Source organism: Natator depressus, chromosome 6 (genome assembly GCF_965152275.1).
Source record: "Natator depressus isolate rNatDep1 chromosome 6, rNatDep2.hap1, whole genome shotgun sequence".
NCBI lineage: Eukaryota > Metazoa > Chordata > Testudines > Cheloniidae > Natator > Natator depressus.
In genome coordinates, this window is record NC_134239.1 from 90,252,746 (window position 1) to 90,396,924 (window position 144,179).

Here is a 144,179-nt window from a genome sequence, read left to right on the forward strand (position 1 = left end):
TCCCCGTGTTGTGCTGCGAAATGGATCCAATGCCTCTGGTTAGAATGCAGCTACCATGCTGCTGATCATGAAACAGAATGAGCAGATTCTGCATCTTGGTCATTAGCCCTGGTGCTATAGTAGCCACTGACCAAAAGTTTTGTTCTAACTGCTCTGCTTTGCTAATAAGATTGAGGCCCCTTCTTGTGCAATTATCACTGACATCGAAATGCAGGGTTTTATTAGGGCACTCTGAGTCCTGCCCGAGGATTTTCCCCTGGATATACAGTCAGGGGTCTCCAAGTCACCACAATGGGACTAGTTTGCAGAATCCTAATTACATTTGAGGAAGTAATAAATGACTCGACAAATCTTTTCCAGTCTGTTCTGCTTATCCCCCAGCTCTCTGAGCTCACAAGAAAGAGAAGGTTTAACAAAGAGAAGTGATGGCCACACATTGCAGTGCCTCCCAGGGCATTGTAGAAGCACCTAGTGACACCTTACTCTTGGCGGGTGGCACATCCTTGCCTGCTGGGCTGCTGATTGTACTAGCTATAGAACTACCTTATGTTCGTCTCCAGGCTGACTGTAAGAGATCTCCAAACAGGACACTTCTTCATAATTGTCTTCTCTGGTAATTTTCGTAAAGCAATCAAGAATGTGGTACCGGTTCTGGGACCCAAACTAGCCACAAGTGACACATACTCTGTGACAACAAAACAAAGTATTTACTGAGTCATCATAGAGCCTGTGACACTGCAGCCCCCTTTGTTGTTGTTCCAGAGAAAGGGAGCTCAGAGCAACTTGAGATTTTTTCAGTGAGAAGCTTTGAAACTTGAAAATTTTCCCTCTCTCTTCCCCATGCAGCCTTCAATGGGAATTAAGGTGTGTTCCCTTGATGGTAGCAGCTACAAAGCATTCCACTTCCTCAGGCCCCTTTGCCTTTCTACATCAGACCCATTAACATGTCCCTTGCAGCACACATGGCAATGACTTTTTAACTCTTTCCTTGCAGCATAGGAGCAAATAACTTTTATTCCTCTTGATAACAAGGAGGCACTTCTTTTGATCAGTTTAGTCGAGAGCCTATCATCGTAAATATTAGGGTCCTGAGGTCAGTTTCTTTTAGACTAGTTAGGGTGCAAAGAGTTAAAGACAGAAAACTCCCCTGAATCCGGGGAATGAATGAGCACCCTGCTAACCTTCTCCCTACTCCCCTGACTTTCCATTGTGGCCCTCTGCCCCTAGCTCTTTCAACCTTTGTGCTGAAATAACAGAGCTGCACGTGGCTAGATGCTGTCTGCTTCTCTCTGCCATCTGATTGGGTAACCCGTCAGCCTGGGGAAGCTGTGTTTGTGATGTCTTGGTGCTTTGTAATGGAAGTCTTGGTGATATCCCAAGTGAAGGTATTTCAAGGCCCCTTGATCTTCTTCCTTTCCTGCCCTGCAGCTGAACAAAGGACCCTGGTGCTGCTGTCTGGACTGTGAGCAGTGTCTCTGAGGTCACAGGTGGAGAAGGCTCTGTCGCAGCTCTGCAGGGATTTGGAGATAGGATGGGGAGAAGGGGAAGCATACTAATAGAAAATATGTAACTGTCAGTCTGAATAAGATCACTCACCATTTAATGCCTCAGTTGTGTCCTGTCCTACCAGGGCAGCCTCATCAAGGGCTGAAGGTAATACAGTAAATGGAGGGAATCACAAGGGAGAAGATCACCAATAGGTCAAAGTTTAGATCCAGACCACAGCTCTCATCGTAGCTCTGCCTGGTGTAACAGATCCATCTATTTGCCTTTCTAGCTATCCATCTTTCTTTGTGGGTGGCAGGCTGCTGTCTGCTGTAGTTTGAATGGATTTATGCAAAGATCTGTTACAGCAATAGGCTGCTAAAATATGATCAAAAATACTGTGAAGTCTTGTTAAACATTTCTGGACCAAAAATTCCATATCAAATGCCCCAACAAAGGCAATGATGCAAGAGGGAGCTGATCTTTCAAATCCTTTTTGTAGATTTCCTTCCCACATCCACCTCACCTCCCTTCCGTTTTAAAACCTCTTTCAAAGATGGAAAATAAAACCTCCCTCCCAGATACCTTTTATTTTTTTCCATTTGGCAAAATACTTCTTGCTCACCTCCTGCCCTGACTTCTTGTTTTGAATTCAGCAGTTGATGTGCCTCTTTTTGGGATGCTTTTTTGTGTGTACGCTTGCATCAGGGGTGTCAGGCACATGCACTGCTTTGGAAATAGAACTTGTCCTGCCATTAGTACTGCAAAGCTGGAATAAAAAGGCAAAAATAGCGTGGGACCTACAAAAATGGGGACTCTTGTTTAGATTGTTTTCTGATTTCTCCATTATAAAGGAGTGGCTATTTTTATCTTATCTCAAGGCTGCTTAACACTCTTGTATCTAAGCGGGAAAGGGGGAAAAAAATCAGAACTTCATGACTATTCCCCCTCTCAATTCTACCAATCTTAAAATAGGTCAGATTTTTGCGGAACAGAATTCTGCAGCTACAGCTGAGGACCAGAAATCAAGACACTTGGGCAAGTCACTTAACCTCTCAGTATTTTGGTTTTTCCATCTATAGAATGGGAATGAGAATACTGACTTATCTTCCAGGAGTCTGAGGGCTAATTAATGTTTGTGACACAAGTAGATTTGCAGACAGAAGGCTCTATAGAAGTACATCATAATGGTAATGAACTGGCTGCTGTACATATTCCCTTGTTAAAAAATCATTAATAAAGAGTTAAGGCAAATCCCACTGACAGAAACCCTCAAAATCAAGGAGAGTATATTTAATCTACATACACATCCACCCTCTTACACATCACCACTACCACATCCTAAATGCACAGCACACACCGTTGCCACTTATTGCCCTCTACAGTAAATATGCAGCCTTAACTACAAGCATGGTAGCAGTGCATTTCGGATGAATGCAATTAACAAGTAAGGTTAATAATTTTGCTTGAGGAAAGGTCTGGGGGGGGGGCTTGGTTCATGTTAGGAAATTGTCTTTGGAGTGGCAGATAAACATTTCGTACTGTGCAATATGTGTTCTGTGTGATCTGTGCATGAAGAGTTTTACAGGGACAGTTGTAGAGAAAGCGGAGCAGAGTAGGGGAGGGATCCTATGTGTTGTCGCAGTTGGGGATAGCTGATTGCTGTGGAAGGTGATAGAATGGGAGTGGTGTACTTCTGCCAACAGCTTAAGGGAGGCTCTCCTTTAGCTCAGGAGATTAGGGCCTATCGTTAGGGGCAAGAGGATCTGATTTTACCCACACTGCCACTGTGAAGTTGAGTGATCATGTGTACAAGATAGATACATCTGTGAAGCCCTAGTGGGTAATGGTTTTGTTACAATATTATTGCCATAGAATCATAGAAATGTAGGTGTGGAAGGGACCTCAAGAAGTCATCTAGTCCATCCCCCTGCACTGATGCTGGATTAAGTATACCCTGTAGATCATCCCTGACAGGTATTTGTCTAACCTGTTCTTGAAAAGCTCCAATGATGGGGATTCCACAATGTCCCCAGGTAAACAAGTTCCAGGTAACTTGTTCATAAGCAGCATAAAATAATTGTTTATCACATCAGTATGCTATATGCTGTACCTTAATGGTGTCAGACACAGACATGTATACCCAAGTTACTTGCGCAGCTCTCCTAAGTTTTGCATGAAATTTTTTTTCTGTGCAGATGCCACCTTACTGACTTTCCCACAAGACTATCATGGGAGATCATAGTGGGGACTTTTAAAAAAAAATCTAGATCTGTTCCATCTGTTTGCATTCCCCTTATCTACAAAAACCCATAATTTTATCAAAGAGTGAAATCAGGTTTGCTTGGCATGATTTGTAGGTTGCTGCTGTATTAGACCAAATGAAATTTCTGTCATTCAATCAATCAGCTTGCTGGAAAGTTGACCATTCTTCCATGATAAAAGTTAAAAAAGTAAAAATTAATCCATCAGAAAATAGCTTAGTCATTAAAGAACAGAAAATAAGTCTCAAGAAAATCTCAGTTCATCAGCTCTCAGAAAGCCAGTAAAAGTACCAAAGATCTGTAGTGATGTGAATTTGCTGTTTTCTTTCTGGGCAGGAAACAGTCTGGTTTAAAGGACTGATATCAAACTATAGAACAATTTGCCTATAGGACACAGATTCCATTCCATCCTATTAGCGAATGAAAGTATTTGCCATCTGATAACTGTGTGGTGGGGGTCATGGATCAGCGTTCACATCACACTTCCTATCAGTACCTGGCCCAGTCTGGAGAAGCTAATGATCCAACAAGCGGACCAAATTCAGCGATGAATCCTGGTCACATGCTACCTAAGGCACATTGCGCATACGCTAAGAAGAAGACTGTTCAGTGAGTCAGGTGTGATATTAACTGGAGAGAATCAAATCCACATGGCCACATCATGAAAACCATCCCCACGGGTAGTGGCTCACTTGTTGGTATTCCCAGCAGAATGACTATGTACTGAATGGGTGGTAGGGTAACTGAATTCATGTCTCTCTCCTAGAGGTGATCATTCAAGGGCAGGGTTAAGATCAGTTGGCAAACCTACTCACTGTTTCCATTGTTGTTTTCCTCTGTGAGGAGAGGAAGCCCCACTGGCAGTTTTAGAAGCTAGAAAAGCTTTATGAGCACTGTCAACATCGGCTTTTTGAAAGCAAAATGAAGCCTCTAACGCTCCACAGACAGCGTCTTGGGTTTGTGGCCCTGTTCCGTAGAGACTTCAAGATGGCAGATGTGGCAAAGCCTATAGTGGCCATCCCCTCTGGTTCTTGAGGAGGGAAGCAGGGCTCCACTTAGCAGCTACGTTTTAGTAGCTAAATTTTAGCTACTCCAGAGGCACGGAAAGTGTCATTTGTCCATTTACACTGGGTCTAAAGTGATTATAATTTTTGCACCAAAAATGGGTCTGCCCAGCCGCTTCACAGATTCCCATCTCATCTTTGCCTGGTCAGTTCCTGTCAGCAGGAGCCCATTATCTGAGCACAAAGCGCCATTGTGTTACTGATGTCAATTAATTAGACCACATGGAGCCTGTGCCAGCCAATTGGATGGCTCCCTGGCTGGCTCCCCTAGGCCCTGATAAAAGTTTAGACACAAAATGAAAACTTCAGCTATTGGGAAAGTGGCAGCTGCCTGAAAGGCCAGTTACCAAGCTGACCACTTATTGCCTGAAGCAGCACACAAAATGGCTGCTCACTAAATCAGTCAGGGTGCAGCAGGTGAGCAATAGTCCACAATGGGAGACTCGATTTCAGATAAATAAGACCAATCAGAAGCTTCAACCACCCTTGAACCAAATCCTGTCCATTCTCAGATTAGATAAAGGTCCCTCCAAACTCCATATCACAGGGCATATTCCAACAGGACCCCTATGGATTTTCTCCAACCCCTCCCATCATCCATCACTAACTGTGCAACATTGGGAATACGTCTTCAAGGGGCAACTGGATGGCCTCTTGCTTCTATTTCATCATCAGTGGTTTCTGAACAGTCTGCTCCCTGCTGTGACCTCGGACTCCTTCAGGAAGCATCCTGGTATTTGCTCCCCACCCCTCCTATCAGGTCTCCTCACAGAATCATAGAATATCAGGGTTGGAAGGGACCTCAGGAGGTCATCTAGTCCAACCCCCTGCTCAAAGCAGGACCAATCCCCAATTTTTGCCCCAGATCCCTAAATGGCCCCCTCAAGGATTGAACTCACAACCCTGGGTTTAGCAGGCCAATGCTCAAACCACTGAGCTATCCATCTCTCCCTCCCTCCCTCCTTTGAGGCTGACTAGATTGCCTGCCCCTCCAGTCTGGTGTAGTGGGCCACAGTAATCCTCCTGTTGGATCCCACTGATTTGCCGCTTCAGAATATAAAGACACCCCACCCACAGTATGCTTGGTTTTGTGAAATTCTTTGGTAATATCCCTTTCTCCTTTCCAATAGGACCTTCTAATCTCATGGGTATAAAGGGATCTCTCATCTCTCACACAATGTACTCCAGGGTTTTACAATCCCATGGTATACTCTGAGTCACATGCTCTGGCCAGGTTGCTTTTACTGCTTGAAAATAAGACCCACTAGAGGTGTTCCTGGGCTTCTGTGAACCACAGTGGAGAAAACATTCACCCTCAGAATAAGAAGAAGACTTACCAAAGAAGATGGCAGATCATTGCACCTCTTGACAATAGAGAGCATACCAGGGCAGGGGGCAGCCTGACCCAGTTGCGTGGAGGAAGATTGAGAGAAATCTGAAGAGAAGAATGATTGGGAGTGCAAAGGTTTGGATAAATGTGTAAACATATCCATGCTGAATCAACCTGCCTTTTGCAATTCACCTATCACTGACATTAGTACTGTGTGCAACTATCAGATAAAGTGATTAATTTTCCATCAATCATTTGGTCTAATAAAACGTAAGTACCACGTAATAGAAAATTCTTACAGGATCCAGTCCTCTGGCCTTGGAAATAAAACCTCCGCTTCACTTTTTCATTTATGTAGTGGTAAGGAAAGTTGATCTCTGCTACTATACAATGTATTTTATTCTTTATTCTGCATCCTTTAATGCACTGTAGGAACGTACTGTAAGATTTACTATAGTGGACCAGACAGTTGGTCCATCTACTTCAGTTATCCCATCTCTGGCAGTGCAGGCACCTGACAGTGACAATACTTGATGTTCAGAGAGAGGCTCAAAAAGCCATCAATGCATGTGGAATAAGAGGATAAAATCCACAAACAATCCCCTTATGTCATTAAGCTTGAGATATGATTTCCTCTTATCTCATTGTTTTAGGCTCTAAGCCCTGATTTACGCTACACAGTTAGGTCGACATAAGGCAGCTTTATGTCTGTCAGTGTACACACTACAGCTTTGCTCCCACTGATGTAAGGCCTGGTCTACACTGCGGGTGGGGGGAATCGCTCTAAGATACGCAACTTCAGCTACGAGAATAGCGTAGCTGAAGTTGACGTATCTTAGATTAACTTAGAATCACTTACTTTGCATCCTCGCGGCGCGGGATCGACAACCACCACTCCCCTGTCGACTCCGCTTCCGCCTCTCGCCGTGGTGGAGTTCCGGAGTCGATGGCAGAGCGATCGGGGATCAATTTATCGCATCTACACTAGACACGATAAATCGATCCCCAATAGATCGATCACTGCCCGCCGATCCGGTGGGTAGTGTAGATGTGGCCTAAGTGTTCTGCTACACCTAACGTAATAACTCCACATCCACGAGAGGCATAGGGCTTATGTTGGTGTAGTTAGGGTGACAGTGTCCATATAGATGCTCTGTTACTTACTTACATTGGCTGCTGACTGTCATTCTTGTCAATTTCACGGCTTCATCCTCCCTATTCCCAGCTAGGTTGCTGCCCACTGCCTGGGCACGCCGCTTGGAGCTGGGCTGCTCCTGGCATCCCTGGTGGGGCGGGGGGTTAATGAGCTCCTGGCAGGGAGCAGGGAGGCAAAGGTGGGGCAACTGGGCCACCGGGCTCCCAGTAGGGAGTGGGAAGGCAAGAGCAGGGGGGCGGGGGGAACCAGGCTCCCAGTAGAGAACGGGGTGCGGGGGAGAGCCAGTGGTGAGCTGGGTGCCTGTGGGGCAGCCATGCTTCTGGTGGGGAGTTGTGAGTGGAGCTGAGGCGCTCCTCACACTGCTCCTCTTAGGTTGGTGGAAGCGCTTCTGGTGTACCACCGACTGAAGGAGTGTAGTGTGGACATGCACCACCTCAGTAATTACTACGGTGGCTGTAAGTTGATCTAATATAGGTCAACTAAAGTTTTGGTGTAGAAATGTCTTAAGAGTTGCAAATGCTATTAATGGTCAGAGTTCCAAAAATCGAGCCACATATTTTGCCTGATGCCTCCTGCATCAGTGAGTTTCACAAGTTAACAATATATACTGCAGTATATACAATAGTATTTAATTTATTTTGTTTTACACTTACTGAATGTACTATTATTCTTCTGGGAAATGGGTAAAGCAGGGAACTATGGGCTTTCACTAGTGGAACCTTTATTAACCAAATCTCACTTATCTGAAAATCCTCATAATTCAAAACAGAGTCCTTTCCCCAGGTCTCTCTTTTTATTTACATGCTAAAGTCTTAGTGAACTGCAGAATTCAGAGGTAAAGATTTAAGTGCTTAAATCTTTATATGCTCCTGTGCATAAAGATGTATGCATGTAAATGTTTATTCCAGTTCATATAAATCCTGTTTCTCAGAGCTGTCTATAATCTGAATGCAGTGGTGTTGTGGCCATGTTGGTCCCAGAATATAGAGAGATAAGGCGTGTGAGGTAATATCTTTTATTGGACCAACTTCTGTTGGTAAGAGAGAGAAGTTTTTGAGCGTACACAGCTCTTCTATAATCTGAATGTCACCTGTTATATTCTGCTGTAAATCACCTGTTATATTCTGCTGTAAGTATGTCATACTCTCAAACATCCCATTCCAGTCCCCTCTCCCGTCTCTTTTCCAAACTGAGTCATCCTCACTTTTGCAGGCTCTTTCTTTGTAAGCCCCACCATGTTGTACCTCTAACCATTCTTATCACTTTACTTTGATTATTTAGTCTGTTACATCTGAAGGTGAGTTGATCAAAATCAAACACAGTTCTCCAGGGCAGGGCACACCATTATTTTATACAGTACTTTGATCACATTGGGGCAGATTCTTACCTGATGTAAATTGATTTAGCTGTACTGACTTAATGTGGACTTCAGTGGAGCTATGCTGGTTTGTACCAGCTGAGGATCTAGCCCATTATTTTATCCCTTCCTCAATATCCTGCAAATACGGATCCCCTTGGCTTATATGAGAAATTTAAACTACTTTAGCCAATGTACATTGCTGAATACTGAACCAAGTCAAATTTCACTTGCCATTGTGCTGTGTAATTCCCCTCATTTGAATAGCTCCAATCTGCCTAGTGCTGTACCTGGTGTATTACACCATAGCCTCCAGTTATGGACTCAGATTTAATGCTGTGTTATATAATGAAGCAATCTCCTCTTTGCCCTAACTTGGATTTTTTTCCCCCTTGGCATAGGAGAACAAGAGGTTCTGCTGTCCACAGATATATAGAAATACTTTTTTGGCTTAAAAATCTCTATTTTTCTTAATTATTTATTAAATTAATTTTTATTTTATTGAGTAGCAAAACACCAAAGATTAAAAAAAAGTAGAAAGCAGGGCAGAGAGAAGTGAAAATAAGATTTGCATGTGTCTGGTTTAGAACATGGAAGATAGCAACAAACAACTAGATCAGTAATAGAACTTTGTAGGAGAGGGACTGCCAGTGTGAGTCTCTGTATAGTATGATCATGTATGAGAGACTCTGACTTTGCATGTGTGGGGTTAAGTGTGAGTGTTTGGATGGGGGTGGGTGTGCCAATGTAACTGTGTTGTTTGAAGGTGAAAATATGTGTGTGAACATGATGGTGTGGGAGTTGGGGGAGATCCCGTTGACTCTAATGGCAGCCAATAAATGTGTACAGAGCCTTGAAAATGTCTGTGTGTGTGAGAGAGAGTGAATGTGTGTGATTGATAGTTTGAGTCTGAGATTGAGAAGGTTTGTGAGCACTTCTCTGCAAATGTATGTATCAATGTATTCTGCTGTGTTAACCTCTCAGGGTGTTTCTTTGCACCTCTGGGCGAGAGTTAAAGGTTTGTATCTGGAATGCATGCATTTACCCTGAAGGTCTGATTCTGGTCTCGGTTATACAGGTTTTATACCACTGTAAATCCATGGGTTTCATTGAATTTATTTCTGATTTAAATTGGTATGAGATCAGAGTCAGGCCCTATTCTTTGTATGAAAGAGGGTGCATATGTATATTTCAGAATGAATCATTCTGTGTGTGTATTTGAGGGTTTGTATATGGGGATCTGCATATATTAGTCTATCTGTGTATTTTGGGTGGGCTGAGTCACTGTGTGTGTATATTGGTGTGCGCCCAGCACTGAATTGCGTACACACATACAAGTGTGTGTGTATATCTGTTTAGCTGTGTGTGTATTTGTATAGATATACAAATGGAGTGATGTGTTTGCATGTGACAGTGCATGTGTCTGTGTGCATAGATGTATGCAAACTGGTACGTATGTATGTCTAGGTGTGCGTGTGGACTACTGTGTGTGAATGTATTTGATAGTGTCTCTGGACATGCACTGAAGTACATGTGTGGATGTGCATGTAGATTGTAATAATACATAAAGCACCTTTCACTTCAGGGTCTGAGTGCTTTATGAACACTAAGTACAGTGAGTCGGTAGGTAAGAGGCTGAAGCGTAAGTGTGTGTGTGCACGCACATGCGGGGAGAGTCACCATAACTTAAATTTTAAGATTGAATCAGGTGATGGTAGTTAATATTACTGTTATCATTTGCATTTCTAAATCACCCATCACTGTGGCATTTGACTAACAGACATCACCCTTTGGTGAGTGCCAATAAATCCAAGAAGTTCTGTTTCCCACATGCATTCAAACTGGTAGTCACACACATTCATTTATGAGACTTTATTGGCATGACAATCCAAGTACTGCCAAAGTGTAAATAGAGACAGAACCCTCAGATTTCTGTCAGGGGTGGATAGGATCCTCCCCGGATACAGCTATGCTGTATCCAGCAGTGTCCATTCGGGAGCTGGTGTTGGGCTGCTACTTTAGCACTATATTGTGTCTGCTGTGTCTCTCCTTTCTGTTAGGGTCAGTTTTTCCTCAACACTTTCTGATGAGAAGCCTTTTGTGATTCCTGATAACTTGAGGAAATGATCAGGAATTGCTATGAATGCACAAGCAGCATGAGGTTTTGTTGCTGACCCCAAAGTGTTCCCCCTGGCAGACACTTTAACAGTCACAGGCATTCAGAGGAATGCACAGGCTATGTATCTGGAAACAAACAAAAAACAAAGGAGACCCACCAGCCACGAGGTCCTGTCTCACTCAGTTCTGCTGCCAGTGGAATTCACATTGTAGAAGGCAAGGGGGACTGTGTAAAGGACCGAAGGTCACGCCCTGTTCCCCTGGTTTTGCCTAGCCAACTGCAGGATCACAAGCTCTATGGCTGTGTGATCAGCATTCTCTTCCTCTGATGCTATTAGCCCATGTGTGGGTATGTTAGTCTATTGAAGTCTCACTAGCTTGCCCCCCACCTCCCTCCTTCTCACCCCCCTCCCTGCCCAGTTCTGCTCTGTCACTTCAAGTCCAGCCCCTTAGTGGTAACCAATAGCAGCATTGCCATATTCATCAGTCTCTCAGTCTTAAAGCTACAGTGGAGTTAGTGGGATCTAAATCTCTTGTGCCTGTGTCTTCTCAGCTGCCTCCCTTCCCTCTGCCTGCTTCAGTGTGTCTGGATGAGTGTATGTGTGTGGATGTGCATATGTCTGTCTCTCTTTCTCTCCTACCCTCTTTAACTGTCTCCTCTTTTTCTCCCACCCCCTTTCTTTCCTTCCTTGTCCCTTTTCTTGCAGTCTGGTCCCCTTTCTGTGGCTCCCTATTTTCCCCTTCACTCTCTCTTCACTGTAATTTAGTTGCTTTTCTCTGCCAACTGGGAATGCTAAAACTGGACTGATGGACATTTCCGAACTTTGCATCTCAGACCCTCTCAGCTACCACAACCAGTAGGTGCCCTGTTTGTTTGGTTTGGTTTGGTTTTGCCTGTGCTGGAAATGACAGGCTGGCACTTGTGTGACCCTGAGTATTGTCTGACATTGAGTTGGGAAGGGGGGAAAGCAATTTTTACTTGAGGTTCCTTTCCTCTCCCCCCACACCACCCCTGAGGAGAAATTCTTCCGCAGATTTCCTATCTTTGGGCAGGGGATTGTGTGAGGGGGTATCAATGCTCCTGTCTGAGGCTTGGAGGGAAGCAAATCTCCTTTTAGAACAGGTGCAGACCAAAAAGCCTGCTTAGGTGAAAGGAAAATCTCTCTAAGGAATCCACAACTCAGTTTGATTTGACTTTAGTTTGTGCCAATTTATTAATTTCCTTCTTGCAACTTCTTCCTTTAATGCTTCATCTCTGGGGAACACAGACTGATGAAACAGAAAATCTACAATGCATGTTCTGCTTTCACAGATTTACTTTCTGTTTGTGCTCAGGGCTATGTAAAATTTCTATTAGATGAACTAGTGCCTGGGTGTAAATAGATATATACTGTCCACACAAAGTAGATACAGTACATGAAAACACAGATATTTTACTGGGTTCACTTATTTAAAAGAAAGGCAAAAGCTTCATCTGTGGAAAGCCAGCCTTCCTAGGCTTGCAATCAGGGCAGCCAGTGCGGGGAAAGAGTGGAAGAGAGCTACTGAGCAGGCATCCCAAGCTGGACTGATGACAGATTCCTCGGCACCTGCTGGTGTTCTCGTTCTTTGTATGTTACGCTGGAACGTGCCCGACAATGCTTTGTATAAAATCACTTTAGCAAGTAAGTTGGATTTGATCCTTTTTGGGGAACTTGGGAGACAGGATGAATTCCTTTTGCAATTTGTGTCCAGTCCACCGGTGCAATTCCTTTTCAAGTATGTTTCTCCTCTCCGACAAATCTCTTTCTAAGTCGAGTCTCCTTTTGTGTATTTGCATATTAGTCTGTGTGTCACCTACAAGGGCTCCATGGTGTCACCAGAGACGGAAATAGTCACTTTGGCTGGTTCATTATTTGTTTAATAACTGCATCCTAGTTAGCATGAATTAAAAGAGAATTAAAAAATTATGCCTTTTACTCTGCTCTTCTCATTACAGCTCTTTCATCTCTCTCACATCTTTCTGTTTCTCTCCCTCTCTTTTTCCTGACTTGCTCTCATTCCTTCTTTCCTTACCTTACTCCTTTGCTTCCAACAGTGCTGTTAACATGAGATTTATTATTTTAAATGGGAATTACCAGTTTAAGCCCTATGGCTTTTGTGATTGGTGCTTCGCTTTTGGCTGTTCCACTTTGAATTAAAAATAAACAAACAGATTTGTAAAGGAAAAGTGGATTGCATCCCATTAGGTGTTTTTAATACAAAGTCAAAGTTTTGAAAGTGCGCTGTTACCTCCATGAAATATAGTTTGATTGTAGCTTGATAATTACCAACTGTCATGTCTGCTCTTGTTAACTTTTTTCTGTTCATCCGTTCTACTTGTTGAATCCGGAAAAGCAATTCAGACAGTACAAAAACAATAAAAGTAAATCACTCATTTGATTATTGTTAGTACCTTTTACTATTTAATGGTCTCCCTGGACAGCCCCCAACAATCGTGAATCCAAGGTGCTTCACTCCTGCTTGTGCCCCCTTAACTTTGGCTTCTGGTTAGACAAATGTAAGTGGCTAGGAAATGTGAGAGATCCATGGCTTCAAAATGGGCTGGAGGAGCTATTCTTTGGTAATGATAAACTCTTGGTGTGATCTCTGTCTTCTTTTTCCTGGGCTTGCATGGCTTCTAAGCTTATTTACAATTTTTTTTGGTGTGTGTGTGTGTATGTGTGTGTGAATGTGTGTGTGAGAGAGAGAGAGAGAGAAACTAAATTGGGAGAATTAAAAAAACCAAATAAACGCATTTAAAAAAAATTAAAGTAAAGAAAAGTTAAAGGAGCACAAGCCATGGGGCAAGTGCTATGGAAGCCATGACTAATTCAGAATCTGGAGAAAGTCAAGAGGAGAGGAAAGATGTAGGAAGCCTTCCAGATAATGTGTATAAATAAAAGTTTATACGATGGCCAGGTTCTGCTTCGGTTACACCCTTGTGTAACTAAGATCAGATTCCAGTGTGATTGTGTGTGTGTGTGTGTATCAGTCAGGGCAGAATTTGGCCCAATATATGTACATTTACCTATCTATCCAGTATGTGTAAATAGTACAAGTACACTTTGCAGCAAGTGTAAAATGTGTATGCATGAGTATATATGTACATACGGCATATTGTAGAGTGAGTGAGTGTGTGTGTGTATATACATATATACACACACATTTATATCTGTATCTATTTGCATGAGTGTACTAGCCTACATACAGTGGCTTACTACGCTGAATACTGGGTATTGAAATAATGTTATTTTCTGTCCAAACTCTCTTGTTTTAATTATGTTTGCATCGATTGTTTTTGGCAAACTGAACATTACATTGAATGTGAACTTTAAAATATTGAAAGCTGCTCCTTTATTTATGTATTTTAATAGTGGTAAAATGGGGGGATAAGTGTGCATAGCACCTTGGGTGATCCATTGTGGAATGCCCAGAAGTTGTAGTTTACATAGGAGACAGAGAGAGAGAGAGGAAAATGGTCACCTCACCACTTTGGAGTCCAGGGAAAGATCTAAGTTACACAAGTTCCAAATCCAAGATGAGTCCAGACAAGAACTAACTGAGCAGAGGAATTCACCTCTTCTAATCAAACTCCATTATACTTTGAATTTCACCTTCTCTGAGTAGTAAAAGTTCCCTTTTCTTCTGCCTGTATGTGTGTCCTGACCTGAGAAATGACACAAGGAGTCAGGGAGGACTCCGGTTATTGGTATGCATTGTTTCCTGCAGTGCTGGATCTTGCAGTGACAGTAAAAAAACACTTGTTCCTAATTGTTGACTCTGAGTGTGTGTGTGTGTGTGTGTGTGAGAGAGAGAGAGAAAGAGAAAGAGAGAGAGTTGATGTGTTGGAGTTACTGCTTTGAGGGACCCATTGCCACCTCCATGTACTGGGGTTTGGGACAGTTCTTCTGTCAGTAGCAGGTAAAGCAGGTCCAAGGAGGAACCTTTTGCAAGGGTAGGATTAGCAAACTATAAAAGCTAATGATTTGAGTCTGCAGTTTGTCTCGGAGGTCAGGGCAGGTGGAATGAACATACTTACACTGTGCTTACGATGTCTATCAAAAGTACAGTACATGTACATACACGTTTTTAATGTATACAGTATGCATACACGTATATATAAAATGCCTCTATTATATCTCTGCGGTATATAAACGTAAGATTTTTTCACAAGAGAGTGAAATCTGGCATTTTATCCTTTAATATTAATTTCACACTCCCAGATGAGAGAAGAGGTTTTTTTTCTGTTTTGTTTTTGTTACTGCCTAAGATGTTGATAGGACTGTAGGAAAATGTCATTGCCATTTCTAATTAATATCCTGGAAAGAGAAAGAAAGAGACTGACCAAGTTACGTGTGTGTGTGTGTAATTGCCAAATTAGGGCATCCTACTAAATGTTATGTCTTTCAATGTTTTTCCTTTGATGTAAAAGAGAGATGCACAAATCATTGTCCGATGATGATTCTGAAATATTATTGTGCAATTAGAAAACAAAAGTTAAAAGGAATAAAGTATCTGTATGATCATAGAAACACAGACACAGAGAGATACTGTACTGGAATTTTGATACAATCAAAGAGCAAATTCAGAGAAAGACTTTGTTTTCATTTGTTTTTGTTTTGTTTTGTTGATTCTTATTTACAGATTGAGGAAATGTGACTTTGTTTCCAGTAACCTCCAAAATCTCCACAGTCTGTGAATGGAAGGAAATTGGTGTCAGATGCTGACTGTAGCTGTGTACTTTGAGCACTTCTGAAGGACTAGAACAAGGAGTTGTTGTTTTTGGTTTTTTGTTATATTTTACTGGCAGCATAAATTGAGAAGTGTCTGTAATGAAAAGGACTGAGTATCTGAGTTCCCTGAGCAGGTTCCCATCACAGGATGGGTTCCTGCTTTACTGAGCTTATCAAGAATCTGTCTGGCACTGGAATTTGGGAAATTATTTTATAGGATTTTTATTAACATCCCCTTCTCCTCTTCCCAACTTCCACTTTAAAAAAAAACTTTAATCATATTAATTATTGAGAGATATGGAAAGATCAATTTATTAAAGAAAACCCAACCAAACAGATCTTTCGTTGTATTGATTTGAAGTAATCAATAAATATTGCATTTAGCCCGAGAGGGAAAAGACTTTGGAGGGATTGCGTTCAAAGAAAGTTGCTGTGACAGAGATTTCATATCCCAGACCCTTCTTCTCAGAGACTACATTGCTCACTACCAACTGCCCTGACTCAGAGACTCCCAGCCCCATTTCTGCTGCATTATTACCTATGCTTGATTCCCATTATTTTTAATTTCATGCTTCCCGAAATTTCTTATGCTCTTTGAATAATTTTAGTCCATTAAGGAGGTTTGTATGTGACATCAACAACTCTCTGCCAAAGACTTCATGTTTTGGGAGGATGGAATCTCTCCAAAGAAATGTAAAAAGGAAAGGGGGTGGGGGAATGGATATATCTAAACCCAACTGCACCTCATGGTCTCTATGGGGGTGATGGACATTCTTGGGAAACCTCTTCAAAGCATGTAAAATGTTTCGGCTGCATTTAATTAGAGAAAGAAATAGCAAAAGAAGAAGGTGATGGTGTATGCTGGATATAAAAGCCAAATCCCTACTCTCAAATTCTGTCCTTTCTGTTCTGCATCCCACAGTTCAGAAGTCGGAAAGTGCTAACGGCAACCAGATTTTGTGTGTGTGTGTGTGAGAGAGAGAGAGACAGACTTTATTGTAGACCTCAGAGACGGGGCAAATTCTCCTCCGCAAGTCCATCTCCGCATCTTAGATAGTTAGTTATTTGGCAGCTGGGGAATACAAAAGGTTGTTTACATTTATTTTTAGTTTGCATGAGTAGGTAGGTATAGCATTTGTACAGTGCCTAGCGTAAGAGGCCAGGAACCTTGATTGAGGTTCCGAGGCACCACCGTCAAATAAATAAGAAACAGAAGTTCCATAGGTAGTCATGAATCTATTGGCTGTTTGTCTGAAGAGGCTGGTGGACAATGAAAACAGCAACAGCAATCAGATTTGTGTATTTTGCTGAAAACAGGAAAAATCTTGCACTGTTTCTGCCATCCAGGATCGGCTGCATTTCAGCAGCAGGCGAGGTGATTGCTCCATGTAGTTTGTGGGTTAGTCTGAATTGCAATGTGTTCTGGGATCTGCAAGTGGAAATGTAATGTAACAGCCTTATTATTTATTAATAATAAATATTGAGCTGGATAAATTATTATTTATTGAAAATAATAATAACTAATTACCTGCAGAAATCTTAGCCAACTTCTGGGGAATTTATTGTTGAGGAGCTAAATTTCAGTAACTTCTATCAATATCAATTTCTGTACCTGTCATGTCGCTTCTCTTTAAAACTCTGCCCTGCCTCTTCAGAGCACTAGAGATGCCCACAAAGTGACCCTTGCGGCTGAAGCACACTTTACTTTGTTGATCATGTAGAGCTTTTGAGAGCTCTGCTGCTGGAAGCGACTGTCCGTGAGGAGAAACATGCTTGCTCAAGGTGGAGCGGGCTGTACAATAATATATTTGTTATGTTTGTAATTGCAAATGTAATTAGCAAACAAGCTCTGGGGGATAGAGGACTTGAAACTTTCACTGCACATCATTTGACCCTGTGCTGGCTGGACAGGAGCTTGTGTATTGTTAACCCTCACCATTCCTGCACACTGCTCCTCTCTGTCTTTCTAGGGTTTACTAATGCTAAATTTTCTTTTCCATAGGTCTGACCTTGCTTTGACTGGGTGTGTGTGTTTATAATTTATTTTATTGCAAATGATTAAGGTCGTTTCACTAATATTTCCTATTCCCTACTGCTTCTGACACCCTCTGGAAAGCATTCTGTGATGCCCTTTACAAAGAGCACTGTGTACAAATAAGTACTAGCACATTGCACTGTTCAGTGCATTCTGATCACCGCAGGCAATGTTCCCATTCAGTGCCCCCTTACACTTCGCAAAGGCAACTTGTGAAAAGCAGGTGGCAAGCTGTTATCACACAACCTGTGTTGGGTTTGTGTCCCTGCTGAGCTGAATTTTTCTTGCTCCCCTCTTCTAAATGGGGGAGCCTACTCAGCTCTGTTTCTTTCTATTGGGAGAGGGGGAAAGGAGCACAAGAAATCCAACTCAATTTTTTGGGATCCCAGAAAATCCCACCCTAGTCATCCTTAATCTGACTTTGTCAGTTTGCAAAGAATATACTTGGCCCATGAGAATGTTATGGACAATAGAACCAGAATCCCTTCGGAAAAAAATCACTAACTTGTGTGTGAGGGGAAGAGTGTCCTTTGCTTTCTCATGCAAATTCCTTCCTTAGTTGCTTTTCTGCTCCTTTCTGCGCTTGGGATTTAAGTTGCAGTAACATTCCATGACAGAACTGTTTTTGTTTTGTTTTTTAGTGTGAAAGGGAATGGATTGAGCATAGAGAGAGGCGGCCTGTCTTGTCCGATGCTGCACTGCCGGTGAGGTGTTCATTCTTAGGGCATCTCCCTGATTTTACATCTCATTTGAGAGGGGTGGGAGAAAAAGGAAACCTGTTCTACATTTGTTCTTTAGGAGGCTAAGAGCATTTGGTGAGAACCCTTCTCTGACAGTCCCAACTTTCCTTTTCTGTCCCAGGAAATCATGCCCAGTTCACCATACATTTTAAGTCTCAAACGCTTTCTTTAACATAAGAAAACTAGGGCATCGGATGGGTTAGAGAGAGCCAGATACTTTCAGTTGGGGAGCCTGTGAAAGAGAGTCTCTTTTCAAAATGCCATTCATTCTGAACTGATTGTGCATTTTTAATACAGCTGTTTTTATTAGGAAATTTCTTGTTGCTATTTTTCTCCTATTCTCCCAGTCTTTCCCACGCGTATAGTTTCACAAAACATTATTTTTGAATTCCTTCTGTTTTTCTCCTGGCACTTTAAAGTTCCCTTCAGTAATAATGAGCCTCAATCGCTGGTGATGGAGCCATCACCGTGAACGATACCGGTGAGCGTATTGTCTCACTGTCCTTTGACTCAAGAGAAAGGTCAAAAGAACAGCCTTAAAAATGTTTAATTCTGTCATTATGATTTTGCATATGGAGATGATCATTTTAAGAGCATCTAGTTTTTCCTCCTCCACAAAGATGTGGGGAAAAGTAAAGGACATAAATATAATTTTATGTCAATTGCCGCCAGTAAATAAAGATTTTTTTGAATGTGTTTTTAAATGTGCTAGCAAAAACAATTACAAAACATCCTTCCACTGCGCTTTATACCAGTTTGTAGAATTAAAAAAAAAAAATAAACACACAAAAAGAAGAACAGCAAATAATTTTGGTTTTCCTGATTTTATTTTTAAAAAGTTTTCCTTGCATGTTTTTGTTCATTCAATCTGACATGTTTTGAAACATCAACAGTGTTGTTTTATTTGCTTATTCTTAAAAAAAAATTCTTTATGGGATTTTCGCAGACCTAGAAATACAACAGTTAAGAATATAGGCTTGTGACATTGAGTTCAGGGGCTCATTTTATAACTGTTACCACAGTACTGGTAGCCAGGGTTAATCCCAAAATTTTGTAAATGTTTGTGTGTGTGTATTCATACTTCGTCTGCTTTTCATTTTTTTACAATTATCCTTGATTGAAAGACTGTTTCTGAGAATTACCTTTGTCTTTCATTTGTTCCTTGTTTCAGAATTGGGTATGATAGGCAAACACTGTCTGATATATATTTTAGCTGTCTAAAAGGTGGGGGGAAGGTCAGATTAATATCTTTACAACACTCAGATTGCAGTCCCTCTCTAGCCCCTTTTCAGCCTCTCTGAGCATTGCCTTCCTCTCCCCACCCCTCTGACTTGCTGCTTTATTCAGCCTCTCAAATGTTTCTGTTTTTCTGCCGTTTGCATTTTTGGTCATTGTGAGGGAGTGTGTGTGGGGCGGGGGGGGGAGGAGGCGCTGCTCTGTACTGAGATGCAGGGCAGCTACTCCTGTGAAACCAAAGACCTTAATACCCGTTGCCTGACACTCTTTTAGCAGTCAGTTTGCTTATCGGATTCATCTGTAGTGCAAAGGTATCAGAAGGGAGCAAGGCACTCTTTACGCTTAACTGGATTATTAAGCAGTGATTTCCAGGCAATTGAGTGTAGCCTGCAATGCAGTCTAACCTGGGATCAGGGGCAGGGAGAGGAAGCACAGCTGTCTGATAGAGTCAAAACTTACTTTCAAAGCCAAATTAATCCCTATACGGGGGCCTGTAACAGTGGCACTTCAGCTTTAGAAAATATTTTACTTTCACTCCTTGTGGGCTTTTTCTGCGTTAACAGATCGTAGCAAGTGTGACCTTTTGAAAATGATGGTGAGATGTATTGATGTGTCCATACATTCTACCTTATACAAATGATACCAGACAGGTCGCCCTTAGAATAATTGATGAAAATTGTGCTGTTGCACCTTACACACTACACAGACTTAACATGAGTAAAGATGAGAAAGAAACAGTTTTATTCTCACATGCATGTGAATAAGTGTTTATATGTATAATCTGTGTGTGTATATATGTGTGACCTGAAGAAGAGCTTTGTGTAAGCTCGAAACCTTGTCTCTCTCACCAGCAGAAGTTGGTCCGTTAAAGGATAATACCTCACCCACTTCTCTCTCTAATATCTTAGGACCAATATGGCTACAACAACATTGCATGTAATATATTATAAATAAACAAGCACACATACCATGTGTGTATGTGTGTGTGTGTATATTTCTATATAAAAGAGGTACATATACTGTATATGTGAATATATGTGTATATGTATACTCTAAATATAGTGTGTGTGAATACTGTCTATAAATGTATATATCTATACAGTGTGTGTACATAAAGTATATATGAAAATACTTCCTTCCTCATAGAAGTGTTCTATGGCTTAATTAATTAATATTTTCAAAGCTTTTGAGATCTTTGAACAAAAGGCATTCTAGAACTAAAAAGAAATTTAATGGTATCTAGATACAGTGTACATAACATCTGTATTTATAGATTTTTGTAGTCTGAATTAGAGCAGATATAATTAGATCGTAGATAATAAGATTAGATATCATTGGATAGCTAAATGTGGTTAGATATTTTGTTTATAGATTTCCCCCCCACATCAGGGTTTCTGATTTTAAAGAAATGCAGTGATATTTTCTTCTATTAAAATGCGAGAAAGGATGAAAAGACAAATGTGCAAAATATGGAGCAAACCACAAAGTACTGTTTGGATGAAGCTGGGGACTTGTGCCGAAGCCGGAAAAGTCAACACTTTGGTTTAATCTCTGTATACTTTGGGAACTTTTATTTTGTTCTGGGGAGATTTTAAGCATGGTGCTTATGGGAGGGCACAAAATGTAACATGCTTCCCACTGTATAGTCCATCACTTTTGAAAGAGTTATTTGAATAAGGAATAATTCAAGTCACACCCTATCAAAGCAAACAGCATTTCTGACCATCCTGTTATAACTGTTAGAAGCCGCTTGTGATTTAAAATGAGAACTATTTGCTTTTGGTTCCAGTAAATTACAGTTAAAAGGCTGAAAGAACCATATGCCCTAAACAGTGCCCATACCCGTTTCTCCCATTCCAGAACAGATCCGGTCTTCAAATTTCTCCCCTGCCTCAAGACCATTGCCTTTTTAAGCCCCAAAACTGCAGTTTATTTCCCTATCATCCTTCATTTTCCCTCTGTGTATATTTGCAAAAGGAAATGAATTCCCCCAGCTCAGCACTACAGTATTATGTATATTTTTAATGTATTCATTTTTTCCTTTAAATTTTCACCTAAGGTGTTTAGGAAAATAATAGACACAACCATTTTTTAATGGTTAGTTGAAAGGGAAAAAATCTGCTTTTGGCTGTTCTGCTCTGTCGACATAGAGCTTCTTTGCCTCAATCTGTGGGAAATGTTATAGATTCAATTCCCCTGTTGGACCAAGAGTTAAAAATTAATTCATGAATAATAAAAACCAATCAGTCTGGTTGAGTTTAAGAAGGATTAGAAGAAAGGTTTTTGTACAGAAGCAGTTATATATCTTGGTGCTGATGTTGAACTATTAGATATTGTTCTGGTCTCCGCTGGTTATCTGATAAAGGTACTTGATTTGCAAATAGGATTGTTATCCTGATGACTAGCTGGATCCAAATCTCCAGCTTGCTGCACACACTCCTGACCCCTATGGAGATCACCAGCTGGGAAGGGTCAGTCTTTCAAGAGCAAAGTTTTGAAGGTGCTGGACTAGAGAAAGTATGAATTGGATTAATTAAGAAAGGTCAGGTGGCTGGTGTCTATTACAAGTTCTCAACCACTGCTTAGCAGATAATTCATTTGATTAAAAATGTATGGATGGTAAAGGGAATGTAACAAAATACATATTTTAAAAATAATTTAAACTCATTATTTGCAAAAGCTGGGATATTCAACAAAGCCTATGGGATTTAGGCATCCAAATCCTCTTCGACTCCAGTGGGACTGTGGCAAATGTGCTGGGTTCTGTACAATACACAGCAGGCAAGGTAGTCCCTGCCCAAGGGAGCTTACGGTCCAGTAGACAGGCATAGAAAGAAAGACAAACTGGCAGAGCCAGAGGAAAGACTTACTTTCCATAGTCTATCACCTTCAAAACTTTGCTCTTGAAAAGTGGAGCCTCCCCAGCTGGCAGTTTCCTGTAGCGTGCAAGTGGGTGGGCAGCAGGCTGGAGATTTGGATCCAGTTAATTTATTTGCTTCAGGAGGACTAGAAAGAAAATGTTTTGGTTGTTTTATTTTTCAAAGTTTGGGCTCCAGTTTTGGGGAGTTTCTTTGCTGTTGAAAATAACTGATAAAGAGCAATGTATGCAGCTATTCTCTCAGAGCAGAGTCTTGCTGTGCAGTGGTGTGGAATAGGGTATGGGGTAAATGCACGTCTCGTGAGATAGCGTAGGAGCTCAATGCAAGAGTGAATAAGGCAGGCCAAGGACAGAAGCACTACACCACAAAGCGATTCACCGCAATCACTTGAGAAGATGTGCTTATGTGGGTGAGGAAGAAAGACATGACAGCGGCATTGGGTAAGGCAGAGTAAAGGGACAGAGCCAGTTTAAGCTCCAAAAAGTCTGCTCCTGTAAGAGCTGTTCAAGATTATATAGCACTTTGAGTTAAAAACAACTGCTCCGTTAACAGGAGTTTGGGGTTAACCCCAGCTACAGCTTCAAATAGCCACAGCACCTTCTGCTTTGGCAGTTCGGTATGGAAAAATTGTCATTGCAGAATTTTTCTGAGGTTACAGGATCTGTCAGTCACTAGTTTAAACCTGAAGGAGACTTGATGTTAAATAGGAATAGGAGAGAGACCTGAGAAAGTAGTGTCATTTTTCCAAAACAAGAATGGAACTGCATATCTTACTGGGAGATCAGTCAGTCAGTGCCCATCATCTTTGCCTCAGCCTGCCTTAAAATAGCTCCAACCATTACGGTACTCCAGTCCATGCACCAGATGAGAAAAGTCAGAAGAACTCTACAGCCCCCTGCAGGACTTGGTTGATGCTGCATTGACACATCAGAGTTAATGAAGTACTGGGAAGAGTTACAATCACAGATTACTTTTTACATATGTAATTCTGGGAAATAATCAAATTACTTTGTGGTCTGAGAAGTAAATGTGGATTCCTTTCAGCCACTTATCTTGGCAGTTCTTTAATTCCTGTCTCAATCACAGAATCAGATATTAGAGATGTAACTATTGGGTCATCCAGCCCATCTTCCTATGGCAATGCAGGATTCTGCTCTATGGTACATTTTCCAGTATTCTATCTAGTCTAGTTGTAAGTGTCACAAGTGAGGAGACTTCCATCCCTTCCCTCCAGGGATGATTCCACAGCCTAAGGAGTTCTCAAAACAGAAAATACTTTTTCCTAATATTCAGCGCAAAAGTTTTCCTTCTTAATTTCATCCCATTCCTCCTGATTATGTCCTCTACTATCATGCTAAGCAATTTCTGTCCATCCTTGCTGTTTATTCTCTCTTCAGATATTGGTATATTGTTATCCCCTTAGTCATCTGTTGATCTCTCTTCCTAATGAGTCCAGACAACCACCTGATCACTTTTGGGTGCTCAAAGCTGCATCCAGTTTGTCAGTATCATTCTGATAAAATGATGCCCACAAATTAACATAGTATTCCAGGTACAATTACAGCAGAACTGTGTGGAGAATTGTCACCTCCATGCTTCATGATATTGTAAGGCAATATCCCTGGGGTGGATGGTTGGCAGTGGAGTTAACACACAAGACTTCAGGATCTGATTGACTGAGCTAGAAGACTCAGGTATGTTGCTCAGTGTCTGTAACAGGCTCTTTGTAGTCCAGACACTAGAGGGAGAGAGAGAGAGATTCATTGTGTAAGTGTGGTATACACATTCCCCATGACTTTTCCAAAATAACAGTCTGTGGAGCCAGATGTTTGTTAGCTAATCCCCTGTCTGTCATAAAATACATTTTGTTCAGAACAACTAATGAATATATATTCTTAAGTATTCTTTTACTTTCTTTTTATTAATAGCTGGTTTAGCAGGGTGCTTCTTACTTCCAAAATGTTTGTTCCTCTTTTATTTCTTGTTAAAGGCAGATGTTGAAAAGCAGTAACCCAATCATTTTTGGCTTGCCACTAAACTAATCCCCCTATTCAATCTTTAATAGTCCTACTTCCTCCAAGTACTTCTACCATGGGGAATGATGCCATGAAAGTCATGCTGTCCAATATGAGCAATCTCCGTATGTAATGATCATACAACACCAGTGTTACAGCTACATTAGAGCTTTGATACTTCTCATGGCGGACCATCAGACGAGACAAAAGAGCCTCACAAGCTCAAGAAGGAATCTTTGTTGCCTTCTGAGATGGAAGACCATACTAAATGGCAGTAACTCACAGTGATTCACTTTTCCCCACGCAGAAGCAAACTAATCAGTACTTCACAACTTCTAGGAGTGACTAATGTGTAACTGATTCCATTTTACATCCAGCAATGAGTAATTTGTAATAGATTACTGCACATTCTCAAAGTAACTAACAACCATGAGATGCTGTCAGTGCATGTATAGTATAGAAGAATATTGTTGATAAGAATGTAAATAGGAGACTAAGATAGGAGAGGTCAGTAAATGAAGACACTATCATCAAGTCTTTTGAGTTCTGCATCTGAAGATGCTTTGGGCGGATTCTTATTTTCACTGGGGTAAATGAGGAGTAACTCAATTGAAATCAGTAGTTACCCCAGTGTAAAACTGATGTGAGATCAATATTAGGCCTTTCAGCTTCACATCATAGTAGGGGAAGATACACCTGGAATTGTTTAAAGAGATCTCTGTGAGAAGCAGACTAATGCTCCCACTGTACGGGGAAGACAGAAACTAGCATTCTATACTCTGCAAAACTGCCAGGTGCTCTTATTGAGTCAGATCACCAGCTGCTTCTTTCAGAGTTCAGGTTTCATGCTTCTAATGCATGAAACAATTCCTTCAGTCCTTTGGGAATAATTTGGAGTATGCTGGAGGAAGCTACAGAGTGGTAATTGGGGATGAACTTGATGCATTGCTGAAATGCACAGAGGACAAAATGGCAAATGAAGTGTGAGAGGAGACAAAGTGTGAACTCACTGAAGTTGCAAAGAATATTATTGGGATAAAAACATGGCAGAGAGGAATAAAACAAGGCTCAGATGAAGTATTCTGTCATGTGGAGAATCCCTGAGAACTCCAGGCAGGAAGGTGCTCTGATGAGAGAATGAGGAAGAAATCCATGTGGAGGGAGTTGACCCATGCAAATGCTGTTGAAACTCTGTAGTGCCACCAAACTGAGCAACAGTAAAGCCCTCACAACAGCACATGAAATCAAGAAAAAGTGAAAGAAGGATGATAACCTCTGCTCTGAAACAAGGCAGGCTGCCTGATAGCCCCTACTGGGGAGGAATTCCAAAAGAACTCTCTAGCCCCTTAAAATCTGAAATGAGCAACGTGTGAACAAAATCCACAGAGACAAAGCTTGGAAGAGATGACAGCTCTGCTGCTGAAAAAGGGATGAGTTCTTTACACAAGATCTCTCAGGCCAGAAGGGAAGCCAGCAATGGCTGGATGACTGATACCAGCTGATAATCACACCTCTGCCCCTCCACCCCAGACAGGTGGTCTGAAGGAGAGTTGGAGTTACAGGCTAGCATCACACAATTCTCATGTGAGCAGCACCCTACAACCAGTCACTCTAGGAACAGTGTTTGAAGATGGAATGCAAACTGGAGGCAGAACAAGCAAGGGCAGAACTGAGGTCAGGGAGTGTCGGATCAGACATGTAACCTAGACATAATGATTGGGGTAAAAAAACAAAGAAAGTGAACCGAGTCCTCATGACTGTCTTATTCGTGTAACCAGGGTTTCTGGTTTTAGGTTGAAACTGATAAACTGTGACAAACTCCCCACATTTAAGATAAAGTTTTATAAAATATACACTGCAAATGCCCAGGCCAGGGGCAGTTCATTCCAAGGAAAGGCGGGGTTTTGAGTTTTTATCTATAGTGAGCTGGGGGGAAAGGATTTTTTAAAATGCATATTAGAAAAAACGACTTTCACAAAAACTGAGTCAGGATTTACCTAAAAATAAACATTAAATCCAATAAACAATAATAACAGCACTAACCTTTGTCCTATCCATCTCACAAGCAATTTCAAACCAACACATCAGTATGCCTCTGAGCCACTCTGCTGGAAATGGGCTTTCCTTCAGGTTTGAGGAACATGTCACACTGAGCAAGTGGCAGCCAGATCAGTGCAAGGTGTAGCACTGCAGAGAGGTTTCGCCACAGCGATTAAGTTTTCATAAAAATATACAATGTCCTTTGAGCTTGATGTCTCTGATAGTGCCAGGTCATTTGTGAAAGCAGAGTCTGCTACCTGCAGCCTTCTTGATGAGTGACATTGAGATCTGGAACTATACGCAGCCAGAGGTGAATTGTACCTGAGAGAGATGGTGAGACTTGGGAAGCAGGATATTCCAAAGAGCGGAAGAGTTTGAAATGGAGCCATTGATAATGGAAAGAGTTATAGTAATGGACTTCATGGAGTTTGAGGAATAGGGATTGCCCTCATCAGATCAGGAGATAATTTATTACAGCATGTTTAGTGTCCTGGAAATTGGAGAAGACACACTAATTGGAAGCTGAGAGAAGCCCTATCTTATGTGGATGCTCCAAAGGAGTGGGAGGAGACAGGAACCATGTCCCAGTATGAGGCTTAATGGAAACTGATGGGAATGGAATCCAAAGGTGGTGTTCACGGTGAGGTGGAGCACATGGCCTGCTGAGTCCTGGCTTGGCACTTGGAGGGAGCAGAAGCTCAGAACCATCCCGTTTTGTCATTTTTGCCTCTGTGATGGATAAAATAAAAATAGCCATAAGAGAACAGACAGGGAGGAAAACTTACAGTGAATCAATCCTAGAGAGAGAAAGGTGATTAGCTTATCTGAGGGTTTCCTTTGACCGGCTCAGTGGGCTCATGCTGACACTTGCAGTGGCTTTAACTCTCTGTGCTCTAACCTAGTGCTTAGTCCTGCTCCGTGGAATTACTGAGCCCTTCAGTTGTTCCATTGCGGTTTAACAGCAGTGAATGGCAGTAGCCAGCCTCACTCTCACCTGGCCTCTCTGCTGATTTGAAATATTTTATACTGAAAATAGAGTGAGTGAGGTGAGAGTAGAACATGACAAAGACCCTCTCTGCTTAAAGGGTCATTAAAGGGCCAGGCTGATTTGCGTTCTGGCCATTTATATTTGCAAAGGTGCTTGTCACAGAGTATGTAGGTTTGGGTGATGTGGGGTATGGGGGGTTCTGTGGAAAGTGTTCATCTGTATGTGTTTGTTGAATGCTTTGTTTAATGTCTTTATGTTGGTGTTTAATGTGAATGTAGGAGTATGCATGCTTGTGTACATATGGTGGGTAGTGGCGTATATGTCTCTTTGTTAGCGTTAATGGATTTCAGTGTGCCGATGCATGTGTGTATTGTTTGATGCTTGTGCATGCATCTTGTGCACACTCATGTGTGATCCTTGTGCACATATTATTCTTTTAAGACATGCAAAATGCAAGTTACAAATGAGGCCTACTCAGTGTGGCCCAGCTATTTCAAGCATCCAAGGTGCTTGCAGCCATCCCAGCTCCATGCAGTTCCTATTATCTTGGCCAGAGGGAAGGCTCCCTTTGGGCTCATCTGGAAAAGCTAGCGCCTAAGGGTACTGGAAGACCTAATTGGAGTGTGAATTGCAATACTGTGCAGATGCTCATGCTTGGGGACTCAGCCATGAAATGGGGAACTCCAGGAACCAGAGGCCTCCACTCCAGTGTCTGGTCCAAGGCTGGCAATATAATAGAATCATGGAATTATTTATTCTGTAGTGCCTACAAATGAATTTATTCTGTAGTGCCTGTCTAATCCTATGTCTGTGAAGAACATAGGATTAGACAGGTGTTTGCCCCTCAGAGTTTACAATCTTAAAGGACAAAGACCAAACAAGGGATGGGGGAAAGGGGAATAGCAGTCTAGAAATTAGTGAAGGAAAAGCCTGCTGGGTTCCATCCAGATCTTGCTACCAGAGCAGGATTGTTCCCTACAGCACCTTTTCTACAGTTTTGTTGTGCCTGGATTTAAAGGTGCAGGGTTCTGAGTAAGCAACAAATATCTGTGCATGCGAATGAAAGAGCAAGGCACTGTTGCTCCATGGGGAGTGAGGAGGTGAGGTGGCAACATGCACTCGCAAGTGATTCTAAGTCCCTTTCAAATGTGGTATTGTCAGTCGGGTGAGTATTTTGACATTTACTCGTCACTCTGAAAGTGAGGACACAGCCTCTGTCCCTGACAGCAAGTCTCTAGAATGGAGTTAATATTGTTCTGTGACTGAAAGGGCCAGTTAGTCTCCAAGAGACACCAACCAGCAGCACTCAGAAATATTAACAACAATAAAAGTACATTATACAATTCATCAATCTTTTTGTTTCCTGCATTGAAGCGATGCTGCTCAGGGCACTCTGGTTACACAGAGGTCAACACTTTCATTAGACCCCCCCCCCCCGCCCCTACACACACACTCGCATACACCCTTTCTCAGGGGTGCTCTAGAACTTGCCTATAGGAGTGGGTGCAGCTGGCAGCTTGGCACAGGCGCACGGAGCCAGGAGTGATTGTTTAGTTCAAGACAAAGTGAAAGATCGGTCTGTTAGATAGGAGTGAAAATATTACACATTTCCTCCGTGTCAGTGCAGGCCAGTTCTGATTTTAAAAATGAAATATGGCAGCTAATTAATCTAGATCACAGCTTAATCGCCTGTGGTCGGTTTCTAAAAAAACATTTTTGTGTGAATTTAGTGCTCATGAAAGTGAGGAACTCATATCATTGGGCAGACCAAGGCACGGTGTGAGCAAGCCACTTCCCCCTGCCTCTCCGCCAGTGCACCTCAGTCTTGACCTGCCACAGCCTCTGCTGTTCAAGATCTGAGCCCACCCTTATTTTACTTATGTACCTTAAACCTAATGTGCAGCAGATTTCCACAGCTCTGCCAATGAACTTTGATCCAGATCTGCAGCACCCCTGTACTTCATTAATCAAGTCATGAAGATTCCAAAGCACAGACTTGCAGTTGTGCAGATTTATAGTTTGATGTTGGTGGGCAAATATCGGCTTATGTATTTGCATTATAGTTGCACCCTGGAGGCCTCCTACCAGGATTGGGGCTCCATTTTGTGGCATGCTGTTCAAACACATGGTCAGAGATGGTACCTGCCCTGCAGTGCTTCCAATCTAAAAGGACAAGTAATTGACAAAAGAAAGGGGAGCAGGTTAGAACACAGATAGTGATCAAGGCCCTGGTAGGTGCATATCTTGCCAGTTCCATTCTTCCCTCAGAGGACATCCCAAGTGTAAGTAGCAGCATGGAGGAAGGCTTGTAAACATTTATGTGAGGGGCTGACAAATTAGTGGAAAGCGCTGGCATAGCTGATGGACTTGAAAAGGTGGGCTGGGCAACATGATAAGTTCTGTATTAAATTCTTTAAGGTGGTTTAAAAAAATCCTACAGAAAAGGCAATAATTTTCTATTAAATTCTGTAGGACTGTTCATGGATGGTTACATCATTTAAAAACAAATAATTTGCTCCATCCTCATGCTTGCGGTTATCCTTGCCTGGGTTATGATTTTGGCTGATCTAACAGGCTAGGCAGAGTTAAGCCCGATTAGTATGCTGTGGGAGGCCTGCAAGGAAAACTTTAGAGCAGTGTAAGAAGTGATGCTGGTGAATCGAGATCTTCACTCTCGAAGAGTTGAACCACAGCAGAGTGCTGGTGTTGGGGGGCTGTGCAAGAGGCCATCGTCTTTCAGATGAGATGTGAAGCTAAGGTTCTGACTAGTGTGTCCTTAACCATCCCATCATGTTGGGGTATTAATCAGTTGGGGCATTAATTCCAGTGTCCTGACTAAAGTTCAACTGGGGTAATTCCATTCTTGCTCCTTGTGTTCTGCTGGAGTTGCAACCAGACACAAGATTCTTCTTTTCCTCCTATCTTAAACTGTCGTGCAGCATTGATGTGTACTATAAAATAGCTGCTGTGTTCTGCCTCAGAGGTGGCTACATTTCTGGAGAGGATGAATGGATCCCTTAATGTGTGATCAATTTGCAGAGTGATTTGAAAACCTTTTGGCTGAATGGCACTGTGTAGTACGTATAAAGTTATTGCAATAATATGAACACCACATTCTGTCAATTTTTTTCTTTAAAATGTCCTTCTTATTGAGTGGATAACATGAGTGCTTCCATTTTGTGAGGTAATAACTGTACCATAAAGCTAAATAAAATCCAAGGCCAATAACTTTGTGTTAACAAGAAGTTGTTAATATACTAATAAAACTTTGCAATAGTGCTTGATATCCTTTATATTAACTGATTATACTTATCTGTCTAAGGAGTGAAATGTTTTGAGACATAATGGGGTAAAAATATTGTCTCTTATTCTGTCATCTGGATGAAACAAGATGATGAGGTGGCTGTTTGTTGAGGGCACATGGAAGGTGAGCCCTGAGGACTGCAGCAAATCAGAGTGCACGGTTATGAAGAATGGATGGTTACTATACAACTAGAGCCCTGATTTGTGGAGAGAGATGCACCTCAGTATAGTAACTAGGATCCAGACAAACTACCATAACCCTGAAAGCACAATACTAATGGGGTAAATTTTGCTAGGCAGCGTTTGAGCCGTGACTCTCCCATTGGCTTCAAGTGAGGGTCATGTGGCTATCTTGGGAAATGGTTTGAGAAGTTCAGGGTATGTGTCAGAGAAAGGGCAAGAATTCAGAGTTCACAGTTATGTGGAACAGAGCAGTTTCACTGTAGTCTAACTATTGTAACAGGTAGAGCTGTAAACACCCTTAGCCCAGACCGAGGCACTAAAAGTCATTTGTGATGGCTTCAGGTAAGGACATGTCGGTTAATCAGGACATGGGCAATAAACAAAAATTCACGGAAGCCTGTGACCTGTCCCTGACTTTTACTAAAAATTACTGTGACAAAATGGGGATGGAGGAGGATCCAGCACCCACCACTGCTGGGGCTTTGGGGTCCCCACAGTGGCTGAGAGGGCCAGGGTCTCCCTCACTGCCTCTGGCAGGTGGGAGCTGTGGCTTAAAGCCTGGGAGAATGTCACGGAAGTCTCTGGAAGTCACAGATTCCATGACCTCCATGACAAAATCTTAGCCTTAGTCATGATCTCTCTCTTTTCCATCTTCTGACCTAATTCTATCTATCTACAAGCTACTTGCACTACTGTACAGCCTCCACCTCCATAGTATCTCAAGTCTGTTGGGTGTTTAGTAGGAGGAAGAATAGTAATATTTATATGGTTTTTAGTATTACACATTATTAATTCTTACAAAACAGGGCTGCCAGGAACCCTGGGGGCGTACTGTAAACTGTTTCATTTTATTGCAGCCCCCTGGGGAAGAGTCTGGGTTTCTGTCTCTGGAATTGCTTTGTAAAGGTGATGGCTAGTTAGCATTTATCTAGAACATTTGATCTTTGAAACTCAGTCAACTGTCACTCAAACTTTGTCCAGATTAGAGGAGGAAAGAAAAACAAGACTGGGCTAAGCACCAGTGAACTGACTTACGGAGCAGTCCTACACTGACCCCTTGGGGTGCTGGTGGACTAGATGGAACTTATTGGGCTTTTCCAGCTCTAACTTCTATGATTCTATGAAAATTAGTGAGGCAAGGCAGTCAGCAGTCTTGGAATGAAAGAAATCCAAGGACTTCCAACCAGTGTTCTCTTTTGTTTTCTCCATCAAGGGGAGCTGATTAAGAGGTAAGAGCATCGCAGCAGGTAACAGCGCAACCACCCCAACCTCCATCCATAAAGTCATTATTCATGAAACTGAGTTCACACTGGCCTAATGGAAGGATCCTTTTCCCTTCATTGCTTATTTCTGTCCCCTACCCAAGAGTCTTCCACTGATGTTACTGCTGTGCAAAACTCTTACCTGCTTTCTCACCAAGAGTCATTAATTTAGCTCGAGGACAAAATTTTAAGAGAAGAAACGGCAAAAATTTGACCTTCAAGAAAATTGAAGGTTTCCTGTGTGATGTTGGACAAGTGACTTAATCTCTCTGTGCCTCTATTCACCATGTGTAAAATGAGGGTCATAGTGTTTTCTTTTCTCTACTATTTGTCTGTCTTCCTACTTAGACTGTCCCTGCCCTAATAAGTACAATCAATTAGTAGGAGTATGTACAGTGCCTAGTGCAGTGGGGCATCTAGGCACATCTCTATTAATACTAGTAATGATAGTGATGATGCTTTTAATAAGAGACCTTTCTGCTCCATCCATAATCCCATAAATCAGATTGTTTTCCATTCCTGTTTTGTCAGGACTGGAGTTTCCAGAGATGGATGCCATGAATGCTGGGCCCTGTGCCCTCAAAGATGCATTTCTGAATTCAAGGGGACAGCTTTCACGTTGGAGACCTGTGCATGCACTACCTTGTCATAGAAACTTTAGGCAAAAAAAGCAGAAGCTGACCTTGCTCCTCTAAAAATGGCTTTGCAAATATGGCCTGTATTTGTGTGTGTACTCCCCTCCCTCCTCCCACAAACATACAATGAGTCACTTGCATATGGAGGCACCTGATTAGCACATCAGGTGATGAGGTGCGTGCATTTTCCTCAGTTTTAAAAAATATGCTCCTATCTATTCTTTCCCTTCCTGCTAGTAGCTATACTAAAAATAACCAGGGCCCTAGACTAACCTCTGTAGGCACCTATGACTAGGACTGGAACCATTTTGGGATTGTGTGTTTCTTAAAGTTATGGACAGAGCTGTCGATCAGAGGAGCAATCACATTTTTTTTTAATGTCAGGAAGCTGCTGGTCAGTTGACTATTATTATTAATTTGTATTTTGGTTGCAATCTACTGGTCCTAATCAGGATATAGGCCCTAAAGTACTGGATGCTGCACAAACATAAAAGTCAATCCCTGCCTGGAGTTGCATTGGTGCAGCTGCATCACTCTAGCTTTTAAGTGTCGAGAAGCCCTTGGAGTCTACAATCTAATATAATAAAAGATCCAAGAAAAGTATGTAATGGACAAAAGATGGGAATTGGGGAGGGAGGATGATGGTAGCAATGGTATGAACACACAGTACAAGGGTAGTATGCGTTTCATAGCACAGAGTAAAGTGACAGAGCTCAGTGGAGCCTGATGCCAACTCTTCTGAGTTTATTGAAAGTCTTGCAGCATTTGGTGTTTTTTCTTATAGCATGAGCTCCTGGACTCAGTTTTCTCCACTTTCATTTTAAAAAAGTAACTCTCTAGCCCTCAGGAATGCAGAGAAAAGTTTGAAAGCATGACTCAAGAAACCCCAGAAGGCTCAGAAACATAGAGGCAAATAAAAAGAATCTAACATTTATTATTATTTAAAATCTCATGATTTTGGGAAGCCTGACTCATGATTTTTGCATGCTTGAGTTGCCAGTAGTAAGGCTGAACAGTGTAGGACAGATCTGAGCTGGGGAGTAATGGGTAAAAGCAACAGAGTGGCATATGGAATGAGTACTGTAGGACAGGCCTGAGCTGTGGGAGAAGCCCTGTGGGAGGGATCTGTGCTCATCCAGAATCCCTTTGACCCAAATCCACTGGCTGCATTAACCCATGCAGATCCATAACTAGAAAGCGGGAGGTGACTCTGCCAGTGTTAGGCTCTGCATTGCTCCAAGCATTCAGATGATGCATGCAGTGTCCTCAAAAAGATCCCGGTGCCTGGCTGCTCCCACCTAGCAGATTGAGAAGGCTGGAAGCCTGGGAGTCAGTCCAGGAACTGCCTCTCCCAGGCAGGAGTGGGGCAGCATGTTGCCTTTGTACCACACACAGACTAATCCTTGCCCTTCCCCAGCCCTGGAATTGATGCCTTGTTTCCTCCTGAGCTCTCCTGCCGTGTGGGGTACATTCCTGGAAGAATTTTGCCTGTGACACAGCAGATCGACGGGCCCAGGCTCAAGTCACCTCTCCTTCCTGGGATCAATACAATGTTGGCATGTGATGCTGGGGCTGGCATCACTGCTCCTTTCAGGTCTGGCATTGATTAGTTGCAGCCTGCAAATAGAACTAGAGCGGTAATGCTGTGTGACCTCGATAACCCCTTCTCAGGAGCCTGCTGGAGCCAAGGGGCTTCTCACCACCATCGCAGCCAATAGAACCATTTCATTAGTCTGGAAAGGTTAATTGCATTGAAAACTGGCATAGTCCTCAGCGCGTGACCATCATAAAACTGCACAGCAGTGCAAGGCCTGGAACCTTCCCAGGGAAGGGGGAGCATATCAGAGCTCTGAGCATGAACCAGCTCCACCCAACTGCACTTCTGAACAGAAAAAGTCAGACCCCAAGTTTTCCTCTCTTGTCTCCATTCCATTCCTCCTGCTGCTGCGCATCCCCCTCTTCACTTCTGCTTACCCTTTGTCTCTCATCCCTCTCTTCTCTGCCAGGGTACATCTTGCTTTTGGGGGGTGGGGGAGAAGAGGCTTCTGAGCTGGTGAAAGGTATTCCCTTGTTATGCATCAGTCAGAATCCTGTCATGCAGCCCACAGCTGCTTGAATGGTTAATACAGATGTGTGGCCAGTAGGAGCATTGCAGGCTGGGATCTGTAGTCTCTGTGAGCCACAACTCTGTGCTTATGGTAAGGCAATTGCATTCTTCTCTATTTTATGCCAGTTGGATGCAGACCTCGGGCTTCTGGCAAGTTGTTGCTACAGCTCTTGGCTGGGTGTAGTTTGAGTTCCCCCTGCTGCAAAATGCCATATTTACATTTTGTATCCTTCCCAATTCACATTACAATCACCACCTCTGTGGAAAACAATAGGACAAGCTGATTTTATTAAAGGTTTGCCCTTCATCTCAGACATTTTATTGATAATATAAAATAAAAATTATATATTTTGCAACATGAAAATTCCTCCCAGAGAGAATTGTTAATGAATCTGCTCTAGGGAGCATGTATATTTATTTACATGTCTGTTAAAAACATATTATTTAAAATACGAGGATTTCCTAGTCTGTGGGAGAGCTGAAGATGGGTGGGGAGATGAAGTGTAAGGGTTGCCACCTTCTAAACACCATCCTCTGTGGCAGACTCAGTCACATCCTTACTCTAGGATGTGTGTATTGTGGCATCACAACTCAGTGTTATGATATCCGGATGTAGCCAGCACCACATCAGGTTTAATGTCTTGTAAGCAGCCACTGGACAGCTCTTTTGAAACTGAGACTCCCCTTCAGCCACAAGCAGGATGACTTGCTATCTGGGACCCCTGCCTGCTGGAGATGCAGCAGTGTTGGAATTCAGCTGTCAGAACTAGAAGGATCCCCACTTTGTTAGTTTTAGCCCCCTTCCCGGCAGGTACTAAGGCTCAGTAATTCCCACGAAGAGGAGAATATGGTGTGCAGGGACCTCCTGCAGCAGCTTGAGAGGGAAGGAAGGAAAGAGAGAGAGAGCCAAATGGAGGTCTGAAGGATGAAAAGGAGAGAGGAGGATGGGGGGACGTCTTGTCCGTGTCAGGAGGGCAGTTTTTGTATTTTGAATTGCTGTTCCCATGTGCACTGGGCTCTCAGTGGGAAGGGCACAGCGAAGAGCTCTCTCTTTAATACAGTATGTGTTTTATCTCCACAGACTTCTTGCAGACTTAGTTTAAAGATCTCAGCTCAATACCATTAGTGTATCTCTGCTGAAGGCCCTTTATAAAATTGATTAGAAAGTGGGCTTTTGCATGTGTGTGTGTGTGGGCTCTAATCTGATTTGAGTCCAAGATGGTATCTTTAATTCAGTGCATCGCAGCAACTAACTCACGAACTTCACCGAGAGTCAGGGCCTCTAATTTGGTTTGAGAATACATTAGCAAAACGAGCTCAGAAGGCCCCTTTTGGGAGGGGATGCTGTGGGGAGGTGGGGGTGGAGTGACTTGATGGAAAAGAGTAGTGGATTTAACCAAGATCCTGAGCATGATATTCCTGCAGTGGTTCCTAGGGAAAAAAAGAGAGCAAGACTGATTGATTGCTGGGCTTGCACAAATCATGGAGAACAAAGTGAACCTCAAAGCAGGCTTAACCCTTTCCACTCCAGGCAAACAAAGGCCTAAAGAGCTGTTCATTCAGCACTGTTTCCTCCTTCCACACACTTTCCTCTCCTATCTGCGAAGATGCCCCAAATAGGTGCCAAATGGTGTAGAATTTAAGCTACATTGCTGCAGTGACATACGGTCCACAACGTCAAAACCTTTTGGGGCTGTTCTGATCACAAAAAAACCCCAGCCACGCTGTCATTGCTGGGAGTGACCGTGAAAACCATAAGGTAGCCAAGACCCATTTCACTAAGTTTAGTAAGCAGGTAGTGTGGGATAACCAACTTTGAGGGAAACTGACTTGGCCCTTCGGGGAAGTCGTTGCACACAATAGCTGCTTTATTGCTGCCTTTCACTTTTAAATTGATTATTCATTGATTGTATGCGCCAGGGATTGTGTGTAACATTGCATACCTCTCAAAACCTACATTTCAGTGTTAAAAAAAAAAAAAGTTGGGGACAGGAAGTAAGCCTGATTATTCCCCTTCCCTTGGGGAAAAAAAGATCATGTTCATTTAAAAAAAATAAATGTGCAAAAGGTAGGAAAGCAATTAAGTGTTAGATTCTATAGGGTGATATAATGATACCTAAGATAGAGGAAAGTAAATATTTCTTTTGAAAAGTTAATTACCGAGTTATTAAATATAAAACCTATGGTATATTAATTTTAATTTAATGGCTGAGGTTTTACATACACAGGATGTCAGGAAACTCCAAGTTCTGCTTCGTTTGGTAACCATACTGCAGTCCCCTTGCACTTAGATAATATTTTGTATTACTATGAGTGATGATGACTTTAGTGTTTTAGAGCTAGCTGCCTAGCTGTTGTAAATCATCCCAGCTACATTGTCTTCAAGAGACCTATGCCAATTTACACAAGGTGAGGGTCTGGCCCTTAATGTGGTGTGTGTGCCAAATTTTTGAACATAGGTGTCTAAATCATGCCTGCAAAATATTCACAGGCAAACACACAAGTATTTGTATGCACAAAGACGTGTGCACATAATTGCACATGCAGATACATGCTTGTGGGCAGTTGAGTCTGCTTTCATTTTTGAAGCAAAAATGCATGTTCATGCAGGCATTTTTTATGGATGCAATTTAGGTGACTGTTTGAAAATATGGCCCTCTACGCAATGTGTCCATGTCACACGTGTTTTGGAAAGTGTAATATTGAATTTCCTGACTTCAGTGCACGTAAAAGCTTCATCATAATGTTCCTTTGGGATTTTTTTTTGCGTTTGAATCCCTGATTAAAACAACAAACAAAGATCAGAGCTGTCCCTGAGGGCATGGCATATTCAGTGACTTGCTCTTGTAGTTTTCAGAGGCCCTTTGCTCTGTGCTACTTGTAGATCACCTTTTGTGGGGAGGGAGGCTGATCTACTATTTAAAAAGAAGGAAAGTCCAGAAGTGATCCCTCAAAATCAGGAAGATTCTTTGATATCCTGGGATGATCTGACAGGTGGGCCTATCACTGTCACTTGAATTGAAACTGGATATGCTGCTTGATTTGAACATATCCATACATGGCCACCACATTATTTAGCCTGACCAAGTAACTCCATGCCCTTCAAATTGTATCCCCATATGGTTAGATGATTTCCCTGTTTCTACCTTCCCTGACAAACTGCTGAGGTCAGCTATTTTAGTTCAGTAGCTTGCTCCAATGAATTTGAGTTCTATACCAACCTACCCATCCAGTCAGCACTGCAGTGCAGAGAAATAATCCAATTTTACTTGATTATTAATAATTACTCTCTTCTGCAATTTTTTTAGTTGATTGATTAGAATAAACACTGATCCAAGGGGACTCCCTCCCCTTCACTTCCATCCACCCTGATCTTTGGAGGTACAGAGACCGCACAAGCAGCAGGAGGGGAAAGTGGGTTACAGGGATATTTAATATTTGGGAGAGACAGATGAAGGGTTCTTTCAGTCCTTTGTAGCCTGAAAGTCTATCCAGCAGTTCTGGAGCGTCAGAGGAACTTTAAAGCATTTGCAGATTTGCCAGAAACCTAAACATCTCAGCTAAATTACACACACAAAAATAGAAAAAATAATACTGATGGGACTAGCTGTTTGTGCTGGGTCAGGAGCAGCCACTGGAAATGCCCCACCTTGATTATCACTACAAAAGGTCCCCCTTCCCCCCCCCCCCACTCTCCTGCAGGTATTAGCTCACCTTAAGTGATCACTCTCGTTACAGTGTGTATGGTAACACCCATTGTTTCATGTTCTCTATGTATATAAATCTCCCCACTGTATTTTCCACTGCATGCATCCGATGAAGTGAGGTGTAGCTCACGAAAGTTTATGCTCAAATAAATTTGTTAGTCTCTAAGGTGCCACAAGTACTCCTTTTCTTTTTGCGGATACAGACTAACACGGCTGCTACTCTGACACCCAGGATTGCATCTCAATCATCACAGCTCCCTTGCTGACCCATTCTGCACTGTATCAAAGGCAGTACCTTCATACAAGTTCCCTGTATGTGCCTAGGGATGAGCAATGATGCACTTGGTATCTCAGCAGTCTACAACAGGTGATTTGCTAGGTAGCTGGTGTGATCTGCAGTTTTTCTGTTGAATAGCAGTTGTCACTGCATACTGGGATGCTCTCTTGTCAAGTGGCTGGTGCTCTGTTCTGGTTAATTCTTGTCGTCTGAGCTTGGGGACTCACTTGAGTTCCTTCTGTTGTGAGGATATTGCTGTTTTTGGGAGGAGAAAGTTGTTTGGACTTGGACTGAATTTTCTGCATCTGTGAAGGCACAACACTTGTCAAAGGCACCTGGAGCTTGGGATGGGTGGCTGTTGTTTGCTTGTTCTGAACTCAAGTAAATAAAGGAGTCATTCACAGAGGGACACTTTTAGGGTAGCTGTTGCTGCTGAAGATTTCTTATAGAGTGATCTGCACAGGGTGGGTGAACTTGCTGACAGCTAGTGGTGAAATGGTCTCCCTGGGGTCATTGTACTACTGGATGTCACCAGAGGACTGGGACATGTTAATTGACTCATTACTTCCAGTAATACTCAAAGGAGTTATATTGCAGTTGCCACCAGTTGGGTATCTAGCACCCTCAGCAATACATGCAGCGTGACTGACACTACAGTTTGTTAGCAATGTTTATTAGCATTACTAGTGACTTCTGACAAATTCGTATCATTGTGGCAGGTCTGCTCAGCCCCTTTCCTTCCTTGGAACAGCCCTGCCTTTGATCTAAGTACCTATTTCAAGAAGAGCTGGTTCAGCTCAGGCATGGTAGGCAGATGGACCTCCAGCAGGAACCTCGGAAATCTGACCCTCCAAACTAAAGGCAATGGATGGACTACTTTTTACCATATCCATCCGAGTACATGTGTCCTGTATTCTCAGGTCCAACTCCCACTGGAGTCAATGGGATTCTCACCATTTAACTTTAATGGGAGCTGGTTCAGGACCTAAATGCAGATGTGGGTATTTCTCTTACCTAATTTCTGATGGTCTTCCAGTGGAGCTATAAACGATTTGGGTAGGATTTAGGTGGTAGATAGGATATTGCTTAACAACCATTCTTCCTCAACAGATTGTAAAATTCACTATTGTTCAATGGCTCACACAGCTTCTGTAGCTCCTATCACAAGTGGATGAGGAAGAAGTTTCATTCAAGCTCATTTCAAAGGGGATAAAATGTTCAGGTCACTTTTGCAAGTCAATATGCAGTCAGGATTTCTGAACCTCTTACCAGACACTAGCACCAAGTTCATCTTGTAGCAGGAGAATCGGTGTAAAGCTTAAATGGCACCATATGGAAAAACAGACTAGGATTTCTCCATGAGCACTCAGGTTTCAAAACAGCGTGTTTGGTTTTAGCTGTGTGAAGCCTACGACATGCGGCTAATCCCCCTACCCTTACAAAGCGCTGCATAATACAGGGTGACCATTTCACATGAATTAAGGGCAGAGCATCCACTGTACTTGTGAATTGTCAGGGTTTCTCTTTTAGCATTAGAACTTCTAAAGTTATTTCAATGTAATTTGTAAGCCTCCCTCTTTCTTCACCATTAATCTCCCTATTTTTATAGATAAGTGTCAAAATAGACGCCCTTTCCATACACAATACATATGTAAAGGGGGACATGAAATGCTGCATCTTCTGTACTGCAGATAAGACAGAACAAGGCAGGATTCAGATACAGAATGTGTCACAGGTAGATGGAGTTGGGACTGGAGCTGTTCAAATAACAGATTTTTCAGTTCACTGGCAGTCCCAAAATATTGGGGGGAGGAATAATTTCAAGTTGACCTGAAAACTACTTCACGTTAAGCTAAAAGTTTTGTTTGATCCAAAATGAAAATTTTCATTTAAATTCTGAGCAATTATTTAAAAATATAATTGAAGGAAATTCCAAAATGGAAAGTCTTTTAGACCCAAAAAATCAAAACATTTGGTTAGAACATGTCAAAACAAAACATTTTGATTTCTTTGGAATTTTTTTTTCCCTTCTAGACTAACAGTTTGGCAAAACTGACACAAAGCCGTGAGCCAACTCAGCTCGGAGGAAGAATTTAATTAAAAAAAATGTTAATGATTATTGGAAATTGTTTAAGAACACTTTACTAGATGCCCCCAAAGCCACAATCGAGGAAGAAGGCTGTATTGTCAGGAAGAAAGCTAATGTTGTACCAATATTTAAAAAGGGTAAACAGAATGACCCAGGTAATTCTAGGTCTGTAAGTCTGATATTGATCCCAGATAAAATAATGGAATACCCGATATGGGACTAGATTAATAAAGAATTAAAGGAGGGTAATATAATTAATGCCAATCAACATGGGTTTATGGAAAATAGAGCCTGTCAAACTAACTTGATATCTTTTTTTGATGAGATTACAAGTTTGGGTGGTAAAGGTAATAATGTTGATGTAATAGACTTCTATAGTGCTCTTGACTTGGTACAGCATGGCATTTTGATTTTAAAAAAATAATTAGAATGATATAAAGTTAACCTGGCACACATGAAATAGATTAAAAGATGGCTAACTGATAGGTTTCAAAACGTGACTGTAAATGAAAAACCATTCAGTGGATGTGTTTCTAGTGCAGGGGTGGACAAACTACGGCCCATGGGCCGTATCCGGACTGCCAGCCATTTTAAACCGACCTTCAAGCTCTCACGGGGGAGCGGGACCTGGGGCTTGCCCTGCTCTGGCACTCCAGCTAGGGAGCAGGGTCCGGCACCGTTCCGCGTGGCTCCTGGAAGCAGCAGCATGTCCCCACTCTGGCTCCTACGCATAGGGGCAGTCAGGGGGTTCCGCTCCACACACTGCCCCACCCCAAGTGCTGCTCCTGCAGCTCCCACTGGCCGGGAACCGTGTATCTGCCTAAGGTGAGCATTGTGGGTCAGATGGTCTTCATCCATATGATGTTGGCCTTACTTACAGGATGGGGGACTCTGTCCTGGGAAGCAACTCTGAAAAAGATTTCGGTATTGTGATGGATAATCAGCTGAACGTGAGTTCCCAGCGTGAAGCTGTGGCTAAAAGGGCTAATGCAATTCTTGGATGCATAAACAGGGGAATGTTGAGGAGCAGATGTTATTTTCCCTCTTTATTTGGCACTGGTGTGACTGCTGCTGGAATATTAGGTCCACTTCTGGGATCTGCAGTTCAAGAAGGATGTAAATAAATTGGAAAGGGTTCAGAGAAGAGCCACAAAAAGGATTAAAGGATTAGAAAACATACCTTATAGTGATAGACTCAAAGAGCTCAATCTATTTAGCTTAAGAAAGGGAAGGTTAGGAGATGACTTGATTACAGGCTAGGGAGTACCTACATGAGGTACAAATATTTAATAATGGGATGTTCAGTCTACCAGAGAAGGATATAACATCATCCAATGGCTGAAAGTTAAAGCTAAACAAATTCAGTCTGGAAATAAGGTGTAAGTTTTTAAGGGAGAGTAAGTAACAACTGGACGAATTTACCAAGAATCATGGTGGATTCTCCATTACTTCCAGTTTTGAAATCAAGACTGGATGTTCTTCTTGAAGACCTGCTCTAGGAATTACTTTGGGGAAGTTCTATGGCCCGTGTTATATAGGAAGTCAAACTAGATGATTACAATGGTCCATTCTGGCCTTGGAATCTATGAATCTATAAAAGTCAGTAAATGTTTGTTTCACCAAATCTGCATTTTTTCACCAAAAAATGTTTGTCTGAGAAGTTTTGCCCAGCTCTAGTTGGGATGTAACAGAAGAATGGGTTGTATGGAGATGGGGGTCAGGAGATGGCTGGAATCTGAAATGGGACCCGGGGAGATGGAGGTAGAATGAAGTTCTTGAGTGAGTTTAGGGTGTAATGAGATAGTGGTGCAGGCAAGTAGAAGGAAAACCGAGTTGGTCTGAATGATGCTAATACTCATTGTAAGATGTTTACAAAGTATATGTAAGGCTTCTGTTTGTCAAAGTTTATTAATTTCATTTTTCAGGGTTTATTTTTAGCAATTTTTGAGTTTTATGTAGGTGTTCAAAAACTGGGTTTTTTGGGGGCTTTCTCTTTGTATATTCTGTAATGAGTAATCTCTTTGTAATGTCTTTAGTGCATTTTAACATAGTATATTTCAAAAAGTACTGTGTTAAAATGCACTTGGGAACCTTTAGTGTTCACCAGCAGGGTCTACATGGACCCATAAATGCTCAAAGTGTTAGTGTACTTTCAAAATCACAGCCCTGTTGTCCACATTACTGCTCCGCATAGACAAGCCCTTGGATACAAGTAACCATTTCCAGATTTCATTGTTTTTTGTGTCAGGGTGTTTTATGTTTTTATTGGTTATAACCTAAAATAAGAAGTCCTAAGTATATGTTGTGTTCCCATCTAGTGGCTAGTCCACATAGAAGAAACCTGCTTACTACTACTGCCGGCTAGTGGAGTTACTCCTTTAGTTGAAATGGCAGAGGTCTGTGCTTTGGCGCTGAAGGAATGGGTTCAAACCCTACTGACAGCTTGTGGTAGGGGTCATTATGTGAGCACTTAAGATAAAATCTAGCCATCATGTTTAATTCACTCATTCTCATAATATCTATATGCTTCATATTTCCAAGCACTGTATAAACTTTAACGGATTAACCCTCACAATGCTCCTGGGAGGTGGGTCAGTCAATTTGGGAAACTGAGGAACAAGGTGTTGAAATGACTTGCCCAAGTCTACAGAGGAGGGTGTCAGAGTTGGAATAAGGACTTAGAATTGATTCTGTGCCCAGTGCTCAGTGCCCTATATCATGTTGCCCCACTGTGATGATGAACAAGAGAGAGGGAACTGAGTTATATAATGGGTCTCAAGGGCATGCATGGGGCTAGGGAATACAGTGCTCGCTGGAAAAATAAAAGGTTAGGGTGCAGAATAAGTCACATAGAGAGTATTTGCGATAGAATGATGAGTCAGTAGAGGACGCTCAGAGGGAATAAGACGTACTAGGGTATATGGCTCTGGGGAGACAGGGCTTAAGAGTTTAGAAGAGATTGGAAGGAGATAGGGCTGGGATAAAGCTTAGTCTCAAGGAGTCAGGGCTGGGCTATAGATCAGGTCAAAGATAGCTGGAGGTTGGCTAGACACTGTAGATGAGGTCAGAGGGTGTGGAGTTATAGATTCTGTCTTTACACATCACACTGATCTCATTCCAGTGTATTATACTGAGAGTTTCATTTATGTAATGTGGATGTTTTATATGGACTTGTTTATTTTTAACCCCTAGGTGGCCAGCAGTTTCCCACTTTGTCAGACACACAGACACTCAATGTGGCTGGACTGGGAGGCAGAGTTCAGGTCTGGATACAGATTTTGCAAACTGGCCCTTAAAAATTCATAACCTCCACAAAAATGGCAAGTTCAAATGTTCTGGACTGAGTCAGAAGCAGAATATCTGGGGCCTGATTCTCCATTGTCTGGCACCTTGTGTTGCCATTTATGCAAAGTGAGTGTAAAATGCTACCAAACCGTAATGGCGGTATTATACACCCATGCTGAATGGATGTAAATGACTACACAAGGAGCAAGGTGAGGATATCAGCCTTGTTGTGATTTTGACTCTCCATAGCCAAATGTAGAATCCTGACTGAAGAGATGAGGTTACATGTTTTATAATGCGTGTGTGTGTGTGTGTGTGTGTGTGTGTGTGTGTGTGAGAGAGAGAGAGAGAGAGAGAGCACGCGCACCTAGGGGGCAGTCCTGGTGGTGTGAACAGTAGCAGTCTGTCAGCCAGTTGGGGCATGTCGGGAAAGCTCCTATTGCAGTGAGCATGTTTATTACTTAACCCCACAGCGAGAGCTCCTTCTGTGCACTAACAAAGTGATCTTCTGTCCCTCCATTTGAGAATACATCTGTGTGGCATTGGAGGATATATTATCTAGTTGATCCCAGAAGAAAGGCTCTTTCAACATCAGTGGGACGACATGGCACTGGACAGAAGCTTTCTGTGGCAGATCCACCTTATCAGCTTTATCTGCAGAAGCAGCTAAGTTTTTTGAAAACAAGAGGTAGCCAGGTGATCAGAAAGTCATTGCCTTCCAGAGAAGGTTGTTGTTGACAGAAGCAGGCTTCTATGCGGTAGTTTAGGGCGGACCTATATGTGTGCACCTCCCTTTGTGTGTTTTTACAAATAGTCTGTGTTAGTTTGGGATTGGTATTTTTAGTTGGCTTTATGTTTTCTTTGCATTTGATTTTTTTTTTTTTAAAGAAGGGACAGTGTAAAAGAAGGTACTTGTGAGGCTGGATACTGACACCTGTCACTTGACAGGGTATGAAACTTTTGGAATCCTGACCCGTGTCATGTGATTTAGGCCAGGAACTATAGAACAGTCTCTTACCAGCACTTTTGTGTGTCATGTTGTTACTACGCCACCTCCAGAACTCGCCATGTTTCCTCATCTCTTCAAGGCTGTAGTCAGGAGTTAAGCGGATTCTCTTTCCCCAAACTTGAGTGCAATGCCTTGTGTGCATCCTTTGTGTTGCTAAACCCCAAAATAGCCAGGAGAAAAATAATATCTTGGAAACCACCCCATCTGCCACTGATTGGTTTTCAATTCACGCTGCTGGCCCGTAATCACAGATTGATTTCCAATTCTCATATTTCTGAGTTCTCGCATGTCTCCAACCTAGTGAGCTCAGTCCCATCTGGAAGATGGACCATCAGAACCAGCCATTTGCAGGCTAGAGCTGACTTACCCCCTGGAGAACTCCAGCTGGCAAATGCCTGGCAAACTCCTGATGTCAATGTGTTCATGCTCCTGCTTATTCCTGCCCCGTCTCCAGCCCCCACACACTTCCCTTTCTGCACATCTGTTCCCCTTCATCGCAAGACTGTCTGTCCATCACCCTTTCTTTCTACGCACCTAATGGAGGGTGGTAATCCCGTTAGGTGCTTGCAGCAGGCGCTGCCGAGTTTGCTCGCAGCGCCTGTGCCAGGTCGAGTGTCATTGCCAGCAGCGCTCTTGGCGGGATGAAGGTTGCATTAGTGAACAGTAATTGAAATGCAAAATAACATTTTGATCGAGCGAGCAGGCTGTTTATTTATCAGATCAATAGCCAAAATGCCCCATCTGGAGAAGTCAGCGTGATAATAAGTGATAGCATTCCAAGGGCAAACGGAATGCATGCACTAGGGAGGACCCGCCATCAGGGTGGGCTAGGGTGTCTCTGAAACATGCTCTCCTATGACTCCCCTTCACCCTTCCCTGCAGAGGGCAGCCCCTTTCCTACCAGCAGCCACTAAGAGCTGCGCCCTCTTTTCTGTCCCTCAGGAAAGAGAATGAACATCTCTAAAATATCAGATTCAGTGTAGTGCAGATATATGGAAAATCATGTGAGACATTCTCCCTTTCATGTCCCGGTAGACCCAGGGCTCTGACGCAGGGTGCTGCTCACAGATATTGTGGTGCTGGTAGGCAATGATTTTCTTCTTTACTTAGTATGTTTTTGTCTGTTGTAAAGCTCTGTGTACAATTATGCTGCTATATAAATATTAAATCATAGTTGGGCAATTCAAGGGACCCATCACCATGGTATTTAGACACATGTAGAGAGGGAGAGCAGTGTGTGTGTAGCAAAAATCTATATTATACATGCATGGTATACATTTACCACATATACATATACACATATGCGCACACACACGTAACATCACATACACCTCTCCCTCAGCACATCTGTATAATGTGGCCTGGATACTATGGTGGTGGATTCATTACAAATTCCTAATTGATTTAATATTTATACCACTTCAGTACGTTATATTTAGATATACACGCATAAGTATAGAAACTGATTTGTTACAGATTAATTTCTATCTGTTTCATTCTCTTTCATTTATGTGGCTGATCCAAAGTCAGGTCAGTTTTTATTTGCTTAACGGAGCTGCCAAATGTTAGGAAAATCTGCCCAAATCTCCATTGTCTTTCTGTGCGCCTCCTGGCCCGAAGTCCCAGCTGAAAACCACCTTCTCCCATATACACTCAATGAAGACCATCTGACCCACAATGCTCACCTTAGGCAGATACACAGTGGAAGTCTGTCTCTGCCATATAAGCAGATGCAAATCTCCTTCTCCCTGGGTTTCCCATCTGTGTTATTCTGTCTCTCTGGCTTCTGTTTGTCTGTTAGTAGAAATATTGAAAAAGGAGAGCAGGAAGTGAAACTGACATTGAAGTAGTTGTGAGTTTGATGCGTTTCCCTTTCCTCCCCGAGGAATAACACAAGGCAGAATGACAAATTCCAGTGATGGGAGAGAGGATTCCAGCTTCTCAATTGAAATCATTGCTTTGATATTTTTGAATTTGATTATTTTTATTTTCCATCCAGTGATGTCATCTGCTTTGGGAAGGCAGAGGGAGAAATTTCATGTTTGGTTTGGGTTTTTTTGTGTGTGTTGGTCCTCAGAGACGTGAAAGGCACCTAGAACTGGCTAAAAATTAAGGCATGATGTGGGCATTTGTTGTGCATTTTTCCTTCATACAGCTGTCCCAAAGCACTTGAGACCTGACTTCAGAACCCTTTTCTGTTTCAGTTCTGGGTGCGCTGATGAGCCTCAGTCATGATCTGCAGATCCATTACAGTCTTGGACTCCATATTCTGTATATATATGGATACAGACATGTATAGATGTAAAACCATTAAGAACATAAGAACGGCCATACTGGGTCCATCTAGTCCAGTATCCTGTCTTCCAATAGTGGCCAGGTAATCATCAAGTGATTCATCCCCTGTCGCCCATTCCCAGCTTCTGGCAAACAGAGGCTAGGAACACCATCCCTGCCTATCCTGGCTAATAGCCATTGATGGACTTATCCTCCAGGAATTTATCTAGTTCTTTTTTGAACCATGTTATAGTTACATAGATTAGATATAACACAAGTATAATTTGTAAAGGTCTGCAGAATCCTCTGAGAGGAAAGGTTCTCTATACATGTAATAAATTATCACTATAATAAAAGGACCTGCTCATTGCGAGGGTGAACTTTCAGTACCCTCAGTGGACTATTACTGGTTTTGAACTTTGTCAGTAACTAGGCATTCTCAGTACCAGATTATATTGCATAAAAAATGAAAAAGGTAAAATGCTCCTGCAGTTGTCTTTGTGATGCTTTCTAATCATCTATATTGGGCAGCTGGAATTAAAGGTATGTCTGTCTTGTAGTCAGAAGATATTTCTTCTCTTTTTGAATTTCTGTTCTTTTAGTCGTAGGATAATTGATATTTTAGGGGCCTGGAATATTGAAAGTTTATTACATTCTTTCTGACTGTTTCCCTAGAAACTGTGTTTTTCATTGTTATTGGCCACTTCACACTCTGTAACAAGGTGACTGTCCCATATCACAGTTCTAGTGACATCTCTCTGATTCCTCTGTCGAACAGTTGGAAGCACTTGCAGTATTTATGAGTGTACAGAGGAGAGAATGAATGCATGCGCCATAAAATTCCAGATTATGGAATTATCGAATAGAACAACAGTTATCATGACCTATGGCTCCTTCTCATCTCTTCGATCAGTCAGGCAAGAGTGCATCGCATGGTGTGGCTGAATTCGGGCTGGGCTTGAGTGCGATGGAAGCTTCTTTGTCAGTACGAGGGAGGAGTGAATAGACAGACGGTCTGGAAGGTGGATGGATGAGGTGGATTTAAAATGAAATTTAAAATGTCAAAACCCAGACTGAAAAGGACTGAAAAGGACTACTTGTGGCACCTTAGAGACTAACTAATTTATTTGAGCATAAGCTTTCGTGAGCTACAGCTCACTTCATCGGATGCATTCAGTGGAAAATACATTGGGGAGATTTATATACATAGAGAGCATGAAACAATGGGTGTTACCATACACACTGTAACGAGAGTGATCACTTAAGGTGAGCTATTACCAGCGGGGGTGGGGGGGTGGGGGGGACACCTTTTGTAGTGATAATCAAGGTGGGCCATTTCCAGCAGTTGACAAGAATGTCTGAGGAACAGTGGTGGGGGGGAGGGGGAATAAACATGGGGAAATAGTTTTACTTTGTGTAATGACCCATCCACTCCCAGTCTCTATTCAAGCCTAAGTTAATTGTATCCAGTTTGCAAATTAATTCCAATTCAGCAGTCTCTCCTTGGAGTCTGTTTTTGAAGTTTTTTTATTGAAGAATTGCCACTTTTAGGTCTGTAATCGAGTGACCAAAGAGATTGAAGTGTTCTCCAACTGGTTTTTGAATGTTATAATTCTTGATGTCTGATTTGTGTCCATTTATTCTTTTACGTAGAGGCTGTCCAGTTTGACCAATGTACATGGCAGAGGGGCATTGCTGGCACATGATGGCATATATCACATTGGTAGATATGCAGGTGAAGGAGCCTCTGATAGTGTGGCTGATGTGATTAGGCCCTATGATGGTGTCCCCTGAATAGATATGTGGACACAGTTGGCAACGGGCTTTGTTGCAAGGATAGGTTCCTGGGTTAGTGGTTCTGTTGTGTGGTGTGTGGTTGCTGGTGAGTATTTGCTTCAGGTTGGGGGGCCGTCTGTAAGCAAGGACTGGCCTGTCTCCCAGGATCTGTGAGAGTGATGGGTCGTCCTTCAGGATAGGTTGTAGATCCTTGATGATGTGTTGGAGAGGTTTTAGTTGGGGGCTGAAGGTGATGGCTAGTGGCGTTCTGTTATTTTCTGTGTTGGGCCTGTCCCATAGTAGGTGACTTCTGGGTACTCTTCTGGCTCTGTCAATCTGTTTCTTCACTTCAGCAGGTGGGTATTGTAGTTGTAAGAATGCTTGATAGAGATCTTGTAGGTATTTGTCCCTTTCTGAGGGGTTGGAGCAAATGTGGTTGTATTGTAGAGCTTGGCTGTAGACAATGGATCGTGTGGTGTGGTCTGGATGAAAGCTGGAGCATGTAGGTAGGAATAGCGGTCAGTAGGTTTCCGGTATAGGATGGTGTTTATGTGACCATCGCTTATTAGCACCGTAGTGTCCAGGAAGTGGATCTCTTGTGTGGACTGGTCCAGGCTGAGGTTGATGGTGGGATGGAAATTGTTGAAATCATGGTGGAGATCCTCAAGGGCTTCTTTTCCATGGGTCCAGATGATGACGATGTCATCCATGTAGCGCAAGTAGAGTAGGGGCATTAGGGGGCGAGAGCTGAGGAAGCGTTGTTCTAAGTCAGCCATAAAAATGTTGGCATACTGTGGGGCCATGCGAGTACCCATAGCAGTGCCGCTGATTTGAAGGTATACATTGTCCCCAAATGTGAAATAGTTATGGGTGAGGACAAAGTCACAAAGTTCAGCCACCAGGTTTGCCGTGACATTATCGGGGATACTGTTCCTGATGGCTTGTAGTGCATCTTTGTGTGGAATGTTGGTATAGAGGGCTTCTACATCCATCGTGGCCAGGATGGTGTTTTCAGGAAGATCACCGACGGATTGTAGTTTCCTCAGGAAGTCAGTTGTGTCTCGAAGATAGCTGGGAGTGCTGGTAGCGTAGGGCCTGAGGAGGGAGTCTACAAAATCTCCCCACTGTATTTTCCAGTGAATGCATCCGATGAAGTGAGCTGTAGCTCACGAAAGCTTACGCTCAAATAAATTTGTTAGTCTCTAAGGTGCCACAAGTACTCCTTTTCTTTTTGCGAATACAGACTAACACGGCTGCTACTCTAAAACCCAGACTGGAATTTGGGTCCAGTGTAAATGGCTACTTGTTATCGCAAAGACATGTGTCTTAAGGGAACTGCTAAATAGCTACCAAAGATGGGTCCTTAAAGGTGAACAAAATTGCACTAGAAACCTTGGGATATCTTAAATTTGTGGCTGAAAACAGTGCTGTACATTAACAGTGGCCTCTGGTACACATAGGTACATTGGGTGTTTTAGGGACACCAGCAAAGGGATTGGGTTACAAATTTTCCACATTAAGGGAACCCCTCTCTAGCTTTCAGTATTGCTTGTGAGATTGAGAGGCTGAGAGAAAGGGCGAAAGCCAGACACAGAGTAGGTATGTGCCATGCAAGTACTTCACACAACTCTGCCAATGCATATCAGTCCTTATCTGTAGTGCCACCCCCACCCTCCACTTCTTTTCTAGACCTGGACTCACCCCACAGCCCTACAGCTGTACTTCAATCCTGATTTGCAGTATTCATGCCCCCCCGCCCCGACTCTGCCACGTGACACGTCTGTAGCACCCCTGCTGTTCCATTCCTAATTCCCTATACTATTCTGGCAATAGCCCAGGGGTTCTGTGGAAGGCAGACTATGCCAGCTCCTATGCCCATGTTCACACCCTCACCCTACTTTTGTGCCCTCTCAGTCTGATGACTGCTTCCAGGGAAGTCAGAGAGAAAAAGGCCTGATTGAAAAACACTAATTGCCCCTTGTTATTTTCTGTGCCATAATTTGTGTGGAATGAGATTTCAATCAGTTGTCCAGCTCAGGCTGGTTTTGACTAATCTTTATAATGATGAGAGGCTTAATTGTAGATTTCTCCAAGAGCTCTGGGTGGAGTCTAGGCCCAGCAGACTGCCGCTGACTGGTTCAATTCCTCGGGTGGGTGGGGAGGGAAGATAGAGAGGCGATGTCTTGCTCCTGCTCTGGATTGGGGGAGGGGCGGGGTGTAATGGAGGGAGACTAAGAAAGGACAGAAAAAGAAATTGAACAACAAACCAAAGTCAGAGAATCCCCGAACACAGTGAAGTTGAAGAACAGGAGTGCTGGGGTTTCCAGCCTGCCTATGTCTAAATAAATCCAGAGTCCACTTTTCAGCAAATACATAGTTAGAAGGTAATTCTTTAGTCTCTTTTCACCTTTGTTCCTGGTTTTGTGTCCCTGATTTCTCCATCAATTCAGTGCCACTTCATTTTGTGTAGTGTCTTTTCTCCCAGCTTCTTACCCAACATTTCACGGAGTTAAATAATCCCCCACCTCCCTCTGCTATTGTTCAACATGAAGCATAGGCAAAGTTAAGGGGAGATGCTATCAAGGGAGATCTAAAATGTGATAGAGAATTGGTGATAAGGCAGGGAGGAGCAAGAAGGCTGGTACAGACTGAAAGAAGTTGCAAAGGAGGAGGCCTTCTCACTGACAGTGCGAAGGTGGTACTGAGGGAAGGAGTGCTAAATGAGCCAAGGGAGCAGTGCAGAATGCTAAAATGAATGGGATCTCGGGGAAGGTGTTGGAGGGTGGCATGATTGCCTTGCTTTCCACATTTGAGAGCGTGGACGCAGAATGCTGCGCATGCTGGAGTTGAAAGGTTCTATTTTATTCTGTTAGGTTCTTGTATAGCACGTATTACCATAGTGTTTGAAGGACATTGTGAAGGACACTTTAGATACCAAGGTGAAAAGTATCTTGTAAATACCATAGATAAGTAGACTGTAGAGAAGGGGACTCCAAGAGGAGATGAAGGTCTGGCTGAAAATTTCAGCAGGGGCTGAGTTGTGGCCTTTGGGCATTATATGAGCAGTATTGTGGAGGTGGTGTGGTTAGATTTGCAGATACAGGAATGATTGCGGAAGGCGCAGTGTAGTAAGAAGCAGGCAGGCTGGAGACATGAAAAACAGGATTTTAGGGGGGAAATTGGGGTCTTTTTGGATAAATAATGATTTGCAAGTCAGTCTTGGTCTTCGTTTTGTTGGGATTTCACCAGTAGCTCTCCGTTAAAAGCATTAGCCCACATAATAAAGCAATTTACTTTGGAAGAAATGCTTGCAATGCACCAGAGGGCAAAGTAGCATCGGAAGCTGACCTGCTAATAAGAGAGTGAACTGATAATATGTGTCACAGCTCCAGATTAATTGTCTTAATTCATCTGTATAATTCTTCTTACAGTTTACAAACAAGAGAGTCCTCTTAAAGGTGAAATAATGAGGAGTAGGACGGGGGGGGTGAGGTGGGGAGGGGGATAAAGGCTAACAGGAAAACCAGAAATGACAGGTTTCAGAGTAACAGCCGTGTTAGTCTGTATTCGCAAAAAGAAAAGGAGGACTTGTGGCACCTTAGAGACTAACCAATTTATTTGAGCATGAGCTTTCGTGAGCTACAGCTCACTTCATCGGATGTGTATATAATGTCTTCTGCAGTTTCCACAGTATGCATCCGATGAAGTGAGCTGTAGCTCACGAAAGCTCATGCTCAAATAAATTGGTTAGTCTCTAAGGTGCCACAAGTACTCCTTTTCTTTTTAGGAAAACCAGAAAGTCTCCTCACTTCAAGAAGACTCTTATTTTTTTAAAGGCATCCAGACAGCTTGTGGGGCAGCTTTTGTCAGTATGATCAGACCTGGGCTATTGATGTATAGCTGGGATCTAGTTATACAATGGATCAGAGGAATAAAATGTTTCCTGGGTGTTAGACAAGCGATTATTATTTGTGCAAGACTCTGAATTTGAGCATCTATTTCTCCATCCCCCAATTTGCTAGGAAGCATGGATTTAAGCCTCCCCCTGGCCCCATGCCAGGAATCGATTTCTTTGATCCATTTGCAGGAACTGGGTCTCAGCCAACAGCCCATATCAATAGATCTAATATAACCCAGTTCTCTTGTGGCCACCAGTGAGACTGCCCCCTGGAGACCTGCCTCAAGATAGACTTCTCAGGGTGGGGAGCTGTTGGGTTTACTGGCAAACTCACTTGTTTACAGTTTCAATCCATCTCTTTCAACCTCTGGACTCATTAGCTTTTCCTCCCTACAGGAAAATATAAGGCCAAAAATTTTTTTTAAAAAACCCCACCCAAAAAACCAGATCACTGCACAACAAATCAGAGACAAGGGGGCAAGGTGGTTGCAATGTATTTGTACAAAAGAAACCAGATCCAGATCAATAGCAAAGAGAAAAGCAATAGAAAAATACTCCAGGTTAAACTCAAAAAATCTGGGCTTTGTTACAATCTGGAACTAAGTCCAGGTTTGGTGGAAGCCATTTAGCACTTGAGGATTTTTACCCCAAATCAGGGCAAATTCAGCAGCCTTCTGCTGTGAGCTGTTCTTTGTGTTTGAGCCCAAAACAGAAATCTGATATTAGTGAGTGTACAAAAAAATCCATGTGAACACAAACCCCTGCAACCTGAAACCGTGGGGATTTGCACTACTCTAGAGAAGAGGCATAGGAGACTCAGGAGAAATAGAAAACCAGACAATCCAAAGGGAGGAGGTGCTGGGGAGCTGAAAGAGCTCTTAGAAAAGCATCTGTAGTCCAGGCCAAAAACACATAAATTAAATTAAAGTTGAGACTCTCTTGACCTTTAAAGCAACCTAAGCAAAGTGCTTGAGTTTAAAAATCCCCAAGCCCTACATGCTAGAAACTCAAGAACGTCACCGTTAAGATCCAATTTATAATACCATCTCTAACTTTGCCCTAAACCCTGTCCACTTACAGCCCAGAAACTCTTCCCTGCTGCCCTACAAAACTGAAGTTTGCCCTGCTGAGCACATGAATTCCAACAGGATGCTCTTTAGTTGTAGAACGGGTTAACCCACACCAGCCCTTCCAGCCTACGCCAGCTATAGCAGGATCTCTGCTATATAATTGTAAAGTGTCCAGACCAGATCCTGGTATTTTTGGGATTCAGACCTTGCACTGAAAAGGGCCACCAAGTTTGTCAGGAGGTGGTGCCCATGTGATGATTCTCTGCCTTCTGCCAGTGCAACATGCAGGGTTCATAATGAGTGGTCAGAGGAACCGGGAAGACTTCAGGAGTATCTGCCCTTCAGATGACATTATGTCATTTATTGACAGACCTGAAAGAATGGAGAGCATGTGGCAATTATGAGCTATCCAGAGGTGATAAGCTGTCAAACAGGCCTACACACATGGCAGCTTCCCTCTCACCTCCCTTGCTCCACGACATCATCCCTTTGCATATGCAGCCCAAAAATTTCATTGGCCATTGTTGTAGCCACATCACATTGCAAACTCTTTTCTGATCTGCTGCCAACTCTCTCTGCTTGGTCTCTCTCGAGTATTCTTCATAGACTGATAGATTCCAAGGCCAGAAGGGACCATTATGATAATTTAGTCTAACCTCCTGTATAACACAGGCCATAAAATTTCCCTAAAATAATTCCCAGAGCAGATCTTTTAGAAAAACATCCAATCTTGATTTTAAAATTGCCAATGATGAAGAATCCACCATGACACTTGGTAAGTTGTTCCAGTGGTTAATTACTGTCATGGTTAAAAATGTACACTTATTTCCAGTCTGAATTTGTCTAGCTTCAGCTTCCAGCCATTGGATCATATGATACCTTTCTCTGCTAAATTGAAAAGCCCACTATTAAATATTTGTTTCCCATGTACGTACTTATAGACTATAATCAAGTCACCCCTTATCATTCTCTTTGTTAAACAAAAGAGATTGAGCTCCTTACTATCATTCTCTTGGCTCTTCTCTGAACCCTCTCCAATTTATCAAAATCCTTCTTGAATTGTGATTGCTGCTGGAATATTGTGTCCAGTCCTGGTGTCCACAGCAGTGCCAAATACAGAGGTAAAATAACCTCTCTACTCCTACTCAATATTCATCTGTTTATGCATTCAAGGATTGTATTAGCCCTTCTGGCCACAGTGTTGCACTGAGAGTGACTTTTTCAGAGTCTCAGCTTTCCAGGATAGAGTACCCATCCTGTAAGTAGGGCCTACATACTTTGTTCCTAAATGTATACATTCCCATTTAGCCATGTTAAAATGCATATTGTTTGCTTGTACCCAGCTTACCAAGTGATCCAGATCACTCTATATCAGTGACCGTTCCTCTTCATAATTTACCACTCCAATTTTCGTGTCTGCAAACTTAATCAGAAGTGATTTTAGGTTCTCCTTCAGGTCATTGATAAAAATGTTAAATAGCATAGAGCCAAGAAGTGATCCCTGTGTGGTCCCACTGGAAACATATCTGCTTGATATGATTCCCCATTTATAATTATGTTTTGAAAACCTGTTAGCCACCTTTTAATCCATTTCATGTGTACCATGTTAATTTTATACCGTTCTGGTCTTTTGATCAAAATGTCATGCTGTACCAAGTCAAACGCCTTACAGAAGTCTATTATGTAATCACTATTACCTTTATCAACCAAACTTGTAATCTCATAAAAAAAAGATATCAAGTTAGTGTGACAGAATCTATTTTCCATAAATCCAAGTGGATTGGCATTAATTATATTCTTGCATCTGGGTTTCTGACTACTTTTTCTCAAGTATAGTTACTACACTTTTCTAAGATGACTCTCATTTTCTTTTTTCTTACTCATGTTAAATCTCTCTAGGTCTGTTTGGATTGTTCCTTTGTCCTCATGAGTATTTTGCAACTCCTCCCAGACTAGCATCATTTGCAAATGTTATAAATGTTTGGGATTATTTTGGTTATAAATCTGTTAGACTCTGTTAACGTAGCTTTAAAAAGCAGCCACAGCACCCTGAACTGAGAATTTCTTTACTTTTTCCAACCTTAATAAAAATTTAATTTATTTCCTACTTGTATGCCTGGACAGACTTTGCTTCTGACTTCAGTGCAGTTTCTGTTTGGTTGGTGGTGTTTATGAGGCTTAAAAGTTCTGCAGCCTTTGCTGGTGGAGCTTAAAACTTCTATGCTGCTGCAAATGTGCTTCTCAGCTCTCACAAGTTGGTATCTGATGTGAGTTCAACAGAATTATAGTGGGGGCCCCACAGACCTTCGCCAGAAAAGCCTGTCACCCCTATGAACTCCCTCCCCCCCCATTTGAGGCTTTACGAAAGTGGTAAATTCCACCAGCATTGCCATAGGCACATGGAAGTTAGATGCTTTACTGGTATATTGCTTGCAGAGGTTACAAACTTTATGGCAGAGTTTAGGGATTAAAATAATCAAGATTTCACACAGTTTAGAATCCAGACCCATAGTGGGAACCAGTGGGCCCCTTTTTGACTCTTTGCTCTGCCAGAGTATCCAGAACAGAGAAACCTCTGCAAATAGATAGCAATCCTGACACCCCCACTTCAGAAACACACGAGAGAATGTTCCTTCCTCCACTTTTCCCACGCCCAGAAATGTCTGCAATTTCTTATGGGAAATGGTTCAGTGTTTGTCCCTTTTAACCATGATTTAAATCTTGGTCATGGAAATCTCGACCACTTTGGGTCAGCTTATACATGACTTGGGCACAAGACCCTCGTGACAGACCTGGCCTGTAGGTCAGAACTTCCAACAACCACGTTCTGCTCCCTTACAGGAAGTTGGAGTCTAGTATTAGGCTTGGGTGATGAGATGCCACTGCCTCCTCCCTGTTCATTTGTCCATGTGGTGAAGACTCAGCCACTGAAGAAGTTAAGCAGAATTATTTCCTGTAGCCTCCAACCCCCCGCCTTCTTGGTATTGTTGGCAGGAGGCGGAGAGTTGGGGCCAGATTTTTGGTCCTGCTCCCACCACTTTGTGCTGCTCAGATAGCAGAGAGTAGCTGGATTCTGGCCAAAAGTAGCCAACAGAAAATCCCTCTGGTGGATGGGAGCTCCCCTCTAACATGAAGCCAGCTATTGTTCCAGCTATTTCACACTGGCATAGAGTTTGTGCCGGGGGGTAGGGATGTGTCTTTGTTCCACTGATCCTCCACTGTCCTAAGTAAGAGTGTGTTACTGGAGATTAGAAAATGTTGGCCTTTTGCAGGAAGAAGTCTGGTATTCCACAGCTATGTGTGTGGGGATGGGGACGAGGGTAGGGGAAAAGGGTGACTTCTTACAGACATCACCATGAATAACGTGCCAAAAATCGGTATGGGAGCTTTAACTGCACAAATCCTGAGTTTTTGCCATTTATGTATTATCTCTGAATTCGAAAATTCTGTTAAAGGGTGTGTTAAAGGGCAGTGTTCACTACCTTAATGTTATAGTGAGAATACTTTGCCTTCTCTAGCACTGTCTATCTAGCAGCCTTTCCAGCTCCTAACATTGCTCTTAAGAGTGTGTTGAGCCATTAGCAATCCAGCCATTTCAGGGAAGAGGGGGAGGATGAAAGGCAGGAGAAAAGCTAGTAGAGAACTGGGAGAACTCCTAACTCCCATTAACCTAACATCACTGCCTAGGAAGATAATGCAACCAATATTAATAGATGGAATCTGTAAGCTTCCAGAGCCCAGTTCTGCCCTCATCTAAATCTGTACAGCTCCATCCAAAGTCAATGGGATTTGTGCATGCGTGTCTAAAGGCAGGTTTGGGTGTGTAGAGGCTAACAGCATCATGAGCAATAAACAACAACGGGTTTATGAAACAAGTTCAACAGACAATAGCCGTTCTTGATACAATTAGATAATTAGTGGGCAAAGGCAATACTGTGGATAGACTGTCTGACTTTACTCAGGCATTTGACATGGAGCCATGCAAGATCTTATTAGGGAAATTAGATCCAATTGGTTTGGATGCAAATCCTGTGAAATGGATCGCAGACTGGCTGACAGACTGTAAAGGGAGGGGTGAGAGAAGTTCTTTATCATGCTTGGGATGAAATGTTCAAAAGGTCCTGGAAGAGTATGTGAAAGGCACAAGTTATTATATTCACAGACAGTCCCCAAGCTGGAAGGTCCTGGAAACAAGTACCTAGCAAGTGAGGAAGCTGTGCTAGAGGGGTTTGGTAAAATGGATAGAAATTAGAAACATGAGGCTGAAAATGGCAGAATCCCCTGTGCTAATGGAAGCAAGGTGGCTAAAGCTGTTATGTTCAGAAAGACCAGGGTGGGTTAGTGCAGAGGTTCTCAACCTTTTTCTTTCTGAGGTCCCCCCAACATACTATAAAAACTCTACGTCCCACCTGTGCCACAATAATTGGTGTTCTGCATATAAAAGCCAGGGCCGGTGTTAGGGGGTGGCAAGCAGGGTAATTACCTGAGGCCCCATGCCACAGGGGCCCCCACGAACTATATTGCTCAGGCTTCAGCTTCAGCCCCGGGTGGCGGGGCTCAGGGACCTGGGCTTCAGCCCTATAAGGTAGGGCTTCAGCTTTTTGCCCTGGGCCCCAGCGAGTCTAATGCTGGCCCTGCTTGGCGGACCCCGTGAAACCTGCTCAAGGCCCCCTAGGGGGCCCTGGACCCCTGGCTGAGAACTACTGGGTTAGTGGTTACCAAGTGATAGCAGCCTATAATGTGATCCAACGGCTAGAAAAGCCAACGCTGTAGTGCACGGCCAGGAAAGAGACTCTCCACAGAGCCCTGGCATGATTGCACTTGAAGTTCTGCATGCAGGTCTGGACACCTCACTACAGGAAAGACTGGCAAATTGGAGAGAATCCAGAGAAGGGCAATAAAGATGCTAACAGGATTAGAGGGAATGACCTATGATTAGGAAAGGTGAAAAGAACGAAACGCTTAGAACCTCTAAGCTTGTTACATGGGCACAGAAATAGTAACGGAGCGTCCTGTGCCAGCTCGGAGGAGAATTGGATCAAGTCTCTCTCCTTTTATATTCCCAATAAGAGCAGGAGTACTTGTGGCACCTTAGAGACTAACAAATTTATTTGAGCATAAGCTTTTGTGGGCTACAGCTCACTTCATCAGATGCATAGAATGGAACATATAGTAAGAAGATATATATACATACAGATTTCAGAGTAACAGCCGCGTTAGTCTGTATTCGCAAAAAGAAAAGGAGGACTTGTGGCACCTTAGAGACTAACCAATTTATTTGAGCATAAGCTTTCGTGAGCTACAGCTCACTTCATCGGATGCATACTGTGGAAAGCACAGAAGATCTTTTTATACACACAAACCAACATACAGAGAACATGAAAAGGTGGAAGTTGCCATACCAACTGTAAGAGGCTAATTAATTAAGATGAGCTATCATCAGCAGGAGAAAAAAACTTTTGTAGTGATAATCAAGATGGCGCATTTCAGACAGTTGACAAGAAGGTGTGAGGATACTTAACATGGGGAAATAGATTCAATTTGTGTAATGACCCAGCCATTCCCAGTCTCTATTCAAGCCCAAGTTCATGGTATCTAGTTTGCAAATTAATTCCAGTTCAGCAGTTTCTCATTGGAGTCTGTTTTTGAAGCTTTTGAAGCTTTTCTGTTGCAAAATTGCCACCTTTATGTCTGTTACTGAGTGACCAGAGAGGTTGAAGTGTTCTCCTACTGGTTTTTGAACTTTATGATTCCTGATGTCAGATTTGTGTCCATTTATTCTTTTACTTAGAGACTGTCCGTTTTGGCCAATGTTCATGGCAAAGGGGCTTTGCTGGCACATGATGGCACATATCACATTGGTAGATGTGCAGGTGAATGAGCCCCTGATGGCGTGGCTGATGTGATTAGGTCCTACGATGGTGTCACTTGAATAGATATGTGGACAGAGTTGGCATCAGGCTTTGTTGCAAGAGTAGGTTCCTGGGTTAGTGTTTTTGTTGTGTGGTGTGTGGTTGCTGGTGAGTATTTGCTTCAGGTTAGGGGGCTGTCTGTAAGCAAGGACTGGTCTGTCTCCCAAGATCTGTGCGAGTGAGGGATCATCTTTCAGGATAGGTTGTAGATCTTTGATGATGCGCTGGAGAGGTTTTAGTTGGGGGCTGAAGGTGACAGCTAGAGGTGTTCTGTTATTTTCTTTGTTGGGCCTGTCCTGTAGTAGGTGACTTCTGGGTACTCTTCTGGCTCTGTTAATCTGTTTTTTCACTTCAGCAGGTGGGTATTGTAGTTGTAAGAATGCTTGATAGAGATCTTGTAGGTGTTTGTCTCTGTCTGAGGGGTTGGAGCAAATGCGGTTGTATCGCAGAGCTTGGCTGCAGACGATGGATCATGTGGTGTGGTCAGAGTGAAAGCTGGAGGCATGTAGGTAGGAATAGCGGTCAGTAGGTTTCCGGTATAGGGTGGTGTTTATGTGACCATCGTTTATTAGCACTGTAGTGTCCAGGAAGTGGATCTCTTGTGTGGACTGGACCAGGCTGAGGTTGATGGTGGGATGGAAATTGTTGAAATCATGGTGGAATTTCTCAAGGGCTTCTTTTCCATGGGTCCAGAAAAGCTTCAAAAACAGACTCCAACGAGAAACTGCTGAACTGGAATTAATTTGCAAACTAGATACCATGAACTTGGGCTTGAATAGAGACTGGGAATGGCAGGGTCATTACACAAATTGAATCTATTTTCCCATGTTAAGTATCCTCACACCTTCTTGTCAACTGTCTGAAATGGGCCATCTTGATTATCACTACAAAAGTTTCTTTTTCTCCTGCTGATAATAGCTCATCTTAATTAATTAGCCTCTTACAGTTGGTATGGCAACTTCCACCTTTTCATGTTCTCTGTATGTATATATATCTTCTTACTATATGTTCCATTCTATGCATCTGATGAAGTGAGCTGTAGCCCACAAAAGCTTATGCTCAAATAAATTTGTTAGTCTCTAAGGTGCCACAAGTCCTCCTTTTCTTTTTGCGAATACAGACTAACACGGCTGCTACTCTGAAACCTATTCCCAGTAAGGTAACCAGACTCAAGCAAATAGCTGCTGTTCACTTTGTGAACTTGCAGGACAGGTGGAACTATTTTGCAGTTATTTCTGCTGTTCAGAATGCCTCATTTTGTGCATTTTGCTGCCATCAAATTGAGTCATCTTAAAAATAACAAACATTCCTGGTCCAAAGGGGGGATTTTTTTGTTAGGAGTGTTCATGGAACCTATGGAAGGTCAGAATTTGTCAGGCTTTGCTCAGCACATGGAGCTTTTTGGGAGACCCAGATCAGTGCTAACCCTGGGCTGTGATGGGATGCACAAATTGTGCCATAGACCAGAAAATAAAAATATAGGCTCAGTAATTAACAAAGATGTCCTGATTGCCCGTTCTGTTCCTCAGTGGGACATGCAGCCTTTTACTCCAGGTCACTGATGCAAATCTGGCTTAGTTTAGTAGTCACTAGTCATTACTTATTACCATCTATTGGCTAGTCGGTGTCCCACGTGAAATGGCTTGGGGAGGACTCAGTCTAGATCCTAGAGGACTGGTGTCAATATCTCGAAAACCACCATCACAGGTGGCACTATCCAGCCCCTGTGTGTTGGTCTCAGCACTGAGTCAGAGGACTGAACTGGGCCAAGGAGACTGAGCTCCCCTCACATTCCTCCAGCACAAGAAGGCAGCACATTGATGGGTCAGCATGTAGGGAAGCCCACCCTGCCTCTATTCGTGGCCTTCCTATGCTGGAGATAAACAGAGGCCTTCAGTCTCCAGGTTTGTCAGTCCTTTAAATACACGTTTGACTATCAGGGATTATGATTTTGAGAAGTGGCTGCAAACTAGAGTCATCTCTGGGCTGGGTTATGATTGGCCCAGATAGGGGCATGAAACCTATATGAAATCTCACTTAAAAGCTATTTTTAATAAACGAAGACTCAGTATGGGAATAAAGTAGAAGACTCTTCTAAATGTTCCTGAATAACAGCCAGAGAGGGTGTATCTGGATTTTCTTGAACTATTATGGGGGAATTCTCACTAGTACTGTTCTCCTAACAGTCACAACTCTATTCCTTCTAATAGGGGTTTGCTTTATATTTTTGAAAGCTACCATTAGACTATGTGTTGCAGCAGACTGAGTATGTTTTCTGTGATTCATGTGGAATGTGCTCTTCCCAGGATGTGGGTAGCTACCAGCTCAGACACAATATCAGAGTATTCTCCATCTGTTTTGTTAGCCCTTGATGCTGTCTGTCTTCCATTAGGGGTGTTTGGTGCCTGACTATGGGGTACGCTAGCCTGGTTGTATTTCATTTCTGTGTTTGGCTTATATTTTCCCAGACCCTTAATTTATCAGCTTTCAGTATCCTTTTCCCAATTCATTGAAGGGCCTAATTTGTATTCCTGGGGGAATTCTGCATGACTGTGCGTGCACAGAATTCATGGCCCCCGCAGATTTCTTTGCTTCCCCACAGAAAAATGACTTCTGACGGGGAAGCAAAGGGAAGCCACAAAAGCGGTCATGCGCCCCTCCTTGCAGTGCAGACAGGTCAGTTTGGGTGCCTGGAGCAGCCAGTAGAGAGATAAATCACCAGCAGGACAGGAGGGCTGGGCAGTCATGCATTTGAGAGAGAGAAACACTCTGTCCCTCTCGCTCGCTATTGTGGCATACTCATCATGGAGGGGCAGGGCTTTGGGTTGTTTCTGGGGAGGTAGGCATGTCCCCTCAGGCAGAGCAGAGTGTAGCAGCTTGCCTGCTTAGTGAATTGTTCCCATTGTTCTTGGTGAATTCCTCCAGGAGTATAAAACTGGTGTAAAAAGTTTAAGGCTCCTTTACATTGCCAGAGTGGTCTAAAGGAGCCTTATTGTAAAGGACAGGGTGGCCTCATAAATGCTTATGGTGCTTTAGTGATTAGAACTGGTCTAAATTTTTGGACCGAAAAAATTTCCTATCAAAATGTGCTCCATGAACTGTTTGCTACTGACCTTTCTGGGGATGGTCAGTAGCCAATATAAATTGTGAGTTTGAGTCCCCAGCCCTCCCTTGTTCTTCAGTTGCCTGTGATGTAACACTGAGCATATGGCTGCATATATTTGTTGACTAATAATTAGAAGTAAAGGGTCAATACTAGCTACATTACTATTAGAGGGGATTTGTGGGATTTCCTCCAATGTTCCCCTCTCCCATTCTTCATCCATTGGATTGTAGTTTACATAAATTACCAAAATAATTGAAACCAGAGTGATTATATGGTGTTAATTTAACAAATAAAATATGCAGAATTTTGCAGACTTTTAAAATATTGTGCACAGAATTTTATTTTTTGGTGCAGAATTCCCCCAGCAGTAAATTTGCCTTCCTTTGTCTCCCCTTCCCCTTAAACATGTGAATTACAGTCTTCTTAAAAGAAGAGGCTGGGATTCTAATTCACCTGTTTGAATTTGGGAATGTGGCTCACATCCCAGTCTGATCTTTTTCATTATCCCCAACATAGTGTGGGGGCCTTGCCTATATGCACAGCATCAGTCCCTCCATCCGGTGTTATGACACAGCCTGTTCTCACCTGTGAGCTCCTTTGTGCAATAAAAGGCAACCAACATTGTTTTTTGGTGTCTCTGCCTTCCATTGTGACCCTCACCTGATGATATTGTGCCAGCTGCTCTTCAGATCAGAGCTGCATCTGGACTCCTTTGACAGTGGTGGTCAGATAGAGTGAAGCCGGCAGCTTTCAGCAGTGTGACCACAGCTTTCATCTTTAATACAGAGATGTGGCCATGGAGGATAGAGGTGGGTCTCAGCATGCAAAGCAGTATTTTGACCAAAACAGACAGGTAGCTTTGCATGCTGAGATCTGTGGTTGCTGTAGCTGCCCTCTCTACTTAAGATGAATGCAGCTGCAGTCAGCTACATTTCTGCAAACTTTTGGTGGACCTTAGTCCATTGTAGCCCTCTGCTGGGCGAGGCTTGGGTTGCCCTTAACTCTTCAGATCTTGTCTCTGAGTGGGACTAACAGTTGGGCTCCTCTTTAGTAACCCTGGCGCAGAGGAGCCCATCAGGCCAGGGATGGGAGATGCCTGCCCACACTCTTGAGGTCAGAAGTCTCAATAGGTAACAGAGTTGTTGGCAGATCTAGATCGAACATATTGGGCTAAACAGAGAGTAGAGGAGGGAAAATTAGGAGAGACTTGGTTACAATGAGGTTATGAAGATACAGGATCCTAAAGCTGCTGCATCTCCAGTGTGTAGCTGCATGTACACAAATACACAGGCATGAAGCACATACACATTGGAATAAGTACTCACCTACTCATGCATACTCTAATTTTGGTACATGAGAGAAGCTCTGTCATGTTGTCTCTTCTGGGTTTGACCTTCTGATGGCTGGATGGTGGTACATTTAACAGGTACCTTGGCTGAAATTAAAAACAGAATGATAAAATACCTAGATGATTAGGGTATGGCAACCATGAAGGAAAATTATGTGTCACCGATCAGTTAGAATTCTTTGGGCATGTCAACAAATTAGTGCACACAGGACAACCAATTGCTATCATTTATTTGGATTTAAAAAAAGCTTTTGACAAATTCCTTCACAAGAGGGGAAACTCAGTAGTTCTGGGGTGAGAAGTTAAGTACTAGTATGGATTAAAAAGTGTCTAAGAGGCAGAAAACAAAGGGTAGGAATAACTGATTAATTTTCAGCATGGCAAAGGAAGGTTAACAGTGGGGTGCCTCAAGGTTCATACTTGGGTTGTTTAACGGGGAGAGCAGTGAGTTGGCAAAAACTGCAGATGACACAAAGTTAGTTATTTAGGTTATTCAAGACCAGAGAAGACTGTGATGAACTCCAGAGGGTCCTAACAAAGCTGGGTAAATGGGTAGCACAATGGCATATGAAATTAATCGTTGACAAATGTAGGATGATGTACGTTAGAAGGAATCATTCAATTTTTCATACATGTTGATGGATGTAGGCATAGATCTTGCTGGGCATGAGTAAACTTGCACATAGCTTGATTTGAGTGCAAGGTTAAATTGTAAACAAGGGTGTGACAGGCTGTGTGCTGGAGATGACATTTTCGGGCTATTTGAGATAAGTGGGAACACCCTGAACTGATAGGCTTGAAAGGTAAATAAGGTGAAGGACATAAAGCAATTTCTCCTTATGTGATCTGTGTAATGGCCAAACCAATCAGGTCAAGAAATATGGACGTTAGTAGTTAGGAAAAATGTATATAAACTGTGTAGTGTGTGACATGATTTGGAATTGTAGTATCACTCTGTTTCTAAACCCCTGTGTCTGGCCCTGGCCTGCGTGGGCATAGGGTACAAGCCTAAGTGATGAGGGGACTTGAACTGAGTTTTTGGATCCCAGAGAACTGGATGAAGTGTTCTCCCAGAACTGGATGAGGTGTTCTGGATAAGCTGAGTAGAAAAGGTCTCGGATGGAATCCCAGCAATGAGTTCTAAATTAACTGTAATAACTCAGAAAAAAGACTTAAGCATCATTGTGGACAACTCAGTGAAAGTCTCTGCTCAGTATGTAACAATGGTTTAAAAAAAACCAAACAATGGTAGAAGGTATAATAAATGGGATGAAAAATAACACTGAAAATATATAATGTCCTTATATGAATTGGAGATTCATCCTGATCTAGAACACTGGGCTACACCTGCGGCTGGAGAATTGATTTCAATGTAGTTATGCTGATTTACATCAGCTGAGGATTGGGATCATTAAATTCAGTTCTGGTCACCCCCTCTAAAAACAAATATAGCAGAAATGGAGGAGGTTCAGAGATGGCTAATGAGACCAATGAAAGGCTTGGAAAGACTTCTGTATGAAGAAAGATTGAAAAGATAGTGGGGAAATGAATTAGTGGGGAAAATGACAAAGGTACACCAAGTAATGAATGACATAGAGAAGGTAGACTGGGCACTCCTCTTCACCCTCTCACAACACAAGTATAAAGGGTCTTTTAGTGAAATTGAAAGGCAGCAAATTTAATACTGATACAAGGAAATAATTTTTCACAAAGTGCACAATTAACTCATGGAACTCACTGCCACAAGACATCATTGAGGCTGACAGTTTAGTGGGATTCAAGAAAAGATCAAACATATGTATGGCTAATTAAAATATTCATAGTTACTATAGATGAGGTTTTGTTTGTTTGTTTGTTTGTTTCTAAAAAACCCTCAACAGTTGGGAGGCTTTTACAAACTGTTATCTGTCAGCTTCTGAAGCCTCTCTTCTAGAGGATTCCCAAATGTTTAAGAAAAAAAGAAAAAGGTGAAAAAGAAAACAGTGGGCATAATAACCCACTTTACTGCAAGGGAATTTACAAACGGAAGGTGTCCTCTCTTGTTCATGTCCTACTATGGAATCTGCTAGTAAACTCTGTTTGCCTGGAGCAGTGTCTGGGAATCCCAGATTGAGGGATCCCGCACCTCGTCTGACACCACTACAGACCTGCTCAGCTCATGATCTTCACCTGTCCTCCATGGTAGTGAACTCCTGCTCTGGATAGATTATGACCAGCTGGCATTGCTAACAACATAGCCGCTTCAACAGATTGTTCACTGAAATTTGGGACTGTCTCAAAAGGTGACCTACAAAAAATATCATGGTGCTTACTTACCCATTGCTCAGGTCAGTGGAGAGTAGGGAGGCAGCTCTGAACAAATTGGACTGATGTCCATGGAAGTCAAAGGGAGTGGGTTGAACTAGACCAAAGGTGGGAATGGGATGGACTTTGTGGTGACTGCACCCTGCCTGATATTTCTGTGCACTGATAAGTTTCTGTGCTCTCTTCCTACAGGCTGCTTGGCAGAATGTCCACAGAGGAGCGGCATCTCAGCTCTAGCTGCGGATCCTTCATTAAGACTGAGCCGTCCAGCCCATCTTCTGGCATTGATGCCATCAGCCATCATAGTCCCAGCGGCTCCTCTGATGCTAGTGGTGGCTACGGCATCACCATGGGTGGCCACCCAAATGGCCTGGACTCCCCACCCATGTTCAATGGTGCGGGGATTGGGGGTGGGTCCTGCCGTAAGCGCTATGACGACTGTGCCAGCGCCATCATGGAGGACTCGCCCACCAAGTGCGAATACATGCTCAATGCCATCCCCAAGAGGCTGTGCCTGGTGTGCGGGGACATTGCGTCTGGCTACCACTATGGCGTGGCCTCCTGCGAGGCATGCAAAGCCTTCTTCAAAAGAACAATTCAAGGTACAGTGTGGTGGGAGAGGGAGCTCACACATTCACTCCATGGGGGGCTGGGTTCCTGTGGTTGAAGAAGCTCTTGTACTCCTGTGGCACTTTAAAGGAGAGAAGGAAAACCAACAAAAATACACATAATCTATCCTCTGCTCCCCAGCACAGCTCTGCCAAGCCTCCTCCACCTCTCCCCCACCCCTGGATGTGACCCAAAGCCTTTATACTTGGTGACTCTGGGAAGCTTTGCTAGGTTCCCAGCTTTCAACATCATCATCACACGTGGCAAAGCTGTTTTCAAAATGTTGCTGCAGGAAATGTAATTCCAGGGAGTTCTCCAGTTTTGCAGTGAAGAGACAGCACCCCTCCCCATTCCTGGAGTCACCCACTGATTTGTAGCTGGCAGGGGGGTTAGGGTTTACTCTGGAAGGGTATTCATTTGGCACAGGCTCATCTGGAGAGCAGAATCCCTGCCTGCTGAGGGCATCAGGATAGGGTTGGGGCCTTGTTAGTAATGTTATGCACCTTGTGGGGAAAACAACAGTGCTCCAGGAAAAGAGGTTTTCACACAAACCTGTCAATCCTGTTTGCATCCGTTAAGTTCTGAAGCACTATAGGCCTCATGGAGATGCTGTATAGTGCACGCAGATACGGAGACACACTGATACCCCTCCCTTCTCAGCAGCACAGCACATGGTTGTAAAGATTTAGATGAAGATTTTCAGATGCCGGGGGGGGGGGGGGGGCACCCAATTTCTGTTTAGTCTCAGTCAGAGTTGCAAATTCCTTAATGTTCCTCACACATTCTTGTCAACTGCTGGAAATGGCCCACCTTGATTATCACCACAAAAGGTTCCCCCTCCCCCCCCCAGCTCTCCTGCTGGTAATAGCTCACCTTACCTGATCACTCTTGTTACAGTGTGTATGGTAACACCCATTGTTTCATGTTCTCTATGTATATAAATCTCCCCACTGTATTTTCCACTGCATGCATCCGATGAAGTGAGCTGTAGCTCACGAAAGCTTATGCTCAAATAAATTGGTTAGTCTCTAAGGTGCCACAAGTACTCCTTTTCTTTTTGCGGATACAGACTAACATGGCTGCTACTCTGAAACCTGTCATTAAGTGGTTTTGAAAATTTCAGCCTTGGCGTTTCAGTGTAAACAGCAGCGCATGCACCACAATCCCCAAATGTGTGCATGCATGGACACAGACACAAACATATAGCCAGATATACCTGCATGCGTACCTACATGCGCACACATATGTACACCTATTACATACCACACACACACAAAGGTACACAGAAGAATTGTACATACACCTCTACCCCGATATAACACTGTCCTTAGGAGCCAAAAAAATCTTACCGTGTTATAGGTGAAACCGCGTTATATCGAACTTGCTTTGATCCACCGGAGCCTGCAGCCCCGCCCTTCCCCCCTCCCCCTCCAGAGCGGTGCTTTACCGCATTATATCCGAATTCGCGTTATATCGGGGTAGAGGTGTACCTGTAGGACCAGTGATGCATACCAACAAAGGCACACGTGTATACATGTACACAGATATACCATGCAAATATAGACAAATACACACACACTTACAGGCAGGCTGCCATACACAGATACTTGCATGTCCATTCATATACATGCACCAGTATAAGCACACATGCATAGACACGCTGTACATACATTCCCCCCTCTCTCCAATTGAAAAGATGGACAGCATCATTCAGCCTGCAATAGAAAGTGTATTGAATTTACTACAAAGACACCTTTGACTCTGATTAAATTAATTAAATATGTGTGTGGGAAGGACACACGTTTTATTTGTACTCAGTGAGTGGTTCCCTCATATCTGATCACACCTCATTGCTGAGGATGCTGGAATCTGGACTGGACAGAGCTGGGCAGGGAACAATCCTCCATAGGTCTCTGTGGATAGACTATTTCTATCTCTGATTCCAGGCATCTCTACTTACTGTTACACTCCCTGGAAATTAACTCTCCATTGCCCCAGACTGACATGGTCCATCTCCCTCTGCCTGGCTTGTCCTCTCTCATCACACCATGTAGAAAACATGAACCACTATGGAATGCCCAGCTGTTCATATGCAATATTTCTGTGGCTTGTCATTGCAGAGTTTTCATGGGTTGAGTGTGAACTTTTACATCCAGTCTCGCTTAGCAGCACTGAGTGTCGTCCTTCTCTTGATCCATTCTTGGTATTTTAGTTCTGAACATTTGGGCAATCAACGCTAAAGGAGGGACTTGGGGAGGGGGACGACACACCAGGGGATCTTTGTATGGAAAGAGAGTAAAAGGTTAACCCTTTAGGGGAGCAACACTGGGGAATCTCTGTAGCAGAGGAGAAGGCAGTCTTTACCGTACCCTTGAAAACTACCAGCCACAATAGATCAGGAGAGATGGGGAAAGACCAGCAGCTGTAGAGTTCAGAAAGAATGAGAGAAAGCGAAGGGGGAAGAGACAGAGTAATCAGAGACTCCATCAGCCTATGTAAGCTGTCAGCTGATTTCATCCTACAGCACAGAGAGACCCGCTGAGTGCAGCAGCCTTGCTGGCTGCTCCCTAATTGTAACGTGTAACAGATGGGGAGAAGGAATAAGTGGGGATTTCTCTCACCCTGTCATCGGCCCATCTCAGGCAGCTTCACATCCCTCCATTGGCTGGTCTGGCAGTTAGGGCACCAAAATGCTCTTATTCATCTGAGCTGCAGAGCTTGGTCTAATGCAGTTGAGACTGAAGCTTTTATTCCATCATGGAGATGAGGGGCAGAGGCAGAGAAGGTGATCAGATCGGAGGAAGCAGGGCCTGCTTGGGAGCCAGGGCGGTCTGCAGATTGCACGATCAAAAAAGGCTTTGCTGCAGGACATGTTGAGCAAAAGGAGAATGAGCAAAAGGAGAATGAGTGGGACAGGGCCCTAAGTAGGGGGCAGTAGGAGGGAAGAGACAGAGGCTCTCTATATATCAGTAGCAACAGCAAACAGGTTTCCAAAAGCCTTATTCATCCTGCAGGTTTATTTCATTCACTAGATTTGATAACAAATGAGAGAATTTAAATCACCATCCAAGCTTCTTAATATACGTGTGCGCATGTGTCCGTGTGCACCTGTGTGATGTATTTGTGATGTGTGTTTTGGTCTAACCTATTACATTGTCTGCCAGCACAGATCATCTTTTTTGTGGCTGTGATGTCAGAGAGAAGTGCTGTCTGATAGTTCAAGCACAGAATTGGGACTGGGGATGCAGATAGCACAGTGATGTGCATAGTATAAGAACCTAGATAGACAGATACTGCAGATAGATTCTGTACTCAGTTCTGACACTGACACCCTTATGGCCTTGGACAAATCACTTCACTCCTCTGTGACTTAGTTTCCCAATCTGCAGAATTAATGACTTCATTACAAGCATTTCTAACCTGTCTTCTTTACAGGCGTTACATGGGGAGCTAAAGGAGCAACATGCTACTGTACTGTTCTCTGCATGGTGCTAAATCCTGATTCCTGTGAACAGTGAGACCGAGTGCAGCATGTGGCCTCTGATTGCAAAGCAGAGTTTCATGCTGAGAGCACGTCACTGATGCTCCCTAGCCGCACTGACTCCCTGTTGATTTCATAGTGGAGTTGAAAGCTGCCGACCCCTAATTGGTTTGGGACTGAATTACTTGTCATATCCTCTCTCCCGATATGATACTGCCATAGCTGTGATCAAACAAGATGCCCAAGCTGAAGATCTTTTGATTTAAAGGACTGGCAGAGTGTTTTCTGTGAAAGCCCATCAGCTTTGGAGCTTGCTTCCCTCTCCTAAACACATTGCAAAGTCCATTTCTTTCAGGCTCGGGAAGGTGATGGGCTGGGGGATTGGAGGGATAAGCTGTTTGCTATGTAGTTATCATGAGAGCTGGTCAGGAATTTTCCAGCTGAATGATTTTTCCAACAGAAAATGCACTTTCCACCAAAAACAAAATTGTGGGAAAATTTTGGTTTTTCTGGACATTTTTTATTTTTTTTTCCACTGGGGAAAATCTAAATGAGATCTTTCATTTGGGGTAACAAAATATTAAACTGAATTTCCCAATCAGTGTATTGCCATGCAGGAGTTGTAGTTTAGGCCCCCATCCTCTCATCTTCCACAAAGCTGGGCTCCACGTGTCCAATAATGCAATGCAGATTTCCCTCTGGCTGAGTGTGCAGTGCATCATGGGAGTAACATGACTGTGGGTGCACTGTGGGAGATGTAGTCCAGCCACATAACCTGGCACGTAAGGGGCAAATGGGGGTATTAGGCTCCCAGACTACAGCTTGCATGAGGCAGTGTGCCAGTGTTAGAATATGCAGTGCATTATTGATCAGATTCAAAGTCTTTTGGGTGAGTTCAATAAACTGAAACGAAACATTTTGATTTTGCAAATGTTGAAACATTTTGTTTTGATATTTCACAATTGGAATTTTTCAGAATTTCCATTCTGCAAAAATGTTGACTTTTCATCCTGATTTGGGACAAAAGCAAATGTTAAAATGTCGGAATTTCTCTCACAATGGAAATTCCAAATTTTGCTCTGCTCTAGTCATTATTAATTTATTCGTTTGGGCTGGTATTTTGATATATTTGATTTTTTTTGAATTGTTAAAAAAATTAGGGTTCTGGGTAGGCAATAAAATAAATGTAAATTGTTGTATTCTCCTCCCCACAAAATCAGCTTGTACTATACTCTGGGTCTCCGACCCCCAAATCTAGCCAGTGTACTAAATGACAAGAGATACCAGAACCTACAGCTAGTGAAGACACAGACAAACAGAAACATTTTACATCATATTTTACCTGGCCAGGTTCTGGATCAGCCATATCTCTGAAAGTGAATTCCAAAGTGGAGAGCCCACTCATATGAATGCCCTGGATCCTGTAAGCATCACCCTCAGGACAAATAGCTGACTGTAGCTGCTATGGCAGGACATAGCAGGATGTGCAATTTCTGGAAAAAACATAGCTGGAGTTTACACCAGTTAAGGCTTAAAATGTGGATAATGCTAATCACCCACCTCATAGGGGTGGTAACAAAGTGCTTGTAACAAATACATGGATTTCTAGGGCTCTGTGGTTGTTGCTACACTGCTCAGAGAGGCCCCTGGGAACTTCATAGCAGCAGCAAGGATAGAATCCAGATCTTCCTGTTCCAAAATTCCAAGCCACTAGTGTTTGAGCTAAAGGAAATTTCCCCCTAGTGGTTGGCCCTATAGGGCTTAAGACACACAATTGAACAGTTCTGCTTCCATCCCGTAGAGAGCAGTGGTATGCATGCATATGCACACGCTAGCCCTCTTGTAAACTTATCCTCAGAGATTTATATGTTCTTTCTCAGCTGCAAGGTCACAACTGAGAAATAGGATTTTTTTTTGAAAGCTCAGAACAACTTTTCCATTACAACCAATAAAATTGCATAAACTAACGTCAGCTATGTAGTGATTGGCTAAGTTATATCTTATGTCACAGTCAATGTTCCCTCTAATTTTTGATAGGCCGTGTGTGCAAAAAATTTCTTCTGTGCAAATTTTTGACAGACCGTGTGCACAAAAAATTTCTTCGGTGCAAACTGTTGTGTGCGTGGTGTTTCACCGTGTGCGCGGGGTTTAGGATCCGTGTGTGCACGCACACACGCACAGCTTAGAGGGCACAGTGGTCACAGTCCCTCCACCCATAATGAGAAGATGTCTTGAAATCAGCTGCCTTGAAATTAGACAGCATCTCAGACACCCCTGGTTTCCTTTTTCTCTGAGGAGAAGAATCATGCAGACTGGCTCCATGCAGAAGCATATCTTCCCTGGGACTTTAGTAAAAATGTATTTTACTTGTTAAAATCCTGTGATAGCATTAAAATATAAACAAAGCAGAGACATGCTGGTGACTCAAGCTTGGCATTTGTGGCTACTGTCAGCAGACGCCCTTGATGGTATCATGCCTTATAGGTGTTTAGAATCTCACCCTTCCCTGCCATGAGACCTGGTTAAATGAAATTCTTGGTTAACCAAAGTGCTATTGCACAGAATCTGCTTTCTCAAAATCTCATTGTCCCAAAGATTACACCCATGCACACACTAGTGCTTGCCAAAATTTTCAAAAATAGGTTCTAACTTTAGGCTCCTGAATCCATATTTAGACACCTAATAAATGGCAGTCGGGAGCTGAAAGGTGCTCACCAGTTTTGAAAATCAGGTCACTAAAATATGAATTTTGGAGCCTAATTTCAGGCTCCTATTTTTGAAAATCATAGTCACAGAGTGTATTTCCCCCCAGACACAAACACACACACTCACCTCACTTGAATATGGCTGAAGGGATTTCTTCATATTTTCATAGGGAGCAGAATATAAAGTTTCAACCCAAACAAGGAATGTGCCTGTAAATGATGCATGTGTAAAAGCAGTGGGTTAACACGGAATCAATTCTGCAAACTGTCACTTACACATAGTATCCGCGTTAACGTAAATCTGAGTGAGTTACTGGGAAGAGAGCACTGCTGAACTTTACTGGTACAGGGTGCCGCTGTATCATTTCCAGGTTCTTTTTGTGGTGGACAACCTTGATTGATCCAAGTGAACAAGTTCAGGAACCAAACTGGAACCCGAGATAAAAAGTAACTAAGTAAAACACTGATGGAAACTGGAATGACCGTGTCCCCTGACTTAGTTGCTTGTTGAATAGTCCAGTTTTATTCCCACTGAACTGTCCAAATGTTGGGAAATCCAGGACTGTAGCCTGTATGGCTTTGTGCAGTCCTGATCATGCAGAACTGCTAAAGTGTAGATGCAGTATTCTGCACATGACGTGTTGCTCTTTGATTGAACAAAATAATTTGTCTGCTAAAGTAATCTCTTATATTTAGGCCATTTTGAAGTTATTTCTGATTAAAGAAAGAAAATGAGAGGAAAATTCTCTAATGTTATGAGAAATGGAATAAAGGAAGAACAAGTGGTGTGATCTGAAATGGATGTGAGACCAATCCTGATGGGAAATCCTGCTTCCCACTTCCCATGCTCTAGGGGACCAAAGAGTGGCATCATGCCACCCTAGCAAGTCTATGGCAGAGCCAGAAACTGAACCAAAGAGTCCTGCTCTAATCACTAAACAACACTGCCTCTCCTGTCTTTTAGTTTCATAAGTAATTTCTGATGTAAATAATGTGCAGATCTGTTTGGATCAGAGGTAAATACTGTTCTAAAGTGACGAAAGCCCCTATAATGAGAGACTGTTCAGAACTGTTTCTTGGGAGCTTAGGTTAACCCATCTTCTACTCTTCCCTTCTGGCTCATATAATATTAAACACACACGAGGCGCACACACTCACCACAAATTCAAACACATGCAGATACAGACTCACATGCAGGAACAAACACGCACCCCTGCAGCTGCTCATTGACACGCACAGCCTCCTCCGCTGGCTGTCGCAGAGAATCGAGTTCTTTTAGCCTTCCTTCCCCAGAGCACCCAGTCTGTGGTGACTGAGCTGGCAGCGTGACCGCCAGCCAGCAGGAGGCTGCCGGAATTCCGATGAGTTAATCTCATCACTTTATCACAGGGCACTTACAGAAATTACAAGCCAGCGTGAGCAGCTCAGCTGTGCTGGCAGCCGGCCCAGGACCCATAAAAGAAATTGAGAGGAGAAAAAAAAAAGTCAAAGAACTTTGCTAAAGTTTTGAAGACAGTAGCTTTTCTTGGATGAGTTTTGCTTGGCTAACACTGACTGCGTCTTTCTCTCCTCTGTGGTGTCCTCCTCGCTTCACCCCCTGCAAAATGAAGAGCCATTTTAGGCAAAGGTACTTCATCCCTGCACGTCATCCTGTTTACAGCAGAGAACACATTTGGGCCAAGTGACATCTGGTGTAATTGCACAGAAGTAAATGGAGTTTTACACTGGGGTGAACTGGCGTGAAAGGGACATATTGAGACTGATTCTCAACTGGCTTGCATGTTTGCACCTGTACAAGTGGATGTAAAATGCTGTTCTGGCTTAATACTTTGCCAGATGTAAATGACGACGCAAGGTGTGTGGCAGGGAAGAAAGGGGCACAGAAGCATGGATAGAATTAAAAGAGAAGCCAGGAAATGAAGGATCCGCTATGCAAGGGACTACTGCATTCCCATCCTGAAGGGTCGGTCTGAGAGATGAGCACCCTCCTTTTGCTCTGCAGTGGCTATTGTATTGACTGTGGGGAGCCACTGGCTCTTGCATACAGACTGTAGCATTTACAGACTGGTACTCCATCTGACAGTGTCAGAGCTTTCTCAGGGTACCTTCATGTGACAGTCCCAATTTCTTACATGACAATTGGCTCCTCAAATTGGGAGTAATGTGAAGCGGTGGAACCTTTGCCTTAATCCATCTGTGATGACCTTGAGCTGCAATGTGAGGAGCCCTTGCCATCCACAGATGCAAAGTTTTGATATGAGGACGCACAAACCTCATAGCAGCATAGTGCAGTGTTGCTGCCTCATGAGGTGACTGCTGAAATCCCATAACACTATGGTGCTGTGGGCCTCTTAGCAGGAGGTGGGGCCTCATTTGGGAGGGCTGGGGTTTTGCTTGTGAAAGAGAGGCTTGGAAACAGGAAGACGGGAACCCCCCTGACAGAATGCATCTGCCACGTTCTTCTCCTTCGGGGTGTTACTGCTCCAGCTCCTCACATGTGGGACACAGCAGCTGTGCAGCCCTGAGGGCAGGGACGCTGCACTCTCCAGTCTGTGGCTCACTGGATGTACAGGAACAGAAGTGGGAGTTCATTTATTACCTTGGGACCAAGCCTGAATCTCAATTTCCAGTTTTCAGAGATATTTGATACTTAGACGGCTATTGAAATTCAGGTGCTGTACAATGCTGAGGTATATACTGAATGGAAGTGGCTTGTGCAGATCTCTCCGCTTCCACACAGCGTCTGTGTCTCCGATCCAACTGTGTGATGGCAGTGCTGCGAGCATGCAGACGAGCGATGGCTGAGAATTTAACAGTGACGCTGGAGATCACTGTCAGGGTGCAGGGCTTACAAGACAAGAATCTGAAGGTGAAAGCTCTACATACTGCATGCAGACATCAAGTCTTTGTGCCTTTGGGGCTTACAGTGCTCCTGGCCCCATGACACCAGTGTGGGGCTGAAATTCTCCCACATAACATTGTGAGATAAACAGCTGGTGAATCCTTCACTTTGAATTTCCCTTCTCTGCCCATCTTTAGCCCTCTTCCACTCAGATTTTCAATGGGCTTTACATGGGGTTGGTCTAACTAAACTTCACCCCTCACCCCATCCCCATGCAAAAGGTGGGTATTAGAGCATCCCCATTATACAGTGAGCTGTAGCTCACGAAAGCTTATGCTCAAATAAACTGGTTAGTCTCTAAGGTGCCACAAGTACTCCTTTTCGTTATACAGAGGGGGAACTTGTTGAAGATCACACAAGTCCACTGCAAAACCAGGAACAGAACCCAGGAGTCCTAACTCCCAGACTTCTGCTCCAACCCCACTAAATCAAACTCTCCCTCCCTGATGTGGTTATAGAAGCCAGGAGTCCTGACTCCCTTTCCCCTCTGCTCTAACACTAAATGAGTACTCCTTCCCAGGGCTACCAATGAAAACCCAGGAGTCCTAAATCTCAATTTCTGCTCTAGCCCACCAGAACAAACTCCCCCCACAAAACTGAGTATGGAACCTGGGACTCCTGACGCAAAGCTGCCTGCCTTAACTACTAGACCTGCATTCCTTAAATACATTATTGCTGTCGATGTATCACTATCAAGCTTAGATTTCCAACCCCCTCTCTTCACCCCTTATACTGAACAGTCCTGTCCAGAAGTATCTTCTGAAGAGTGGTTGGCAGGAGGTGAGACAGCCCCATTTGTTACTGTCTTTAACAGTAGGGTTAAAAAAGTTCTGTGATGCTGTGACCGGGCATTACAGCACTTACATCCTCATGTCAGGTCATTGTACCTGTGTCTGAGGTTGTGTTCTTGCTTCATGATAGTGCGCCATGTGGCAGGAAATAAATTTGGGGTGCTTTCTTTGCCCTTGGGCATTGCAAGGGGTGAACCAGAGCCCTGGCAGCTGGAGTGGGAGGTGACCTAAAAGAAGAGAGTGAGAGGTGCACCTGGAAACATGGGGGCTCTGTGTGCTGAGCTCAGGGACTAGAGATAGGAACTGACAGGGTCAATATCCCTCAGATGCAGAAGGAAGCCTACATCCCTCTTTGGAGCAAAGTCCTCAGAAGAAGTCCCTGTTTGTAACAACCAGATTCTGTTTTCATTAAGAAACCAGAGTCTCTGGCCAGGTTTGCTGAAGGCCATGCACCTTTTGCCAAGTCCAGCGGCCAAGTTTCAGGAGATCTGCGTTCAGTTTATAGTTTCCATGGGAAACCATTGGAAATGTGTTTGTCCTTGTGATTTTGACCCAAAACCAGGAAAAAAATCAGTATTTTTGGATGAATTTGACTTTGTGTTGGGAGTTCATTTGAACTCCAAATAAATTCAAAGACAAGATCAGGGGACATCAGTGGCACATCAAGTGAAACCAAAAAGGTTTGCATTATCCTTCCTGTAACCAAACCTGGGGTATTCCACAGGAATGTCCTACTCCAGACCGAGCACTTCCCTGCCCCTGCTATCCCATTGTAATGTGCCAGATCATAAGCCCTTAGAGTCAGTGTGTGAGACAGTGAAGAGAAAAGTCACTTCCCCAGCTCCCTGCCCCCCAAAAACAAAAGGTGGAAAAGATCAGCAAGAGTCCCAAAGCCCTGAGGGAAACACAATCTTTACAGGAAAGGCTGAGACTAGGGCAGCAAACGGAACAATCCCCATGGGTTGGGCTCCTGGGGATACGGTTATAACAGCAAGGGATATGTGCCAATAATAACGCCAGGTGCATTGATTAGACTGGTAAGCAGTGCATCTCAGAGACGCTACATGGCTGAAGGCCAAGCACCCGCAGCTGGGCTTGTACTCTAATTCCACCTGCAAGTACTGCTTTTTATTTAATGTTTTCATTTTGCTTTTCTAACAAAGAAGCCCAGCCTGTGTGGTTACCCCAAACATTTTCACAGATGGAGTCGTCATCACAGTCCCCTAGTGTGTGAATGAAGGAACGGACAGTATGCATCTGGGTGGTGTAGGGGGTATAAGTGTATTACCCAGTGCAGGCAGGAGGCATTGTACTCTGGCCATGATGGTGATTCCTGCTGTTAGAGGGAACAAGGCCTCTTGAGTGACCATCTCTGTGTTTGATTGCAGGGAACATTGAATACAGCTGCCCAGCCACCAATGAGTGTGAGATCACGAAACGGAGGCGCAAGTCCTGTCAGGCCTGTCGCTTCATGAAATGCCTCAAAGTGGGGATGCTGAAAGAAGGTAAGAGAGAGGGTACTAGGGACTCGGGACCACTCACTACCTTTGAGCCTGGGCCAGGCCTCGTACCAGCTTCCAGACTGACTGCACAGGGGCCTCCCTGGCTTTCCCAAGGTGCAGCCCTTATAAAGGACTCAGGAAGGACAACAATCTGTTTCTGCTAAGTGGGAAGATGGGCCCTATGAGGGCTAGTTTCAGGGCATGTCTACACTTACCTCCGGAGCGATCAATCCCGGGGGGGGGAGGGGTGTCGATTTATCGTGTCTAGTGAAGACGCGATAAATCGACCGCCGAATGTTCTCCCATCAACTCTGGTACTCCACCGGAGCGAGAAGTGTAGGCGGAGTCAACGGGGGAGCATCAGCAGTCGACCTACTGCAGTGAAGACACCCCAGTAAGTAGATCTAAGTATGTTGACTTCAGCTATGTTATTCACGTAGCTGAAGTTGTGTAACTTAGATCGATGCCCCCCATCTCTCCCCTCCTACCCCCATCCCCCAGTGTAGACCAGGCCTCAGTCTCCAAAGGGCAGGGTCCTTATGTTATATTTTGTATGGAGCTGCAAATCTGACAATTAGTGAGAGCCTGACCCATGATAGTGTACATTCCCCTTCTAAAGGAACCCCAGATGGGGGCATATCCCTCCCTCCCACAGTGCCGTGGCTGAGTAACTGTACTAGTACCTGTACAACTGGAGGGAAGAGGGAATTATTGTTGCTGTTAATGTACAGGTTGGGTTGTTTGTAGGGGAGGGTGAAGTTGGCATGAAGACGTGTCACAGAGTGCAAGGAGGGTCTGACAGCTATTCCATTCTGAGGGGAGGCTTTAAGAAAGTGGTGGGGAAGAGACCTTTGTCCCTGAGCAGGTGGGTCCCTCTGCCCTGCATGCTCAGCCTGTCTCTCCCCTCTCAGCCTATTGATCTGCGCCATGTTCTCTGAGCAGCACTCGGCTCCTTTCTTGTGCTGCTCTTTCCCCTCATCCTTGTCTATTCAAGGTGAACCACTGGGAATTCAGTGGCAATTAAACACATTCTTATGGATTGACTTTAAAGCTTCATTTCCCCAAGTTCCTTCTGGGAGAGGAGGGGAGGAGAGGCACTGCTTATAATTCTCTGCATTGCTGTACCTGGCAAAGCACAGCGGCTTCAGCCTAACCCCAGTGAATAGCAGCCGGCAGTTGTCTGTGCAGGTCCAACACGCTTGAGCCAAGGATGCCAGCACTTCACACTACTCACTTCCAGGCACGCCATCCTATGAGCCAGTGATGAATTGTAAGCTCTTGCCAGGAGGGTGTGTTGCTTTGCTGTGGGGTGCTGATACTTATCTCCTGGGAGACAGGCTGGTGGCAGCCAGTGCTGTTAGGAATGTAGATTAGATTTTAAACCCTTGCCTGTTCTTTGATGGATGTGTAATGTCTGGGGCTAGATATCTTCCTACCACAGCTCTCCAGTGACTGACTTTGTGAGGGTGTGAGCAGTGTACTGTCTGACCCTCCATGGCCTTGCCTTAGAAGGTGATGGAGTCTGAAGGATATATCAATCTGTTTATAAGAGGGATGCACCTACTTTTGGGTTAGGGGTTGACCCCCTTGATACCACTGCATTCAGTAATGCAGAAAATGAAGTATCCTCTGGTCTCTTTTGCTATTTCATGTTTATTGACACTTATTTGCTGTCATGTCTTATGATACCAAACAACCTTAATGGCAGAGTTCCTTACTGTTCTTCTTATAGGGACTGAAACTGCATCATTAAAATCAATCAGCGTTTTGCTACTGATGTCAGTGGATCTATGACTGGATCTGTAATATTTTAGATACGTAATATAAAGGTAGTTCAACAGTAGTATAATATATGTGCATATAATAATCTATGCCAGGGAAGAGGAGATTGGTTGAGTGATCTGAAAACAGATCTGGTATCCAGGATTCCTGGTTTTGACACAGACTTGCTGGGAGAGTTAAGGCATGCTTTTCCACTCAGTTCCTCAGTTTCCCCATTGTAAAATAAAAATCATACTAACCTGGTTTGCAGGGGGACTCTGTGGATTGATTAGTTAACTTACGTAAAGTCCTGTGGAAATACAACATATTATTGTATAGAATTCAGTCAATACACATTTTTAAAAGCCAAAGCCAAAAAGGGGGAAAAAATGGTTTTATGGTACATGGTCTCCACAGAGTCAGGAGTTTCTGGAAAGAGGAAATCCATAATTGTTTGACTTTCTGCTCAAAAATGGAGAATTGACAGAGGATTTCGATTATAAAAGGTTCATTGGTCTTTCCCATCTCTGATTTCTGTGATTCTATTAGATCATCCACTCCATCTCCCAGCCAGGGCAGGATTGTTCCCCTCTGTACATTTTCTAGTGCTTTGTCTGGTCTAGTTTTTAAAGTCCCAAGTGGCAGGGTTTCCCTGGAGAGATTGCTCTGATTTCTTGAAGAGCTCACTGCGAAGAAGTGTATCTGGATACCCATGCTAAGTTTCCTTCATTTTAATAATTTCATCTAATTATTCCTAGTTCTCCCCACTCCCTTATATCACACCAAGTAACTCCCCTCTCTCTTCTTGGGGTTTACCCCTTTCAAAAGACCGTTAACACATTTCTCCCCCCAGCTGCCAGGAAACGAGGTGGGCACTAGAGACTACAGATGGTCTAATGGTTAAAGCAAAAGATCAGGGAGTCAGGATCCTGGTTCTATTCTCTGACGCCCCTGTGGCCTTGGGCAACTATCTTCTGTAATGGTTCAGTGTAAAGACACTGACCATCCTCACAGGAGGGTTGGGAGACTGCACAGGTTAATATTTAGTTCAGGTGCTTTGAGATCTTTGAGCAGTAGGTACTATAGAGGGGAAAAGTATTAATTTTAATTTATTGTATTACATATTTATACCTTCCTGCCTGCTCGGCACTTGAGTTAAGCCAGAAGGATGTCTGGGGACAATATGTAGAGGTGACACGAAGAAAGCTGGTAATGATTCTGAGCCTGCTCCTGTTGGGATCCATGGCATGATTTCCATGGGAGCAGGCTCAGACCACAGTTGGTATGTGTGGGCATGAGCAGAAATACACATGCTCCCCCCTGCATCAGGTGAAGATGGAATGATCCAGTAGGATGCATTGATATGACTGTGCCCCTTTAAGACCCAGCAGGACTATCCCTGGGATGAACACAGCAGTGCAGGTTTGTTATGGGGGAAAGTGAATGAGAAACAGGCAGGAAGGGAGCCGAGTGAGAGATCAATAGGTTTCTCAGATATCCCCAGGCCACTTTCTTTAAGAGAGCCCTGATCAATGGGCTGCAACCAGGGAGTTGCACAGGCACCGGAGCGTTGACATCTCAGGTTCTTCCAGCGTGATGCGGCAGAGCATGGGAGACTTGCTAGGGAGAATACAGCATGGTGCAGAAAACTCTTTTTGCAGAGCACATCTGGCTCCTATTCCTAAAGCATTTGCTTTTTGTAGCTTTTTTGCCTGTGAATCTCACTCTCTTTTCATCTAGAGCTTACCCCAGTTAGTACTAATTGGCCCCCTTGTTGGCAGTCTCAGCAGAGAAGCCAAGGCTGTGTGGACCTGAAATTCTACCTAACCGCCAGAGAAAGGCATGTAACCTGGGAACTCTGTGCTACTTGTGCTGTGTCCCTGCCTGAATGACATCAGGGGACAGTGGTTGAGAACCTTTCACCATCTCCTGTGCAGGGCCAGGCACTATCCTGGTCCATGTGTTCCTACTGTGCAAAGACTGGGGAATCTAGAGCAAACTGGTACAGATTCCTGTGTACCCCACACACAGGACAGTGGAACTGGGCCTGTAAAGGGAGAGCATATGCTGCTTCTTGCAAAAGAGAGGGGATGTTCAGGACTGTGCGCCCCCACCAGCATTGTCTGTTTCAGACACACACTTGCTGGAACATAGCTCCTCCTTATCCCACTCCAACACAGGCAGTGCTTACAGCACAGTCTTGCCCGAAGTGCTTATACTTTGCTACCTCCTGATCATGGATTTGTGGATCTCTGGAGTGCTGCAGATGTGACTCTTCTAATCCCTGTCTGTGCCGTATCAGCTATGGGGAGAATAAGCCTTTGTTACTCATCCCTCAGTCAGCTGTTGTGTTTCTTTTTTCTAAGAGTTTTTCAGTCATGCTCACAGTTTCTTTGTCTAAAAGTGGAGGAGAAGGATGTAATTTCAGACAATGTTCATGTAAATGGGTTCAGAGAAAGGGGGATTGGTTCCAGATGGAAGCTGATTGGATAAGGTCTCCCAGCCCAACTTCTCCATCTTTCTGATACTGCACTGAGGTCATAATCCTATGTTTGTTACCTCATAGGGTGTTGCTATGGAAATGACTATGGTGTCAGTTTTCCCTGAAGGAGCCAACAGGAGAAGAGGGTGCCAATCCTTTGTTTAAACATAAATAGCGTGAGCAGCTACAAGACATGGGAAGGGGGATGATGTATGACCAGTGAGAAGCAGCTGGATGTTAAATTCCCCCCGGAAAAATCCCTTGTTGAGGGGAAAGGGAGTGGGAGGAGGCCTGTTTGCTGGGATCACTGGAAACCTCACCACAGACAAATGCGCAAAGCGAAGAAGGAGAGGAGCTAGAAGTTGCCAGAAGTATTGAGGGCACAACAAAGATACCCTCCAGCCCCATACTAGGCGAGCTCACAGGCAGCTTATTGAGTAGAATGGCCCTAGGAGTTCTCTGACACAAGCCTTTCCTTCCTCCTTGTGTGGGCATTCAGCCCTTTGTGATATCCCACTGAGACCTTTCCCCGCAGGGAATGCTTGCCTTGTCCCTGAAGCCACGTAAACGGCAGGTGGCTGCCACTGCTCACAGTTCTGTGTTGGTGCCTCTTATTCCCATTGCAGCTTGGCACACGCCTGGCAGGCTACCAAGGCTCAGCCCACTCAGTCACTTTTCACTTTGAAAGAGAAACTGTTTAATCTTCCAAAGGCCTCGTCCTTTCAATGCCTGCTCCCTCGATGCTGCTTTTAGCTCCACTGCACTTCTGCAGCAGCATTTCACACATCTAATAGGAGTCAGAGAAACTCTGAAGGGAAAAATGCTCTGAAGTCAGGAGTGCCAGATCCCTTCACAAAGCACATGGGTGGGGCGGGGGAAAGAGGAGGGGTCACCAAAGTGCATAGCCCTCTAATAATCCTGTCATGCTTTGCTGGCTGGCCGGCCATGGAGAGCACATCCTGCATTCTTGCTGTTTTCTTTCTCAAGTGAAGCAGTAAGAATCTGTTTTATGTTGCTAAGACTTAGCCATCTTCTGCTCCCTGCAAGCAGGGTGCTGAGACTCATCTCTTTTGAGTCCCCACTCGCTGTAAGGACTGGGAGCAAGTCTCTGAAATAAGCTAATGGCCTCCATCTAGTTCCTCCTGGACTGGTAAAAACTGTCATTACAGTTGGTACTAACTGGCTCCTACACTGGCACTCTCAGCAAAGAAGCCAAATATTGATTGAGCTATGGAGCCAGGAGCTCCTCTCACTCTAGAGATGGTCCCAGAAGACCATGGGTGGGGATTAACACTACCACTGCTCATGCTGTACCCATTATTCTGTGGATAAACAGAGGCGCTTTGCTCTCCACAGATGTTAATTACGCACATTTCACCAGCCTCAAATTTGCTAAAAATACTGCTTGTAAAGGACTGAGAGTAAGTTGCTCAGGAGGGGCAGTTTCTGAAGCTGCTAGTTCAGGAAAAATGATTCCATAAAAGGATCTGAAATCTGTTCAAACTAAACCTGGTACTCTGGGGAATTGCAGACTGGTACCAGGATGGGGTTTGTCAGATGCCCCTTCTGATCTGGTGCCTCCATGGCCACTGCAGGAACCTGTATGCTGTCTCATCTGGCTGGTATAGTATGAGGGAAACTTTCCCCTGAGGCAAAGGAGTGTTCAGCTATTGCATAAAGCAGACAACAACTGTAGTCTCCCAGATTTCCAGCATTTACCCATAAGAACTAGAGTAATAAAGGCAGGAATGGGAACTTCCATCCTAGGGCAAGAGCTGTTGCTCTGTGAAGATTCTCCATACTTAGCGTGTCTGGGAAGGGAAGTGTTCTTCTTACTTTCCTGCACCAATAGCATTGCACCAGGATTCTGAGGACTCCCCCAGTGACTGTGCAACTTGTGTTTCTTTGTGAGATGGGATGTGGTGAGACTGACAAATGCAAAGAAGGTTCTTTTCATAGCAGAAAGAAGAGGCTGGGCCTCCAGGAGCAGAAGAGGGACTCTCATCAACAATAAGAGACTCCCAGAAGACACTCTGACTTGGCAAAAATGGGATATGATTTATTTTCCTCTCTACAGATTCCATTCTCCCAAGAACTGGAACTTCCATGGTACAGGAATCCCAGTTACTGAGATTCCAGAATGAGCCTTTCCTTCGCTACCTTTTGCTACTTGTCACACTCGTGCATTTCCAAAGGACGTGACAGAAAATATGTTAGGGCTTGTCTACGCTGGCAATGAACAGGGCTGCAACTTTCTCGCTCAGGGGAGTGAAAAAACACCCCCCTGAGCGCAGCAAGTTGCAGCCCCGTAAAGCGCCAGTGTAAACAGTGCCCCAGCTCTGGGAGCTACGCCCCTCGTTGAGATGGGTTTTTTTAGAGCGCTGTGCCGTGACCACACAAGGAACGTTAAAGCGTTGCTGTGGCAGAGTTGCCAGTGTAGACTAGCCCTTAAAATTCAACAGTGCGTCCAAATTCTTTCTGTTGCAAATCTCACAAGCTCTTGGACTCCTCTCTTCCTAATCTAATCTCTTTCTGGTGCACTCATCACCTGAGTACCACCACTGTGGGGCCAGGTAATGAAATAAAATATGAATGGGAAGTAAACAATGACCACAGAATTGACCCAACTATCCTTTCTGTTAACTGTATACCTTCCCAGCACATTTCCAACTGCCATGGGAATGGTCTCAATCCTAGGACCTTCCAACCTTATACCAACTCGATCTTTTTGCTCTCCAAGCCTCTCCATGTCCATGTATTTGGGAAGTAGTCACTGTTCACTTCTAGAAAGAAGAAGGGAAATCAAAGTCATCTCTCACTCCAAACAACTGTCCCTTGCAACTTGATCTTCTTTCTGTGAACCCAGTCTGTGAGCTGTGAAGTCCTGTAGACAATGGCACTTTACTCAGGTTTAGCCTCCATTTTGCTGTTTCCAACCCAACCAGCTGCATGGAATGGCAGGTGCCACCCAGTGTTTGTAACAGAAATGGATTCACTTCTCACCCGTGGCCAACCCACATCTCTCGTGATGTGAATGGAATATGGTGGTCCTGTAACTAAACGGCAGACGGCAGGCATCAGTGATCTCAATCCACTTCCATTTAATAACCCTGCACAAAGCCCCAGAAAGCTGGATAAACAGTAGAGCTTGCTTCCAGCACAGTAACCGAATCTGGGGTGTCTCTTTTCTGTTTAAGTTTCAGAATCTCTCAATAGAGCAAAGGGTTTCCAGAAACCTCCCTCCTCCACCTCCTGCCCCCATCCTTGTTTTCAGACCATGTGTTTCCTAAATGATATTTGATTTCAGTGAAAGCTCAGCTGGAATCCATGCAATATGCTTGGGCTGTCTCGGTGCTTCGTGGGAAGGATGAGGACTCCTCTGGGAATTCTGGGTAATTGGGTTAGTGGCCAGCTCATGTCAGGAAATTAAAAGGCAGCCCCGATCAGGTTGCTGCTGCAGGGATTTAATGGTTTTGTATTTATAGAGTATTCTGCCTCTAGCTCATGCCAGAAATATCACTTTTCTAAGCATCCAAATTGAAGAAAGAGAATGAAAAACAATTTTTCTTTCTCTAAAATACCCCTGTGCTTAAAAACAGACAAACAAACTCCATGCCCTTTAGAGCAGGAGCCAGGGGCAGTAACACTTTGATGTCTGTGTCACCCACACCCTGAGTACCTACCGTTGTAGGAATATAGAATTTATATACTGGAGCCACATCATTGGTCCATCTGGTCTGGTATGTCAGCTTCCTGCCATAACAGATCAGACCATTGGCATACCTGAACAGACTATTAGGTTACCTGGTCCGGTTTCCCCCACTCTGTGTATCATTGAGCTGTCTAGTTTGGTATCTAGTCTGCTGCCATAGTGAATTGGACCATTGCACCAGCAAACCTGGTGTCCTGCTTCCATTAGTGGTATATAGCTCTTGTTTCAGAAAAAGAGCTTCATGTCTGCACCAGGCACTCTGCAAGTGGCATTTATTTTAGGGGACTTTGGAGAGCTTAATAGATCTAACACCCATCCCCCCCTCCCCCCCCAATCTGCTTTTCCCACATCAGGGGGATTCTATTCAGTACTTTGACAAAATGGACATTGGGAAAGGAGACATCTGACATGCTGGTGAAGGTCCCAGCTCTGCAGAGATGTCCAGGCCCATCTAGCTACATGTTGTTAGCCAACTAAAACCGTTTTATGAAAGCAAGACTGCGCTCCAAGCAGGGGTGGGATTATGCTAGATACCTGCTCCTCTGAGCCAGTTAAAGGCACTTGGATAAAATTTTCAGAAGTGCCTACTAGGTCTCATTTTCAAAAGTGACAGACACTCGGCAGCCTATGTCCCATTTATTTTCCAAGTGTCTAAGGCCCCGATCTTTAAAGGTACTTTAGTGCCTAAGTCCACCATTAGCTGCCACTGACCTTTTCAAAGCTGCTGCCAAACCCGTAGGCGTCTGAGGCCCCAGGCGGCTAAGCTTCCACCAGTCAACATTTGCCTAAATGCCAAATCCATCCCAGTGGCTAGCGAGCTACTTGGAGCCTTAACTCAAGCCAAAGCCACAGTGGCCCCGTACCTAGATTCTCAAACTCAGGGGAATGCCTATCTTGCCAGCAGGGTCTGATCCCATGGGCATGTGCAGAGTGTGCCTAACACCTGTCACCTGCCAGCCACCACATCAGGAGGGCCAGAGGCAGACCACCAATAGGGGGTGGGACGGCCGGGGGTACATGCAAATGCAGGGCGAGCACGAGAAAGGTATTGAGTGTGAGCAGGAGAGAGAGAAAGCAAGAGATATTTTCGGCTGCTAGGGTATGGGGTACCTAAGCTGCTGATTTGGCATAGGTACCTACCTCCAGGAGGGGGGCTCACAGCTATGGCATTGTATGAATACCAGTGATAGTGGTGCACTGGAGTAGAAGCTGTACCTGATTCCAGTTAGCCTGTGAAAGCAGCTTCTGGCCTCTGTATCCAGGGAACAGCCATGCGGTGGTGCCAACACTAGGGCATCACTCCCTGCCCTATGCATTTCTCTTAGTGCTCCATTTAATTATGTTCTTTTCAGTCTGGGTACCAATCATCCCATCAAAGCCACTTGGCAAAATTCTGCTGTGAGCCCTTCGGGCTGGGACAGATCGCTCTGTTACTATCAGTTCAGGAGCATGTGATAGGACTCTATAGACAGTGATGTGAGGCTAGTAATTCGACGTGACAGCTGATATTGGGCCTAGGCTGCATTTCCCACTGGCCAAGGCTCAGCTTCACAGAGCTTTTAAGAGTATTTTTAGCCCCCAGAATATAAAAGAGAAACTAAACCTGATTTCCCGTGCTGCTGCCTCTGCACACTCGGCTATTTTTACTTCCGATAGACTAGGCGTGGGTCCAGCTTTTAAAAAAACGCTGGAATTATTTTACTCCCATTAAGAAAAAACCCCAAAAGCCTGATGTTATCAAGTCAGTGAGGGGACATCTGATACTGAACTCATCAGGCAGATGTCTCTCTGAGGGGGCACAGCAGAGAATTGCAGGGAGCTTGAACAGATCAGCAGATTGGCTCTTGCACTGCAGAGGCTTGGCACTGGCACAGACCTTTTCACGAGCTCCTGGAACACGAGTGGCACCAACAGGATGGTTAGAAAACTGACAGCCCTAACCAGGGCAGAATGATGGGTTGAAAAGGACCAGGCAAACACCCAAGTCCAGGGCCTCCACCTTCCTTCATCCTGGGACCCCCTTTGGGATAGGGCAGGCAGGGGAACTAATAACATACACCTCCAATCAAAGAAAGCCAGACAAACATAGCAGACGCTGGTCAGAAGGGAGTCTCGTATACGTGTCAGGGCTAACACAGGTGTTCCCTTCAGAGGCGACAGGACTGGAGTGTGCCATTCCCTTTGTTACTGCACAAGTAGATCTGTGGGATTGTTTACATTCTCAGCACAGAAAGCATCCATGTCAGAAGGAGCCCCTGCCCTAAAACTGGAATAGAAAAAGCGGGCTTCCCCCCAAACTTTTCCATGCCAATGTGCCTCACACCTGATGCGGAGGGACTCCCTCTAGGTGTGAGGAAGGAATTCTGAAGCCCATTCTGTCTGTGCCTCTCTGCTGAAGCTGCCAACATGGGGGCCAGTGAGTGCCAAGTCCTGGTGGTGATTTTGTGATGGGTACATCTGTCCTGCTGGGAACTGGACTGTGGTGGCCCCTGTGTGAAATGAGTTGGAAAGTCATAGAGCAGCTGGAGGGTAACAAGTTTCCCTTGCTCCCATCCTGGGATGGGTTGAAGGCAGCAAATCATGCGTAGGTGTGTCCACTAAAGGCTTGGCTGCCTCCCACAAGTATTTGCATACCAGGTGTCACACCCTGCAATTCAACCTCAAAGGAATTAAGCAGAATGCTTAACCACCATGTGATTTCGGATTGACATCCATCTGTATGTCTCCAGGCCCTGCACAGCCTGGTGTCCTGGCTCATCTGTGCCTCTCATCTCATCTCTGTTTGCTTCCTTTACCCTCCTTGTTCTACTCAGGCTCACAATTTGTCTCCCTTTTTGTTTCTTTCTCCCATTCTTATCTCATCTGACTGCTCTGGGCCTGGCACTGCCTCTCTAGCCGCACCCATCCTGTTTTGGACTTGACACTGCCTCTCTATGACTGCACCCATGCTGCTCCAGGCTTGGCAGTGCTTTTCTCACCCCACCCACCACACTTCCAGTCCTTTTTCACATCTCTCTTGGAAACCCATTTTAACACCCTTCTTCTTCCCTCCCCGCTTCCTTGTAAGAGGCAATAACAAAATCAGACAATAAACAAACCAAACAGAAAAGTAACAAAACCCAGGGAAGTGAAAAGTTCAAGAGAAAAGTAAGCGTTCTTGTTATCAGCTGAGCTGCCTTTGTGTCTGTATGGGACTGTTAAGACTGTAAGCTCTTCGGGGCAGAGTACTTCTCTTGTTACTTGTCTCTCCAGTATCTTTCACACTGTTCCCAGGATCAGTAATAAGACACGTAACAAATGGATTGACATGCATTTAGTTGCTTGTCACGCCTACAAATCGCTCCGATTAGCGATTGGAAGATGGATGAGATGTTTCACATGTGGGTCAGTCTACGCCCTGTCTCTTTAAGGCTAATGCTTGTGCTGCTGAGGCAGAACAATGGTTGTGACCTTATTTAAAGCGTTTGCCTCAAGGAGTGTCACACTGGATGGGGAACAGGAGGAAAATACAGTCTCATTCAAAATTAACAAGCCAAAGTCCTTGGAGGAACAGGCCTATATCCACTCAGCCAGGGAAGGAGGGATGGAGGGTAAATCTCCTTGTCTCTCTCTCTTATCTCTTTTAATGCACTTAAGTCCTTTGTGTCCCTATAATCTGATTGAGGATCCCTAATACCTCTGCAACCTGTGCAGCCATTCCACCAGCCAAATGCTGGGGACGATGCGCCTGTCTGCATGTCTCCTTGGTAAAAGTAAAGTGACTCCCTCCCCAGGTTTTTTTTCCTTTCGCTTCATCAAAATGTGCAGAGAGTGCACTCTGGGGAATTGCAGATTGGTTCCCAGCTTCCTCTACTAAGCGGATAGGTGATTCCACCCTCTAATATCATATCTGCCCATCAGCACATAGAAGAAACAGGAGCTGCGAGCCTCTAGTGAGAGGGAATGGGAAGCTGTGGTTCATTCAGAAAGCCCTGCTTGGGTCAGGCAATTCAGTCATATTCGTGATGTTTGTCACTTTCATAGCCTTTTCCCCATTCTGCTGCTGACTCAGCATTTCCCGGGGAGGCATATTTTCTCACTGACTGACTTGAGGCACTGCTCATTCAGCACAGCGTGCGGTGGAGGTCTCATGGGGTTTCTGTCTTTTGAAATCTGAACACATTTATCTCAATGGAGAAGTCAAAGGATAGAAGCCAGTCTTGGCATCTCCTGGCTAATACAGGACTCCAGGTTTGTACTCACACAGGTCTACCGTTCTTCCTGGGTCTCCCTAGAAGCTCCCTAGGCTCCAAGTTCTGCTGTTTTCTTTTTCTCTTCTCTCCCTGGAACTTGATGGGACATCAGAGAAGGAGCTGTCCAGCCAGGCTCCTCGGTGCTGAACAGGAAAATAAGAAACACCCGGTAAAATTTTCCAAGGTGCCCCTGTAATATGGAAGCCAGGTCCTATCGACTTTCTGTGAGTTCACTGGGTCTCTTCATTGGATCAGTGACCAGCTTAGAAAATGTGCCAGTTGCAGCAAACTCACTCAGTATGCTCTGACTCCACACATTTCACTTCCTGGGCTTTCTTCTGACATATCTCTCTGTCAAGCCAGCTAGCCTCCCTCCCCCTGCTCAGCACTGGTACCTGAGCCCCTGAATACCCTGACTTTACTCACAGGAAAAAAAAGTATTTGAACTCATTGGGGCTGATTGGCTTCTGCCTTGCACTTTGCGTAAGATTCTCCAGTCCGCGAAGGCCTCTTCGTGCCAAATAAGTTTGCACGATGTAAACGACACAGAGTGGCCTTAAAAGAAAGCAATATAAGTGAACTCTCTGCTGGTTGAAAGCTCTGCCACCTCTCACATCAGTCAGCTCCCACACCCCATGCACAAGGAGGGAAAGGGTGTATCGGGGCATTTGTGGGGAGTGATGTGGGCAGCAGGCATGTGGTGGAGTAGAGCCGTACCATATCCGTGCAGCTACAGGCATTGGCCTTTACATCAGTAGTGGAAGTTAGAGTAAGCCCTGTGTGGTTCTAACTTCTGCTGGGGCCAGGTGGCTGAAGATCAGTCTTTTACCCTGCTCTATGCAGCCACCATTCCCCGCTATATCCAGGCACAGCTCAGACATCATCAGGGCCCTTGTGTCATCATTTGCACCTGTGCAAAGTGGGTGTAAAATGCTGCCAACTCAGAGTGATTGTGTGGGACACGTACTTTGCGCCCCTCTACACTCATGGAAATGACAATATGAAGGGGAAGGCAGTGGAGAGAGAGGCCTAACATCTCAATTAAAACTAATAGTTCCAGGGCCCAGACTGATGGCTTAAACTATAGTTTTAGGGCTTGATTCTCTACTGTGCGGGGCCTGGTGCAGAGAGGGACTGACATGGAGTTGATCTCATCCTGATTCTTAGCAGCCCAGCCTCATCTGCAGGGAGACAGCTTTAACTTATACCACTAGGGCAAGGTCCGATGCCAGTGGAGAACCAAGTGTAGCAGAGCCTAACTCAGCCATGTTCCCTCTACTCCCTGACATCCGCATCTCATGCTCTACCCCTCTCTTTCCTGCATGCTGGGCTATGCAAGGGCAACTCACAATAGCAATTCCTTTGCTCTGGGGATTTCAAGGACTGGTCGTTTCTGCTTCTCTCCACACGGGAGCAGGACTCTGAAAGGGAGCAAGGTGGGTCTATGGCTCCTCCCGCTATAATGCTGGCTCCTGGAGTGGGGAAGGCATACCAGGGGAATCAATCTGTTCCATCATATCGGATGGCACTGACTGAATGTACCTATCTACCCACGCCCATGCTCATGTGCAAGAAGCAGCACTGAAGAGCTGTGCTTCATGAAGAGGAAGCTCCTTGTGCAGCCCCAAGGGCCTTAATGTGCATACAAACACCAGCACCAATAGCAATACCAGGAACTAAGCACCCCTGCCACACAGCACTAACCCAGCACCGTTGTCAACAGAAGCCTCGCCAACAACTATGCTCCTACTTCAGTACCACAGGTGTCACTGTGCGGCAGTGTGGCTCGCCATCACTCACTACTCAGGCCTGTAGCTTAAAAACTACACCATAGCCCTTATGTGGGCGCCGATGTTGGGCTTGGCCAACAACCATTGGTAGCCCTGTACGTGTTGCTGTAGGAGAATGTTTTTGGAGTTTGCTGGTGTCGATGTATTTGTACTGCTAACAGTATTGGTACTGGTGCATACAGACATCCACAGTAAGTGATGGTGGGGTTAGTAGCAGGGTATGAGTGCTCGTGTTGGTTGGGGTATCATTGCTTCTGGTACTGATTTCATAGAGTTCCTCCAGTGTTGTTGGTATTGGTTAGTGAACAAAGTGCTGATCTGAAACGAATAATTTACTTGTCAGACTAAGTCTCTTTCTGCTGTAAAATATCTGTGAGCAGACTGCAGTTTCCTCAAAGGTACGTGTTGTTCAAAATTTATTCATCTATCACTTTCTCATTTTTATTTTTTACGGTATGGCTTGATCACCAAATATTTGTTGCTTATTATGATTGGTCAGATAAGTCACATGGTGTTGTTTCTGTACTCTGGATGAAATCAGCACACAAATATTACAGGTGTGAATACTTGCATTTGCAAATTTTAAATTCAATTTCCATGTATACTCACAATTGACTTTCAATAGCTGTTTGTCCATGTAAAATTCAATTCCCCCAATTTCACAGAAATTGAACACAAAGGACCAAGGATCCAACAAGAAAGGAATTTATTTAATAATCTGGACAACTATTCATGGTCTTATTTTTCCACCATTTGCTCAAGTCTAGTATTGATGTAGAATTTCAGCTGCTGTTCTTGTATCGATGCTTGATCCTGCTGTTGCTGTTTGTATAGGTATAGTGATTTCGGTGTTGTATTTGATGCTTTGTTTGCTGTTTAACTCATTGTATTTGAGGCATTGTTGCTACAAATCTTCGCTTTCTGCCTAGTTCAGTTTTATTATTGCCTTACTGTGGTAGAGGTTGCATTGTCTCGTTTCTGTTTATATTTAGTTCTACTTTCGTTATAGGTTGCCTTGCTCGACAGATCTTGGTTCTACTCATATTTCATAATTTATTTGTTATGGGCAGCTTTCCTCAAATATAGACAGTGAAAGGTCACAGAACATTTGACTTTTCATTTTTAAGAACAATCTAAAGGGGTTTTTTCATAAGCGCAGGTTTGATTGACATTTCTGAGACTTCCTTTTTAAAAACATGATCATCCAGAGGGCACTGAAATCTTAAGCCCTCAATTTATCTACCAAACAGACGATGATTCAAGAGTTGAGGTGGGTTGGGTTTTGTCTTCATTAGTGTTTTCAGGAGAGGTAACTATCCCAGTGATGTGGTCAGAGCAGGAGGCTGCCCAGCTGACATTGTTGGGACAGCTGTGCTGGATTCAGTGGACAGGCCAGGTGGCCTGGTCAGGGAAGTTCTGCTGGGTAAGGAAGAATATCCAGGCCTCCTCTCTTACAAAGCTGTAGCAGTGAAATTCCAGGATTCACTATGACACTGCTAGGGGATCACGAGTTTCTTTCCTCTCTTACCCACAGGGGTTCGTCTGGATCGAGTCCGCGGAGGACGCCAGAAGTACAAGAGAAGACTGGACTCTGAGAGCAGTACTTATCTGAGCTTACAGATTCCTCCTCCAGCCAAAAAGCCATGTATGTACAAGCTTCCTATTGTTTTCCTTAAGGCCAGCACAGCTTCTTTTTCTATTGGTGCCATGGATGCACAAATAATGTTGTGTGGTTGTTGTCCCCTTCTGTTTCCATTACAAATCACCATTGTCAGATATTCATTTTTTTTCCAATGAGTATAGTGTGTGGGTGGAATAGTGTCATCTGAGGTTGTGTCCCGTTGATGATGGGATTCTTTGGATCATCAGTCACAGCTTTCTCAGAGAGAGAGAGACTAACTGTGTAACTTCAGTGATGCTCTGGTCTTCCCTGCACCCAAGATCCACTAAATCAGCCCCACACCCTGGTCTCTCTCTACCATGTCACCAAGTTGTTTTCTGAACTTCTCAAAATCCCAACAGTTGTTTGTCCATCACATTCATCTTAGGCTTCTCTCACCCTGTCATATCCCTATGGGATCTACCTGGTATAACTGAGCCATGTCTTAAAATAGGCTCCTGCTTTTTTCAGACTTCTACAGGTGTTGGCTCATTACTGAAGAATTCACAGATTCTAGTTTCCAACCTCTACACCAGTGTTTTTCAAACTGGGGTACACATACCCATAGGGGTATGCAGGCTCTATCAGGGGATTCATGAGAAAAGTCCTGTAATGGCGGACAATGCATTTTATTTAGGAAGACTTGGCAATCTAATCATAGGTCTATTATTATCCTATCTCAGATGGGGGTACCTGGTAGACTATATTATTTGGAAAGGGATATGCAGCCAAAGAAGTTTGAAAACTCTAACTACAGTGCAGTCTCCCTCCTGCTGTGAACAAAACACATTTCTGAGATCCCAAATTGCAGGCCGTATGGTACGAGAACTCCTATCAGTTGTGTATCCTGCTAAGTGTTGTCTGAAAGCTGCTACATACACACCATCTCCTGAAAGGTATAGTAGTAACTTCTCCTTTGACATTTGCAGTGACTAAGATTGTCTCCCACTTGCTGGTGGCAGAGCCAGAGAAGATTTATGCCATGCCTGACCCCACTATGCCGGAGAGTGACATCAAAGCGCTGACAACCCTCTGTGACTTAGCAGACAGGGAACTGGTGGTGATCATTGGATGGGCAAAGCACATCCCAGGTAATGAAGGGGAAGTTACGGATGGGGGCATTAGTGTGAAAGACAAGGGGAGGTGATTATTTACCTCTGTGAGCATCACTTTATCTTGGCACTCTGATGGGTTGAATCTACTTCAAGAGAAAGCTGCTCATGGTGAAGCCTCATTAACATTGAGTTCCAATACAGTATGTATTAATTTGTGTAAATTAATTATCATATACACGTAGTGTCCTGGGATTATGTGGTAGCCTTAGAGATGATATTGTACAGCAGTCAGTAGTGCCTGTGACCGAGTGGTACAGCAATAACCCCTGCTGATTAACTTTTGGGACTAGGTGGTACAGTGGTAGGCTTCGATGATTTTGCATGACATTTGCTGCACCACCACAGAATAGGGAGCTCACTGCCCATCTGAAGGGGAAGCTTTCCTAGCCATAAGGAGCGAAGCCACAGAGCAAGGCCCACTCATACAGGAGACTGATTCAGGCGCCGCTCTGGAGCTCCTGTTTCCTGTGTTGATGGAGGCTGGGAACACTTTGTGATGTGATCAACCTCTGACGGGAAGCTGACTGGAGCATTCACAGGACTTCCATACTCTTCGTTCAGCACAGCAGCAGCAGTCCATGTAGAATATCAGCACTACAGTAACAGATCCAGGACTGAAGGAGTGGCCATCTCCCTCATTCAGATATTGGGGGCTCCCATGTGATTCCTGCTGTTGGAAGAGTTGCATTCTGAGTCCACGGCTTGACCTTATGTCAAGCTCCATAACATAAAGTATCAAGGGGAGATGCCCTGGCACCTTGAACAGAAGTTCTGATTGCAAAGCAAAAGTGCAGTGGCTAGTAGGGAGGGCTTTCAGAAAGTGTCCCCAAGGCTCACTTTGCTGCGTTGCAGAAGACTGCTTCAGATAGACATGCAGCATGAATAATCTGATACAGCAGTCTCATCCCCTCTCCCTTCTTTCCCCCAAGCCCAGAGGAACATTTTGTACTCAGCTACTGGACCTAATCTGCTGCCAAATCTTGCACACATTACTCCAGCTTCAGCACAAATTCACACTCTCCCATCCCGCTTCTTGGTTCATCAGTTCCTTGCTTCAGCCATGCAGCATGTTTCCATGAAACATTTTCGACCCCATCTGATCATTTGGGAATATCTGCAATAGGTCAGTTGTCCTAGCCTAGCAGACATTTGGCTCACACAATGACTAATTTCTGCAGCTTGTCCTTGTTCTCTTTTTGGCTGCCGCTCCTCTTTGTTCTAAGTGACTGTTTCCCTGTAAAATTTGTCATCATTGGATTCTAAGGTTGGAGGCTCCCCTTGAGAAGACTTCCTGGGTTGTTTGAAGTGGGTACCTTGGCCTAGATCCACAAAAGGATTTAAGCACCTGAAGTGCAGATTTAGATAACACTGTGATCCACAAAATCCCTGCTCAGCTATCACCCAACTCTATATGCGCTTAAACTCACTTGGCACCTACATTTCCACTGTAAAAATTCCCTAGGCCTCTCTGGGCATGTGCACTGCTGCATCCGGCAGGGGTCCAGACTCCTCTCTCATGCCTAAGCCCCAGCAAAATCCGCAAACCAGGGGAAGACAGGCATTCCCCCGCCTATCCCCCCCAGGTCCCAATCCAGTAGGTGTACTCAGAGCATGCCAAACATCACAAGGGGGCCTCCCTTACATCCAGTGGTTAGGGTACTCACCTGGGATGTGGGAGACCCCAGTTCAATTCCCGCACTGTCCAATGAGAAGGGTTTTGAACAGGGCTTTCCCCACCTCTCAGGTGAGTGCCCAAACCACTGGGATATAGGATATTCTGATGTGGGTCTCTCTTGTTGAAGTCATTCTACTTTCATTAAAAAAATATATTAATTGGCCCTAGAGTGAGGAACACTCTCCAATTCAGTGGTTAGGGTACTCGCCTGAGAGATGTGCAACTGCTGTTCTAATCCCTTCTACCCATCAGGCAGAGAGGGGAGAATTAAACATGGATCTCCCATGTCCCGTGTGAGTACCCAAACCACTGCGCTAAAGGTTGTAAGAAAGGTCACCACTGTCACCTCCTCCTCACAAGAAATGGCTGAGATGGCTACACCACCTGACTCCAGACAGTGGGTCCTGGCTATGGATTGCAAGCAGAAATAGGTGCCTGCAGCCTGGATTTAGATGCCTATCTCCATGATGTGGGTGGGTGGTGGGGATTAGGACACACCCCTCTTGCTGGCATCACCCACTGACTACTTTACATGGCTCTCTGCCTAGCGTGCAGGCTTTTGTGGATCCCATTCTTAGGCACCTACCTCTCCCCCATTCATTGTATAGGGAGCTTAGGGGCCTAACTCAGGCTTTGTGGCTCCCACTGTTCTTCCAGTGATTTGCTAGATGCCTACGAGTTAGGTGTTTCATAGAGCCACACCCCTGATTATAGAGTTTGAAGAAATAGGTCTTTCTGCGGGCAGTGTTTCTGAGCGGAGGTTAATGCCATGGGTGCCCTTCTTAAAGGAGATCTTCAGTATCAGGGATTACACCACTTGCTAGCTGTGGAATCCACCTGAGGCTGATTCAGCACAAACAAGGCTATGTTGCTGATTGAGGAATCTCAGCCTGGATTGCTCCATTAACCCAGCAGCAGGGTTAACTCCATTAACAGAAAGGGCATTAACGCAATGCAGCTAGGGGTATGGCTCCACAGCCTAAAAACCCTACAACAGTGAGTCTCAGAGCTCAGGTGAACTGATTCAGGCTCACGCTACAGGGCTAAAAATAGCAGTGTAGATGTTCCTGCTCAGGTGGGCCCGGGCTCCAGCCCCAGCACAAATGTCTACACTGCTATATTTAGCTCCTGAGCGCAAGCCCAAGTCAGTTGACCCAGCCCTGAGAGTCCTTGCCATGGTTTTTTTGTTTTTGTTTTTGCTAGATAGACATACCCAAACACAGTTACTCACAGATTACTGTCACTGTGACTATTAGTTCCCAAACACCTAGGTGTTGCAGGCCATTATCACTGCTACGCACTGGGGATGCCCTACAGTAGCTCAGGGATCTCTTGCTTACACCTGTGATGAATAGCTACTCCTCCCTGAATTTCATTTTGGAACCAATGCACTTTCCATCTTGCTGCTGCTCCTGCTGCTCTCCTAGAACGGGGATGTAAGCGCAAGGTGACTGCTGCTCTGTAAAAGGGGCGGTTTTTTTCTTCCAGAAGGACAGGGTACGCCTGCAACCTCCTCTGTTTTCTCTGTATTTCCCTTTCTGGCAAAAAAAAAAAAACCCCAGCGTGGCAACCCAATCAACACAGCTCCTGGGTCGGTCAGAGGGCTCAGTCCAGCTTTATACAAGAGATTTTAATACATATAAAATAGGATACAGCCTTTTTATTTTAATCCCCCATCAGAAATAGAAAATGACTAAAACAAACTGAGCGCATCAGGAGCACGGGGAAGGGGACTGACTCAAATGGGCATGTCAATGCAGTCTGTTCCCTTGAGTCTGCACTCCCCGAACCCCAGACACCAAGGAGCTCACACATCAGGGTGATCACATGCTCAGGTTCCCACACAACTGCGCTCGTAGACATGTGAGGCTTGATTCCCAAGGGGCACTTAGGCTGAGCATTTGCAGTGCATAGCCGTTAGGCACCCTGCCACCCAGTAGAATTCAGAGCCGCAAGTTAGGCACCCAGGCCTGGGGAGAGTTCGGAGCTAAAAAGGGGATTAACAGAAGCCAGTATGCTAAGGGGGGAGCTGCCTAAGCTAGGCCCTCAGAGGTAGTTAGCTCAAGTCAAGGCTGGCCAGAGATGCCTTCCGCCACTTGGGATTCTCTTGTTGAAGCTGTCCCACTTTGTATAAAAATACTTAAATCACCCTGGGGCCAAGGGGAAGAGGCCCCTACAGGTATTTTTCCTGCAACAGCCCAGCAGACTCCTTCTTACAAACAGCTTGTTTATGATGTTAAACTGATCTCCCATTGGCAAATCCAGGCAACAGCATTCTGGCACGTGGCTCACACATTAGGAGCGCACTACACCAGAGGGTCCTGAAGGAATATTTTTCGTAACATCATTCCGTAATTTTGAATTATCCGCAAGGTAGTCTTAGTGGGGCACTGTGGTTCCTTCGAAATAATAGAGTTCTCTTCAAGTACAGGGATAGACATTGGCAGGTATTTCACCAGAAACTGTATGTCAGAGGTAGCTCACAAGGGAAGTACATAGTAGATAAAGGCTTCCCCTGGGACAGAGGAGATTGTGGGTTCCCGTGCACTGCAGACGTTCCTGCTTGGGCTGGAGCCCAGGCTCTGAGACCCTCCCCCCCAAGCTCCAGCCTGAGTGGGAACACTTACACTGCTATTTTTAGCCTCGTAGTGCAAGCCTCATGAGACTGGCTGCCACATGGCTTTTTCTGCAGTGTGGATACACCCCATGGCACACTTCCTACTATTCTGCTCCTTTAATGGCCACACTTGGGATCTTTTGGTCTGAAGGGGAGAGTTCCACTGTTGCATGGCCAGACTTATGGCCAATTGGCTTTTGAACCTTTTCAGACACCAGAGGATTTGGTATCTACCTTGATAAGGTAGGACAGCCTTTTGCTGTGTATTTTCTTTGAGCCTCTGGCAGTTGTTACTGCAGTAATTTTATACTACCTCTGGCAGAGCTGCAGGTCAGCCCGCTTTCAGGCACAGAATGCCCTACCTGAAACTCTAGTTCACACTATTTTTGCAGTCATTCAGTTGCTCACAATGGCTAAGAAGAAAACAGATGAATTTGGCAAAATGGCAGCCTCAGGATGGCCTATGACATAGAATCATAGAATCATAGAATATCAGGGTTGGAAGGGACCTCAGGAGGTCATCTAGTCCAACCCCCTGCTCAAAGCAGGACCAATCCCCAATTAAGTCATCCCAGCCAGGGCTTTGTCAAGCCTGACCTTAAAAACTTCTAAGGAGGGAGATTCTACCACCTCCCTAGGTAACGCATTCCAGTGTTTCACCACCCTCCTAGTGAAAAAGTTTTTCCTAATATGCAACCTAAACCTCCCCCACTGCAACTTGAGACCATTACTCCTTGTCCTGTCATCTTCTACCACTGAGAATAGTCTAGAACCATCCTCTTTGGAACCACCTCTCAGGTAGTTGAAAGCAGCTATCAAATCCCCCCTCATTCTTCTCTTCTGCAGACTAAACAATCCCAGTTCCCTCAGCCTCTCCTCATAAGTCATGTGTTCCAGACCCCTAATCATCTTTGTTGCCCTTCGCTGGACTCTCTCCAATTTATCCACATCCTTCTTGTAGAGTGGGGCCCAAAACTGGACACAGTACTCCAGATGAGGCCTCACCAATGTCGAATAGAGGGGAACGATCACGTCCCTCGATCTGCTCGCTATGCCCCTACTTATACATCCCAAAATGCCATTGGCCTTCTTGGCAACAAGGGCACACTGCTGACTCATATCCAGCTTCTCGTCCACTGTCACCCCTAGGTCCTTTTCCGCAGAACTGCTGCCTAGCCATTCGGTCCTTAGTCTGTAGCTGTGCATTGGGTTCTTCCGTCCTAAGTGCAGGACCCTGCATTTGTCCTTATTGAACCTCATCAGGTTTCTTTTGGCCCAATCCTCCAATTTGTCTAGGTCCCTCTGTATCCTATCTCTGCCCTCCAACGTATCTACCACTCCTCCCAGTTTAGTATCATCCGCAAATTTGCTAAGAGTGCAAGCCACACCATCCTCCAGATCATTTATGAAGATATTGAACAAAACCGGCCCCAGGACCGACCCCTGGGGCACTCCACTTGACACCGGCTGCCAACTAGACATGGAGCCATTGATCACTACCCGTTGAGCCCGACAATCTAGCCAACTTTTTACCCACCTTATAGTACATTCATCCAGCCCATACTTCTTTAACTTGCTGACAAGAATACTGTGGGAGACAGTGTCAAAAGCTTTGCTAAAGTCAAGAAACAATACATCCACTGCTTTCCCTTCATCCACAGAATCAGTAATCTCATCATAGAAGGCGATTAGATTAGTCAGGCATGACCTTCCCTTGGTGAATCCATGCTGACTGTTCCTGATCACTTTACTCTCGTGTAAGTGCTTCAGGATTGATTCCTTGAGGACCTGCTCCATGATTTTTCCGGGGACTTGAGGTGAGGCTGACCGGCCTGTAGTTCCCAGGATCCTCCTTCTTCCCTTTTTTAAAGATTGGCACTACATTAGCCTTTTTCCAGTCATCTGGGACTTCCCCCGTTCGCCACGAGTTTTCAAAGATAATGGCCAATGGCTCTGCAATCACATCCGCCAATTCCTTTAGCACTCTCGGATACAACTCGTCCGGCCCCATGGACTTGTGCACGTCCAGCTTTTCTAAATAGTCCCTAACCACCTCTTTCTCCACAGAGGGCTGGCCATCTACTCCCCATGTTGCGATGCCCGGCGCAGCAGTCTGGGAGCTGTCCTTGTTAGTGAAGACAGAGGCAAAAAAAGCATTGAGCACATTAGCTTTTTCCACATCCTCTGTCACTAGGTTGCCTCCCTCATTCAGTAAGGGGCCCACACTTTCCTTGGCTTTCTTCTTGTTGCCAACATACCTGAAGAAACCCTTCTTGTTACTCTTGACATCTCTTGCTAGCTGCAGCTCCAGGTGCGATTTGGCCCTCCTGATTTCATTCCTACATGCCCGAGCAATATTTTTGTACTCTTCCCTGGTCATATGTCCAACTTCCACTTCTTGTAAGCTTCTTTTTTATGTTTAAGATCCGCTAGGATTTCACCATTAAGCCAAGCTGGTCGCCTGCCATATTTACTATTCTTTCGACTCATCGGGATGGTTTGTCCCTGTAACCTCAACAGGGATTCCTTGAAATACAGCCAGCTCTCCTGGACTCCTTTCCCCTTCATGTTAGTCCCCCAGGGGATCTTACCCATCTGCTCCCTGAGGGAGTCAAAGTCTGCTTTCCTGAAGTCCAGGGTCCGTATCCTGCTGCTTACCTTTCTTCCCTGTGTCAGGATCCTGAACTCGACCATCTCATGGTCACTGCCTCCCAGATTCCCATCCACTTTTGCTTCCCCCACTAATTCTTCCCTGTTTGTGAGCAGGAGGTCAAGAAAAGCTCCCCCCCTAGTTGGCTCGTCTAGCACTTGCACCAGGAAATTGTCCCCTACGCTTTCCAAAAACTTCCTGGATTGTCTATGCACCGCTGTATTGCTCTCCCAGCAAATATTAGGAAAATTAAAGTCACCCATGAGAACCAGGGCGTGCGATCTAGTAGCTTCTGCGAGTTGCCGGAAGAAAGCCTCATCCACCTCATCCCCCTGATCCGGTGGTCTATAGCAGACTCCCACCACTACATCACTCTTGTTGCTCACACTTCTAAACTTAATCCAGAGACACTCAGGTTTTTCTGCAGTTTCGTACCGGAGCTCTGAGCAGTCATACTGCTCCCTTACATACAGTGCTACTCCCCCACCTTTTCTGCCCTGCCTGTCCTTCCTGAACAGTTTATAACCATCCATGACAGTACTCCAGTCATGTGAGTTATCCCACCAAGTCTCTGTTATTCCAATCACGTCATAATTCCCTGACATCACCAGGACCTCCAGTTCTCCCTGCTTGTTTCCAAGGCTTTGTGCATTCGTATATAAGCACTTGAGAGAACCTGCTGATCGCCCCTCATTCTCAGTATGAGGCAGGAGCCCTCCCCTCACAGACGTTCCTGCCTGTCCTTCCTCCCGGTATCCCGTTTTCCCACTTACCTCAGGGCTTTGGTCTCCTTCCCCCGGTGAACCTAGTTTAAAGCCCTCCTTACTAGGTTAGCCAGCCTGCTCGCAAAGATGCTCTTCCCTCTCTTCATAAGATGGAGCCCGTCTCTGCCCAGCACTCCTCCTTCATGGAACACCATCCCATGGTCAAAGAATCCAAAGCCTTCTCTCCGACACCACCTGCGTAGCCATTCGTTGACTTCCACGATTCGACGGTCCCTGCCCTGGCCTTTTCCTTCCACGGGGAGGATGGACGAGAACACCACTTGCGCCTCAAGCTCCTTTATCCTTCTTCCCAGAGCCACGTAGTCCGCAGTGATCCGCTCAAGGTCATTCTTGGCAGTATCATTGGTGCCCACGTGGGGAAGCAGGAAGGGGTAGCGATCCGAGGGCTTGATGAGTCTCGGCAGTCTCTCCGTCACATCGCGAATCTTAGCCCCTGGCAAGCAGCAGACTTCTCGGTTTTCCCGGTCAGGGCAGCAGATAGATGACTCAGTCCCCCGGAGGAGAGAGTCCCCGACCACCACCACCCGCCTCCTTTTCTTGGGAGTGGTGGTCGTGGAACCCCCAACCTCAGGACATCGCATCTCATGCCTTCCAACCAGCGGAGTCTCCTTCTGCTTTCTCCCCCCAGACGTATCATCTGGTCCACTCTCCGCAATGGTACCTGTGGAGAGAACATGAAAGCGGTTAGTTACCTGTGTCTGCGTTGCTGGAACCCGGACATTCCCCCTTCTTCTTCTGGAGGTCACATGTTGCCAAGCTTCTTCACTGGCCTCTTGGCTCCGCTGTGCAACCTGCTCTAAATCTTTAGAGCTTTGCGCCTGTAGAAGCATATCCTGACGTTTGTCCAGAAAATCCTCAGATTCTCGTATGCAACGCAGGGTCGTTATCAAATTGACATCAAATTGACCTCTTAGTTCTCAGACCAAAACTGGGATGGGGAGGAGTTGGCTGGTTTCTTTTCATAGCTGTGATCTGTCCCAGTTGTGACTGTGCTTTTTGTTTTGGGGTTTTATTCCATAGGGGGTTAGAGTTTGAGACTGACTCAGTGAGTGGGCACTTGTGGGAGAGTTCAAATCCCTGCTCCAGTGACTACTTAAGTTGTCATTGCCCCCCACATTTGAGCAGCTGGGGGCATGCGCACGGCCCTGGCAGAAATTTAAATGCCATGGGGACCTTATCAGTGGAAACTTATGTGCCTGCAGTGTTAAGGAGCTGCTGGGAATAGGGATTTTTGCGGCTCTAAATGTTGGACTTAAAGGCTATGTCTACACTATGCAGCTTTTAGCGACACGGCTGCTGACAAAAAACTTCCACCCGCAACAAGAGCGCTCCTGCTGACAAAGCATCGTTCACACCAGCACTTGTCATTGACAAAACTTTTGTCTTTTGGGTGTGTGTGTGTTTTTTTAAACACCTCTGAACAACAAAAGTTTTGTCTTTCACTTGCCAGTGTAGACAAAGCCTTTGGAACCTAAAGTGGCAGTTAAGCGCCTAAGCCCCCCCCCCCCCCCCCCCCCCGTGAACCTAGCCCCTGGATCTCAGACACTAAGAACAAGGCGAAAGGACTAAAGATCACATCTGTCAGTCTTGTGTTAAATTAGAATGCTGTTTTTAAAACCAAGGCACAGGATTGCCTGCACTTCAGGTCCCAGGTCCCAGAGCAAACTCTTATTCTTTAATGTCAGCAAAATGAAACTGATTAAGCTTAAAGCCACTCTTCTGCAATCAGGAACATGAAAACATGATTTAAAAGTGTTCAGCAAACATTATTAGCTCAGTGTCCTCCCCAGCCAGCTTGGAGTCCTTGCCCTTTGGATGAGGCTCTCCTTTTTTTTCTCCTTCCACCCAGCCCCTCTGTTAATCACCTTTGTATTTCATCTACCTTTTACATGTGCTTTTCTGCAGGAAGAGGAGACTTCTCTTGAGGGACAACAACAGAGGCTGTCCCAAGGTAGCCGTTGTGCTGTTTTCACTAGGAAGCTGATAGCACCAGCACAGAATGAAATATGGCAAGTGGAGTGACAGCAGCTGTGTCTGGAGTGGCCTCAGATCCTATAATTACAGCTCCCTTTATTACCTCTGCTAATGGCCCTCCAGGATGACAGAAATGATAATAAATTAATAGATTATGAACTCCACTTGCCACAAATTATGTGTGTGGGTTTAAAAAAAAAAAAAATTCTGGGAGCTCACCCTGCCAAATCACTGAAATAAAAAAAACCAAATGTCACTACATCAGCTAGGGCAAATCAAATAACTTTCCACAGTGGATATGGCAACCTGCAGCTGGAATACATGGGAAGGAAATGCATGTGTGGCTCTGTGCTAGAGGTGACCAGGTACGGTGCTAGGGTATAGCAGAGCGAACGCAGCTGCAGCACATCACGGTAGGTTCCTGAATGCTTCAGTACAAGGGCATAAGCGGTAGGAGTGGTGTCAGGAAGTTGAGTGCTCAGCACCCTTCAGGACCAGGCCCTAATATAGTAGCACGGAGACAATCATGTCTCACTGCTGAAGGTTCCCCAGTGTCGTAATCTAGTGGAGGCGATTTACCTTTCATTGCTGGGTCTTTCTGAATGCTGTGCTGGCAAACAGCACAGGTAATGCAGTCGTATTGCTGGAAGTTCTTAGATGCTGTATCATTAATGCAGTTGGGCTCTGTATATTAGAGAGCTGGTCAAGGTGAAACCAATATATACCTCTCCACACAGCAATTGCAGCATCAGGGCCCTAGGCTGTATAATCTTTGGGGCTCTATCTTTCTGATTGTCATGCAGTGCCCAGGACAACAGAGCCATGATCCTTCTACTGTAAAACAAATAAATAAAATTGGGGAACTGGGGGCCCTAGCTTGCAAGCCAGTTGCTGGCCCCCCACTGTTGCGCCTCTATGCCAGTCTGCTGGTGCAAAGCTGCTTAGTTGGCTTCCAGAGAATTCCCCTGTCAGAGGGGGATCTCCAGGCAGTATAGGCCTGGTGTAGTTGGCTCTGCACCACCAATCTTGTTTGCCTGGCCTAGGGACATTGCTATGGCAAAGGATGCATGACCAACAATCCCCAACTGCCATAACTATCCCTTGGGGGCCATTGTAGCTGGGTGGAAGTTAGAGCAGCCCTAAATAGTGCTCTAACTTGCACCAAACAGCCTTTAGCCAGCTGCATGGGTTACAAAGGTGACATAAAACAGTTTCTTTGCTCTGTGTTGAGCAAAGCTCAGGCAGACCTGAGGCGCTAACCCTGTATCTCTATTTTTGCATTCAGTGGGGTTTTGTCTATGTACTGTTTCTTATCATTCCTGCCTCCCTAGTCTTGTTTCTTCATTGGTATAGGAGGCAACTGGTGAGTTTGCTGTGCATATAGATTAGGTCTTTATGGCCAGTAACTCTCCCAATTTTAGTCCAACTAACAGAGATTCTGGAGAATGGACAAGAACAGGGGAGATGGCTGAAGCTGGGTGTAGAGTCCATGCTGATGCCAACTGACCTGTAACCTCACACTGCTACTCACTAGCTCCAATTGAACAGGAAGCTTCCTTCTTCCTGGGGACAGGCTTGCTCACTGCTTCTAGTTCTTACCACAAATCTCGACCTAAACTCCTCGGGCCATATTCTGATCTCAGTGACACAAGCGTAAATCCAGAGTTCACTTTGCCTGGGGTCCATGGAGTTACTTAATTTATACCAGTGTGAGATCAGAATCTGGCTCTTTAAATCACAGTTCTCTGGTAATGACTGATCTTTGAAGGGGGTAAGAGAGATAGGCACAGGTGCCATAGGTCAGTGGTTCTTAACCAAGGGTACATGTACCTCGGGGGTACACAAAGGTCTTCCAGCAGGTATGTCAACTCATCTAGATATTTGCCTAGTTTAGAACAGGCTACATGAAAAGCACTAGCACAATCAATACAAACCAAAATTTCACACTGACAGTGACTTGTTTATACTGCTCTGTATACTATATCAGAGTTTTTCAACTGGGGGGGGGGGATCATAATTTATTTTATAAGTATATGGTAAAAATGAGAAAGTCGGCAGGTTTTCAGTAATTATGTGCGGTGACACTTTTGTATTTTTATGTCTGACTTTGCGAGGTGAAACTTGGGGTACACAAGACAAATCAGCCTCCTGAAAGGGGTACAGTAGTCTGGAAAGGTTGAAAACTACTTGCATAGGTCCATCTAATATACACAATTCATTTCCAGCCAGCATACTTTCTAGCAGTTTTCCACAAGTGCTTGCCATTTGTACAGGCCATTGTAACAATACAATGGCAGTATAGGAAGCAGGCCACATTTCGCTCTTACGTGGGTGCCTACTGCAGTCAATGGAGAGCATGCCTATGTGAAAGGGGGATTTAGACCAGCAGCTGCAGGTGGGATGGGAGTTAGGGTGCAGAGGCGACACTTTGGAGAGAATGACTGAGCCCAGGGGGAATCAGAACCCAGCAGGAGGTGGGGTTCCACGGTGTGTTTTGAAGAGAAAGTTTAGGACACAGTTCTGTGCAGGAGCAAAGGGGGCTGTTTCTGATGGTGCTGGCATAGTGGGGAAAGGATGTACTGCCTGCTGGGACTGGGGACAAGTAGGTCAAGCTGGAGACGTCATAGATGACATCGTGGGAAGACTGGTGATTAATAAGGTGTACTTACAGAGGTGGATGGGTCTGAGCATTGCTCTGGGAGGCCAGAGGAATCAAAGCAATGCACAGGATCCATAGAGAGCAGGATGGAGTTTGTACACGCACCTGCAAAGCCACATATTGTGCACACCAGCAGCTGCAAAGAAAGGAAATAACTTGGAAGAACTGATTGACAGTATCCAAAAAGAAAAGCAGGAGGAAATTCTGTGTGTCTGGGCCCCATTACCAGATGGCTGAGCACCTCAAAATCTTCACCATATTTATTGTCACAACACCTCTTCTAGGGAGAGAAGTGCTATTATCCCCATTTTACAAATTGGGAACTGAGGCAGAGCAAGACTAAGCAACTGACCCAGGACAGCTGTGAGAGTTGAATCTAGGGCCCTCAAGGCTAGAACCTGAAGCGCTGGACCAGCCTTCCTTTCCGTAGCTGAATGAATGGATAATGCCACAGTAGCTGGACTGAGGGTAGGAATGGGGAGTGCAGATAGGAGAGAGAGCGACACAGGCTATAAACTTTGGGAACCGAAGCTATAACTACTACTCTGCACAGCAGATGTCCTCTCTCCCAGGGGGGATAGCATCAGCTCCACATGCAGTAGAGGGCAGTGTCAGCAAGGCGTCAGGAGATCAGGAGCCTGATACACACTTCACATCAGCCCATTCTCCCATTTACTCAGAATACTGCCTTCAAGGGCTGGGGTAAAAGGGGACTGTATACTAGCTGCCGAGGAGGGGCTGAGAACAATGAAGAGGCAGATCTAAGAGAAACAGATTTTTTTAAAAGAAGGAACCCATATGTTACTGTTCTCTTGGCTGTGACAGCCTGCAGTAGGGGGCACCAAACTTTACTAATGTGAAAACCTAACCCTCCAGGACCTCCACGCACTCCTGGCCGAGCACAGCTAACTCAAGAACGCAGCAGGTCCCCCCTATACAAACATATTCAAGGCCTGGAACAGGCCTGGATTGTTAGCTGGAGAGAAGCCTGTGGCAATGGGGATTCTGCACGAGCATCCCTCGCATAGTGATGATAGACTAGACGCTGTTGGGCAGATAGCACTCAGCTAGGGATTCAATCTAACTCATTTCACTCTCTATTCCAGCTTGTCTCCCTGGTGGTCTTTAGCTGTTCCCTTATTCCCTCTGGCACTCCTCCCCAATGGATTATTGATTCCTCCCTCCCACCCACTGCTACCCCCAGACCTCACACACACAACACGTGACATCTGATTGGTATCTGTTAATTAATGTAGCCTGGGGCCTCTTTTCTATTCAGGGGCCTGATAAGGGAAATTGGATGTCCAAGGGCTGCCATGCCATTATCACCCTTTTCTTCCCCTGGCAACACAAGCACAAAACATGGCGTAGTGATAAATAAATAAGACTAACCCATCCCTCTGCCCTCACTTCCTTGGGCTGAGATAGCACAGATAGAAAAATAGAACCCACAATCGGTCAATACAGCAATCACCAGCTCTTTTGTTAATTGCTGACTTGATAACAAGAGAAATCAAATGATCACTGCAGTGGCTGGTGACCTGGGCCCAGACACAGCGACGTGAGCGGTGAAGGCTGTGGGAATAAAGGGCAGCTCGCTGCACACAGTTCGCAGCCTGCCGGGCTGGGGAGTCTCAGAGGCAGAGGCTAATGAGCTCAGACAGGGCTGCAGGAGGAGAGTGATCCAGGGGCAGAGGAGGCTGAGTTATGAGAGAAAACTGGAGGGAAAAAAAAGCCAGTGTTGGAGAGAGAGGCGGCAGCCTGAAGGTGAGGGAGGGGAGAGAATGCTACACCAAGTCTTAGGTGTTCCTGCTGCTTAGAAATACCCAGGCCTTCCCATTTCAACTCAGTGCTGTGAAACTCTATTGCCAGGACAGGCTGCCCCAGTGCTGCCCAAGTGTAAACAGAGACAGACACCCCGCTCAGGTCTCTGTGAGGGTGGACAGGGACACTACATACCGTGTTTTCTGACAAATAGACGCAGGGCAACTGTGTCCATTCAGGATCCAATGTCAGGCTGCTACAGAGCCTGAGGCCATCTCGGCCATATCGCTCCTTTATCTGAGGCTCCAGCAGAGTTTTTCCTCGTTGCTTTTCTGATGAGGTCTGATTATTTCAGGAGACATCTTTCTCACACTCCCTTTTATGTCAGACACTGGAGCAGAGAAAGCCTCTCGTCTCGCTCTCCTCTGTCACGTGGGTTGTGAACTCACTCTTCTTCTGGTGTGAGCAGTGCTTTGTGCCTCCCAGTTTATGGTCATTTCATCTGTATTTGGGGAGGGTCTGCCTCAGGTCTGCCTGTCTCTGTAGTGAGCTCTATTCATGTGGCCAGGATCTATGTCTGTGGAGGGATCTGTACCTTCTTGCTGCTTGGTTTGTTCATACTGACGCATCTGTTGGTATTTTAGGGTTTGGTCTGACAGCCTGAGCATTTTTCAATATTGGGTGGGGCTCTTTCACTAGAAAGCTGGAGTCGCTGAGTGCGGGGAGTCGTGATGGTCAGAAGTGGATCATGTTTTCATATGGATTTAACTTTTGATCCTCCAGCGTGCTACAGTGGAAGAGAATTTGCCACTTTGGCTGAGATGGCATTTCGATCATGATGAGCTTGAAACTCAGGCAAGCGTCTTCTCTTCCTACCCCGTCAGGGGTCCACTGACTCCCTTTGGAGTGCTTCCCTGTCAAGCCTGCAGAGTTCCTGGCTGGGGTGGGGAGAGAATGGGTTGCATTATATAAAATACAGCAGGAGGAACAGGGAAGCAAAGTACCTACCAGGCAGTACAGCAGGAGGAACAGGGTCAGGGTACATCTCACCATGGTGTGGCCTGAGGACTTGGCTGTATTCAGGACAGCACTGCAAGGAAAAATGGGGAGCACAAAGGATGGATTCCAGACAGGGCTTCAGGTGGACTGGGAAGTAGAGAGATGGGTGAATTCCAGAGGTGCCAGACACTACATGATGAGGGCCACGTAAGAACCTAGACAGGGCATGTCTACACGGCCCACAGCAGCAAGCCTTCCAGCCCAGGTCAAGAGACGTGGGTTCCCAGTACCACACTAAAAATAGCTCTGTAGACATAGCAGCTCAGGCTCTGAAGCCTGGGGGGAAGGAGGTGGCATTAGAGCTCCAGCCCAGGCCACAACTTCAGAGCACTGTCTCCACAGCAGTTTTTGAGTGCTAGCATGAGCCCCACAAACCCAAGGACGTTGACCAGAGCTGGCAGGCTCACCACAGGCTTTGGAGAGGTGCTCAGAGACCCCATGTAATGAGCAGGGGATTGGGAAGATGGAGTGACTCCCAGAAAAACTGGGGAGCTGTGGGGGATACAGCCTTTGGAGCCCATCCCAGTTTGACCCTGCTTGTCATTTGCCCTGCCAGGTTTCTCTAATCTCTCCCTGGGGGACCAGATGAGCCTCCTGCAGAGCGCCTGGATGGAGATCCTCATCCTGGGCATTGTGTACCGCTCACTGCCCTACGAGGACAAGCTGGTCTACGCCGAGGACTACATAATGGATGAGGAGCACTCGCGCCTGACGGGGCTGCTGGAGCTCTACATGGCCATCCTGCAGCTGGTGCGCCGGTACAAGAAGCTGAAGGTGGAGAAGGAGGAGTTTGTCACACTCAAGGCCCTGGCCCTTGCCAACTCAGGTAAAGCCATGACCCGGACTGGTGTGAGGCTCAGGGAGCCAAGGCCAACATGGATCTAGCATTCTAAGATGCTCCTGAGGAGTCAGAGGACTAGTGCCTGGCTATGCTCTGCCTCCTGGTAACAATGAGTCTCTCCAGTGGGTCTAACACAGCACCCACTCTCCCCCACTGTTTTTCCTTCAGTTTAGAAGTGAATTAAGTCCCTGGTGGAAATGTAGGCCTTATCTCCAGGGGGTCTGGAAATAGGGTATAGACCCTTTTCCCTCTTAGAATGCTGCTCCCAATGTGGGCCCTGGTTGGAGAGGAATGACTGGCTGGGACAGGAGTTGAGGTATGAAATATGAGCCCTTTCACTCGCGAGTCCCCAGCTCCAATCTGGCCTCAAGTTTGTTGAGAGGGGGGACTGGCTGGCTTTTGGAGACAGAACTACTGAATATGGAGCTTTTTCCCACTAGTGTACTGGATCCAATCAGACCTAGGTCAGGGGGACAGGCTGGATCAGGGAATGGGATATGGAACCCTTTACCTTGAAGTCACCAGTTCCTATTCAAGCCCAGGTCAGAGGGAGCCAGATGGCTCTTGGAAAATGGGATTCAGCACTTTTTGTTTCAAAGGCCCTGTCTGAATCTGGCCCAACTCAGTGGTGACTAGAGAGAAGTCAGACTGTAAAATCAGATTTTACACCGTACTCAAATGTATGGGGTGCTGGCCAGTGTGAAATTAGTTGAGGGTTCCAATCCCAGTTGACAAGTGGCTACAACACCAAAACCACCACTACAGTCGGCACTGACTGTCCCCCTTCGTTAGCAGCCTCACCAGAGAAGCCAAGGTCTGAACAGGCCACGGACAGTAAACTCCACTTTAGCTAGAAAATGGGGAGAGGCCCTCCAGAGCAGAGTGAGGTGCACTGGTTGGGATTAGGGCAGTGAAAGCTTGCCCCAAATCACAACAGATAGTGTGTGCTATGTTAATACTGCCCATGCAGCTGAAAAGGTTGCTACTCGCACATCTGTCCACCAGGGAACAGTGAAAGTCATCAGAGCTAAAGCTATTGCATGATGAGACCTGCCTGCCTAAGCTTTCAGAGATTCATAGAGCTTAAGGCCAGATGGAGCCATTAGATCATCTAGTCCAGTGGTTCTCAACCAGAGCTCTGAGGTCCCCTGTGGGGCCACGAGCAGGTTTCAGGGGGCCCATCAAGCAGGGCCAGCATTAGATTTTCTGGGGCCCAGGGCAGAAACCCAAAGCCCCACTGCATGGGGCTGATGCCCCGAGGCCCGCCGCCAAAGCCTAAGCCTGAGCAACTTAGCTTTGCGGGGACCCCTGGAGCATGGGGATCCAGGCAGTTGCCCTGCTTGTTACCCCCTAATGCCGGCCCTGGCTTTTATATGCAGAAAAAAATACATTGTGGCACAGCTGGGTTGTGGGGTTTTTGTAGCCTGTTGGGAGGAGCCTCAGAAAGGAAAAAGGTTGAGAACCCCTGGTCTATAACACAGGCCATTTAACTTTACCCAGTTACTCTGCCTTGAGCTCAATGAGCTGTGTTTGTAATAGTCTAAGGCATAGCTTCCAGAAAGGCATCCAGTCTTGAAGATATCAAGAACTGGAGAATCCACCACTTCACTGTGTAGCTGGTTCCATGGTTAATCACCCTCACTGTTAACAGTTTGGCCTTACTTTCTCACATGAATTTGTCTGGCTTCAGCTTCCAGCTATTGGTTCATGTTATGCCTTTCTCAACTAGATTAAAGAGCCCTTTAGTGCTCTGGGTATTTTCTCCCCAGGAAGGTACTCATACAGCTTAATCAAGTCATCTCTCAAACTTCTTTTTGGTAAGCTAAACCAATCAAGCTGTTTAATCTCTCACTGTAAGGCATTTTTTTCAGTCCTTGAATAATTTTGTGGCTCTTTTCTACACCCTCTTCAATTTCTCAACCTTCTTTTTAAAATGTGGACACCAGAACTGTATGCATTATTCCAGTTGGTTTCCCCAATGCTGTAACAGAGGTAAAGTCCTCCCCCTACTCACTACTCCTGTTTATAAGACTACATTGGCCCTTTTTGCCATAGCTTTGGAGTGGCAGCTCACGTTGAACTGCTTATGACCCTCTAAATTATTTTCAGAATCACTGCTCTCCAGGATACAATCCCCCATTCTAGCAGTATTGCCTGCATTCTTTGTCTCTAGATGGATAACTTGACATTTGGCTGTATTAAAAGGCATTTTGTTTCAATGGTTGCTCTGTATGACCACACGGTCCTCATCATTAGTTACCACTCTGACAATCTGTATCACCCACAAGTTGTATCAGCAGTGATTTTATATTTACTGCCAGATCATTGATGAAAATGTTGAACAGCATCAGGCCTAGTACCAATCCCTGCAGAACCCCATTTGAAGATGATTCCCCATTGACAACTACTTTTTGAGATCTGTCAGTTAGCCAGTTAACATGCTTTATTGCTATCCTACAGTGCTAATTTTTTAATCAGTGTTGTGTACTACTAAGTCAAACACCTTACAAAAGTCTACATCTATTTTTTCTATGCAGTTACCTTTATCAGCCAAACTTGCAATCTCACCAAAGAACAAAATCAGGTTTGTCTGACATGCCTTATTTTCCATAAAATAATGCTGACTGTCAAATGTTATATTCCTATTCTTTATTAATGGAATCCTGAATCAGCTTTTCCATTATTTTTCCTGGGATTGAACTCAGGATAACTCGCCTGTAATTCCGAGTCATCACACTTGGCCTTTTTGAATATTGGCATATTAGCATTCTTCCAGTCTTCTGGACTTTCCCTGGTATTACAAGATTTATTAAAAAATTATCAGTGAGCCAGAAAGCTCCTGAGCCAAATATTTTAGGATTGTTGGGTACAAGTTATCTGGGCCTTCTTATTTAAATTTTAAATTTTAAAAATGTTCATGCCTAGATGTTGTCTAACGTCGTCCTCAGTTACTCAGGGACTAAAAAGTAGTTCTTCATCCTCAGATAATGAGATTACATCATTATGCTTCTTTCCAAATACAGAACAGAAATATTTATTGAATACTTCTGCCTTTTCTGCATCATTATTAACAAGTGCACAATTTCCACCTAGTAATGGAGTACTGTTGCTAGATTTTTTGTTCCTAATATTCTTTTTAAATAAACCTTCATTATTGTCCTTAGCCTGCCAGCCATAGATTTTTCCCTGATGTCCTTAGTTTCCCTTATCAATTTTCTGCACTTCATCACTTCTAATTTATATTGATTGCCATCTATTTCCCTCTTTTTCCATTTGTTATGAGTTGCTTTTATATTTCTAATTGCTGCCTTCACTTTGCACTGGACCAGGATGGGCTTTTAGCCACAGTGGGCCTCTTTCTTGATTGTGGCTTTTTGGCAATCTACTAAACTCTTTATGAAGAAATAGCCTCTAACCTAAAAGGAAGGTCCCTGCATTACACTGGGAGCAGAAACCAGAGCAGTGATGTGAAGGAAGCTACAGGCCCTAACACCCACCCAGTTGGGCTGAAGTGCTAAGGAGTACCACAGGAGGTTGTTTTGTGGGCTATACTCTAAGTGGGGACATATGAGCTCGATGCTGCCATCAGGGTTTTTTGCAATAGGCGCTTCAGTACTCACTGTTGCTCTCTCTCTCTCTCGACCATGCTCATGCCTGGGGCATAAGCAGGGCAATGCCCAGCTCAGGATATGCTGGAGCAGACAGTCTGTGGGGTGAGTTACAGTGTCCCAGCCCTGGCTGGGATGATTTAGTTGGTGTTGGTCCTGCTTTGAGCAGGGGGTTGGACTAGATGACCTCCTGAGGTCCCTTCCAACCCTGATTTTCTAAGACTCTATGATCGCAAAGGAAACTAAAGCCAATAGTAAAAGGTTATATAGCTATATAAACAAAAAGAAAATAAGGAAAGAAGAAGTGGGGTTGCTGAGCACTGAGGATAGGGAGGAGATGAAAGATAATCTAGACATGGCCCTCTGTTTTTAATAAGGCTAATAAAGAGCTTTGGGAATAGTGGCTAATGGGAATGAGGATATGGAAGTAGAAATTACCACATCCGAGGTGGAAGTCAAACTCAAACAGCTTAATGGGACCAAATCAGGGGACCCAGATAATCTCCACAGAAGAATACTAAAGGAACTGCCACATGAAATTACAAGCCCACTAGCAAGGATTTTTAATGAATCTGTAAACTGGGGGGATGGTCATACCCTTTAACTGGAGAATTGCTAATACAGTACCTATTTTTAAGAAAGAGGAAAAAAGTGATCTGGGAAACTACAGGCCTGTTAGTTTGACCTCAATTATAGGCAAGGTCTTGGAACAAATTTTGAAAGAGAAAATAATTAAGGATATAGAGATAAACAGTAATTAGGCTAAAATACAACATGGTTTTACAAAAGTTAGACCATGCCAGATTAACCTGATCTCCTCTGAGCAGATAACTGAATTTTTAGTCAAAGGAAATGCAGTAGATTTAATCTACCTGGATTCCAGTAAGGCATTTGATATAGTTCCACATGGGAAATTATTAGTTAAATTGGAAAAGATGGGGATTAATGAGCAAATTGAAAGGTGGCTAAAGAACTGGTTAAAAGGGAGACTACAATGGGTGATACTGAAAAGTGAACTGTCAGCCTGGAGGGAGGTTACTAGTGGAGTTCCTCAAGGATTGGTGTTGGGACCAATCTTATTTAACATTTTCATTAATGATCTTGGCACAAAAAGTGGGAGTGTGCTAATCAAATCTGTGGCTATCACAAAGTTGGGAGGTATTGCTAATACGGAGGAGGATCAGAATAGCATACAAGAAGATCTAGAGGATGTTGAAAACTGGAGTAATAGAAATGGGATAAAATGTAATAGTGCAAAATGCAATGTCATGCATGTAGGGACCAATAAGAATTTTTGCTGTAAGCTGGAGACACATCAGTTGGAAGCAACAGAGCAGGAGAAATCCTAGGTGCATTGGCTAACCACAGGATGACTGTGAGCCACCAATGTGATGCAGCCGTGAAAAAGGCTAATGCAATCCTAGAATGCATCAGGTGAGGTATTTCCAGCAGAGAGAGGGAAGTGTTATTGCCATTACATAAGGCACTGGTGAGACCTCATCTGGAATACTATGTGCAGTGCTAGTCTCCCATGTTTAATAAAGATTAATTCAAACTGGAACAGGTGCAGAGAAGGGCTACTAGGATGATCAGAGTAATGGAAAACCTACTCTACAAGAGGCAACTCAAGGAGCTTGGCTTGTTTAGCCTAACCAAACAAAGGCTGAGGGGAAATATGATTGCTCTCTATAAATAATGGAGAGGAGTTATTTATGTTAAGCACCATTGTTGACACAAGAACAAATGGATATAAACTGGTCCTCAACAAGTTTAGGCTTGAAATTAGACGAAGGTTTCTAATGATCAAAGGAGTGAAGTTCTGGAATAGCCTTCCAAGTGGAGCAGTGGGAGCAAAAAACATAACTAGCTTCAAGACTGAACCTGATCAATGCTGAAGGGCTGGTATGATGAAATTGCCTACAATGGCATGTGGCCCATCTGCAACTGCTACTAGCAAAAATCCACAGTGGCCAGAGATGGGGCACTAGCTGGGGAGGGCTCTGAGTTACTACAGAGAAATTCTTTCCCAGGTGTCTGCTTGGTGGGTCTTGCCCACATGCTCATTTTCCCCAGGCCAGATTGGAAGAGATCCTGGGGTTTTTTCACCTTCCTCTGCAGCATGGGCATGGGTCACTTGCTGGTTTACACTAGAGTAAATCGTGGAGTCTCTTTAAATTATGATTTGAGGACTTCAATAATTCAGCCAGAGGTTATGGGTCTATTAAAAGAGGGGTGTGTGTGTGTATAGGAGTGCCAGTTTTGGTTGTACATAGTCCTGGAGGTTTCAGCACATTAAAGATTAATCTTTAATTCCTGGATACTCAAGGAGAATCCTGGAGGGTTGACACCCCTATGTGTGTGAAGTTCTGTGGCCTGCAATGTGCAGGAGGTCAGACTAGATGATCACAATGGTCCCTTCTGGCCTGAAAGTCTATGTGAAGAAGCTGAGTGATTCAGCTGAGCACAGACAGGAGATTGCTGGGAGACAGCTTCCATTGCTGGAGCCCTGGCAGATCACTGTGTGTAAAGCTTCAAGGAGCTGCTGTGTGGGACTACTGGAGAGAAGGAGTGTGGTTTTATTTGGAGACCAACAACAAATAAAGAGCAGTGAAGACCGCCATTTCCCAAATACTTCATTCGAAACATCCCGGCAGGGAGCAGGTTCTGAATCGCCAGTCGCCCTGTTATTCTGTGCTGTGTGTGCCACGGTGTCAGCCGTTGCCACCCAGAGCCTAAGCATTCAGAGGAATTCTAGTGCTGAGGGGCTCCCCGCAGTTGAGCCCTAGTTAGTTTGCGGCATCTCATCCTGTCCGTAACCTTATCCCTTTATTCCCTGCAGCTGCCCTGCCTGAAGACATAGTGCTGAGGTGATTTGAGCACAGTTCTGCAGCAAGGGGTGAACTGTGCCACAAATTCTGTGAGGGTAGAACATGGAGACCCCTCCTCCTATGGGGCGCCAGGGTGCCAGCTTAAACTAAACTTTTGTTGTTGGGGGAGGCAATAGGCCCTGTCTGCAGCAACTTCAACAGACTGGCTGTCCATTATCACACGTGCACTCTGTCCCCCCATTCACGGAGCTCTGCAGAAGTGCAGGCATGGCTCTTGCTGAATGCACACGTTAGGAGGGAGTCCTTAGATTACCATGCCGTAATCTAAGGACTCACAGCCTGGCAGCCTCCCTCCTCCTTGGTGCTCTGGCAGCTGTAAAAATTCATAGCCATTGATTTTGTAATTAACAGTTTATCAATGCAATCAACGCTGGCTCGCTGATGGATTGCTGGGAAATTAATCCTGCACTGTTATTTTAGTTTTTGCAGGCCGCTGCAGATTTGGAGCTCTTCTCAGCATAGAGAAGGGCAATAGGCAGAGCAGGTTTGGGGTGCGGCTGGGTCTTTATAAAAGAAACAGAGGGGAGGAAATGGGAAATAGATTGCTGCTAGGGTTCTTCGGCCTATAGAAATCAGCTGGCAAGGAGAAGCAGCGCTGTTACTCTGATTCACCTATCACACAACAGCAACCCCACTCCAAGAGTACCTGGTATATAAAGCACAGTAAGGTACATGCTTCCACCCGATCCCACTGCCCCTAAGGGAATGAACAAAGGGAGCATGAGCTGGGGCATAGAGCTAGTGATAAGGATCAGATCTGGTGTTCTCATTTGAAGCTGACTCGCTGTATCTTTGGACAAGTCACTTAGCAACTCCGTGCCTCAGTTTCCCCATCTGTAACACACCTCCCTCTCAGCTGGGGTTTGAGGCTTATCTGTAAAGCACACAGACTGGCAAAATATGATTGTAAGCACTCACCTCAAGGGCAAAAGCTTGTTGTTAGCAGCTGCCCATGTGCCTCAGATAGACTGTGCAGCCACTCGAGTCACACTGCTCAGCAAAAGGGGGGAGCCACAAAGCAGCTGTGGAGAAAGGATAGTTTTACTTTTGCTGGTTAAAAGCCACGCTGTTGCCGCTCCGTGACCCTCTGCTCCACCATGTCCTGAGCTGGGTATGGCCCTGCCAGTACTCCAGGAAGTGTTTCCGTCTCTCTGCCATCCCTAGCAGCTGCACAGCAATTAGTTCATACTGATGAAGCTCTATGGGAGTGTTAATTATACCTACTGCGATCACTCCTGATTGATGGCACAGCAGCAGCCCCTCACTGTTCATGCCACTCCCCCTCGGGAACATAGAGGGCTGGTAGGCACAGGAGTAGCCAAGTACCCATCCTAACTTCAAGCTAGCGTCGTTCTTGCACAGCTCTCTAGCCCACCTGTAGAAGTGGTTTGGTTATAATGCAATTCACCAGCCACCCTTTGCAGCCCTTCTGGCCCCTGAGCACCCACTACCAGAGTGCTGCAAAGCCTGGCACAGGGAGCCACACTGGGGGGCACACCCACCACTTCCAGCAGCAGCCCTGCCAGCTCTTCTCACAGGGGCCCTGATGCTTCCTACCCAGGAGCTACTTTCCAGAAGCCGCAGCATTGACAAAGCCTTAGATTCAAATTAAAAATACAGTTCTGTTTTTTGACCGTTGCTCTTTGCTATCTGTCTGCCCCCTCACAGATTCCATGCACATAGAGGACATGGAGGCGGTGCAGAAACTCCAGGACCTTCTCCATGAAGCCCTGCAGGACTACGAGCTGAGTCAGCGCCACGAGGAGCCGCGGCGGGCGGGCAAGCTGCTGCTGACCTTGCCCCTCCTGCGGCAGACGGCCGCCAAAGCCGTGCAGCACTTCTACAGCATCAAACTGCAGGGCAAGGTCCCCATGCACAAACTCTTCCTAGAAATGCTAGAGGCCAAGGTCTGACAGCCCTAGTGCCAGCCCACAGAGGCCGGGGAACAAACTAGAAACAAAGACGCAGACACAAAGCAATCCAAACAGCAGCAGAGGCCGGCTTTTATCTCCAATCATTTATTATGGAAGAATTATTTAATGTCCAGTTGTCGGCCTGCCTGCCTGCCTGCCTGCAGAATCTCATGTACAGAGGGGGAAACTCTTTTAATTAGTCACCTGTTTCTCTGTTTTTGTTTTCTCTGTAGGAAGTACCAGAGTGTGCTTGCGCTCTTGCACTTGCAGAAGGGGCTGAAGGGAATGTGGGCCCCTGAGCAGTTATGCTCTCTGCCCTATCCGGGCCAGCCTGTTCCCCAGCTCCCTCCACCAACTCTGGAGGGGGGATGGGGGGGGGGGGGTTGAAGCAGGACATGAGGAAGAAAAGAGGCAATAGACTTCATCTCCTGGTGTTGTGAGGGAGGAGGCAGAGAGGGCAGCTCCTGCTGTTTGTCATCTCGTGCCAGCTTGCAGGCCCATGGGGCAGGTGCTTGTTTAGAGAAGAGCCTCATGGGACCTCTTCACTCGAAAACGGTTGCCTCTGCACGCCTCTTAGCCACACAGAACACATGTACATAGAGGCCCCACTTCCGATGGGGAAAGATGTTCCTGCCCATGGAAGATATTTGGTGATCTTGTACAGTGTGTCATCACGCCTGGCTATTCCACGCCTGGGGCAATCCCACATTCCCCCAGGCTCGGCAAGTGGGAGGCTACATGTTTCTGAGAATGCGAGTCCCCCCCTCACAGGGAGGAGCCTGACATTTTGCTCCGGTGCTGGATTCACATGATAGTCTCTGCAACCTCACCCATGGTGCTAATTAAAATCCCCCCATTTCCACCATGCAGTGCGTCAACTCAGTAAATAGTCCTTCCCCCACTCATGTGACACACATACCTGTCTGCAATAATGGGGCCCAAATGTAAATACCCCCCTCTCCCACCCAAGGATTACCCATCCATTTTTGAGAGAATGGATGTTTGCCCCCAGAGATGCTTGGACTTTACTCCACCCACTAGTTGGGAACAAAGGGAACTGTCCTTTGGAGAAAACTATGTACCGCAGGCCTAGGAAGCTGCTAGTTGGTGCCAACTGAAAACACATTTAAATGGAGTCATTTAATCCCTGACTCCCAAAGACAATTGGCCATGTCCCTTGCCTCCCTTCCACCCCAAAAATAATCAACAGCCCATCTCAGAATGCTCTGTAGCCTCGTGAGGCCTCATGGGGCTGGCTCCAAAAGAAAATATTTCTTTTCAGGAAACTTTCATGGGGAAGGGTTTGTGCCTGTCCTACTCCCCACCTTTAACCAGGTTTCTAGAATGGCTTTCGAGGTGGGAAATACCACAACTCCAGCAGTCAGAGGGGAACTTTGGTGGCTGAAGAAATTGGGGAAGGAGTTTCAGTGACTACCTCTTCTAGGGCACTTGTTCAAAGCCAGCCTGACACAGTGATGGCTCAAAATTATCTTCTGGCACCAGATTTGGGGAGGGAGGGTGAAGAGTCTTGGTTAATTTATGCATCCTAAACCTACCAGCACGACTGGCACTCAGTGAGCCCTTGCTGGCAGTCTTAGGAGAAAGGCTATGAACTGACTGAGCGGGTCATCCCCTAGAAGTAGCACCTCTGAGGCAAGGGTGAGGCACATTAGCACATAGTATCGTGGAGCTTGATCTCCATGAGAGCAGCAGGCATCATTGTCCAGGGCTGTCATTCAAACTACATTTGCCACTGCTACACTCACTCCCTTTCTGGATCAACCACGTTAGAGAACAGACAGAACCACCCAATACAAGGCTTAGATGGCAGAGCCAGCAGCCACTTGGGAGATGTGCATCCACTTCCTCAAGGCCGAGAATGGACAGCAGCCTTGTGCTTGGAACAGACTCCGGTGCTGATCACCAGCTGCTCTCGAAACAGACTTTGGTTGTATAAAACATCCACGTAATGCTCCGTGACCTGAGCTGGGAAACACGTATGGTTGGCGTGTAGCCAGCTCTGAGTACATGCTGCTCTTTGGCAGCTGGTTCTGGCTGTGTAGCATCAGGTAATTTTACTCACAAGCTGGGATAGGCTCTACCCAGCACTGTGACCAACACCCTGGATTCACTTCCTGTCAATGCCACTTCCACCTGGAGCTCTGCAGGCAGCTGCACTGACCTGTGTTCTGAGCGAGCATGGCCATGCCTCTTTTCTGTGCACAGCACCCTGGTACAGACCTGGCTGTAGAGGCCCTCAGAAGCGGTTAACATCAATGGCCTCAGCCACAGGTCCCTGGAAGGAGCCTTCTCTTTGTTGCAAAAGGGCTTGTCCTACACTGCTACTGGTGGGACAATTTTTGAGTCACTAAGGGAAAGTTGAGACCCACAGGAGGGAGAAGAGAGGAAGGAGGGAGCTGCTGAATCTAGGCCCCATCTCCCCAAGGCTGCTGGCTAGTTCAGCCTGAATAGTTTAGTGGTGTAATTTGTGTAGTGAGAGGGGAGTGTAAAACTTCTGAAGTGCTTTCTGCGGTTATCGCCTCACCCTTCACCCCTAATGTGCTACCAGTGGAGATAAGCAGAGCCTAAAGCAGGCTGGATGGATACATGCTGCCCTCAGAAGAGCTGCAGGACTCTTTCTCCATTTTATCTGCATAATCCTTGTGCCCATCACGTCCCCTCACACTCTAAGATGACAGACCCTGGACCAAGACAGATAAGTATCTCAGTGGGCTGGAAAAACCAATCAGTGTGTTAATGAATCGCTTTGCCTCTAAGCAGGGGCTGTGATCTCTCCCCTGGAAATGCAAAGGGAACGCATGCCTGGAACAAACCCCAACAGCCGCCCCACCTTCTTTAACTAGGAAACAAGGCCACAGCTCTTTAGCACGTGAGGTAGTCATAGGAAACCTACATCCAGGCTTACTCTAACCAGCCAATATGACAGCAGTACTTAAACTATGGGGACGGATGCCCAGGCAAGCAAGACAATGGCATTTGGGTTTATGGGTGTGTCACACTCCAGGCCTCTCACACTTAGAGAGCCTGGGGGGCTGCAGTAACTGCTTAGGCTAGTGTATGCTCAGCAACATCTCCCACACATGGTCAGCGATGTAACAATCTAGCCTTTAAATAGGAAAGAGGTTCTAGGACAGATTCCCTAGGAACCCTGTAGGGAATTCATGCCTTGTGTAAGAGTCATTGATCCAGTCCTGTATTACTGTAACTTCACATGGTGTAGGAGATGCTGGAATCCAAACTTGGGATGCATGTGGTTACTAAACACCTGAGATTAGTTTAAAAGAAGACACAGAGGTAAGTGCCTCAACAAGTGTGCATAAGCATGAAGCTGAGTCCACCATTCATTCACACTAATGGGAGCTGCATCACACAGCTCCCACTCACTATGTACCACGCACAGCAAAGCTTTGCATAGGCAGATAAACTAAATAGCAGGCAGCTGCTACAAAAGGTAGTCCTACTCAAGAGGGGACAGCACCTCTTAGACAGTCACATTCCTCTTGGGAAACAGAGGCCTCTGGCCTCTAGAGCAAAACAAATTGCACAGGGATCAATTCAGATAAATGGTGAAACGCTGCACGGAACTATGTTTCTGGGCAAACACGGGCATTACCTTACAGTGAAACTATGACGCTACGGAAGAAACACTGAATCACAGCCTGGCAGTATAGTTCATGCCGAACAGGGGGCGTTATTCTCTCTCATTAACCTGACTGCATCAGTTTTTGGTCTATTACAAACATATTATAAAATCATGCTGCACCAGAAAATATGTAGGAAACTATTAAAGGAAAAGTCATTGAGAAAGACCCTAAAATGTAACTGGTTGAGCTGAGAAAGAGCTTCCACTGTGTATCCACAAGCTGCAACCAGACACATGGTCAAAGTCCACCCTGTTTCTGTGGCTGCATTATATGGGGAAGCCGGAGGGAGAGTGAGGCTGTGCGAATGATGCAGGGAGTTATAGTCAGACAGTGCAATAAACAGTATCTATTTTACTCAACTATTATCTGCTCCTGAAAAACTGTTAAATAAATAAATTGTATTCTTGTGGTACAGGGCATTTCAAACAAAACAAGAAATAAAACACAGACATGTACAAACTAAGCCAGCCAAGGTGATGTTTATTGGGTTTCTGAAATGCTCCTTCTCCCTTTGCTGAGGGGAGGTGGCATTTTGCAGTGCACTATAGGGTAACTATACCCATTTCACTTTGTATAGAGCACTATGATAAAAGGTTTAGAACAGACTGAACTATGAGAAAAGATTAAAATAAAACTGGGCATGTTTAATCTTGAGAAAAGATGCCTGAAGGAGGATCTGATAACAAGTCTTTAACTATGTTTAAAGGGGGTTATACATGGACTGTGGTCAATTGTTATCCATGTCCACTGAAGGTACGTCAAGAAGTAATGGGCTTAATCTGCAACAAGGGAGATTTAGGATAGATATTAGGAAAAGCTTTCTAACTATAACACAGCAGGGCACAGATTATCCAACAAGTTCTTGGAATGTATTGGAGACAATTTTTTATTTCAGAAGATGGAGAAAGCTACTAGGGGGGAGGCTGTTCTAGATTTGATTTTGACAAATAGGGAGGAACTGGTTGAGAATTTGAAAGTGGAAGACAACTTGGGTGAATGTGATCATGAAATGGTAGAATTCATGATTATAAGGAATGGTAGGAGGGAGAACAGCACAATAAAGACAATGGATTTCAAGAAGACAGACTTTGGCAAACTCAGGAAGTTGGTAGGCAAGATCCCATGGGAAGCAAGTCTGAGGGGAAAAACAGTTGAAGACAGTTGGCAGTTTTTCAAAGAGACATTATTAAGGGCACAAGAGCAAACTATCCCACTGCGTAGGAAAGATAGGAAGTATGGCAAGAGACCACCCTGGCTTACCCAGGAGATCTTCAATGATCTAAAACTTAAAATAAGAGTCCTACAAAAAGTGGAAACTCAGTCAAATTACAAAGGATGAATATAAACAAATAACACAAGTATATAGGGACAAAATTAGAAAAGCCAAGGCACAAAATGAGATCAGACTAGCTAGAGACATAAAAAGAAACATGAAAACATTCTACAACTACGTTAGAAGCAAGAGGAAGACCAAGGACAGAGCAGGCCCATTACTCAAGGAGGGGGGAAAAGACAACAGAAAATGTGGAAATGGTAGAGGTGACTTCTTTGTTTTGGTTTTCACCAAGAAGATTGGTGGCGATTGAACGTCTAACATAGTGAATGCCAGAGAAAATGAGGTAGGATCAGAGTCTAAAATAGGGAAAGAACAAATCAAAAATTACCATACTTAGACAAGTTAGATGTCTTCAAATCACCAGGGCCTGATGAAATGCATCCTAGAATACTCAAGGAGCTGACTAAGGAGATATCTGAGCCATTATCTTTGAAAAGTCATGGAAGACGGGAGACATTCCAGAAGACTGGAAAAAGGCAAATATAGTGTCCATCCATAAAAAGGGAAATAAGGACCCCGCGGGGAATTACAGACCAGTCATCTTAACTTCTGTACCCAGAAAGATAATGGAGCAAATAATTAAGCAATCAATTTGCAAACACCTAGAAGAAAGTAAGGTGATAAATAACAGTCAGCATGGATTTGTCAAGAACAAATCGTGTCAAACCAACCTGATAGCTTTCTTTCATAGGTAACAAGCCTTGTGGATAGGGGGGGAAGCGGTATATGTGGTATATCTTGACTTTAGTAAGGCTTTTGATACTGTCTCACATGACCTTCTCATAAACAAAATAGGGAAATACAACCTAGATGGAGCTACTAGAAGGTGGGTGCATAACTGGCTGAAAAATCATTCCCAGAGAGCAGTTATCAGTGGTTCACAGTCATGCTGGAAGGGCATAACGAGTGGGGTCCCGCAGTGATCAGTTCTGGGTCCAGTTCTGTTCAATATTTTCATCAATGTTTTAGATAATGTTTACACTTATAAAGTTTGTGGACGATACAAATCTGGGAGGGGTTGCAAGTGCTTTGGAGGATAGGATTAAAATTCAAAATAATCTGGACAAACTGGAGAAATGGTCTGAAGTAAATAGGATGAAATTCAATAAGGACAAATGCAAAGTACTCCATTTAGGAAGGAACAATCAGTTGCACACATACAAAATGGGAAATGACTGCCTAGGAAGGAGTACTGTGGAAAGGGATCTGGGGGTCATAGTGGATCACAAGCTAAATAAGAGTCAACAGTGTAACACTGTTGCAAAAAACAAACAAACAAACATCACTCTGGGATGTATTAGCAGGAGTGTTCTAAGCAAGACACGAGAAGTAATTTTTCTGCTTTACTTTGCGCTGAGTAGGCCTCAACTGGATTATCGTGTCCAGTTCTGGGTGCCACATTTCAGGAAAGATGTGGACAAATTGCAGAAAGCCCAGAGAAGAGCAACAAAAATAATTACAGGTCTAGAAAACATAACCTATGAGGGAAGATTGAAAAAATTGGGTTTGTTTAGTCTGGAGAAGAGAAGACTGAGAGGGGACATGATAACAGTTTTCAACTACATAAAAGGTTGTTACAAGGAGGAGGGGAAAAATGGTTCTTCTTAACCTCTGAGGATAGGACAAGAAGCAATGGGCTTAAATTGCAGCAAGGGCAGGTTAGGTTGGACATTAGGAAAAACTTCCTAACTGTCAAGTGGTTAAGCACTGGAATATATTGCCTAGGGAGGTTGTGGAATCTCCATCATTGGGGATTTTTAAGAGCAGGTAGGACAAACACCTGTCAGGAATGGCCTAGATAATTCTTAGTCCTGCCTTGAGTGCAGGGGACTGGACTTGATGACCTCTTGGGGTTCCTGCCAACCCTGCATTTCTGTGATTCTGTCAAAATTCTCTTGTGAGCAGGTAAATAAACCTGGCTGTTTAAAGTTTGGCCAGCAATTCTGCTTTTAACCTATGGTGATGTATGCATTGTACTTGGCACTGGCTTGGGAAAGGTCCATTTCTGTTATTGCACTTTTGTCCCTGCAGCCTGAGCTGCACTTTCATAGGGCACAAAAATAAGCAAGTGATGAAAAAGCTTGAAGCTGTTCCAGTGAAACAGTGACTCGCTAATCATAAAATACACAGTAGGCCTAAATGCAGCAGTGACATGAAGAATGATGCAAGCTGCGTAGCAGCTCTAAGTTGCTCAGAAAATCAAGGGGAGCAGTAAAGTGGTGTAACTTGCCCTCATTTGGCATTCACAGGATGTGAAAATCTCACACATTGAGCAGATGGAGGAAGAGTGATTCACTGGCTGAGGCAGAGAATTGGGAGTCATCAAACCTGGGTTCTGAGCCTACTGCTACCACCAATACTGGGACCCAGGGCCAGTCAGTTCCCCTCTCTGTGTTATTCACTCCAGGCTGAGTGCATCTTACATGGTATGAACTCAGCAGCACTGTGGGGCAGAGCTGTAGTTCCTCCTCCAAGCCACCCATGACCACTGTGGTACCTGGTGTCAGGTAACTAAGGATATGTTGGACACTGCAGCTGGAAGCAAGCCTCAGCATGGGTAGACAGGCCTGAGCTAGCACTAGAAATAGCAGTGTGGACCTTGCAGCTTGGACAGCAGCTCAGGCTCTCAAGCCTACCCAACCCAATGTCTGAGCTCTGGCAGCTAGCTCCAGTCTCTGCTGGGGCTGCAACGTCCACACTGCTATTCTCAGCGTCCTAGCTCAAGCCTCACTAGTGCGAGTCTGTCTACCTCTGCGCTGCAGTGTAGACATACTCCAGAAGGCCTCTCTGGCCTGTAATCCATAGAGAAGAGGAATAGACACCAGTGGTGGCTAGAGGAGGAAGGGGGCAGGATCTGAACAGGATTAGTATGGAAAGCAGGGGCTGAAAGAGGGTTGATCAGAAGAGTAGTGTGAGTAAACCCAAATCCCTCACACATAGCCCCCGGATGCTCCCCCACCCATAACTATCTTTGCACCCCCAAAAAAATCTATCCTTCTTCCAAACTCTGTCCTCCCACCCCCACCCCCAAACACATTGGTGATCTCTGCATCCCCTCACCACCACCAAAAGTGTTAAACTTTGTTCTCCTGTACCAGTAAATGACAGAGTTATGACTCATTCCACACACCGCATCCAAATGCTTCATCATCCAAGGAAATTTTCTCTCATTGCCACTGACCTGTAACTGATACCAGCCAAAAAACTGGAAAACTAACTATGGGGAATAAACTGAAACCCAATTACCAGGATGGGCGGGAGAAACCTAAAAGTAAACTAGGGGTGGCTAAGAGAGACTGGGTAACACAACATTACCTGTATGGTAGCTGTAATGAAACACAATGGGCCTGATCCTGAGGCCTTTTCAGCCAGTGGAGAGACTTCCATCACCTGTAAACAGATTTAAATCAGGCTCAGTATGATTTTGGCCTTTACATGCAGAGTTCAGCTCACAGAGCAGGGAGGGGATATTCGCTTTCCACAGGTCTCTGTATCAGAAAGATGTTGCTAAGTCGGAGGAAATTCAAAGAAGAGCATCAAGAATGACCGACAGACAGTAAGGACTGATGTGAGAAAAGATTACAAAAATGAGGGGCTCCAACACCAGCTTGGCATGAGGGCACTCAGCAGCTCCCACGGTGACCCTTCTGGTCAGATTTTCAGAAGAGTTCAGCATCCAATGTACCGAGCTCCTTTGAAAATCTCGTCACTCAGTTTGTGCCTAAACGGGAGCTGAGCTCTTGAAAATCTGACCCCAACAGAGGGTGCTGAGAAATGAGCACATATGAATACCTGCCCCATAGTGGCCCCTAGAGACCATTTTGATGTTGATGATTGCCAGAATGCAGGACTTTTCTCCCTTCATGGCCCCTCTACTCTGAGTATGTGTTAGGAAAATGAGTGGTGCAAAGCTAATTTGCCCTTTAAGGCAACTGTCCCGATGATTTGCTCTGCCTGAGCTAGATACTTTATGGACATGTATGAAAGCAAGGTCCCGCCTAAGAAGAGATTACAGTTTAAATAGTATAGAAGATAGATATCTTTAGTCATTCTTTCATGCACAGTACTGTATGCACTTAGTGTGTATCTTCAAAGCAGTTTACAGACAAGAACTAATTAATACCATACTTAGACTGGTGATTTTTTCTGATTTAAGAAACAATATACCCTCCTTCCTTTTTTTATTCATTTAATCCTTGCCCTAATAGATTCCTTTCCCACCTGAAACTGAAAGAATTATAAACTCACCTTGCCCTTTACCTGGTAATCTCTCTTTATTACAGTACAAATGAAATGTTTGGGAAAAGCCAAGTTTTTAAAGTATTTCTTGAGGCTGCTGTCTCTCTACTAAAACTGATTTTCTGATTAGAAATCCCACTTTTTGTAAATTCCATAATCAAAATTCTCTTTTCCAAAACATTTACAATGAAAACATTTACTTTTTTACAAAATAGTCTGAGCCAAATGCATTACTGGAATGAATGGAGTTACACCTGGGATGTATTTACTGCTCAGATGAATTGGCACATTTTCAGTAAGCTTTATCGTACACTCCCAACATGGCTGCAATTGTAGAATAATAAAGGTAGAGCAACGATCAGATAAGCAGAAGCTAAAATAGAGCAAACTGAAACCACTTTACCTAAATTGCCCGGAAATCAACACAAAAACCAACCCTGTATTTAATAGATCAGTTAGAATCAAACCACGTAAATCACCTTTTTGAGGAGGGTTAATTTACACCACCTGTCAATTAAATTGAGTGCAATGCATAGGTTATTAATACATTTATTGGGGTGAGAAATACTATATTTGGAAGGAAAATGATCCATCTGAAGCCAAAATTATAATCACCTCTGATCATTACATTTTCAGAGTTGTAAAATTAATTTCTATTGCAACACTGAAATCAGTCAACTTTGCACATAATTTTCTCATACCATTTACATTATCAAACCCAAACTCATTAACCAAAACATAAACAACCATTTTACCAGCAGTTAATGCCACTGCTAACCAATGATCCCCTGGATCTGATTTAGAAGACAATGTAATCTCACCACAACCCAATGACCAACCAAGCCGAGCAAATGTAATCAGGGCTAACAAGCAATTATTTATCTCCCATTAGTTTTTTCAGAGCTTTACAACATTCTCCCAGGAAAGCACACCAAAACCTCACATGATTGTACTGTGAGAATAATTCTATCCCCAGCCCTCTCACTACCTCTATGTGCCTCAGTTTTTCCAGCTGGAGATAATATTATGCAATAAAGGTGTTAGAATCCTGGATGAGTTTCCCCAGGCAGATGCTCACCAGGATGGATCCCCTGTGCCTCAGACTTGTTGGGGGTGGACAGAGACTAAGAACTGGCTCTGGGCCTCCAGACACAATCTCAGGGTGCATATCCTTTCTCCAGCTCCCCTTCTGAGGTATTGGGCTCTGCAGTCCAAATGTCTAGGGCCTGAAACTAGTACCAACTCTCCCATGTCTCCCTAGTGGCTACTTCGCTCTATCAGAGTTTCCCTGAAGCTGTGGACCCTCTGGAATACTATTTCACCCGTCAGGGCTACTTGACAATTAAAGCAAGTAAGTAAAGCAACACAGACTTTGCACAGGAATCTCTAAACCCATCATACTTCACTCTCAGACAAGCATAAGAGATATACAGATCTATGGAAAAACAACAAAACCCACACGGAAATCCCTGCCTCAGCTTCCTCGCAGCTACACGTGAGGAGTGATAAGGATTTTGTCATATAGGGAAGATGAGGACTGGATCAGTGTCCTTTCAGGGTTCTGGGACCCTCCTATCATCATCTTCCTCCTCCTGTCCCTCTTGACGCCTTCTGGCTTCCCTGGGCAGCAGCTAGCTCTTTGTTCTAGGGCTCTTTCATTTGACCATCCAGGTTAACAACTCTTGATTGTGCTCCATTGTTAATCCTCTCCTAGGAAGCACTGCTAACACCTCCTGGAATCCCAGTCCAAAATGGAAGGTAAAAAGCAACAGAGAAGGCATGATACAGTTTTACAACCAAAATGGTGTTCACAAAACAAAGTGGAGTTTGCAGAATGAGACAGAGACATGCAGATGTATACTAATCTGGCACAAAAGGGTTAAGCTTGAAAAGAAATTTGAAGTTGGCACTCATTCTGCAGGACGCTTTATGGGGCTACACTGCTGTTGAGTCTTACAGACACACATGCAGACTGGAACCAGCTGCAGGACTGAGACAAAAACTACAGCCAGGCTAGCTCACAAAGTACATACTGCTCAGATGCAGTTAAAAGTTATTTCTTGTTGATCATTAGATAAATCAGGTGTCCTAAAACCTGCCGAGGTTATCAATGAAATACCACATGTAACCAGATGTGAAAAGAATGGAATGCTAATAAATTGCAGCTAGACTGCAAATGTTTAATGGAAGTAAGTGACACAAATTTCAACAATGAGAACGGTGAACTAAGAATGGCTGCAGCAAACCCTTTGCAAATGCAACATATAAATCTCATAGCAGCTCTTGTAGGGGATGCTGAGGAGACTTGGAAAAGTTCAAATAGCAATTTCAATTGTAGCTGAAAGCCAGAAGAGTTAATAAAATGGAAGATAAGCCATAAGTATTGCACAGTTTTTGATAATGGCTATGCTGAAGTGTGGCATATCCACAATGCATTTTAAGGGAGAGGAAGTTGTGAAGAAGCAATGATCAGTTTAAGAATAATTGTACCCCTAGAAAAAAAGTGTTCCTTATGAAAGATATATTCCAGATAAGGACTCAAAAAAGGCAGAAGAAAATACACACCAAGAAAGGAACAATATTAGCAATGTGGCAACTGTCAGGAGGACAGCAAATGTCAAGCATTTGGGCAAACGCAGAAATAATAATAAGTCCAACCTTTTTGCAGAAATGTGAAGACAAAGCAGAAAAGTGGATGATGGGCTAAAGGAAGAATGTGAGAATCCCTCAACTAAAGATGAGCTCTTCATAAATACAAAAGACTGATTCTGCCAAATCAAAATAATAGCTACTAAAGATATGCACAAATGGTCTACATACAAAATACACACAGAAGTGCAAGTGAATGTAATAAACGGAAGCAGAGCAACACAAGGCAAATATTTAACTTCAAAAGTCAAACGAGAGGAACACATGCCAGCTCCTGGAGAGTGAGTGAACTGTCATTAAGGTACAAGAGCTAAACAAGACAAGAGTTTGTCATAATACACCAAGGACAGCCATCAGTTGGGCTTGCACACATGTGATGTGCTTGGCTTAGTCAAGAGAGAGAATGCCACAGAGAGGAGTCAGAACAGCAATGCTGGTAACGAGCCAGAACCAAGATGTGCCTGTGTCCCATGAAGATGCGTCCACAGGAAAGCGATGTCTCCCAGCAACAAACAAGATGCAGAGTCATTTGTAGACTAGAAGAGCCAACAGATGGCTTAGAAATTCCTTAGAAATTGTAGAGGGGAAAAAAGGATGCAGAATGAGGTAGTGCATTGAAACACCACCACCCCCCCCCCGCCCCGGAGCTGAATGCAAACACTAAAAAGGAACATTTCCACATGCCTACAAGGAACAAAATGTTTGCTGAGGTGGCAGGAGCCACATTCTTCAGAAGATTAGCTGCACTGGCAGGGTTTTGACACATTTCCTTGGACACAGAACGCTCCAAGATTTGCACTTTCAAAACACTCTTTGGCAGACACGGCTTTTTGAAATTGCCTTTTGGAATACATTCAGCACCAGAAGCCTTTTACCACACAATGTCCCAGAATTAGGGACTCTCACAGGAGCGAGTGTGTGTGTAGATAACCCAGCAGCCTGGTGCAGCACTATAGCACTTCTACTCAACATTAGGAATGAGTGTGAAAATTCCTGGGAACTGCAAAAAACTATCTTAAATGGAACAAGGCTATGAGTGAATTTCACACAACTGAAATTTACTTAGGAGAGAAACTGACCAAAAGGGTATAATGCTTGATGAGTTTAAGACTCCAGTGACAAAAATATGCAGCGGCCCAAAGATAAAAAATTAGAGACAGCAAGGTATGTTGAATTATGTCAGTGAATTCACATCCAATTATGCAGCTTGGGCAAGTCACTTAAGAAAATTCATTTATAAAGATCCAGAATGGGCATGGAAGCCAAAGCATGAAATCCTAAGGGCTGGTCTACACTACAGCTGTAAGTCCACCTCGGTTACACTACTTCAGTTAGGTAAGTTACATAACTGAAGTCGATGTAACTTAGGTTGACTTACAGTGGTGTTTACACCATGCTGTGTCAACAGGAGACACTCGCCGGCCGACTTACCTTACGCTTCTTGGGGAGCTGCAGTACAGAAGTCGACAGGAGAGCGTTCTGCCATTGACTTAGCAGGTCTTCACCAGATCTGCTAAGAAGTGTTTCTCAAATATGGCCACTGTGGCTACATGTGGCCACCAAGGGCTTTTTGTGTGGCCACAGACTCCTGGGTGGTTACTGGGGAGGTGGGGGAGCGCAAAGCAGTGTTAACAAACATACAAACAACACTTTTCACAGAAACAGACTTACTAGCTAACAAGTCTAAAAAAAAACAAACAACCACCAAACAAGCAAAAGAAACAAAACGAAACAAAACAAACAACAGACAAGAACATGCAAAGCACATTACTTGTTTCTATTCTGTTTAGGTCCAGTAAAGAACAGAGACAACTGTACATTATTTTTTATTATTGAGTCTGCAATAAAAACCTACATAAATAAATTACAATGATCTGGACCTGTATATGTGCATATCTATTTGTTTTTCCTTAAAGTGGCCACCAGCAAGAGTTAGTGGCTGCACTCTGAGGCCACCAAAAAATTTCTTGTGAGACCCCCTGCGCTAAATCGACACCATTGCATCAATTGCAGCAGTGCCGATCTAGCTGTAAGTATAGACATGTCCTAAAAATATCTGAAGGATGAACTGAACTCAGCATCAGTGCTGCTACTTTTTGCCCTACTGAAAGGACTCAAGATCTCCACAAGATTCTTCAAAAGGAGGGTGGAGAGCTGTAGTGTTACCGAGATGCGACAATGAATGGCTGGCTGTAACATTTGGTTTGAGAACCATGACAGCAGCAGAGAATACATATGTACAAATTAAAAGAGAGATGCTAGGCATCATCATTGGCTGTTTAGAGTGTCATAATTTTCTCTTTAATCCTCACTTCACAGCTGAAATTAATCAGGTCATCTAGATGAAAGTACTATAACGGGAGTGCAAAATTGACTGAAAAAAACAAACTCAGAGAGCAGTTATCAATGATTCACTATCAAACTGGGAGGCCATATCTAGTAGGGTCCCACAGGGGTCTGTCTTGGGTCTGGTACTAATTCAGTAGTTTAATTAAAAATTTGGATAATGGAGTGGAGAGCATGCTTATAAAATTTGTGGATGACACCAACCTAGGAGGGGATTGCAAGCATTTTGGAGGATAATATTAGAATTCAAAATGACATTGATAAATTGGAAAACTGGTCTGAAGTCAGCATGATGCAATTCAATAAAGACAAGTGCTTACCAAGGAAAAAATTAAATGCACAAATCCAAAATGGGAAATAACTGGGTGGGCAGTAGTACTGCTGAAAAAGATCCGGGAGTGGATCACAAATTGAATGAGTCAACAATTCGATGCAGTTTCAAAATAGGCAAATGTCATTCTGGGTGAATTACCAGAAATGTCATATGTAAGACATGGGAGGTAATTGTTCTGCTCTACTCTACTTTCCACCTGTATATTCCCAATATAAAAAAGTGAGCTTTCACTGATTAAAGAAGTTCCCATCAAAGTACAAATATCTTAATTCCTACAGTGAGGAGATGGAAACCATTGGGAAGAATTCACAAAGAGCACTGTGGGATGATGAAGTCCTAAAGAGGAGCTGGGAAAGTCCCATTTTGGCCACAGTGGAACAGTGATATTGCTGAAATGGTGAGCTAGTGTGGGACCTGCCCGAAGTACACGGATACATAACACCAACAGAGACCCTATGACACAAGCGCCGATTTCCCAAAGTGCCGGGGGGAAGGGGGGTTGCCCTCAATCCCCGGCTCTGTTCCAGGTCCCGCCTCCACTTTGCTTCTTCCCCAAGGCCCCACCCACACCCTGTCTCTTCCCACCCCACCCCCGCCATGCCTCTTCCCACCCAATTCCGCCCCCGAGCGCACCGCATCCTCGCTCCTCCCCCCACTCCCAGCCTCCTGCATGCCACAAAACAGCTGATTGTGACAGGCAGGAGGTGTGGGGAGGGAAGGGGAGATGCTGATCCACGGGGCCCGCTGGTGGGTGGGAGGCATGGGGGGGGCCTGCTAGTGGGTGCTCAGCACCCACCATTTTTTTCCCCCATGGGTGCTCCAGCCCCGGAGCACCCAGGGTGTCGGCACCTATGCCCTATGATACCCAATGATCAACCAACATTTCCAGGGGACATATTAGAACTACCAAGGAAAACAGGACCAGCTGCTTATAATGGACTGTTCTAGCAGACTTCCAGAACGGTGACACTTGCAGATACCACAGCTGTGATCAAAGACGTTAAATCCATCTTTTCACATAACAGACACCCAAAAAACAACAAACATTGGACCATGGTCCAAGAACAGCGAATTTCTGGATTTTTCTAAAAAGTATGGATTTCAACCTGAGATATCTAGCCCAAGTTACATACAAGCAAATGGACTAGCAGAATGTAGAGTCCATCTAGTCAGACACTTGGTCAAATAAGTAAGCGATGCAAGAGGAGATCCATATTTAGTACCACTCAGGTTCAGAGCAACACCGCTGCAGTGTGGAAAATCACTGGTAGAATTGCTATATAACTGACTTATAAAACACACTCAATTACCAGAAATGAGACTAAAAACCAAAGCATGACAAATAACTCTGTTATCTTGTCCAAGACATTAGTCAAGTCAAAACAAGATATATCAGAGGCATAAATCCTTCATACAGATTAAAAACAAAGTTTAGAATTTGGCAAGATGGTTGTTGACCTGAACAAGTTACAGCGATTGAAGAAGTGACACCATGTTCACGTTCACTGATCAAAGAAAGTGGGACCATTCTATAAATGAATCAAACATCTGCTAAAGGTGCCCAGAAATGGAAACATGAAAGGAAACAAGCAGTTAACAGAGAAGAATGAAGGGAGAACAGATACGCTGGAGGAATGCTTCACGGATTGATCCTATTCTGTACTAGGTGACAGAGACCAAGTTGTCTGATAATACCACTGGCCATCATGCTGCCCAGTATCATCTCATTGTTTTGTGCTCCTGCTGCCTATACCCCTCTGTTGTCTATTGTCAGCTCTTTGAGGCCGGAACAGCCTTTTTTGTGTTTGGACAGCACCTAGCACAGTGGGTCCCTGGTCCACAACTGCGGCTCCTAGGCACTACTGCAATACAAGTGAATGAATAAAATAAAATAAAATAAAATAACGGACATGCCTAAATATATTTTGCTTTACAGCAGATCTGGAATCCTGTTGAAATATTGCAACACATTGACTAAGACCTCTCAAATACAAAATAAAAGATGTTAAATCGCTGGGATTTAGAAGCCAACTGTTCAGAAACCAGTTTGTTAAAAGGGAAGGTGTCCAATATAAGAAGTCTAAGCTTTAGTAGGGAGTTTAAAGATGCCACACATCAGACAGGACACTATGCAGTTCTGACACACTCACAGAGACAGAGAATACAGCCAGGCTAGACTACAGCAACAGGAGTGCTGTGTTTCTAACTTATCCCTTGTTGTTAAGTTAAATATAAAGTTATCCTACAACCTGCTTCAGTCACCAATGAAATACTACAGCAAGTACGAACACTGCCGCCTCCTTAGTACCACATGTATACATGGCTGGCTTCATGCACCCACCCACCCACAAGTCATTAAGGCAGGTGCCTTTTTCACAGACTCTGGCCACTGTGTCTTGGTGGCATGAATGGTTTATCTAGCAATGATGCAGTATTCTTTTCAAAAATCCAAACCACCAAAGGAAAGGAATTGCAACAGCATCTGTCTTGGTCATTTATATGACTCAATGAGATTCTGATGTGATATCCTTGAGGAGGGGGCTGACCCAGTTTAAGGTGCTGTGGTAGGAGATGAGCAGTGCTGGCTGAATGTCCTTCAGGAAGGTGTTCTGGTGACCTCCCAGCTGCGATTGAGAAATGAGATAGTCTCTCTCATATACATCAGGTAACTGGCTACCCAGCAAATCTGGAACACACAGTGCCTCAGAAACAAAAGACAGAGGGAACAGAACGATATAATGATAGCACATGAGGGAAAAAAGGAGGTTTCAGCAGTTCCTCAGAATCTCAGCATCTCAAACTTGGCTGAGGATTCAACCCCTTTTTGAGGTTAGCTCTTCATTTCTCAATGATTAATGCACAGCGGATTAAAGAATATTGACCTCTCTAGCTCTCCTTCCTTCACCCACCTTCCTGTTTTGTTTCCTGTCACGGGTTCTATCACCATCTGCCTTGTAACTTCGGGTGCCTTAATGCTATGCTGATGTCGCTCAAAGCCTTGACACCAAGAGCCAACTCACAAACATAAAAGTCTCACCCTGGCTTCCACCAGCCAAGTTGCTCTTTGGAGAGTGACCTCAACAGCCCTTCCAGTCCCGAATCTCCCCAAATCTGTCTACACCGAATTCTTAACTACCAGACACTTAGACTTTTCCCCTGTGGGACATCACCCCCAAAATTGTGAAATAGGCCCCCAATTGTTAGTTAACTTTGGGGGGGGACACACGCCACACTGTTTGCACAACAGACACCTATTTGGGGTAAAAATAAACAAAAAGTTTAACAGAAAAAAAAATCACAGATTCCAAGATGAAGTAATAATGCAAACACATACAAGTTACACAGGAAAACAAAGATTCAACCTCAAGTTTTACACTTCTATATCAGCTAAATTCCCTTTTCTAGTACAGGCAACCTATTGCCTCTGAACAGTTTCCCAGCGTTCCCTCTATCCTAGGGGATCCAGTGTTTCACAGACAGCACCCTGAAAAGATGTCAGCCCTCAGTTTCTGGATATCCCTCACTAAAAGGAGAGGGGGTTTGAAGTATTTCTTTTTTCTCTCAGACTACGGTGGTTCATGGTGGGGCAAATTCCCTCCTCACTTAGGCTTGATCTACACTACATACTTATTTTGGTATAACTATGTTGCTCAGGGGTGTGAAAAATCCACACCCCTGAATGATGTAGTTATACTGACCTTAACCCCCCCCCCTCCTGTAGACAGTGTTAGGACAGTGGAAGAGCTTCTCTTGCCAACATAACTCCACCTTCACAAGAGGCAGTAGCTATTAAGCCGACAGGAGAGCTCTCTCCCGTTGGCTTAGAGTGTCTTCATCAGATGTGCCGCAGCAGCGCAGCTGAATAGGTGCAGCTGTGCTGATGTAAATTTGTAGTGTAGACCCGCCCTTAGTTTTCCAAGACTGGGATTTTCTTTTCAATTTCAAGTTGTTTCAATGTTTTCCCATTGGCTTTAATGGCCCCACCACTGTCTCCTCTGGTTGGGCAATGGTGGGGTACTTGAAGTTGGTTTCATGTAAACAACTAGACTGGGAGGTGCCCCTCCCTGCCTGATTGCTTCCTCACACTGTTGTGAGGTGATGCTGTAGTTGCACCACCATTACAATTACAATGTTCTACACACACACACACAACCATAACCTGCATACCTATTTTCTAATGACCATCAAGTTCACATTACAAGATTTCATAAAAAACCTTACTGGATACATTTTTATACTTAATAATATTGTATATAACCAGTTGATTCAATGGCTTATTCTTCGGGGTCCAGCCCCCCTGTTCTCCCTTTGGGGTGTCTGGACCCTGATTGTCACACTAATTCCACGTCTTAAGGAGATGTGGGTAGACATTGGGCATAATGCAATTTCCCATCAAGCCAGGTTCAACATGGACCCAACCAGCTTGCCCAGAAAGAGATGGCCTTTTTCCTGCACCAGCAGAGCCACTTCCTGTGGAGAATCCTTACTGCATTAATGTACACCAGGCCCGTTTTGCATGATGCCTTCTACAGCCTGTGTGGGAAGCTAGGTTCCCAGCTAATGGCTGCCAGGTCCTGCACAAAAAAATATCAGAACACCATCCAAGTGCTCAGCTGCCCCCTGAGAGTGGACGGGAGTCTCACATCCCAGGTGGTATTTGGGATTTAGCTGGAGCCAGTGGTGGTGTTATCTTGGTCCCTCTCTCTGGCCTGGCCTGGCCGGAACCTCTCTCTGGATTAGGACAAAGAAGGTCCAGGGTCCCAGAAGATGGTGGCGGTGGTAACTATGATGGGGAAGCTTGCTCCAGCAGTCAATTTTTCTCCCCAAAAGTTGCTCTCTTTCAGGAGCCCAAAAGAGAATGGTGGATAGAATAGCCCATCCCCTCATTATTTTGTCCACCAATTAGGCCTAATTTCCAGCACCAATTTTGGTTCAGTGATTTTCTTGCTTACTAAGCGTGATCAAACAGTCCTTGAGTTATATCAGTAGGTCTTTTTGTCTGGACTAATTCTGTTTGTCTCGCTTTTGCGCCTTTTCCATACGTTTGTTATGGGTTATTGTGACATCTTATGAATTTACATTCACTTTTCACAGGTAAAAACTCACAATTAGGATAAATTTGTAGGCCCAAATATCACAACAGTGGAAAGAAGAGTGACAACAGTGAGAAGACAACACAGCTTCCCTCCCTTGCTAGTTGGCTGATGCAACAAGTTTTGCCACTTGCTACATGCTTAGTTAATCAGAAGAGTAAATGGCATGGATTTTTTATAGCCTTTTATCCTATCCCCATCAAAAAGGTTGCCACAAGTAAGGATATGGCAAGAAAATGGGAGACTGCCATCTCCTCAGAGGAGGGAGAAAGAGGAACCACTGGCACTGGGGGAATATACTGCTACCTTCCATCCACACGGATTCCATCTCTGACTTTTGCCTCTACACAGCTGCTCTCCCCTTCCATTTCTGGAGCAAGACTTGGATGATTTCTGCTGCCACCTGGGTTACAGAGAAACATGTCAGGTACAGATTAGGACATTGCCTTGTGCCATGCCTTGAAGGTCAACAGCATTGATCATTTCAGATCAGGGTGGACAACAAGTTCCAGAATCAAGGCACTCTCACAGAGAATGCTCTCCCAGCAGCTCTCTAGTACCAAAGGGCTGGCTGCCCTGTGCAGGTATCACATAGGGAGAAGGGCTCTCAGGCAGGCAGCTCCCATGCCACCTAGGGCTTTATAGGCCATAACCGACACCGAAATCAACAGGCAGAGGGTTTCTTTGCACAAGACTTCACCACAGAGGATGTCAGGGAGGTACTGCCTCCAGAATTACTCTTTTCGGGTAGGGAAGATGAGGCACCATCACAGATCAAGGTATCAGAAGAGGTGGTGCTGGAACAAATTGATAAATAGTAACACATCACCAACACCACAGATGTATAAATCCAAGAGATCTGCATGAGCTTGAGAATGAAGTAGCTGAGCTAACAAAACTATACACTCTCTTATTAAAGTCAGCTACTATTAGCAAATGTTGTAACGTCCTGGATCATCCCAATACCTTTTAAGAGATATTTACAATTCACTTAGCCTTACTTCAATACTAAGGTACATTGGTTGAATAAAGTTAGGAACCTAGGAATGGACTGATGCAAAGAAATCATTTAGCTTTGCTGCAATGTCCTTCTCCTCCTCCCTCCACTCCCTGCTAGTCCAGGGGACCGCCCCCCAATTCTTTTGCAGGCTTCTTGCTTCTGTGATACTTTAATAATTTGTTGTTTCTTTTTATGCCTTTGGCTACATGCTCATGAAATTCCCTCTGAGTCCTCCTTAACTTCCATCCTACAGTAATCTAACATTGAACTAACAAAAGATGTAGATGGAAAGTGTATCTTTATTTATTCAAATAATATATTAATTACGGTCACTCAAAGGATCCTGGGCCCTGCCCAAAGAAGTCAATAGTTGAAAAATCAAACTATGCTCAGTGCCCTACAGCTACCAAAACTCCAGCATCAGACCCTTCCCCTGGCTCGATCTCAATGGAAGGGAAATGGAAATTGTAGGCGGTTACTTGGAGAAACTGACCCAAATAGGATTTTGCCAGGAGTTCTGAAAAGAGCCACGGAGGAGATTGTAGGAACATTTTCAAGGAAGAAGCTTCCCAGAGAGCCCATAAACTGCCTGATCCAGGCTGAACTTCAGGATGGAGAGTAAAGCTAGCTGATCTGTTTCCTGGGCAGGACCCAAGGCAAGAGATAGTCCTGCAAGTGTCTTGGTCTTGGAAGCCAACTGTCAATCAAATGATCAATGCCAAAAAAAGTCTGCAGAGCCGTTTTCCACCTCTTCTCCCAAGCTGCCAAGAAGGCTACCAAATGCCTATTTGAATGCAACATCAAATATAACTCAATACAGGCAATATGTGATTAGCAAAACTGTACCTGTCACAGTTGCAAAATTAATAAAATGTAGTTGGAATGAGGTGCGTGGCTCTTCACAGGCATGAAGCTTTTAGAATCAAAATGGACAACATGCAGAGCCTCTGAGATCCCATGAGAATACCAGCCACAAATACTTAGAATTAGTGAGCGAAAAGGGTGGAAATAGAGGTGCTTTCGCCATGAGCCTTAGCAGAGCTTTTCAGGTCTCCCCAGGGACTGGTGCCTAATGGGCCTTTGTGAATTTCATTTGGAGAAAATTAAACTCTTGCATCACTGCAAATCAAGGGAGGGAAGAACACCTGTCAGGGACAAGGATGAAATGTCTGTTGCCATGACACATTCTGTATTGGAGCAGTGTCATTTTGTTGGTTTGTGGACAGTGCAATACAGATTATTAGTATTTATTTATCCTGGGCATTGATCTCCACACTATGCAGACATAGTGGATGCCCTGGTCTCTGCCCCCAAGAATGCTGCAATCTAAATTGTAGACTAATCCTTTGTGGCTTTTTGTTGCTACTCTCGCGCAGTTTCTCTCCAGTCAAAACTGCTTTTGCTGTGCAAGGAAGGAAACATTTAGGAAATTTTGAAGAAAAAAAAATAAGTCGGAAACCTGAGCTGGAAGGACCCCCTGAAAGAACGTGAGAGGAGTTTTCTCCCCAAGAACAATTCAATCCTTGGCCTCTCTGCTGAGACTTGGAAACCAATTGGTACCAACTGTGGTGGTTGTGTGGATAACTACCCACCAAAACCAGGACTGTGCGCACCAACTCATTTCATAGGCCACCAGACAGCAATGTTTGTTTCTTTCTATTAGGCCTGAGGCTGGACTGGAACAAACGACCTCAAGGTGAAAGGCTCCCCACCCCACCCCACCCCACCACCAATTCCTCCTTGGAGAGGAGAAAAGAACCTTTAAGAAAGGAAGACAAGCCCTTTGCTGGCACTGGAAATTCCCCTGAGTGACAGGGAGCAGTTCTACAGCAATTGCTTTGTTTAAAATGCAAAATGTGGATGTGTTTAGAGGACATATCAACATCAATCACTGTATGTAAATGCCAACCATGGAGAAGAGCTTCCCCTGTAAGTCACTCCTCACTGCCTTAATCGAGTTAATGCTAGTGGCTGAGGGCAGTCTGAATGCTGATCGGCTGCTGATAGCACTGTCCCAGGAGAAGATTAATAAGAGGCTGCAGGAAGCAATCAGGCCCAGCTTGGGGACACAGCTGAAGGGAGACAGAAACCTCTTCCACTCTAGCACTCACAACCCACAACTATACCGCTTCATCCTGCAGAAGGAAAGCAAAGCTTGCAAGCCACTCCTCCAGCCCGTGACACATTCACAGAATGCCAGCGAAGTTCATGTCAGGTGAGCTTGAATATAATGAACTATTTATAGTACTGGAGAATGAGATCCTCAGTTGTTCCAGCACATTGCAAAGGGTTTGCATTCCACATGGGCTCTGCCAACACTGGGGATATTTTTGAAAAGATTCCCACCATTGCTAATGCTGGCTCAGCTGAACTGGCATGAGCAACATTGGGAGCACTAGAGTAAAGGCCCAGCCAGGTGCTGACACAAATTTTCAGCATGGTGTCAACTGACAGAGAACCTGGTGTTGGAATTTGGTGTCAGCCGCAGGCAGCCTGTCTAACCAACACAGATAAGGCCTCGGCATGAGTGTTCCAGCTACAAGTGGTTTCCTCTGTTAAGTGCAGTGGTGCTTTGCACTTCCCGAGCAGATATGAACAGAAGCGTTGCTAATGATGTTCATTAACATCACACCCCCCCTCCTCACATCAGGCAGAACAAAAGGGAAGAGCGGGAAAGCAGGAGGAGTGCAGATGTTCTCAGCTCCTTCTGCAGCAGCAGAAGGATAGAGATGAAGGTAATGGGACTGGCCAGGTTGCTCTAAAGATCGTTGCATCCTCCCCTTCGTAACTCCACTGTTGCCTACACTTTTGTTCCCATTTCCTCTGTTCACCTTCACTCGACATGCATCTCTCAGGCCTCCCCCCTTATCACCCCTTCACTAACTCATTTGTTCCCCTTTCAGCGTCACACCTTCTTCCATGCCAGCCCCTACTCTTGGGTCAGCTCCAAGCTTCCGTGCCATGAGGGTCTTCCCTCTCCTCCACTGAGTCCCTCCTTCAAACATACGTCTTTTGCAAAGGCTCCCTTCTTTATCTCTTCTTCTGCCTCGTCTGCCCTCCTCAAAGTCTGAATTACTGTCTCATGTCTCCTGTATGTCTGAGTTGCACTGGCAGCCTGTCAGCTCCTCAGAGAGCAGGAATCTTGTCTTTTATGTGTCTATAAAGAGCTCTAAACATTTATGATACTCTATAAATAAGGATAATAAGAAGTCTGCTGCCGGCAGCTCCAACAGATGCATAAGGAAATTATGGTGCCTGGCCCAGAAGAAGAGAAAACTGAGCAGTGAGATCATTCTGCTTACTGTGAAGGGTTTTTTTATTTTTTATGCCCAAAAG

The 144,179-nt window shown here is 44.6% G+C and overlaps 1 protein-coding gene across 1 annotated transcript; it reads left to right on the forward strand.

Moving 5' to 3' along the window:
• Positions 1-11,507: 11,507 nt before the first annotated feature.
• On the forward strand, positions 11,508-120,449 carry ESRRB (estrogen related receptor beta). Its single transcript, XM_074957124.1, has 7 exons — positions 11,508-11,631; positions 67,199-67,608; positions 78,883-78,999; positions 94,508-94,618; positions 95,563-95,724; positions 111,488-111,757; positions 119,937-120,449. The coding sequence occupies exons 1-7, from the start codon at positions 11,582-11,584 to the stop codon at positions 120,179-120,181; spliced, it is 1,365 nt and encodes a 454-aa protein (XP_074813225.1). The 5' UTR covers positions 11,508-11,581; the 3' UTR covers positions 120,182-120,449.
• Positions 120,450-144,179: the final 23,730 nt, after the last annotated feature.

Coding starts and splice junctions, on each gene's coding strand:
- ESRRB (XM_074957124.1), top strand. CDS start 11,582: ATGGACATTTCCGAACTTTGCATCTCAGACCCTCTCAGCTACCACAAC. Junction 79,000..94,507: donor AGTGGGGATGCTGAAAGAAG/GTAAGAGAGAGG, acceptor TCTTACCCACAG/GGGTTCGTCTGGATCGAGTC. Junction 94,619..95,562: donor TCCTCCAGCCAAAAAGCCAT/GTATGTACAAGC, acceptor TGACATTTGCAG/TGACTAAGATTGTCTCCCAC.